Source organism: Cibotium barometz, chromosome 12 (assembly GCF_041138505.1).
Source record: "Cibotium barometz isolate CiBa-2024 chromosome 12, ASM4113850v1, whole genome shotgun sequence".
Taxonomy (NCBI): domain Eukaryota; kingdom Viridiplantae; phylum Streptophyta; class Polypodiopsida; order Cyatheales; family Cibotiaceae; genus Cibotium; species Cibotium barometz.
The window spans coordinates 19,999,156-20,143,334 of NC_141057.1; the positions used below are offsets into that span (position 1 = coordinate 19,999,156).

The following is a 144,179-nucleotide window of genomic DNA, read 5'->3' on the forward strand; positions in this document are numbered from 1 at the left end:
GATTATGAGTGGAGCTCAGATGTGTCAGAGGGGAGTAGAGGTGAAGAATGGTTGTTTCCCTCACGAGGTTATGTGAGCTGGTTTGGAGGAGGAAGTGCAACAGTAGATGGTGAGGATGCCATATATAAAGAGCAAAGGGGGTTGCTGAGAGCGGAGGATCATGGCAGGGTGTATCAATGATTGTGTGATGGAGAAAAATGCTTGAAGGATTGGAAGGTAGATGCACCGAGATTTCCGTTTGATCCAGGGGGATAAATGGTTTCTGTTTGTGCAGCTGCTGGACATAAATGTCTCAGCAGAAGAAAGGGGGTTGCTAAATATGTGTGTAGTTTTTTGGGAACCTCAAACTCAACTTGTACATGTGTACATGAGTGTTGTTCATGTTGTGGTAAAGTCATGGGGGCACCCATTGACTCAGTGTGGGCATCGTGGATGCAGCAGTCAGGCTAGGAGTCTTGATGAAAGTGTATGTGCTGGAAAACGTGATGAGATCTTGGACACAAGCTCGTCCGGAACGTAGCTGCTGAAGAAGATGTCAGCTGCTCGGATGTTTGATATGTGTGGGCGCGTCAAAAGTACAATGGACACTTGAAGTAGGCACTGGAAGCTGTGTTTGAAGGTATGGAGACAAGGGCAAATAAAGATGAAGGGGATAAAGTAGCTTTGAGCTTTGGTGTAAAAGGATAAAATGTAATGGTGGCCATCCATAGGTTTTAAGCAAAATGAAAATTATGATATGAAGGTGGCCAAAAAAGCATGCTGCGTGGAGCTTTGAGAGGGCGCCAGCGAAGGAGTCCAGAAACTTGTGGAAAGCGTGGAGCTGGCGGGAGATGCGCGAGATGCAGATAAAGTAAAGACGCCGTGTTGTAGCAGTGGAGAGGACCTCACGGGGTTGCTGCGCAGGGGTCGTGTAGAGAGCTGGGAGACTCTCTGGGGGCATTTGAAGCGTATGGGCGCAGCTACAGGTTTGCAGTGCGTGGAAGCTGCACGCGTAGGGGCTTGGCTAGGTGCTGCTGGTGAAAAGGCGACAGTGAGAGAGCAGCCGTGTGTGGGAGCCGCCCAGGAGCAGCAGCTGGAGGAGCCGTCACAGAGGACAGGCATGGGTTGCGTTGGTGATTAGCGGCTGGTAGCGGTGACTGGAGTTGCTGGCGATTTGCAGAGAGCCACCAAGGACGTCGACACGTCAACAGTTGGTAACTGGATACGTCAACGCAAGGAGGTTTGCAATAGAGAGGTGCAGCACAAGTGTAGAGGCTGGGCGATACTAGAGAAGAGGAGCTTGATTGACGGGCTGCAAGTGTGGAGCACAGTTGCAGTAGGTAGCACATGAGGTGCCAAAGAATGAGATGCGGGCTGACGGGCTGTCAGCGCAAGTCAAGGTGCAAGGTGTATGTGGAGTGAAGCTGTATGAGGAGGCGACTTGGTGAGCACAATTGGTAAGGGGGCTGACGGGCTGCAACAGGGTAGGTGGTGAAGTGTAAGAAGAACTGATGGGCTGGTGTAATATAGCCATGGTGGGGAGCATGAAGGTAAAAGAGAGAGTTTGGGAGTGGGGCCTTGCTTTGTTTCTGGCCGCCAGTGATGGCTACCGTGACAGATGGTTCCAGCTGGTAGGGGAGCTGCCTTAGTGTATGTGTTTTGGGCTGGCTGTTGTGCAGGTGACAGACAGTGCCTTGCTTTGGTTTTATGCTTTGAGGACTAGCAGTGTGCCGGTGGTGTAGCAGAGAGACCCTCAGCTGAAGAGCAGAGCAGAGAACCAAGAGGTCGGCTGTAGAGAAGCAAAGAGCGAAGGGATTTAGAGCGACCAGGAGCTCGAGAGGGCTGATTGCAAGCGGGTGCTTGATGAAGCTGGTGTCTGGGATATTTTGGGATATCCACCTCTGTAAAAGTGAAGGTCTTTTCTAAAATATAAGTCTTGTTCATGCTCTTTGGTCTGGTATTCTGGTGTGTTTGCATGCGTGTGTGGAAGTGTGGCATGCTATAAGGGCGTAGACAGCTCTACCGCTTCCGTGCCATCACTTTTTGGTGCCTCCACAGAGGAGCAGATTTCCTCTCGCTTCTGAAAAAGACAGGGGCTATGTGAAGCAAGATTTGGAAAAATGGCTCAGGATTTTCCAGAGTATTGGGGATTGCCACAGGAGGATACAACCAGGTTTCTGGAGAAGATGGAGTTTACAACTTTGATGAAAGACAGGGCAACCCCGGAGATCCTTTCTCGGATTTTGGCTTATTGTTTGCAGGGTGATGCAAAAGTATGGCTGCAGATGTTTGTGACTATACACAGGAATGTTCATCGACAGGATCCTGAATACCGTGTAGTCAGAGCTGCCTTTTTGGCACAGTTTGTCCATGTGAAGAGTCCGAATGAAGTATGGAAGGAGTTGTGTAACATTCAGCAGAAGGACGGTCAGGATGTGGATCAGTATCTGATAGAGTTTGGTAGACTGTGGAGTCTATGGTGTGAGGCTCTGATTCCTGAAGTACCCTCGCAGATGATTAAGAGGGAGCGGTTTGTGGCTGGTCTAGAGCCAACGATCTGTCTGAAGGTGGAGCTGAAGAACCTGGATAGCTTTGAGGAGGCTGTCAGAGTAGCTCGAGAGAAGGAGTGGAAGGTGAAGCGTCTGAGGCAGATTGGAATGCAGGAAGAGCCAAAGAGGTTTGTGAAGATACCACAGATTGAGAGTATGCATCCTGGAAGAAAAGCTGTTGTTGTTCCTAGACAAGAGGATTCTTTGAACAAGGAGGTTCATGAAGCAGTGGAGCTCATGAAGTCTTTAAGCGTGAATTGGATAGAGTCTGCAGGAAGAGGAAGAGGCATGGGTGTTATTGAAAGGAAGACTGATGCATCATCTGATTCTGGAGGAAATTCAGCAGATATTGGAAGAGGGAGAGGGTATCCGTGTGATGTGCAATGCCGGAATTGTGGTGAGTGGGGTCATATCAGTCCGCAATGTGAGAAACCAGCCAAAGCTAATGGTGGCATATATCAATTATCTTTGGGAATGAGTGATAGGATGATTGGCCCTAATATGCAGGTGAAGGATGCAATTCAGCCCAATGTTCATGAAGTCCATGAGATCACATTTGCAGAGCAGGATATGGGACAGATTAATCTGTTGGGAATGGAGAAGGGTAAGGTTTCTAGAATCAGCCCTGAAGAGCTTTCAGAAGGTGACGAGGAGAAGGATGAGATTATTGATGATGCTGCAGATTGTGAAAGTGATGCTAGTGCTGTGGAGCCTGATGTGTTTGAGTATGGATATGGCTTGGATGATCTTTTTGATTTAGAAAAGAGTAATGACTTGTAGGTACCAGTACTTCAGCCAGTCAAGGTAGAGAGTGATGATCAAGGTGTTACTAATGAAGATACTATGGATGATCCAGGTGATGAACTGGATATTGCAGCTTGTGAGAGTGTGGATGGTGAGCTGGACTGTGTACTTGATAGTGCACTGGATGATCTGTTGGAGTTGGCTTCCTTGAAGAAGATAACAGATACTTGCATGCCAGTTGTGCAGGAAGAGAGTGATGGTGTGACTGATAGTGAGCTGGATGCTCCTTTGGATGATGGTGTGATAGATTTTGGATGTGTGACTGCTGAACATAAGGTGTGTGTTCCTTGTCATGCCCAAGGGAATGAGTTGGTTGTGAGGGGTGAGGATGCATGTGAGACTATTGTTGTTGGTCAGGAGGACCAAGATGCTTTTCCTGGTAGTTTGGGGAGCTTAGACTTGGTAGGGATGCGTGTGTAAGATGTGGAGAATCTTGAAGGATCGCGAATGGTCTTGAAGCTGGAGAAACTGCAGGAAAGTGACAATGATGAGTCTGCAATGCATGAAGTCGTTGTGTGTGATGTTGATGGGCTGAAGGGAAATGGGTTTATGGTGAACACACCACATGTGGATGCTCAGCTAATGGATGAGTGGTTTGGTTATAATTTGAGTCTGGCAGATAGTCCAGAGGAAGGGTTGGAAGCCAATGATGTAGGCTGCAAGTTGGATTGCGACCATGGGATGGGGGTTGATGATGAGATGAGTGTTATTTCGGTATTTGATTATGAGTGGAGCTCAGATGTGTCAGAGGGGAGTAGAGGTGAAGAATGGTTGTTTCCCTCACGAGGTTATGTGAGCTGGTTTGGAGGAGGAAGTGCAACAGTAGATGGTGAGGATGCCATATATAAAGAGCAAAGGGGGTTGCTGAGAGCGGAGGATCATGGTAGGGTGTATCAATGGTTGTGTGATGGAGAAAAATGCTTGAAGGATTGGAAGGTAGATGCACCGAGATTTCCGTTTGATCCAGGGGGATAAATGGTTTCTGTTTGTGCAGCTGCTGGACATAAATGTCTCAGCAGAAGAAAGGGGGTTGCTAAATATGTGTGTAGTTTTTTGGGAACCTCAAACTCAACTTGTACATGTGTACATGAGTGTTGTTCATGTTGTGGTAAAGTCATGGGGGCACCCATTGACTCAGTGTGGGCATCGTGGATGCAGCAGTCAGGCTAGGGGTCTTGATGAAAGTGTATGTGCTGGAAAACGTGATGAGATCTTGGACACAAGCTCGTCCGGAACGTAGCTGCTGAAGAAGATGTCAGCTGCTCGGATGTTTGATATGTGTGGGCGCGTCAAAAGTACAATGGACACTTGAAGTAGGCACTAGAAGCTGTGTTTGAAGGTATGGAGACAAGGGCAAATAAAGATGAAGGGGATAAAGTAGCTTTGAGCTTTGGTGTAAAAGGATAAAATGTAATGGTGGCCATCCATAGGTTTTAAGCAAAATGAAAATTATGATATGAAGGTGGCCAAAAAAGCATGCTGCGTGGAGCTTTGAGAGGGCGCCAGCGAAGGAGTCCAGAAACTTGTGGAAAGCGTGGAGCTGGCGGGAGATGCGCGAGATGCAGATAAAGTAAAGACGCCGTGTTGTAGCAGTGGAGAGGACCTCACGGGGTTGCTGCGCAGGGGTCGTGTAGAGAGCTGGGAGACTCTCTAGGGGCATTTGAAGCGTACGGGCGCAGCTACAAGTTTGCAGTGCGTGGAAGCTGCACGCGTAGGGGCTTGGCTAGGTGCTGCTGGTGAAAAGACGACAGTGAGAGAGCAGCCGTGTGTGGGAGCCGCCCAGGAGCAGCAGCTGGAGGAGCCATCACAGAGGACAGGCATGGGCTGCGTTGGTGATTAGCGGCTGGTAGCGGTGACTGGAGTTGCTGGCGATTTGCAGAGAGCCACCTAGGACGTCGACACGTCAACAGTTGGTAACTGGATACGTCAACGCAAGGAGGTTTGCAATAGAGAGGTGCAGCACAAGTGTAGAGGCTGGGCGATACTAGAGAAGAGGAGCTTGATTGACGGGCTGCAAGTGTGGAGCACAGTTGCAGTAGGTAGCACATGAGGTGCCAAAGAATGAGATGCGGGCTGACGGGCTGTCAGCGCAAGTCAAGGTGCAAGGTGTATGTGGAGTGAAGCTGTATGAGGAGGCGACTTGGTGAGCACAATTGGTAAGCGGGCTGACGGGCTGCAACAGGGTAGGTGGTGAAGTGTAAGAAGAACTGATGGGCTGGTGTAATATAGCCATGGTGGGGAGCATGAAGGTAAAAGAGAGAGTTTGGGAGTGGGGCCTTGCTTTGTTTCTGGCCGCCAGTGATGGCTACCGTGACAGATGGTTCCAGCTGGTAGGGGAGCTGCCTTAGTGTATGTGTTTTGGGCTGGCTGTTGTGCAGGCGACAGATAGTGCCTTGCTTTGGTTTTATGCTTTGAGGACTAGCAGTGTGCTGGTGGTGTAGCAGAGAGACCCTCAGCTGAAGAGCAGAGCAGAGAACGAAGAGGTCGGCTGTAGAGAAGCAAAGAGCGAAGGGATTTAGAGCGACCAGGAGATGGAGAGGGCTGATTGCAAGCGGGTGCTTGATGAAGCTGGTGTCTGGGATATTTTGGGATATCCACCTCTGTAAAAGTGAAGGTCTTTTCTAAAATATAAGTCTTGTTCATGCTCTTTGGTCTGGTATTCTGGTGTGTTTGCATGCGTGTGTGGAAGTGTGGCATGCTATAAGGGCGTAGACAGCTCTACCGCTTCCGTGCCATCACTTTTTGGTGCCTCCACAGAGGAGCAGATTTCCTCTCGCTCCTGAAAAAGACAGGGGCTATGTGAAGCAAGATTTGGAAAAATGGCTCAGGATTTTCCGGAGTATTGGGGATTGCCACAGGAGGATGCAACCAGGTTTCTGGAGAAGATGGAATTTACAGCTTTGATGAAAGACAGGGCAACCCCGGAGATCCTTTCTCGGATTTTGGCTTATTGTTTGCAGGGTGATGCAAAAGTATGGCTGCAGATGTTTGTGACTATACACAGGAATGTTCATCGACAGGATCCTGAATACCGTGTAGTCAGAGCTGCCTTTTTGGCACAGTTTGTCCATGTGAAGAGTCCGAATGAAGTATGGAAGGAGTTGTGTAACATTCAGCAGAAGGACGGTCAGGATGTGGATCAGTATCTGATAGAGTTTGGTAGACTGTGGAGTCTATGGTGTGAGGCTCTGATTCCTGAAGTACCCCCGCAGATGATTAAGAGGGAGCGGTTTGTGGCTGGTCTAGAGCCAACGATCTGTCTGAAGGTGGAGCTGAAGAACCTGGATAACTTTGAGGAGGCTGTCAGAGTAGCTCGAGAGAAGGAGTGGAAGGTGAAGCGTCTGAGGCAGATGGGAATGCAGGAAGAGCCAAAGAGGTTTGTGAAGATACCACAGATTGAGAGTATGCATCCTGGAAGAAAAGCTGTTGTTGTTCCTAGACAAGAGGATTCTTTGAACAAGGAGGTTCATGAAGCAGTGGAGCTCATGAAGTCTTTAAGCGTGAATTGGATAGAGTCTACAGGAAGAGGAAGAAGCATGGGTGTTATTGAAAGGAAGACTGATGCATCATCTGATTCTGGAGGAAATTCAGCAGATATTGGAAGAGGGAGAGGGTATCCGTGTGATGTGCAATGCCGGAATTGTGGTGAGTGGGGTCATATCAGTCCGCAATGTGAGAAACCAGCCAAAGCTAATGGTGGCATATATCAATTATCTTTGGGAATGAGTGATAGGATAATTGGCCCTAATATGCAGGTGAAGGATGCAATTCAGCCCAATGTTCATGAAGTCCATGAGATCACATTTGCAGAGCAGGATATGGGATAGATTAATCTGTTGGGAATGGAGAAGGGTAAGGTTTCTGGAATCAGCCCTGAAGAGCTTTCAGAAGGTGAGGAGGAGAAGGATGAGATAATTGATGATGCTGCAGATTGTGAAAGTGATGCTAGTGCTGTGGAGCCTGATGTGTTTGAGTATGGATATGGCTTGGATGATCTTTTTGATTTAGAAAAGAGTAATGACTTGCAGGTACCAGTACTTCAGCCAGTCAAGGTAGAGAGTGATGATCAAGGTGTTACTAATGAAGATACTATGGATGGAGTATGTATGGATGATCCAGGTGATGAACTGGATATTGCAGCTTGTGAGAGTGTGGATGGTGAGCTGGACTGTGTACTTGATAGTGCACTGGATGATCTGTTGGAGTTGGCTTCCTTGAAGAAGATAATAGATACTTGCATGCCAGTTGTGCAGGAAGAGAGTGATGGTGTGACTGATAGTGAGCTGGATGCTCCTTTGGATGATGGTGTGATAGATTTTGGATGTGCGACTGCTGAACATAAGGTGTGTGTTCCTTGTCATGCCCAAGGGAATGAGTCGGTTGTCAGGGGTGAGGATGCATGTGAGACTATTGTTGTTGGTCAGGGGGACCAAGATGCTTTGCGCCTGGTAGTTTGGGGAACTTAGACTTGGTAGGGATGCCTATGCAAGATGTGGAGAATCTTGAAGGATCGCGAATGGTCTTGAAGCTAGAGAAACTGCAGGAAAGTGACAATGATGAGTCTGCAATGCATGAAGTCGTTGTGTGTGATGTTGATGGGCTGAAGGGAAATGGGTTTATGGTGAACACACCACATGTGGATGGTCAGCTAATGGATGAGTGGTTTGGTTATAATTCGAGTCTGGCAGTTAGTCCAGAGGAAGGGTTGGAAGCCAATGATGTAGGCTGCAAGTTGGATTGCAACCATGGGATGGGGGTTGATGATGAGATGAGTGTTATTTCGGTATTTGATTATGAGTGGAGCTCAGATGTGTCAGAGGGGAGTAGAGGTGAGGAATGGTTGTTTCCCTCACAAGGTTATGTGAGCTGGTTTGGAGGAGGAAGTGCAACAGTAGATGGTGAGGATGCCATATATAAAGAGCAAAGGGGGTTGCTGAGAGCGGAGGATCATGGCAGGGTGTATCAATGGTTGTGTGATGGAGAAACATGCTTGAAGGATTGGAAGGTAGATGCACCGAGATTTCTGTTTGATCCAGGGGCATAAATGGTTTCTGTTTGTGCAGCTGCTGGACATAAATGTCTCAGCAGAAGAAAGGGGGTTGCTAAATATGTGTGTAGTTTTTTGGGAACCTCAAACTCAACTTGTACATGTATACATGAGTGTTGTTCATGTTGTGGTAAAGTCATGGGGGCACCCATTGACTCAGTGTGGGCATCGTGGATGCAGCAGTCAGGCTAGGGGTCTTGATGAAAGTGTATGTGCTGGAAAAAGTGATGAGATCTTAAACACAAGCTCGTCCGGAACGTAGCTGCTGAAGAAGATGTCAGCTGCTCGGATGTTTGATATGTGTGGGCACGTCAAAAGTACAATGGGCACTTGAAGTAGGCACTGGAAGCTGTGTTTGAAGGTATGGAGACAAGGGCAAATAAAGATGAAGGGGATAAATTAGCTTTGAGCTTTGGTATAAAAGGATAAAATGTAATGGTGGCCATCCATAGGTTTTAAGCAAAATGAAAATTATGATATGAAGGTGGCCAAAAAAGCATGCTGCATGGAGATTTGAGAGGGCGCCAGCGAAGGAGTCCAGAAACTTGTGGAAAGCGTGGAGCTGGCGGGAGATGTGCGAGATGCAGATAAAGTAAAGACGCCGTGTTGTAGCAGTGGAGAGGACCTCACGGGGTTGCTGCGCAGGGGTCGTGTAGAGAGCTGGGAGACTCTCTGGGGGCCTTTGAAGCGTACGGGCGCAGCTACAGGTCTGCAGTGCATGGAAGCTGCACGCGTAGGGGCTTGGCTAGGTGCTGCTGGTGAAAAGGCGACAGTGAGAGAGCAGCCGTGTGTGGGAGCCGCCCAGGAGCAGCAGCTGGAGGAGCCGTCACAGGGGACAGGCGTGGGCTGCGTTGGTGATTAGCGGCTGGTAGCGGTGACTGGAGTTGCTGGCGATTTGCAGAAAGCCGCCTAGGATGTCAACATGTCAACAGTTGGTAACTGGATACGTCAACGCAAGGAGGTTTGCAATAGAGAGGTGCAACACAAGTGTAGAGGTGGGCGATACTAGAGAAGAGGAGCTTGATTGACGGGCTGCAAGTGTGGAGCACAGTTGCAGTAGGTAGCACATGAGGTGCCAAAGAATGAGATGCGGGCTGACAGGCTGTCAGCGCAAGTCAAGGTGCAAGGTGTATGTGGAGTGAAGCTGTATGAGGAGGCGACTTGGTGAGCACAGTTGATAAGCGGGCTGACAGGCTGCAAAACATGGTAGGTGGTGAAGTGTAAGAAGAACTGATGAGCTGGTGTAATATAGCCATGGTGGGGAGCATGAAGGTAAAAGAGAGAGAGTTTGGGAGTGGGGCCTTGCTTTGTTTCTGGCCGCCAGTGATGGCTACCGTGATAGATGGTTCCAGCTGGTAGGGGAGCTGCCTTAGTGTATGTGTTTTGGGCTGGCTGTTGTGCAGGCGACAGACAGTGCCTTGCTTTGGTTTTATGCTTTGAGGACTAGCAGTGTGCTGGTGGTGTAGCAGAGAGACCCTCAACTGAAGAGCAGAGCAGAGAACGAAGAGGTCGGCTGCAGAGAAGCAAAGAGCGAAGGGATTTAGAGCGACCAGGAGCTGGAGAGGGCTGATTGCGAGCGGGTGCTTGATGAAGCTGGTGTCTGGGATATTTTGGGATATCCACCTCTGTAAAAGTGAAGGTCTTTTTTGAAATATAAGTCTTGTTCATGCTCTTTGGTCTAGTATTCTGGTGTGTTTGCATGCGTGTGTGGAAGTGTGGCATGCTATAAGGGCGTAGACAACTCTACCGCTTCTGTGCCATCAAGGTCTCCTGCCAAGACCTTCTCTCTCACAAAATGGTAGTGGACCTCTATATGCTTCATGCGAGTATAAAAAAACTAGGCTCTTGGCCAACTGTATACCGCTTATGTTGTCACAGAAAATGACAACTTTTCTATCCACTGATAGACCCAAATCTGCAAGTATCTTTCTCAACCAAACTACCTCACATGCTGCCATAGCAGCACCTCCGTACTCGGCCTCTGTACTAGATAGAGCAACCATAGACTGCCTCTCGCTGCTCCAAGTCACAGAAGCATTCCCCAAAGAAAACATGAAGCCACTAGTAGATCTTCTATCTCAGATACTACCAGCCCAATCACCATGTGTGTACCCATGTACACATATCTCTATCCCAAATTCATAAAATAGTCCACAATGCAAGGTAGACCTCACATACCTTAGTATGCGTCTCAATGCATCCAAATGCAGCTTCCAAGGAACCTACATAAAATAGTCCACAATGCAAGGTAGACCTCACATACCTCAGTATGCGTCTCAATGCATCCAAATGCGGCTTCCGAGGAACCTGCATAAACTAACTCACCAACCCAACAGCATAACTCAAATTTGACCTGGTGATCGTCATGTAGATCAAGCTTCCTACTATGCGCCTATACATAGTAGGATCCTACAAAATCTCTCTTGAATCTACACTCAACTTGCCATTTTGATCCAATGGCACTAAGATAGGCTTATAGCCTGTCATACCATACTTGGACAACATGTCCAAGCCATACTATCTCTGCAGTAATCCAATACCATGTGGTGACCTAATGACCTCAATGCCCAAGAAATATCTAAGCTCCCCCAGATCCTTCATCTCAAACTTCTGTTGAAGTTAGATCTTTACATTAAAGATCTCTGCATCATGGTCCCCCGTAATGATCAAGTCCTCTACATAGATGACAACAAGCACAACCCCTCTGTGACTGTCTCACATACAACGAGAAATTTGCATTGTCTACATGAAAGCCAATAGTGATAAGATATCCAGAAATCTTGTCAGACCATGCTCTTGGTGCTTGTTTTAAGCCATACAAGGCTTTCTTCAACCTGCAAACATGCTCAGGGTGAGTCAAATCCTCATAACCAGGTGGCTACAACATATACACCTCTTCCTGCAAATCCCCATGCCAGAATGCATTCTTTACATCCATCTGATGTAAAGACCATTTCTTTGATACAGCCACTGCTATCACAACTCACTGCTTGCCATCTTGGAAACTGGGTTGAAAGTTTCCTCATAATCAATGCCATATGTCTGCGCATATCCTTTGGGTACTAATCTAGCCTTGTACCTGCTTATGCTTCCATCACTGTTATGTTCTACTTTGTACACCCACTTGCATCCAATGGCTTTCTTGCCTTTAGGCAATTGCACTGAGTCCCAAGTCTCATTTCCATATAGTGCATCCATCTCCTCATCCATAGCTTTCTCCCAAGACACATTTCCAACAACCTCATCAATGCATGTGGTCTCTACAACCTGCACAACCTTTGCCATGTATGCATAGTGATGTGCCACATAACCATAATAGGTAAAGCTTTGCACAGGATTCTTCACTCTCCCAGATCTTCGCAGCTTTGCATTCATGGTTGCTTACCCTCAAACTCACGTATAGCAGGGTTATAACACATGTATCCCTTTTGCTCAAGGGAGTATCCAATAAATACACATTTTTTGCTTTTGGATCCATCTTAGTTCTCAGCTCATCTGGAACATGCACATATGCAATGCATCCAAAGACTTTCAGATGAGACAAATCAGGTTTTCTGCCAGTATACCTCTTCTCTGGAGTTACATCATGTATGGCTGCAATTGGAGTCCTGTTCATGATGTAAACTGTTGTAGAAATAGCCTCAGCGCAATAACTATGCAGCATATTCTTCTCTTCCATCAATGCTCGCGCAATCTCAGCAATGTGCCTTTTTTTTTGCTCAGCAAACTCCATTTTGCTGTGGAGTGTACCTGCATGTAAACTGTCTCCGAATACCATTCTTCTTCAAAAATTCAGAGAACTCATTGAAGAAGTACTCTCCCCCTCCATCTGACCTTAGACACTTTACATATTTCCCTGATTGCTTTTCAACCATAACTATGAAATTCTGAAAATGAGTGAACACCTCACTCTTCTCCTTCATGAAGATACCCACACTTTCCTTGTGTGGTCAGCAGTAAATGTCACATAATACCTGTAGCCTCCCATAGATATGGTCTTCGTAGGACCCCATACATCTGAATGCACAACATCTAGTGCATTTATGTTAAGAAGAAATACATGCTTTGTTTGCTTTCTAAATTGGCATGCTTCACATATTCTCTGCATACCTTCAACTTTAAACTTTGGCAGCCCTGTCTCACAATTCCTTCAACTTTAAACTTTGGCAGCCCTGTCTGCATAGACTTCATTCTCTACACATTCACATATCCAATTCTTTTATGCCAAATGTCTGTGTTTGCAACAATTTGTGAACCATTTGCAAACATCGCAGCACTCACTTCAAGCATGTTTACATTCAATGTAAACATTCTGCCCACTCTGTTGCCTTTTGCAACCAACCTGCACTTGTCTTTAAAGTCTTCAACATAACAACTATTAGGGTTAAACCGAACACCTGCAGACCCTGCTCAATCATCTGGCCAACTGAAACCAGATTCTTTGTTATGTTCGGAACATGAAGTACATCTGCAAGGTACTTCACTTTGCCATCCTACATAGACAATGGCACATCTCCAACATGGGCAATTGGATGAGCAATGTCATCCCCTATTTCCACAAAACTTGGTCTTTCAAGGTTTTTCATCTCCTTGAACCACTCCCCATGACTTGTCATGTGGTTCGAAGCACCTGAATCAACGTACCATACATCATCTATTTATGCTGCTTCAACATTTTCAGACATGGCATTTACGACATACTGCATAACAAACAACCTTTCATTATCCTAATTGTTTTTGCTCGAGGATAAATAGTTGTTTTGCTGCAATTTTCCATTTTGCATGTCAGCCTGCTTCTTATAACAATTTGCCTGCACATGTCGAGGCTTACCACAATAAAAGCATCCACGTGTATCATTATGCTGTCTTTGCCAATTTCAACGACCTCTTTAACTCCCCCTGCCTCTGAATTGGCCTCTTCCACCTGCGTGTTGTTGTTGTTGTAAATTATGGGACTGTTGTTGTAAATTCTGGGACTGTTGTTGCTGCTACTGCTGCCCATAATTCTGATTACCTGTTCGGCCACCTCCTTGACCGCGTCCACGGCCTCCTCTACCTCGTCCTCTTATTGAACTTGTGTAGAAGGCCTATTGCTCTGAAGAACTATTTTTGTTTTGTGAAGACAGTTGGTCTTCACCCAAGCTCTTCTCTTCTATAATCAACATAGACACCAAATCTGTGAAATTGAAAATGTTTTTCCTAGTCTAAATAGACGTGTTGAACGTCTTGTATTGTGGCCTTAGACCACGTAGATAGCCTTCCACCTTGTCATCATCATCTACTGAAACACCAATAGATGCAAGGGATTCCACAATACCCTTTATCTTCAATGCATAGTCATTCACACATATACTCTTTTACTCCACAATATAAAGTTCATTCTTCAACTGTATCTTTCATGTCTTGGTATTTATTTCACAGAGTTTTACCAAGATGTCCCATGCCTCCTTGGGGGACTTGGCATCCTGAATGTGCCCAATCATGGTGTCTTGTATACTGATAGAGAGACAATACATAACTTTTCTGGCTCCTTGGTTCCAATTCTTGAACTCTTTCACATCTGTAGGCAGTCGGATTGATCTTCGGTATCTCTGATGCCTCTTCATGCTCACCTTCTATGTAGTCCCAATAACCCTTTCTCATCAAGAAATTTGTCAACCTGAAATTCCAAGCATGGAAGTTGTTCCTTTCAAGTTTCTCAGCAACAATCTGGTTTATGCCATCATTTGACATCTTGCCAGAAATAGTGCTGTAGTTTGTCCTGCAACACAAACAACTTGTATTTTCTGCAACGGTACTGTACTACACTCAAATGTCACAACCAGTGACCTCAATGTGCATACATACACCCAATGGCAACTGATGACCTCCTTGCAACACACACAGTACCTACACAACCAATCTATCTTCGTGCAGTTCTTAAAACAGAGTTCTGTAGAGAATTGATGACTTACCCGCAGTGCTTGAAATCGCCTGCTTTCTGAACAAAGGAGGTCGTAACATGCCCAAAATTCATTTTCGGCCCGAAAAATTCCAATATAGTTTCCCTATAGCTTTACTCCCACGAAGAAAGCTCCTCAATCAGAGATCGTTTTACTGGTGCCTCCTGTAGAGCTTGAGACAAGGGTGTAGTCACAAATAGGGAAGAGCAGTTGTAGCTCTTACCCTCATACTGCTTCATGTGCTTCTCTTACTTGCAGCTCAATCCTTAGCATGAACCAAGCTCCGATACCATGAAAAGATGCAGGGGAGAAGAGAGCTTGAGCTCTTGCAAGCACACACACACTCACAAAACCCTAAAAGAGAGCACACAAGGTGAGAGGCCGAAAATCTTCTTCTTCTTCACTCAACACTCAACACACTATATACAAAGATAAGAGCACACAATATGAAAGGTACTCAACCAAATTTGTACTAGAGTTATCTATAGTGTGAACTCAACTAAATACATACTAGGGTTCTCTATAGTGTGAACTCAACTAAATGAGCTGGCGCTATAACTATACCAGTCTCTAGAATGGCTGTCACACAACCTGTCATCCCACTGGCCGCATATCACCCATGATCTCACCAACCATGCCAGTGGTGTAAGTGTGGGGCCTATTAAGCATGGGAAGAGATAGAAATAGTGAAAACAATACTACTCAAAAGCTAGAAACAAGTGCGTAGTAACTCAAATGACAAGCTATATGCTGCAAAGAAGGAGATAAATAAGGTGGACATTGATCTTACATAAGCATAAATGAAGGCAAATCAAGCCAAAGATAAAGTTGTGATTAGCACATAGAGAATCACAAGGAACTCCTAGCAACAATACATGAAGGGAAGATGTTATCTTCCGATTCCTCTATAGGCATGAGCAGTAGCAAGTGACTATTTTACAATAAGATCAAGTCAAACTAAGACCACCAGCATAATAAGGTGATAATATCATAGAGCAAGTCATTGTAGGGCATGTTGATAGGTCTCCTTGTTAAAACATGTCCTTATTTATTCCTATACGAACCCTCTCTCTTATTGAATTTTCACCTTAGGACATATAGTCCTCATTAGGAGAGAACATTAAGAGGTGTGAAGGCCCTATTATAATTATATTTATCTTTCATGCTTACATACACCTTTCTAATGCGACATCCATGAGAGCATACTCTATTATAGTTATACATATCTTTTGTCCTCACATACATCCATGAGAGCGCCATACTCTATTTTAGTTATATCTATCTTTCATCCTCACATATACCTCTCTATTGCTACATCCATGAGCGCACACTAAGAGGTGTGAAGACCCTTTTATAATTATATCTATCTTTCATGCTTGCATATACCTCTCTAATTCTATATCCATGTGTGCATGCTCTATTATAATTATATATGTCTTTCATGTTCACGTATATACCTATAATGCTACATCCATGATACACCGTATAGTACTTAATGTATGCCTCTCCTTGCTACATCCATATACTCATACCCTCTACACTCTATACTAAATTTTAAATATTGGTGTAGAGTGCTACAAAATTCTACCATATTTAATATGATGGGTAGATAATGTTCAAGGTTCATTTGTCCAATCTACTACTTCCAACACCAACCTCTCCACACTAGCTTCCCTTCAAATGTTAAAACAAAGTTTTGATAATTCAAAACACAAGGGTGGCTTGAAGCTTTTGAAACCCATCAAAACTTACTACTCCACAATATCTCATGATGTCATCCTATGGGTTTTCTTACTTTATATCATAAAATATATGCTCATTTAGAAAATCTTTTATGAAATGTAGTTTAGTAATTTTCTATTAAACATATAGCCACGAATCACATGTCAAGAGGATCAAGAAATATGCATATTATTTGATTCTACCAACACCACCCCCCCTGACCATAAAGATGAAACATAATAATAGAAAGAGAGAGAGATAGCTTACCTATCTTGTTAAAATTGTTTTCTAAATTAAATACTTCTTCCATATCACCTTCCTAACCAAGATGAGGCCTATAATGTTCATGTAAGTGAAAATATTAGCAACAATTATTTGTGTCCTCCTCATCACTATTCACCTACTAACCCTCCATTTTCCCTCTAACTCTCTCTCCTCCTCACTATTATTGATTGTGCCACCTACTTGTTACTATTCACCAAGCTACTAAACTTCTAGATCAAGAGGACTTGGTGGAAATATAATGATTTGTAAAGGTCGAGCTGGAGACATTTGGAAATTAGTAACAGTTCAAGATCTCTAACAACCAATAGAGGTAACAAGAAGTTATGCTAACTACAACTTCAGATGAGGATGAGATAATGGTCCATATTGGTAATCCATTAGTAAATCCTAAGTTAAGGCTCAATGCCTTGCTAAAAATAAGATCCTTTTATCACACCACAAGGCAAACACACACTTTTATCTAGTAGAAACCTTGAATGTCATACAGTTCTAGATATTATTGACATAACATCTTTAAGTTGAAAAGGCTCAAGGGGTGCACTTCTAAGAAACCCTATGAAGCACGTGCATTCAAAGGTTATTAAACAACCCCTTATCTGTGAATTTTCCATGAATAAAATGACCCCTTTTCTTTATAGACTTACTAGTTTTTACGTAAAATCAAATAAAAAACCCTTTTGTAAATGAATTTATGTAATTTTACCTTACATTTGTCAATTAAAAAATCCCTTCATTTGAACTCACGTGCTATACTTACATAGTTTTAGGTGAACCCCCGAGGTAAAAGACCCCTTAAGGGAGTATGTTGGCAAGCATTAAATTTTGCCAACATACAAATAGTCGTATATTACAACAACTTATAGTTTGACAAGAATAAATGTCTAGGTAATCAGGTTGTATTAATACCATCAACTACACTCCTCAAACCTCCATACATGCACCACACTTTTAAAGATATAAATAAGATAGGATTCTAGATAGCACTTCCATATTTAAAATAAACCCCTTTCACACTGTAAAAGCACATGAACTACTACTACTCACACACTCTTAATCACATGTCTTTCAAACAATAGGTAGACTCCTATGCACAAGAGGAGGCATGGAGCATGTTAACCATATCCCAAGGGTTTTAAGTTACTCTTTGCTACAAATGAGAGAAAGTAATAAGAGCTATATGTAATGATAATATGATCAAATTTAATCTTAATGAGAATCTAGCCATGTCCAACATATCCATGTAATGGTAGTATAAATAAATCTAATCTTTATGAAAAGCTAGCCATGTCCAAACTACATTTAGTTGACTTTTGAGTTTTGGGTACCCAAGTGTGAGTAAGGCATAGTTTTGGGGGTATCCAAACACGAATAGGAGCCACTTATATACTAGTAATTTTATCATCATACAAGAACACAAATCCCGTTTGTGTTAATTATGAGTTTTAATTGTGATTTTATGATATATGCCTACTATGTGGCAAAAAATCATGATTAAAACTTGTTATATATCCCTTTAATATAAACTAGTTATATCTCCATCTTACCCTTTCTACTCATATTTTAAGGAAGAGTTTAATGTGACTTATTGTGGGTATCTTACCTTGCTCTCAAGTTTGAGCGTAATCCTACAAATCTACTCATTCACACTTTAAGAAAGTGTTTAATGTGACTTAATGTGGAGAAATTACCCTTCCTAGAACTCTACTCATTCAATGTTTAAGGAAGTGTTTAATGTGATTTATCATGGGAAATTAACCTTTCTCTCAAGTTTGAGCCTCTTAAAATGTGTAAGCTTAATTAGGTGTTGAAGCACCACTCTGCTGCAATCTACCTTCCAAGTTGTGACCATCCATAGCTATGTACTCCATGATAAAAAGGAGGTAACTCAGTCTTCTCAACAAGCACCAAGAATAGCATACCTCTACTCTAAACTCACTCCTCTCAACATGCACCAAGAATAGTATACTTACTTTGAACTCTTTTTACTATTAGATAAAAAATATTTTTTTAATATAATATACTCATATTAAAGTTAAAAACTCATAAAACATAGTAATCACTTTGTATATAAGTAACGTTTTGTGTACCTTAGTATTTGATGTCATAACATTTCCACTCTGTATGCTTGAGCACATTTCATATCTTTCAAATATCTTTTGCATCCTGTCAAAGTAAAGTTGCTAAATAATCTCTCTCTCTCTCTCTCTCTCTCTCTCTCTCTCTCTCTCTCTCTCTCTCTCTCTCTCTCTCCACATAGATATAGGTATACTTTAATATAAACTACTCTAGTTTAGACCACATATTTCCTCGCCTTTCCATTGACTCGTTTAGGGGGGGAACATGCATGGAAGAAAAAGGCACATTGCTATTTTGTAAATATTCTACAGGACTTCAACTTTGTACCTTGATATCCATTTCTAGATTAATTAAGGAGCTTTAGTTTTCATTATACCCTATATCGGATGATTCAAGGAGTTAATACCACATCCATGGGACATTAGTACTATTGGAATTTGCTCCCTTACTCAATTATATATAGATGCTATTTCATTATAAGTATTTGATTATAAATGGATAGAGTTTGGCAAGCTTACATTCTCAATGTAGAGCTTTGAGACATGTCACAACTTGCTTTTTTGAGACATAGGATGGTAGCACCAAACAATGTGAGTACATAGAGAGTTATTTGCTAGAAATAGCTTCTTTGAGATATAGGATAGTAGAACTCGAGTGGTATTTGTGCTTGTAGCTTGTACATATGTAACAAAGCATCTTAGTACATAGAGTGAGTATTTTTAATTAATGAACTTACATTACATATACATAGAAGAGGATTTTTAATTAATGAACTTACATTGCATATAGATAGAAGAGTGAATAAAACAAGTAGCTCTTAAATGCAATTAGTTTACCCAAATTTATAGGTAGAGGTTTTCATTTAAAAATTCAAGCATGTCTATGTACAAAGGGAGTGGTAAAATTTTGTGTTTAAAAAGGGAAAGGTATAAAATAGGTATATTTGAAGTTCATGCTTACATGAACATGTTATATTAAAAAGGAAAATGTGTAAAAGTAGGTTTCTTTTAAGTTCATGCTTATATGCACATGTTATACTAAAAAGCAAATGGAAAAGTAATGTACCACTTGCATCCAATGGCTTTCTTGCCTTCACGAAATTGCTGTTCCACGGGAACACTCAGGGGAACACGGATTATGGAAGGAGGCTGGAAGCAATTAATGCGAGAGAGCGGGATTGTAGCCATGGGAACATAAAGACGCACATAATTTTTTCATATTTTTGTGCCGAAGTGCAATGTAAATCATTTTAGGCCAATGTGGGTTCTAAATGAGAGTTCTAAGTGTATTAAGGAAGGCTCACTTATGGGGTTGTCCGCCCATGTGTGAAAGAGGCCTAGGGTTAGGGTTAGTGACATCTCTACAAAAGAGATGTTAGCTAAGGAAAGTGGACGTTTTTTGGCCATTCTCATAAGCTATTGAGTGAAGCTCTTGAGCTCTCAAGCTATGGCAACTCTCTAACTCTCTCTCTATTGTACTCTAATGAGCATCAAGCTCCAATGAGTATAGCTCCACTTCTTTCTCTTAATCTGTTTTAGCATCATTGAAGTAGATTAATCTATGATTAGTTGAATGCTTCTTTCTTTCTCTTGTGTATGCTGCATGCTTGTAGTGTGTGTGTGTAGTCTCCATTGATGCAAGCTCTTGCCCACTTCATTGGCAATGAGGATAGACTCTCTCTATGAGCTTGTGGGTTAGTAGATGCACGCTTATGGAATTGCAAGCATTAGGGAAAGCTGAATGGGATTAAGAGATTGCCATGCATTGCTTGTTCTCTTGATTAGTGTAGCGGATTTAAGAGATTGAGAGATTGATTGAGGTGCTGAATGGTTGAATCGTCAAGTGGTGGTTTGTGTATGTGAGCTCTCCCTCATGGGATAAGCCTTCATGCACTAATCGGGTCGAGTCCTCGGATTGACATTGTGTTTCTTAACACATTTGTTGATCAGTAAGACTCTATGAGCACTATATTGCACAGTAGAGAGAATCGCTCTACAATGGGGCCACTGTCGGGAGCGAGTGCCTACATTAGTTAAGCACCATATACACACTACCGCTCCTTGTTAAGCTCCAATCGGTTGCAAAACTGTTGGATAGGAGAGCAGGCTTTGGGACTAATTTTGGTATTTATTTAAGACTAATCTGTTGTTAAATTCTCTTTATTTGTATTGCAATTTGAGTGCGATTGGCTAGCTACGCTTCTAAATTGAGGTCAAGACAAGGATTCAACACACGGGAAGGATTGGAGGTAGGCGCTAAACCTGCAAATTTCAATTTGTGTGCGAAAGAGAGAGGCCTATTTTTACATTTCTGTCATTCTGTTTGAGGATAAGTCTGAGGTTAATTTTTACAGTTTTAATTTTTTGCATGTTCGTTTTATTTTCTGTTCTTAGCTTAGTTTAGTTTTTTGCATCTTTAATTTTGTGCATTTTAGTTCTCTGTTAAACCTGCACCTGTAGAGAAACTGAAATCTGTACACACACATGAAGATTGAACATTTCAAATTTGCTGCAAATCTCAAAGCTGCACATGCATTGAGTTCCCTACACATGTATTGAATTTACTGTAAATCTGACAGCTGCACACGCATTGAGTTCATTGCGTCATTCTGTTTGAGGATAATTTTTGCTGTCTGAGGTTAATTTTTACAGTTTTAATTTTTTGCATGTTCGTTTTATTTTCTGTTCTTAGCTTAGTTTAGTTTTTTGCATCTTTAATTTTGTGCATTTTAGTTCTCTGTTAAACCTGCACCTGTAGAGAAACTGAAATCTGTACACACACATGAAGATTGAACATTTCAAATTTGCTGCAAATCTCAAAGCTGCACATGCATTGAGTTCCCTACACATGTATTGAATTTACTGTAAATCTGACAGCTGCACACGCATTGAGTTCATTGCACACGCACTTCAAAAAAGAAAAAAATAATAATAATAAAAGAAGGCGATTGTGCGTGAACAGCGCACCGCACCATAAAGACCGCCCCCGCACCAGATAAGGGGGTACAAAAAAAGAGTCTGGAAAATTTTTCATTTTCTACCGCAAAAATTTGGGAGGTTATCTAACTTTTCGAGAGGAATAAGAAAACACCCATCGTCGAAATTTTGGTCCCGGTACCATTTTCCCATAGTGAGTCAGTATGAGAAACTGGTAAATTTTAGGCAATTTCGATCCAAAAAAATACGCTATTTTTTTGGCCTAATGTGTTCAAGGGGGTTCAAAATGGATTCTGACAAAGTTTGAGCCAACTTGAAAATTTTTAGATTTTTTTGAAAAAAATAAAATTAAAAAAAAACCCTTAAAATTTGACCTTATGCACTTGCGGTCCGGACGTCATATAGACACTGCCATAGGGTCTAGGGCACCTTCTAGAGTACTTACGCAGGAAAGTGGGACCCACTCGGTAGAAAATTTGGCAGATATTGCTGAAACCTTTTCTGAATCCCAATTTGATACCCTTTCCAAGACAACTAGCTCATTGTCTATGGACAATCTAGGGCCATCAAATAGTCATCCCTTAGCCCCAAATAGGACACCCACAAGATCTTTTAATCCATTTAAAGCTGACACCATGAGGTTACCACTCAATGTGAGACTTCAATATGTCTACACAAATGCTCAAGGAGCTGAGATCTTTAGGGATCCACAACAACGGTATCTCGTTAAGATCACAGACTTTTTCTCAGAGCTTGATAGAGCACCTCTAGTCAACGACCAGGGTAACATGTACATGGGTGGAGATGGTGTTTGCTCTACGAAGTCACCTATCATCCGGAGAATGTAGACAAATTAGGGGAGCTCTCTAAAAGTGAGTTCTTAGACTTATCAAAGCCTTCCAGAGCAAGGGAGTCTAGAAATGTTTGGCTCATTGAGCCGGACATGCCTGGACCATCCAATGCCCGGTCCTTAAAGCCATCCATAGATGATTTACTTTTTGTAGATCTAAATTTGGAAAGGGGCAGGAAAGGCAAGAGCAAAATGGATCAGGGGGCTGAGAACCAATGGGAGTTTGTACGACAAATTCCAGTGACAAAGTTCTTTCAGGATGACCCACTTCAAGAGGTCTATAAGGACTATTTAGAAGGATATTATGCCACAACTAGATTGCGAGAGCTAGATCTTCCTCTAGCACTTGTGGTGGTAGTCGAGAAGCTTGCAGGATACAAGAACCGAATCGTTGATAAATGGGCCAATGAATACCGAACCTTAGATTGGAAGGAAATTCATGAGCTCACGTGGAGAGGACAACCATTATTCATGGAAGTGTTCTCTACTAATACAGCTAAACCAGGAGAGATAGCCTTTCTTGGAGAAATTGTTGCTACGAGAGTTCACTAGAGAGGGACCCTCAACATCAAAGTGGACCACTGCAAGTAGCTCAACTCTAGCACCAAGATATTATCCTACACCAAAAGTGCGACCACAGATCACACCACAACAACGTTTCTCTCACTATGACAATCGGAGGGTAGGGGAGCCAACTCGGCCTCCCATAAATAAACCTTCTGAAATGCGGGTATCAAGATCTTTGGAGGGGGTTGGTGAGGTAGGTAATAGGGGACCCACACCAATTTGGGATGCATGTGGACCATCTTACCAAAGAGAGGAACAGTTCCCACTGAGAGTGAGAGGCTGTAAGGCCATCAACTCTTCAGAAACTGGTAAAGAAGTACGAAGGGTCGGGAGATCCATATGACCATGTAGCAGCATTTAGGCAAGCAGTTCGAGCTGAGCTGACAAGCATACGCAAATTGAAGGATTTGGGCTCACTCTTGAGGGAAAGGCCCTTGCTTGGTTTCAGGCACTGGAGGCTTCAGACAAATCTTCTTTCATTGCTGCTTTTTCCTTGATGGGGATTCAACATGACACAGTAGCAAACATCTACTCTTTCAAGCAAGGCAAGACTGAGAGTGTTAGAGATTGTGTAAATAGGATAAAGCAGTACATTAATCATTGCCCAGAAGATGAGAAGCCCACACAGAGTCGATTGATTTCTCTCTTCTTAAAAGGACTTAAAATTTCAACACTGCACACACATCTCTATGCAAAGAAGCATACAAATTTCAATGAGTGTTACCATGATGCTATGGATTTCACAGATAACTTCAAATTCCAAGATGGTACTGGCCCTGAGTTGCAACCTAGAGATCAGTGGGGTGATGACCAAAGTTTAGGGTCTAGCGCACTAGTAAATCGAGACCACATAGCTAACCTAGTACTAAGGAGATTGGGACAAACCTATCGCCCACCCATGCAGCCACAACAACAGCAGAGCAGCAGTGAATGAGGAGTGTACTACCTACAGGTCCTCATCTTTGTGGAGCATGTGGCGGTAACAATAAAACCGAAGAATGTAATACCTTTTCTCCTCTAGTCACAAACCAACCCACAAAGAAGTGGTGCCAGGCCTGTGCTTGGAATTATACCCACACCACACAAGAATGTACTTGCATTGCAAGAATGAGACAGGAGCGTGAGCAGCAAAGGGGTGCAGTGGCTCCACAAATGCATCAACAGTATACTAATTTTGAACGTAAGCCACCGATGGCACAAGAGCAAGCACGACCTGTACTTGGAGCTCAACCTGCTGCTCCTGGGTGGGACTACTCCTGTGAGGTTTGTTGACTACGACAATTCAAATATGTGTAGAGACTTGGTAAACCCAAGCTATGTGGAAGGGGAATATGCATCATATTCATCCAAGGAAAATCTCTTTGAAAGTCCCGCATATCCAAGCCAAGCACTGGAGCCTCAACCGGGGGAACAAAATTCTTTGATATTGCTAGGCGGCTACCAGCCTAGGACTCCAGGCCCCTTAGGTCAATGGCAACAAAGGAAAGTAGAAGCCAAACTAATGGACCCCTGTTATGAGTGCGGAGAACCACATTGGGCTCGTGATTGTCCACATCGCCCAAGGCAAGCAGCTCGATCCAATACAACAGTACCACAGTTTCCACCAATTGAAAGATATTGTCTAGGGTGTTGTGTAGAACACTTTCCAAAGGATTGTTTGCTGAAACCACATGAGGAAGGCACCTCTCAACCAAAGGTCTCACTCAACTTTGTAGAGGCAGTTCCATTGCCACCTTCATCAGAGAATGAGGATGTCCTGCCACTTAGAGTCATGACTAGATCACACACACAAAATGCCGAAATGCAGACTGATGAGACACCTCGAACTAGGGATGCAAGGGCAAATCTAGTGGACAAGACCCTACATTCCAATAGAAAAAGGACCACTAGGAGGAAAAAGAACCGCCGCAACAAGCAAACTAAGACCCAGTAATTCTCAAGAAGTATCTAAACAAAACATGAAGGATCAAGCTTTTACATCCCAAGAAGTGCATGAGGAGCATCAACCTCAACCTGGACCTAGTGCTAAACAAGATCAGACTAGTACAACCGAGGATAGTTCTGGGGGTTTTGTTTTTGTGGATAAGGTGAACGAGACTCTAGATGCCATCATTGATGCTCATAGAAGTCGCATTGCAGCTTTATCTGAGCTCCTCAAGAAGCTTCAAAAATACCCAAACCCTCGTGATGAGGAGAAGATCAATCTAGCTGTACATCAACAACTTATTAGGGAAGCTCAATCAATACTTGAGGGCCCACCTCCACCTATCCCTCGGGGCCCAACCTCTCTTAAGCCAACATTAGAAACCATACCAGAAGTGTCATCAAGTTGGGAAATGAAAAGTGAGCTTATCTCACAAGCTCATAGCGAGAAGTCTGCACCAATTGACACCCCATTGAAAGAAGGCATTCTGCCACCACCTAGTCTTGCCTTCCCATGCAATGATGAAGTTATTGATGCTAACGAGGATGTGGCAAATGAGATGTGGGCAACAGTTCATGAGAAAGTTAATGAGAATATGTCCTCTATTATTTCACCTCCATTCTCTGAGGTGGATTTTACCAGGGGCACAGAAAACAACTTTAGAGACCCAAGCATCCAGGAGGAAGTTCAAACAATTGTTTCTCCTAGAAGTAAGCATACAATGAAAACCTTACCGTCTTATTTTGGAGAATATGAGAACTGTTCTCAAACCTTGAGGATACCCTCCATGCATAGAAGGTTGACAAAGGAGATGGATATGGGTATCGTGCAAGCTATTTTGTCACAGCACTAGTGGCTTGTACCTTACCTTTGCTTGATTTGATAAAGCTTCGACCTGAGTTGTGAAATGATATTGATTATAAATGCATCAAAAATGATTTTGAGAGAGTGGCTGGGAGAGCAGTGCCAGAACAGTGCGAATTTTGAGCCTGCACCACTGTTGTAGAGCCTAAATTCGCACTGTTCTGACATAGCTTCCCCAGCCGTCCACCAGGAGCAACTCTGATGCATTAGATGACATAGCTTCCCCAGCCGTCCACCAGGAGCAACTCTGATGCATTAGATGACAAATAATGTATTTTATACATGATTAAAGGTATTTTTATTTTATAAATTATTATTTTTATAATTAATGTACACAACTTCATTAAAAATTGTATCAAAAAAGATCCTGAGTGGCTGGGAGAGTAGTGCTAGAATAGTGCGATTTTTGAGCTTGCAAAACGTCGTTGCATAACCACTGTTCTAGTATAGCTTCCCTAGTCCTCCTAGGAGCAATTTTGATGCATTGGATGATAAACAATATAATTTTACACATGATTAAAGCTATTTTTATCTTATAAACTATTGTTTCTCACAATTAGTGTACTCAACTTTATTATAATTGCATCAAAAATGATCCTGAGTGGCTGGGAGAGCAGTGCCAAAATAGTACAAATTTTGAGCCTGCACCGCCACTACAGAGCCTGAATTCGCATTGTTCTGGGGCATAGCTTCCCTAGTCCTCCCAAGAGCAATTCTGATGCACTGGATGACAGCAAACAATGTAATTTTACACATGATTAAAGCTAATTTTATCTTATAAACTATGGTTCCTCACAATTAGTGTACTCAACTTAATTATAAATGCATGAGAAATGATCCTGAGTGGCTGGGGGAGCAGTGCTAGAACAGTGCGAATTTTGAGCCTACACCGTCGTTACAGAGCCTAAATTCGCATTGTTCTGACATAGCTTCCCCAGTCCTCCAGGAGTAATTCTGATGTATTGGATGATAAACACTATATTTTTACACATGATTAAAAGTGTTTTTATCTTATAAACTACTATTTCTCACAATTAGTGAGCTCAACTTCATTATAAATGCATTAGAAATGATCTTGAGTGACTGGGGAAGCAGTGCCAGAACAGTGCGAATTTTGAGCCTGCACTGCCACTGCAGAGCCTAAATTCGCACAGTTCTGGCATAGCTTCCCCAGTCCTCCAGGAGCAATTCTGATGCATTGGATGATAAACATTATATTTTTACACATGATTAAAGGTATTTTTATCTTATAAACTACTGTTTCTCACAATTAGTGTGCTCAACTCCATTAAATGCATTAGAAATGATCGTGAGTGGCTAGGAGAGAAGTGCCAAAATAGTGCAAATTTAGAGCCTACATCGCCATTGCAAAGGCCAAATTCGCACTGTTCTTACTGCACAGCTTCCTCAGTCCTCTCCAAGAGCATTTCTGATGCCTTGGGTGACAAACTAGCACATGATAGACACTCCATGTTAAACAAACATGGTGACACCAAGACATTGTAAGAGAAACTTAAAATTTTAATTATCAGAAGGTTACAAATGAAAGCCAGATAGGCTTGTTACAAAGGGTTTAAAACAAAAGAGTTGCTTCAAAAAAAAGGTTAACATCTAAGATCTCTAGATCGTGCCTCGCTCGCCTCGAATGCGCCGAGCTAGTTGCATGTCCTTGGGCAGATATGGTAATCCTCTTTGTATGTATTGCAAGGAGGTTGGTGTCTTCAAAAAGGCCAACAAGGTAAGCCTCGGAGGCTTCTTGCAATGCTTCAAGGGCAATCCCTTGCACACGAAACTCTGTTCTATATCGTTGAAGAATCTTCTTCACTGTGCGAGCGAAAGGGGCTCTTCTTATCAGTAACTCAGTGTTCCTCTGATAAAACTTGATTTCTTGTAGAGTCCTATGCCCTTGGCACATCCTTCTCCTTGGAGCTCTCTGTGTTGTGTTAGTGCATTGGCGAGGTTGGGACTTCCTTGGCTTGAAGAGCTTGACCTTTCTACGCTTGCGCGCACTTGCAAGAATCTCCTCTTGGTCTCTCTCATAGTCTGAATCCTCCTCCTCTCTTGTTGTTGTGGTACCTATGTAGTATCAAGTTCCTCCCGGGTAGGTAGGGGACCCTGTCCTGGTAGTAGGGTCTTGCCACCTATGGTGCAGCGCAATGTAGAAATGTTTTCACCAACCCAGTCGAACTGCTCATCGACCTCTCTGTCTTGATCTCTGGGGTGGTTGCATTGTGGGGTCTTCTTCACATGCTTGCTCCCACTAGAAGGGCCTGCATGTGTGCGCTGGTGTTGCTATGGGACGAGGGTTGGACTCTGGTGATCCCATTGGGTGTGTCCTAGAATCCAAGGGGTCACTCTCTTCCGTGGTGTTGCCAGTATGTGGTCGTTGGGTGCCTTGCACTATGTTTTGTGAAGGCATGGTAACATGTGCGGTGTTCTTGGTGCATGCCATATCCATGTATGACTATGTTAACGTGGTGATGTGCTGGTGTCCTTACGCGGATGTCTACGTAGATCTTGAGCTCAAGCTCTCTAAAAAAGTGAAATGAAAATGAAGTGAGAGAAGGAACTATTAATAGTTTTTTTAAGGGAAAAAAAAACCTAACTAAACTTATTTTCTTAGCCTTATTACATCTAGATTTATGCTAGTACGTGCATAACCCAACGCCTCCCTTGTCTCCTCATTCGTGCACGCCAAGCGCCATGACTATGGGGAGCATTGGTCTGCAACCATTCAAGCCGAGCATGACTTTTTGCAGCCTTGCGTGCCTCTTACGCAAGCTTAGATTGTTGGGTCTGCTCCCTAATCAATACCCTTCCAAAGGTTGTGCGATAAAACCAATTGAGCATCTCTTGTAGATAGTTTATACGTGTTCCTCCTACAGAAGCTCCACCTCTATGTCTTGTATTTTTGAAATAAATCCCTCTTGCTTTATAATGTGATTTCTCCATCCCTTGGGTACTCCACATGTCGAGTGATCCATACTTGTTCATGAAATACGCACCATACGCATAAACTATGTGCTGTACACATGACAATAGAATTTAATTAGAAAAAGTCAAGGTTAAAATACCAGTTTATTTTTTTACTGTACAACTTACCATATAGTGTGTTACTTTACTCTCTCCCCAAGCACCTAGCACACTTTTGTGAATTCTATGATATGTTGTTGGAATGATGCTCGTTCTTGGGCAGTTGTGCTACTTTGATTCATAATGTGAACCATGTTATTGAGATCTATCCAAAGCTATTTGCACATATTTACAAGAGCTCGCATTGGACAATCTACATTTGTGGTGATTGCACACAGGTCTCTCCAGAGTCCCCAAGTCTTCTTTGAATTCTCTATGTTTGCTGGCTTCTCCAAAAATCTCCTTGCCTTTGATCCAGTCATGGAGACCTTTTGAGAAACCTCGTATGACATACCAGAGGCTTGCTTATTTACTTCAATTTTCACGTTTATGCCGTGGCAGCCCAGAGAATTCAAAAGATGCTCTAATTTACCAAGGGCTGCAACTTTCTTCTCTTGTGTAGGCATTGCGAATGTATAATCGATATGACACTTAAGGAATCGATCAAAGATTCTCATGAATGCATGAAGTGTGCAAGTAAATATTCTTTAGTGAAAAATTAATGATGGGGCTCCAATTTGAATTCGTGTTTGGTTCTCCTAACATATCGCGAGACATGACACCTTTCACCCATCTTGCATTTGGTTGTTCCTCATCTTCATCATCAATTGACTCGGTTGGATCTACTGCATCTTCTTGTTGCTTCTTCCCATTCTTGGAACCTTTCGAGGCATCCTTCCCAACAGAACCAACCTTCTTTATACCTTTTCCATTTGTCTTTTTCTGCCTAGGAATATCAATCTGAGCATTGTAGTATGGACAAGGCCATCTTGATGTCGCGCCTTGAGCACAACCCATCATGCATTTAATTGTCTTCAAATCTCCTGCAAGATGCCAATCCACCTTGAACTTTCCTATGTTTTCTACATCTAAAAGTTGACCATCAATTTGCTTTTTGATTACATCTGTTATCCAGGGAGTCCTTTCAAACATCCATGTCAATACCTCATGTGTCTCCTTTGGTACCTCGAATGCACCAAGACACCAGACCTCTTTCTCAGATTGCACACTAAAACTTGGTTTGGTAGTCTTTTCCCATGCACAGATCATGGCCTCAATCATAAGTGTAATGCTCATATGTTCCAGCTTCCGATCTTTCACAATTTGGCACTCATCTAGCTGAGCAGCACAAATGAAAGTGTGCTTCCCAAAACTGCAAATAAACGGTAATTTTACAATATTCAAAACAAAATAATCGTCTTCATTTTCTACTGAAAAACATGAATAGTAGCAATTGCAAGTTCTCACCTTCTAGTGAAAGACCATAGAACTTCACCACCATAATATGAACAAAGATGTTATTGTAAACATCATAGTGAAATTCTGTACTTGTTGTCTTGATTTTCTTTCTGCTTGACCCTGTGTCTAATGTTAGTGTGCCCTTAACGTGATAAAACTGTCCTATAGCTCGTTGCACATCATTATTGATATACTTGCCATTGTGAATCACCTTGAGTGTAGGAAATAAAGTGCCAGTGATTTCTTGTCTTAGAAATGCATCTTTTACAACCTGGACGAATTGCTTGGTACCCTTTCATGCTGATTCCAACCGCATCACAAGCATGTTGAATTAACGAATGAATGGAGGTGGTAATCTCGCTCACTACATTGTTGACAATAGCTTGGCGTATTTTAGGATGATCAGGGTCAGTAATAATTGAGAGAATATCCTTGTTATTCATCAGAATGGCTTTGACCAAATCCTTCCATCCCTCTTCATTAGAACCACACACCTCTTCCAGAAAATTCCTGGTAGAACACAAATCATGACTATTTTGTTTAAATCACTGAGTGCATAATGAAAGTTTATGTTACTTACTTTGTTGTACGAATCTTTTCTTCTGTGCTTCACCTTTAAACGTAAGAGATTCTATACCAGCCAATGTCTTTTTGCGTTCACGAGAACCATTTGGCATTGCTTTGAGTCGTTTGATAAGTTCCTCTAGCCTTTGAATCTTTGCATCCTTCTCCACATTCTCTGCGAGGATCTCTTTCATTTTATCTGATGATAATTTAAGTCCTTCTTGACATTGTAAAAGGATGAATTGTGATGCTTGAAATTGAGATTGAAGAATATGGGTTTGCCAAGCTCCACTTGTAGTCAATCTTCTGCAGTATCCTAATAAGCCAAGCTCTCCTTCACCAACAAATTGCATAAAAGATGATAAATTGCAGAAAGGAGGGTTTGCTCTTAATGGAGAGTCAACTAGATAGAGATGCCCATCAACCCAAAGATCTACATTTTTCTCCTTAGCTATCCTACCTACGAGCTTGGATAGATTGTGCATCAGTAGGATGGATTTTTTAGAGCTGCTGTATTCTTCAGGAATACGAATGTGTAAATCAACCTTCCATTTTCTAGCTTCACAAGGGGCTACACACACAGCTTGCAAAGGCTCCATAGCTAAGCAGAGGAAGAAGCTAAAGCAGAGAGATCCTCATAGTAGGGAGAGAGAGAGAGAGAGAGAGAGAGTGAGTGAGTGAGAGACTGTTAAAACTTTGCTATTTGTGCAAGTTTAACACAAATCTGTTTTTCTAAGTAGAAAATGATATTTTTGATATACAAATATACTAACATGGAGTTTTTCATCATCAATAAATTACATTTATGAGAAAAATTAAGAATTAATAATTTTTGAGTGTTGGAGCTCTATATATGGCTCACTCTACCTAACTTGGTCTCACCTATATATATGTATCTTGTCCTCAATATGAATCAGTCTTTGGGAGCGTACATGATGTGTCTCTTGTCTCGTCTCTTTCTCTCTACATTTCAACATGGTATCAGAGCATCTATGAGGGAAGCATCTCTGTCTTCTTGTTAAATTCATGATTATAATTTCATGTCTTACAAGATTGTTCTTTGATTATGTGTTGTCTACATGATTTTATAGCTTAACTTGTTGTAATTAGAGTTGTTTCTTAATCGCGTTCTTAAAACGCGATTGTATTGTGCTGGTGAATCCTATCAAAAAAGTTTGTCAAACGGAGTTGTGAGTCAAAAGTTATGACAGTTCAGGCAAACTGCATCTGTAAAATAGCAAAACAGGTTCTTTGTGTGAGCACACAGGTTTCGTCTTCATCAACTGTCTTTGTGAGCACACAGGTTTCGTCTTCGTCAAGCGTTTTTAGCAACCCGTCCAAATCTAGCTTCTTCGTCAAGCGTTTTTAGCAAACCGCCAAATCTAGCTTCTTCGTCAAGCGTTTTTTAGCAAACCGCCAAATCTAGCTTTTTCGTCAAGCGTCTACCAATGAATCTTGCGTCCCACGTCTCGGATTTTGCTATTTTTAGCAAAGCGACCAATCTAGCTTTTTCATCCAGCGTCTACCAATGAATCTTGCGTCCCACGTCTCGCTATTTTGAGGACTCTTTTCTTATTGACGTCTCTTATCTCTTGCAGTCGTCCTTGTCTATGGTGTGCAGATTTTGTGATTTTATCTTATACGTCTTCTCACAGATAGATATGGCTATGATTGTTCTCGTCAATGGTTTTCCTTCTGGCCAACGTTCTATTCCTTCTTTTCAAGGCCAAGGGTTTCCCGGTTGGAAAGCAAAGATGCTGTTAATTCTTGAAGGCGATGAGCTCTCAGATGTTGTTATTGGCAATTCTCTATGTCCGTCTCAGTCTATTATTCCGAATTCTGACAACGTTCTTATCACGGAAGGCCCTGTTTTTGATGCATGGCGTCTTGCTTATATGGATTGGCAGAGGCGTGATAAAGCAGCTCGTCGGTATATTCTTTCTGCTCTTAGTGATTCTCTCATGCTTGATGTGTATGACTTTCCTACTTCCCATGACGTATGGGAGTATCTTATAGCAAATTTTCAGAAAAAGTCTGTTTTACAGAAACACTTTATTTGAGAGGTTTGTTTTCAAAGTTACAGTATGAAGTTGGTACTGCTATGACGGGACATATTGATTCTTTCAAATCTATTATTAATCAACTTGCTGCTGCGGGTGATCCTGTTCCACGAAAGTAACTTATTACAATTCTTCTTGATACAATAAAGGATCCGTCTTATGACAACATTGTTACCATTCTTTCTAACAAGGACGGTCTTGATTTTGACCAAACTTGCATATCTTTGATTGAGTATTCTCAACGTCAACAACGACGTAGTGTTGGTCATGATGCAGTTATGTTTTCACAACAAGAGGAGCCTGAGTCACAACAGTTGGAACGGGCCTTTAATGTGCGAAGGCGTTCTTTTCAACGAGGCAACCGTAGAGGTGGTCGTCGTGGTGGTAGTTTCTCTCGTCTCAAATTTCCTAACAAGCATTGTTCTTACTGCAATAGGAATGGTCATACTGAAGATGACTGTTGGGCACGTCAATATGATGAAGAACACAACATTACCACAAAACAACCACGTTTATCTAGAGATTCTTCTTCTTGTGATTATTGTGGAAAATCTGATCATCCCTCTTCCATGTGCTTTAAGCGTCGATTTGATGTAGATCGAAATCGAGCATATGCAGCCGAGCATCATGATAATGTTATGCCTGAAACAAGTTGTGTTTTATGTTCAGTTCCCCCAGACAGAATACTTCATGTACATGATGGTTCACTTTTCATTATTGATTCTGGTGCTACAGGAAATATGACATATGAATCTAAGTGGCTACATAACTATCATTCTTTACCTGTTAAGCGTGTTGTTTATCTTGCTGATGATACAACTTGCCAAGTCAAGGGCATTGGAGATTTATATCTTGGCACCTTATCTTCTTCAACTCGAGTTTTACGAGGGGTTTTACATGTCCCAGAACTTCAACGTAATCTTCTTTCAGTTGCAAGACTTGTTGATCTTGGTTTGTTTGTTGGATTCGACCACACCAAATGCCGCATTGAGAAAGATGGACAGATTATTGCAACTGCTTCTCGTAATGGCAATTTGTTTGAGCTCTCTCTTAATGATGCTGTAGCAAATGTTGTCACTGCTCCAGGGGATCATGATTGCAAGATATGGCATCATCGCTTTGTTCATGCTAATTTCTCAAGGCTTCTTAATCTTCATCGTCAAGGTCTTGTACGCGGAATGGATCTTAAAGCTCATCCTCATATGGGAATCTGTGAGTTTTGAGCTCTTGGCAAACACAATCGTAAACCCTTTCCTCTCTCGAATTCAGTTCATTCTCATGATTTGTTGGATCTTGTTCATACTGACATTTGTGGACCTTTGCCTCCATCGAGAACACAACATCGTTATTTCATTACGTTTATTGATGATTACTCACGGTATACAGTTGTTTTCTTGCTTCAACAAAAATCTGAGGCGTTATCTGTTTTAAAGCAATTTCACAAGGCTGCCGAACTTCAAACTGGACGTCGCCTCAAGAAACTTCGCAGCGATAATGGTGGAGAATATGTGTCTCGTGAGTTTGAGAGTTATTGTACGGACCATGGTATTCATCATGAACATACAATTCCATATTCACCTCAACAGAACGGTGTTGCTGAACGTAAGAATCGCACTATTATCAATGCTATACGATGTATGCTGATTCATTCTAGGTTATCTCGTGTCTTCTGGAGTGAAGCTCTCTTGACGGTAGTCTTTGTTCAGAATCATCTTCCTACTACTGCTCCTTCTGGTAAGATACCCATCACAGCATGGACAGGTGAAATTCCTTCTGTATCTCATTTTCGAACCTTTGGATGTATTGCTTACATTCATGTTCCTAAAGAAACACGAGCAAAGCTTGATGCTCCTGGCCTTAAAGTTATTTTTATTGGGTATTCTGACACTTCCAAAGGCTACAAATTCTATGACCTGTCCTCCAAGAAAGTGCTTGTGAATCGTGATGCTATTTTCAATGAACAGCTTATGGGCGGTACATGGTCCATGGATGATTCTGATGATACTAAATCTTTGCTTCAAGCTTTTCCATTCTTGTGTGATGATGAATCTTCTTCTATAGAGCAAATTTCCTCTTCACAACCATCTAAAGAGCAACTTTCCTCTTCACAACCATTGATTCCGAATACTGTCATTGATGATGTTGACATTTTTATTGATCTGCCTATTGATTTTGAGCATGGTTCTTGTCATGTTTATGATGAAGATTTTGAGGCTAATGTTTTCTCTACTTCTGAAGATCCAGCCACGTACAGTGATGCTATATGTTCTCCACAAAAGGATCAATGGCAAGAGGCTATGGAAGCAGAGTATGATTCTCTTATCTCTAAAGGTACATGGATACTCACTAAGCTACCTCCTGGCCGTACTGCCATTAAGTGTAAGTGGGTATATAAGACAAAATTTAAATCAGATGGATCCTTTGACAAATTCAAGGCACGTTTAGTTGCCAAAGGTTATTCTCAAGTTGCTGGCGTTGATTATCACGAAACCTTTTCACCAGTTGTTCGCATTACTAGTATTCGGGTTTTATTGGCATTTGCTGTTCAATTTGACTTAGAAATTCATCAGATGGACGTGCGCACAGCTTTCTTGAATGGAGATTTGAATGAAGAAATTTACATGGAGCAGCCAGAAGGATTTGTTATTGCAGGGAAGGAAGATCTTGTTGCTCGTCTTCATAGGGCTTTATATGGTCTTAAACAAGCTTCACGGGCCTGGTACATCAAGTTTGATCTTTTTCTTACCTCCCATGGTTTTCTCTCTTGCTCTTCTGATCCCAACTTATTTACCAAACACCAAAATGGTAGTTTTGTAATCCTTGCCCTTTATGTGGATGATACAATCCTTGTTTCCAATGATTTGGGATTTCTACACCAAAGTAAGCAGTTGTTATCTTCTGCATTTGATATGGTGGATCTTGGAGAGCTTCACTCGTGTCTTGGCATTCAGATTCAAAGGGATCGCAGTAAAGGTATTTTATTACTTCGACAGTCAAAGTTTATTGAAGATACTATTAAGAAGTTTGGTTTGGAATCTGCACATTCAGCAACTACTCCTTGTCTTGCGAGTTCCATGAAAAACACTTCTGATGGTGGTGGCCATCTTGTTACAAATCAACCATATGCTAATTTGGTTGGATGTCTTCAAGTTGTTGGTTTGAACACTCGTCCTGACATTTTATTTATTGCTAACTATCTCGGGCAACACCTTGCATGTCCTTCTCTTAAGCATTGGTCTTCAGCAAAGCGCGTGTTGAAATACTTGAAAGGCACTATAGATTATGGTTTGGTTTATCAACGACAATTCACATCCGACTCCATTCCATCTCTTTCTCTTTTGGGTTACACAGATGCAGATTGGGCCAGCTCACATTTATCTATGCGATCTACTAGTGGCAATTGTTTCTTCATTAATGGTTGTCTTATTTCTTGGACCAGCAAGAAACAACGTTGTGTTGCAGTTTCTACAACCGAATCTGAATATGTTGCGGCATCACTTGCAGCTCGTGAACTCATTTGGCTTCGACAAGTGTTGACAGATATCGGCCATTCTCCTCTTTCTAGTACACCCTTGCGGTGTGATAATCAGAGTGCTATTAGTCTTGCAAAAGACTATGTCCAACATAACAAGTCAAAACATATTGCTGTGCATTACCATTATGTTCGATACGAAGTACGCAAAGGCACTATCATGATTGAACATTGTCCAAGTGACCAGATGATTGCAGATATTCTTACCAAAGGTCTCAATGAGTCACGCTTCATTCTCTTGCGCTCAGAGCTTGGAGTTGCCTCGGGCTCACTCTTTCTAGATTAGGCTCTTTACTCTTATAGTAGCTTTGTACATATATCGTTGTAATCTTCTAGACACCATGCACTTTGCACATTCCACAATTGCTCACTATGACCTCTTGGTCCTTTTGTATATTTGTACATAGATGCACAATGCACTTTCACATCATTACTTCTGGTTCATATTTTCACATTTGTATAGGGGCTTGGGTTTTTCCCTTGTACTCCCCAAGGGTTTTTTCATCCATAGCTAGAGACCCTTGTTTGAGTGGAGGTGTTGGAGCTCTATATATGGCTCACTCTACCTAACTTGGTCTCACCTATATATATGTATCTTGTGCTCAATATGAATCAGTCTTTGGGAGCGTACATGATGTGTCTCTTGTCTCGTCTCTTTCTCTCTACATTTCAACATTGAGATCCCCATAATTTCGAGATCTGACACTTAGTTATGTTTATAGGGTTGTGGAGACTTGACAGTTAGTTATGGATATACTGGCTTCCTTAGGAGGTCCTTTTTGGGTCCAAAAAATTTCTAATGCCAAAGTGCATCCTTGACCAGGATATAGTGGATGATCATAGGTTTTCTTTGGACACCCATAGCATGATTGTGGCACCAACAGATTCGACTTCGTCAGGAGATTCTTGAGTTCCAGCAGTGGAAGTGGGAGTTAGAGGCATTTCACTTCTCTCATCTAGTGGTTGCTACCAGACTCACTCTTGATCGAGTATAGAGCCGAAAAGAGAGTTCTCGACCATGTTTTCGGCTTCGATTGGATGACCATGAGAGCATTTTAGAGAATTTGAGATCTAGAGAGGTTGCTGCTGACTAGATCTCTATCTTGATAGTAACTAAACTCAGACTAGCTGGGTTAGCTCACTTACATTGTACTTAGATTTATTGGCAATGACTAACCTCATAATAGCTGTGGTAGCTCATTTTCATTATACCTTAATCTTTTGAGTTAGTGGTTAAACCCAGAGTGCCTGGGTTAGCTCACATTTTGATGTGCTTAGTTGATGTTTTTATCATTATGAGTTTTTTCATTATTGAGAATCATTGCATTTTAGTTGATGTTCATGGTTTTTGGATTTTTTTAACACTTTATGCATAAAGCTTGTGCGTACAGCTTTATATTCACAAGCTTTGTGCATTAAGCTTGTGCATAATGCTTTATGCATAAGGTTTGAGGGTTTAAAGCTTAATGCATCTAGATTTATACATAAATATATAAGAATTAAAGAATTATACTTTTATGCATAAAGCTTGTGCACAAGGCTTTATATTCACAAGCTTTGTGAATTGATCTTGTGCATAAAGCCATATGCATAAAGCTTTATACATCTAGGTTTATGCATAAAGATTTTGCACGAGTATGTAGCATTGCCATGGTTGAGGCCCTTGGCCTTCATTAAACTCCAACGAAGGAGCATATAGGACCCTGCCAAGAATGCCAGCCACTATGGGTACTTCTACGCATAGGTAGTATTGGAGGTTGGAGAAGCTAATCCATACCGAGCATTTGTTTTGCGGCACATGCTCCAGCTTGAAGGCCGGATACTAGGGAATGAGATGAACCAGGCTTCGTTTGTAACTAAAGACCTAGAAGAAACCCTTCCTCAAATATCATCTCTTTGAGGACGTAATTCCACCAAGACCTAGAAGAAACCCTTGCTTGCAAAGTAAAAGCAAAAAAGGCAGCTTTGCCTTGAAGAGCCACTGCAAACCATCTTTTAGAGTCTTCCTCCGAGGGTATGCATCCCGTGAAGCACAGATGGGCACCGCGGTTAGCAGCTGTCTTGAACTCGCGGTAGACTTTGTGAGAAACCCTAGTAGTGAACACCTTCATGATGATCGAGGACTATGGTTCATAAGATTGGCTTGCATTCGTAGTTCTGAGGTCTACAGCCACTCCTTACTGAAGGAGAGTCCTCAGGGCCAATGGACAAGGTGTCAACATAGGAAAGCGATAGCAACGAGATGTTTTGCCCTAGAAAAGATGCCATTACTTGGGATGCCTCATTCACTCTAGTGCATGATGACAAATCTGTCACTGGCAAATTCTCTACATATATTGAGGCCAAGTGTGCAGCCTGTTGCTCTAGCTCTTAACCTCGAAGTGAGTGATGTTGGCATGCTTACCATAGGGGTTGTATCTAACTCTATTAGGCGGCACCGGCACTCAAGAGCACGACTAGAAGTAACCGACGGCGGGGGAGCCGCAGTGCTGCTCCGCACTAAGAGACCCTAACCCTAAGGCTTCAAGGTTCAGTCCAGTGTTCGAAAAAAACCCGGGTACCTGCAGATTTTTAAAACTACCTTCAAATTTGAAACTTAAGGGTATAAAAACCGGCAGATTTTGAGGGGTTGTAGAACAAAAACCTTCAGAATTTGAAAATTTTCTTTATAAATAATTTCACAATTTTTAGATGAAGGTTTTTTACTTTTTGGGAAAATAGTTTTTTTCGAACACTGGTTCAGTCCCTCTGTCTGGGCAATGCATTGCATACACATTTATTGTAGTTGTGTGAGCTCATCTGAACGAGTGGTGTAACCAAGGAAAATCTAGGTTCGCTACTTTTGGCAAAGTCGGTGACCGTTTGCTATGAGTGAACGTAGTTGCATCCCCGCCAATGTTCTCTACTCACCAACTTCCTAGTGCTTTTTTATGGCAGGCAGCTCTTCCTATAGTTGCTGCCTCCAGCCACAATGCCATGTCTCTACTCAGGCAGCTCTACCAAGGATTTTGCAATATTTGCCTCTCAACTGTCTAGCGTGTCCCTTTAATTACTCTACTGCTGTTAATAATATCAATTTCATTTCAAACGCATCTACGTATCCCCCTAGTTGAGTCGTGTGTGGAAAAGGCGACGACCTCTGCAAGATTAAAAGGCTTTGTAACATAGGGTTTTGGTTTCGCCTAAGAAATCAGGTTGGATTTTCCTGCTTTCACCTGTTGATTTAGGGTTCCTCCTGTCGGGTTTCCGCTGTAAAAGAATTCCAAGAGCTGCCTGCCCAGTTCTGGTTAACAGATCTTTCTCCACTTGAAGTATTTCCTTGACGTAGTTCTTACCGCTTTCGTCTTGAAACCATGCATGTTGTATGTTTCACCAATGTACGCCTTGTGCTAACGTTGGGGGCACCGAGGCAGCTGCAACGCTTACACTACCCACCACCACCATTCTTGAAATCACAAACTTAGATTGATTGGTACAGAAACATATATAGTATGGTGAAATCTGGTCTAACATGAATGCCAAGCGTAATGCTAATTACACACACATGGGTTTGTAAAATACATCCTTGAGAAACATGAGCCCGGACCTTCTTAATTACTGCGTCACCATATCTTTTTTCCAGAAGTTTCTAGGAGTACGGCACGTGCATTATGCGTGCCCATCGCCGATCACGTGCTTATCTAGGAGAGTAACCAAGCTGAAGGGTGGTTTCAGCAACATCCATGCTTGATTCCTGTGACCTTGGGGACGCCGGCTTGCTACTCACCAGGTCTTCAATGTCACTAGGGCCTGTTGCTGTAGATCCACCTGGCGCTTGTTGACATGCATATAACTCGGCCAACTTTGACGACGACGATTATGTCAAAAACTAATTAAACTTCAGTCAACAGGAATCACTACGACTAAGCGAGTTTGGGTGTATATTTGATTAATAACAAGGTAAAATCATCTGTGTATGTGTGTGTGGAGTCGATGTTATGGATTTTGATTACCTTCGATCTTAGTGACTCGTTCTCTGCTAACAGCAAGTTCTCCTGCAGAGAAAAAGCAATCGAAAACCCACATAAACTCTTTATTATGTTTGAAAAATCAAATGAACCCAACATACTGCTTTTAGCCTCCTTAGAAAATTCGCTTGAAACACGTACCTTTGTACGCAAATCTTCGACTTGCTGCATTAGCAATTGTGTCTATCCAGGTTACAAAGCAAATGTTATATCTAGTTTTAGCGTAATAATATCCAATCCATTACTTGTATAATTGAAGTATATTCCCAACAACTACCTTTCTTTCTCTCACTCGAGATATACCAGTTTGAAGTTTGCTTTCAAGTTTTCGCAAGTCCCTAATCTGCAATCTTTCTAGATTCTCACCTGAAATACTTCTGTAAAAACCAAAATAAAAGAGACAAAATTTAAGATATTGAAGAGACAATATTTACTTCAATTTCACTCAGTGTGTGACAGTATTCACAGTGTACACCTACTTCAAATCCTTGGATACTACACAAGCTACTATGGAATGCGTACCAACATTTGAGGCCATACTTCGCATAAATGCAGGAAAGATGTTTTTACCTGTGCATTTCTTCTAGGAACTCTAGTTGGTTCTTCATTCGGGTAGCCTCATGTCTCCAATACTAACAACACAACATTATTAATTAGTTGTCTTACCTCTTAACGTAGCACCATGAATGGCCTTCCAAATGTAAGTGTGAAAAGAAAAAAAAAATCTCATTCCGAGAAATGCTTTTTCTCGGTAGGGATGAGAATCTACCCCAAAAAAAGACATTCAAAAAAACCTTCTCTTCAATGACATGAACCTTCACACGTACTAATACTTTTTTTAAGACACCACAAGCATAGTCAAAACTATGTGCAGTTAGACCTTACTAGTATGAGGACCTCCATCTGATTCTCCCATGCTCTAGCCACTCCACCACCACCTGTGGCTTCTACTAAAATTCATGTCTAGAATTTTATTCTACTATCATGAGGTCTGCACATTGCCAGTCAAGGTTCGAAAATGTGATTGTTGAAAACCAAGGCCATAGGGGGTGTAACTTTCTCTAGGTGGGTGCCAACCTCAGCCCCCCAAATATATCATTAGATGAGGAGATCACTCATCCAAGAGCTTTAAAACCCAATGAGATGTTCAGGCTTTTCCTATTTGAACCTTTTTTTCTTGTTCTTTTGTCATACGGCATCCTCCTTTGAGTTACTCAAAAGATGAAGTGAGATGGAGAAACCTCACATTCAAGCATATATTCATTTTCATTGGATCAAGAAAGATTATCAAGAGAATATTTAGATGCTTGAAATTCAAACGATATTCTTATTCTTTAAAAATCATATGTTTTTGCATGCTATCTAAATTATTTATGAAGTGTTGTTTTTACTTTTCTCGAGTTCATAGTTTTCATAAACCTCAGAGTTTTGAAAGACAATAAACTTATCATCAAGAAAGTGTGAAGTTTAGGGTGGCCTTGAGATGTGAGACCTAAAAAGGAAACCAGGGAAAGAGCTTAGTGAGGCCATACATAGTAGGGCCCTACCCAATAAGAAGCACCACAAGATTGGGCCTTTAATTTTATATCATCTTTAACCTAAGTAATGTTAGGGACACATACTTTTAAAATGGTATGCTAATTATCTAGGTTAAAGGGAAAATTATTTCTATACTTTTTATGAGGCAACGAGATCTTTTGTTATTGCTTGATCCTAACATGTTGGTGTGTTCAATGATGATGTGTCTACACTTCTTGTAAGCAACTATTCTAGCTAGCTAGTTTCACCCTCTTTGTTGTGAACTCTTGGTGAGTTGGTTTGTCACTTCTTATAAGTAGCAACAACCCTTCCAACTAGATAGTTTCACCTCTATGCTTAGTTTTCTGGGAGACGCGTACCGCAACAGAGGTATGTAAAAACCGGTACGAAATGGGACATGCATATGATATGAGATCGGGGACATTTTTTTTCCATGACAGTTTTGCCGCTGCATTTCGTAGTGTTTCGTTTTGTTTCGTACTTGGCCGGTAAGATACGATAAAAAAGACTTTTTTTGTGGTTTTTCTTTGCATTCGCTCTATGTTGCCATGTTGTTTTTGCCATCTGTTGCCTAGTGTGTTCCGCCAAGGCAACAAGGCAACCTACTTGGACCCTGTCTCTCTCTCTTTCCTCTCTCTCTCTCTCTCTCTCTCTCTCTCTCTCAAGTTCTCTAGGGCCTACTACCTAGGCTCTCCCCCTCTCTCTCAATGTCTCTATGTCTACTACCTAGCCCCTCTCTCTCTCTCTCTCTCTCTCTCTCTCTCAAGCTCTCTAGGGCCTACTACCTAGGCTCTCCCTCCCTCTCCTTCCCCCCACTCTCAAGCTCTCTATATCTACTTTCTAGGCTCTCTCTCTCTCTCTCTCTCTCTCTCTCTCTCTCTCTCTCTTCTCAAGCTCTCTCTCTCTCTCTCTCTCTCTCTCTCTCTCTCTCTCTCTTTAGCAATGAGTTCTCGATGCCACAAGAAAGGAAAAACATGGGGCTTTTGCCTTATATACCACCACGGGCGAGAAACCTTCCGCTAATTCCGGGTCATGGAAATGGACGAGGGCAATGTTCTTAGTAATGGAAGTTTTGGGTTGGCCAGTGATGATGTATCTCTAGTGAGGGCATTCCTTCCCCTAGTGATTCCTCTAAGGAGGAGGAGTCACAGGACTAGAGTCTAGCCTAGACATTTTTGTACTTAGTATTGTGATTGTTCACTACACACTTTATTGTATTTACTATTGCAAGCCACAGGCCACGGCTCTTACTTACGGCATGCTGCACGCATATGTTCACCATTCATGTCTCTTTTTAACTTGTAGTTTATGACAACTTCTCTAGACTTTGCATCTGCAAATTTGTAAAAATATCTATTTTTCAAGTGTTTTTTAAAGTGGACCATATCTTAATCGAACTTATTTTTCAAAATTTAAAAGTCCCATACTACCGGTACCATTTTTACGTACATTTGTTTCGTACCTGACAACTTCTCTAGACTTTGCATCTGCAAATTTGTAAAAATATCTATTTTTCAAGTGTTTTTTAAAGTGGACCATATCTTAATCGAACTTATTTTTCAAAATTTAAAAGTCCCATACTACCGGTACCATTTTTACGTACATTTGTTTCGTACCTGACAACTATGCCTCTATGTGAGTTCATTCAACTCTCTTAGTGAGCTAGGTCAACCCTTTCTTATAAGTAGCAATAGCCCTTTCGGCTAGCTAGTTTTGCCCTCTATGTGAGCTCACTCAATCCTCTTAGTGAGCTAGGTTATCCCTTCATCCCTTGCAAGCCTAGCACAATTTTAAATTTTGAGATAATGGGTTCTACACCACTCATAATGACACCATCTATGACCAACCATGCAAGATTTCCCATTAGTTTCATGCCCTCAGTTTTACAACCATGGCAACTATAGTTACAACAGTCCCTATAACAATGGCTCCAAGCCTAGTTAACACATCCACCTCATTTACTAAGGTTGCAGAAGAAAGAACCTTCACCCAAGATCCTCGACTCCTTGCATCTTCCTCTAATTTGCGTACATCCTATGGAAAGTGGAGGATTTCTTGAAAATTGTTCAGACACCACCAATTATTCAACCCCATTGCAATACTGCTAAACTTGTCAAGAAGAGACTGATCCATCCCACAAGGATGTTGATAAACAAGCTATTTTGCATGAGGATGATCTAAATTGGATACATATGGCCACAATCAATAATTGGGGAACCAAAGGATCTACATGGGTTACACCTAACAGTGAGAATGCTCTACATGAGGATGATCTAAATTGGATACATATGGCCACAATCCCTTACACCAAAGGGGAACACAAGTTAGTGTTTGATAATGCCAATTGTAACCCCACAAGTGAGACTGGAGAAGCCTTTGAGAGAGACGAGCCTCCAAAGGTCAAGAAAGTAGACCGGGCTGAACCAAGAGAAGATCCTAAACCTGTCTACATAGCCAAGGACTTCAAAAAGACCAAGGAGTCTATACTTGTAGCTCTCCTCAAGGATTATAGGGATTTCTTTGCATAAACATACCATGATATGAAGGGAGTTCCTATAGAGGTGATACAACACACCATCCCCATGGTACCCATGCTAAACCAATCCAACAGTGACCCTATCCAATGAATCCCCATGGTACCCATGCTAAACCAATCCAACAGTGACCCTATCCAATGAATCCCAAATATGCAAGCATTATTAAGAAAGAGATTGATAAACTCATTGAGTTTGGATTCATCTATGAGATTGAATACTCAGAATGGGTCTCACCTATTGTGGTTATGCCCAAAAAGAATGGAAAACTTAGAGTGTGTGTTGATCTCAAGAAAGGCCACGCGTAGAGATCATTACCCCTTGCCATATTTAGAATATGTACTTGAATGCATTACAAACAAGAAGGCTTATAGCTTTTAGGAGAGATATTCACGCTATAATAAAATTTTGATTACACCTGAGGACCAAACCAAAATAACTTTTGTCACTGAGCATGGTGTGTATGCTTACAAAGTTATGCCATTCGGTCTAACCAACACACCAACCACATTCCAAAGACTTATGAATATTGTTTTTTAAGGACTTCTTGAGAAAGTTTCTCAAAGGTACCTAACAAGGATGTTTGAAAGGTGTTGATTTTATTGCATATACTTAAATCCTTGTAAATACCAATTTTGGGTGAAACACAGAGTTATTCTTGGATATATAGTGTCCAAAGATAGGATTTTCATTGATGAGAGTAAAATCAAGGTCATCTTGGAATTACTCCCATCAACTAACTATAAGGGAGTCCAGAGATTCATGGTCCATGTTGGCTCTACTACCATCAATTTATTCCTTTCTATGCAAAAATAACTCATCTTTTGTACAAGATATTGATTGTATTTATATGGACCGAGGAGTGTCAACATGCTTATGATGCATTGAAGTAATCCTTGGCCAGTGCTCCAATCTTGCAAACACCTAATTGGGACCTCATCTTTCATGTACACATTGATGCCTCTAATTTTGCAATTGGATACATCCTAACATAGCTAGGGGAATACAAATTGGACTATCCTATTAGTTTTGCAAGTCAAAAAATAGATGAGAAGGAAATAAATTACACCACCACTAAGAATTAGAAATGGTTTATGCTCTAAAGAAATTCTAGCACTACCTTCTTGCTAACGTTTGTTTTCTATGTTGATCATGAAGCCTTCTTGAATCTTGGTAAACAAACAATGTTCCATGGAAATAATTCTTCTCGAGTTTAGTTTTACAATAGTTGTGAGACCTGGAAAAAACATGTCATGGCGGATTATCTGTCTCACATACCTAATGATGAAGCACCGATTAGAGTTGATAACGAGTTATTGGATGCTACACAATTCAAGATTGAGGCTATTCTAGAATGGAGTGAGAGAATCATTAACTTTCAAGTTAATGGTTTTCGAGAGGAAAAAAAGGTAAAGAAAGATCTAGCCCTGAAGTTCCTTAAAGAAGCAAAACCTTACCAATTAATTGCTAGAACTCTTTATAGACATGGTGAGGATAACTTAAGATGCTACTCGAGGGATGATAAATACATAGACATCATCAAGAAAGCACACCAAGGAGTAGTTGGTGGACACTTCACATGCAATATTATGATGACAAGACAAATACTCTAATCTAGGTATTGGTGGCCCACACTCTTCAAAGATTGTACACTATTTGTGAAAGAATGTGACGAGTGCCAATGTTGTGCAAAGCCACAAAAGAAGGACATGATGCCACTACATCCTCTAAGAGTCAACCAACCTTTGGATTACTATAGCATAGTTATAGTACTAGTTCATATAATTGGGTTCACACTATGCACTGACATTTTTATGTTACAGTAGGAGAGTAATTTCTCTTATAGTATATACTCTTATCTTGTTAGTTTATGGTTGTAGAGAAGAGAAAATGATAGAAGAAAATTAAATTATCCATCTTTCTCTTGTGTCTCTATCTTGAGTATGCGTGTGTTTACTTACAAGGAACTCAAGCTCTCCCTGTCCCCTGCATTCTCTTTATGGTATCAAAGGCTTGGTTTATGTGAGAGCTAAGGAGAAAAGCGAGAGGTAAGGACAAGGCAAGAAAGGATGCTGTACACGTAACTCACATGTAAGGGTATTTCTATCTCTTTCTCTCTTTGATTTTAGAGCAATACCTTTGGTAGCTACTAGAGATACATGTAGATAGGGAAGTCAGTGTCTTAGATTGAGGTATTATCCTTGGTAAATAAAAAAAATCCTATTGCGTGCAATTAACTTTGTTCTTCTCGATGCAATTCGGACACGTTTTGGATCCCATTTTGGCTTTGCAAGTATTTTTATTAAGTGTTGATTTTGACTATATATGCTCGATTTTTGGTTCGGTGTAAAGTTGCCAACAGAGATATAGCTAAAAACAATATATGTAGAGAATCTAAGATTTACAAGTGTTGATGAATGTATGTGTATGTGACTAGTTCACACACAATCACATTATAACAGGTTTCCAATACCTCAGTGAGTGACTGTGAGAGTTTATAGGTTACTAAAAGTGAAGAAATTGTTAAAAAGTGCTTAGTTACTACAAGTAAAGATGTTTGATAGCTTGTCATAGATTGTGAGTGAGAAGCTAGACAGTAATAATTTCCAAGCATGGAAATTTAGGATGATCAATTTCCTTATGGAAAATGTATATTGAAAGGTCTCATCATAGATGGTAAAAAGCAGCTAAAGATTGGTAAGAAAATCCCACCTCTTCAGTAAGTCAGGCATATAAAGCATGGCATGAAAGACCTAAAAAGGTGGTGTATTGCTTGTCTATCAGGGTGATAGATTCTATGATTGTGCATATATAGCAAAAATGCCTAAGGATTCTTGGAACACCTTGGTGAAGATGTAGCTAAAAAAAGAGCTGCATAATGTTACAGGAGGGAAGGTATGAATAGATGATTACTTGGTGAAGGTTAGCAGGCTTTTAGATGCCCTTGCTTCTATTGGATCACTATCAGATGATGATGATATGGTGTGGTAGAGTGACCTTGAATGGTCCTGGTAAGGAATACAAACAAATTCATACCGTCTTGTTAAAGTTTGAGAAAACCTTTTTTATTTTTAGAAATTGATTGCTCTCCTAATCCGTGAGGAGATGAATATTGGGAGAGTTTCATCCTCTAGAAAATCACATGAGAAGACGTACTCAGATACAAATAGAGATAGAGGTAGATCATTATCTAGGTTCCAAGGTGCAAGACATTATGAAATAAAAAGCATGGGTACTAATAACAATAGGAATCTGATGTACAAATAAGTGAAAGATGCCGCTCTAGAGGAGTCAAAGAAATCCAAAGAGGAACCAAGATGATTGGCAAAGAAATAAAAATGTAAATAACATAAAGTGATAAACCAGGACACATGAAAAAGCACTCCAAGGAAACTATGCATCATCAAGTAAGTAGGTGATGAAATAAGTCAACATGATGTAGCATATGCTCAATTTCATGACAAGGAGATTTGTCAAGATCTAGAGATGTTTGGTATGTGCAGTTTAATATGTCTGGCACAACATGAATCATGGTGGTGAGTGGTTTAGAGATGCATAAAATGAAAAAATCAAGTTATTTAAAATAAGTGATGACATTACACATCTCGTTGCACATGTGGTTTAAGTACCATTATCTATGCATGATGGCAAAATGAATTACTTGGTAGATGTACTTCTCATGTTTCAAATATTACAAAGAATCTAGTTTCAATTAGACAGATGATTGAGCACGGTCTAAGGTTTAATCCTCAAAAGATGTTTTGTGAAAGAATACAAAAGTCATTGCCGCTTGGTTAAAAAGGATAACAAAAATGTCAAGATGTTTACTTTTGATATTAATATGCTTACGGTGAAGGTAGTCATGTTTCCACATGGGACATGTGTCATTTCAAATGTTGATGTGTATGACACAAGCATATTGGTCATATAAATATACAATGATAGGGTTGAAGTCTATACAAGCTCACAATATTATTACAATTTTGTGGAAACTCAAGGTTGATGGTATGCATGAAGTATGTGAAGATGCCAGCTTGGTATAAGTAGGCAAAACATGCATTCCCACATGAAAAGTACACTAGTACAAAGCTATTGGATGTTATACATTCTGAAGTATGGAAACCAACCAAGAAGGCTATTATACCAATTATGCAAGTTGCACATTAGAAAAGTGTGGGTTTATTTTATGAACAAGAAGAGTGAAATGTTTGCTCACTTTCGGAGATTTAAAGCCTTGGTTGAGAAAGTAAATGGTATGCAAATCCAATGCCTAAGATTGGATGGTAGGAAAGAGTATTTTCCAATGAGCTAAGTGATTTCTTGAGAATCAAGGAATCAAGAGACTACTTAAATATTAAGGAATCAAGGAATCAAGAGACTACTTAAATATGCAAGTGCACTTCACAAGGCAAAACGAAAAAATACGCACATTACAGAAGTGGCTTGAACCTTGATGTCTGAAAAGAATATGCTCGATTATTTTTAGGTTAAAGCAATAGCACAAAAATTGTTATCTACATTATGAACATGATATAAAACCAAATGTGTCTATTAAAAATGTTTAGATATATTACATATGTGCATTTTCTCGATGAAGTGAAAATAAAGTTGGATCCAACGATAGAGTTCTGCATGTTCATTTTTTATTCTTTGGAGTAGACAAATTATGGATGTTATAACCTTACCACTCATGAGATGCAAGTAAGCAAAGATGTTGTCTTTGATGAGATGAGTAGTTGGTATGCACCACTAAAGGAAATTAAAGACACAAACATAAGAGATAATGATGCTACCCCACATATAGAGCAGCAATCTCATAGGTGCTTAGTGGACCTAGAGAATCCTCTAGCAATGGATTCAATATTAGTCCATGTTCTAGAAGGTTGAGGATAGCTGTAGATAGACATGTATCATGCCGAGGAGGGGAAAAAAAAGATAGATCAACCTTTTATGCCTGATGTGTTAACAAGTCACGTATATATAGATGGTGACTCTAGTGGCTTCGAGTAAAGCCTTGGTGACAAGATTGGCATTCCATCAATGATTACTCCTAGGGTAAGGAGAATTGAAACTAGTTTGAGGATACTTATCATTGCTTAGGGTACACGAAAGCCTAGAGGGTTAGATACTCTACTCACATGTTGAGATATGATGGATATACAACCCATCATTATGCTACATGATTAAAGCAGTACAAGAGTAACTAGATCCTACTTGTTTTGAGCAAGAATTTTTTGAAAATAAAAAGAAAAGTTACCATGGATAAGGACATGGTAACATTGGATGTAAATGTAACATGCAAGTTAGTGCATTTTCTTAAATAAAAGGTCAAGCATAACTTGGATGGATCAATGAGTAGGATAAAGAGAAGATTTGTTGCCAAGGGTCAGTGTGCACAGACCTATGGCATTGACTATGAGGAAACATTCAACCCAATTGCAAGAATGACAACCATGTGAGTGTTGGAATTAGGGTTGCAGGAATGCACACACAACTTCAAGAAGATGAGGAAGCTTGAGCACAACACTGTAGTGTATTATGAGTGCCAAAAATGAAAGATTAACAAGCCCTAGAAGATAATGGGCGTATATACAATGCACGGGGGAAAAAACCTCCTAGTGAGGGAAAAAGTGCCCCGGCGGTCCTAAGTGTGTTCACACACATCACTACTATAATATGGTAACAAATCCCCCCTGATACCATTTGTTACCATATTATAGTAGTGATGTGTGTGAACACACTTAGGACCGCCGGGGCACTTTTTCCCTCACTAGGAGGTTTTTTCCCCCGTGCATTGTATATACGCCCATTATCTTCTAGGGCTTGTTAATCTTTCATTTTTGGCACTCATAATACACTACAGTGTTGTGCTCAAGCTTCCTCATCTTCTTGAAGTTGTGTGTGCATTCCTGCAACCCTAATTCCAACAATTGGTATCAGAGCAGGCTTCCTCCTCCCGGGCAGCATCACCGGCACCTGCCGCTTCATCTCCTCCGATTGCAACGAGGTTTCACGAGCGTCTGCAGGTTAGTATATGCCGTGGGAGAGCCCGTAGGGCTTGGTCATTTCAGAATTTTGATCTGAAGTCATTTCGCCCTCCGTTTTTGCATTCCAAGTACTGCGCAGGCAAAATCGTCCTACTGTGCAGATTTTCTGTCAAGATTAAAATCTGCAGGACAGGTGCCCATTCGTCTGTTTTGGGCTGTGCTGCATAGCACAGGTCGATTTTATACAGGTTTACCTCTTACAGACAGCATTTACATCTAGTAGTACAGTCATTGGCCATGGCTGACAACAATGATGTATTCCGCATGTTGGCTGCTGAGGATAAGTTGGATGGCACCAACTATCCATTGTGGGCATATATGATGCGACATGTATTGGTAGCAAAGGGGTTATGGAACATTGTGCAGGGTATTGATGCACGTCCTATTGTGGCTGGGAATGCTGCAAACACATCAGAAACAGGTACTGTAGATGATGGTGCAGGCACAAGTGCTGTAGCAGCTGTTCGAGAACCACCACTTTCAGCAGAGCAGATTCGTTGGGATGGTAGAGATGCGCAGGCTCATGCCTTGATTGCGCTGTCTGTCAAACGTACCATTATCCCACATATTCGCTCCTGCAGGACTTCTAAGGATGCTTGGGATGTACTTGCCACATTGTATCAGGCAAGAAATGAGGCTCGTGTTGCTTATCTCCGAAAACAGTTGGAGAATGAGCATATGAACGAAGGTGATTCTATGGATAGCTTTTTGACAAAGATCAAGGATTTCAAAGAGCAGCTCATTTCTGCAGATGAAATCCTGTCAGACAGTTCACTTGTGCAGACTGTTTTGGATGGTCTACCAGATTCTTATCAGGGTTTTGCTTCCACTCTTCGCTTGATGATGAAAGGCAATCCCAATGCCTTATCATTTGAGGAGTTAGTTTCTGTTTTGCTGCAAGAAGATCAGTCAAGGCAAAACAGGAATAATATGCGTGTCGCAGATCAAGCTTTCGGTGCTAGTCAGAGAAGCGGGAAAGGTAAAGCTGGCTTTTCTTCTAGTAAGCAGAAATCTGCAAATGCTGCGCAACCAAAGAAGGAAGACAAAGATGAGAAGAAGGGTGACAAACAGAAGACATTTTGCAAGTACTGTAAGGGAAATGATCATGTCATCAAAGCGTGTCCTAAGCTGGCTGCGAAAGAGGCTAAGAAGAAAGAGGCTGGTATGGCTGTTGCAGATGCCTCTCCTTCTAACAATGAATCTGCTAATGTTGTGCTAGATACAGAATGGGCATTCAATGCGCAGTGCAGTTATGACCCATCTTTGCATGACACATGTATGTCTGCAGTAGATTCAGATGTATGGTACTTTGACAGTGGTGCCACTAAGCATATCACCTCGCAGCGCAGTTTATTCACTTTCCTTGAGTCTGCTCCCACAGGGAATACTGTCACTTGTGCCAATAACTCCTCTTATCCCGTTAAAGGAGTTGGACAGATTGTGCTGAATGTTGCAAATGGCAACACCTTTACACTTTTTGATGCATTGTATGTGCCAGGGATCAAAAAGAATCTGCTGTCAGTCTCCGCATTTGCCAAAACAGGTTTGGTTGTAAAATTTGTGGATGACAGATGTACTGTTCATGATCTCTCTTGTGGTGACATCATTGTAGCATCTGGTTCACTATGTCGAGGGCTGTATAAGCTCAATATGGATGGCAAATGTGTAGAGGATTCAGCATGTGCTATTATGGATACGCAGGCTATTTCAGATGCAAAACTGTGGCATGCACGTTTTGGTCATCTGAATTTTGCAAGTTTGCTGCGCCTGCAGAAATCTGAAATGGTGTCTTCTTTGCCTAAGCTTGAGGCACCTGTCAAGCATGTTTGTGAGGGCTGCATATTGGGTAAAATGCAGCGTGCTTCCTTTCCCAAAGATGGATCAGTGAGAGCTGAACGCAGATTGCAGCTTGTTCACAGTGATGTTTGTGGTCCCATGCAAACTCCATCATTTGGAAACTACCTTTACTTCGTGACTTTCATTGATGATTTTACCAGGCATGCATGGGTATATCCTTTGAAGGCAAAGTCCGAAGTGTTTTTGTGCTTCAAACAGTTTTTGGTTATGGCTGAAAATGTGTCAGAAAGTAAGATGGGCACCCTCCGTTCAGATCGAGGGGGGGAGTATATGTCTTCAGAATTTAATGCATTTCTGGCTGAGCGTGGGATAAAACACCAATGTACAGTGCCGTATACACCACAGCAAAATGGTGTGGCTGAGAGAAAAAACAGGTCTCTCATGGAAATGGCAAGATGTATGGTTAAGAGTCAAAGTCTACCACATGGTTTTTGGCTTGAGGCTGTCATGTGTGCCACTTATGTACTAAACAGGTGTCCCACCAAAGCATTACAGGTTGTCACTCCATATGAGGCATGGCATGGCCGCAAGCCATCTGTTGGCCATTTACGTGTTTTTGGTTGCCTGGCATATGCATTAGTGCCTGTGCAACATCGCAGAAAATTGGATGACAAAGCTGTCAAATGTATTTTTGTTGGATATAGTGCTGAGAGCAAAGGCTATCGTTTGTATCATCCACAGACAAAGCGCATTTTGGTTAGCCGTGATGTTGTATTTGTGGAAGATGCAGTTCAGCCCTTGGTTTCATGTACTAAGGAGACAGATATCAGCTCACGTGATGTCTATGATACATTGTTGCCTCTTTTCAGTGGTGCACAGTCAAGTGCAATACCTCATGAGGCAGTTTTTCAGCCTATGCAGGTTTTAAATGATGGTACAGATCAGCCTATATCTGATGCAGATGTGCATGATGCACTTGAGGATGAGAGACAAGAGATTGAGGGCTCTAGGAATATGCCTAGATGGCTGGTGCAGACTTTGCGTGACAGCAAGTTGGATGCCCCTTTGTCTAGTCGCACTCGTTCTGGCTCTCATGGTGCCTCTTATGCGTCAGATTGTTATGCATTGGCTGTTTCTAGTATGTGCGATGAAAGTGAGCCTGTTTCATTTGATGAGGCACAAAGTTCAGAAAATTGGATGGCTGCTATGCAAGCAGAATACGATGCTATTATGAAGAATGGTACATGGTCTTTATGTGACTTGCCCCCTGGCAAGAAGGCCATTGGCACTAAGTGGGTATACAAATTGAAGCGTAAGCCTGATGGCACAGTGGATCGCCATAAGGCTAGGCTTGTTGCAAAAGGTTATGCTCAAGAGAAGGGCATTGATTTTGATGAGACTTTTGCTCCCACATGTCGTATGACCACTGTTCGTAGCATCTGTGCATTAGCAGCTCATAATGGTTGGAATGTACATCAGCTGGACATAAAGACTGCGTTCTTAAATGGAGATTTGCATGAGGAGGTGTATGTATCGCAGCCTCGTGGTTTTCTTCAAAGAGGGCAGGAAAACAAAGTGTGCAGGTTAAAAAAGGCTTTATATGGTTTAAAGCAAGCTCCACGAGCTTGGTATGAAAAAATACATGCATATTTGACTGCACATGGGTTTCAGAATAGTCCAACAGAAAGCACTTTGTATGCTAAACGTGTGGATGGTGTACATCTAATCATTGCTCTCTATGTCGATGACATGCTGCTCACAGGACCAAATGAGAGTCATATTGCTGATTTTAAGGCTGATTTGAATGCCTCTTTTGAGATGTCAGATTTGGGGCATTTGCATCATTATTTGGGGATACAATTTAAGCAGTGTGATGGAGGTATTGCTTTGTGTCAGACAAAGTATATTGAAACATTGTTGCGGAGATTTGGCCTTGAAGACTGCAAGCCTATTGCTACTCCAATGGAGACAGGTTTGAAGTTGAGTCTTCATGACGCTGGAGATCACTTTGATGTCACACTCTATCAGACAGCTGTTGGTTGCCTCATTTATGTATGCATTACGAGGCCAGACATTCAGTTTGCAGTCTCACAGGTGAGCAGATTTATGCATAGCCCAAGCATTAAGCATTGGCAGGCAGTGAAGCGTATCTTTCGCTATTTGAGTGGTACTCGGCATCTTGGGTTGTTTTATCCCAAGGGGGGATCATTGCCGCCAGATTTACATGCTTTTTCAGATTCTGACTGGGCTGGTTGTTATGACACACGCGTGTCCACGAGTGGTTTTTGCTTCATGCTTGGAAGCTCATGCATATCATGGTTGAGCAAGAAGCAGCCTACTGTGGCCACTTCTAGTTGTGAAGCTGAGTACAGGGCAGCTTTCACAGCTACGGTTGAGTGTGTGTGGCTCAGACGCCTTATGGCTGATTTGGGTGTTGGGCAGCCATCTGCCACCACCATCTTCACTGACAGTCAGAGCGCATTGGCAGTTGCGCGGAACCCAGTGTTCCATGCTCGTACGAAGCACATTGAGGTGCACTACCATTATGTCAGGGAGAGACTCTCTGCAGGAGAGATCAGTTTGGCTTATGTGCCAACACAGGATAACCTTGCAGACCTTTTCACAAAGGCTCTGCCTCGTGAGAAGTTCGAAGCTTTTCGCAAAGCTTTGGGCTTACTCCCTTTTGTGGATTCGTCCACATAGCTAGACACTTCCCTATACATGAGTGCTAGCTCTTGTTCACCGCATCACTCCAGGGGGGATTTGTTACCATATTATAGTAGTGATGTGTGTGAACACACTTAGGACCGCCGGGGCACTTTTTCCCTCACTAGGAGGTTTTTTCCCCCGTGCATTGTATATACGCCCATTATCTTCTAGGGCTTGTTAATCTTTCATTTTTGGCACTCATAATACACTACAGTGTTGTGCTCAAGCTTCCTCATCTTCTTGAAGTTGTGTGTGCATTCCTGCAACCCTAATTCCAACAGTGAGAGCTATCAGTAGGTTGGTCTGTACATTAGATGGATGCAAAGAATGCTTTCTTGCATGGTGACTTACATGAAGAACTATACATGATGCAACAATGCACACCCAAATTTTGTGTGCAAGCTACACAAATTCTTGTAATACATGAAATAGGAAACCAAGGCATGGTTAAACAAGATCAAAGAGTTTCTTGGTACCATTGGATTTCAAATGTTGAATGCTATTTTTTCACTTTATGTGAAAAATGTAAATAGAGAAATAATTCTATTAGTCATTTATGTGGATCCCTTTATTATTGCTAGTGATAGTGATGGTGACATGCATGATGTCAAGATAATTTTGAAGCAAAAGTTCAAGATAAAGGATTTGGGTGAGCTATGGTATTTCTTGGGTATATAGATGGTGAGATCACCTCATGGAATCTTATTGCTACAAAAGTAGCATAGCTTGGACATATTATATGATAGGATTTAAAACTATTTTGGTGCCATTAGAGTAGAACACAAATATTTTCATAGATATAGATGAGTTTTTGGAGGATCCCACTATGTACAAGGACATAGAGGTTAGCTTGATCTACATGAACATTACTAGACTATACTTCAACTATGCTATTGGACTTGTGAGTGTTAGCTTGTGGATTAGGAGGCTTAGGGTGGTGGATAATAATGGTGGTTGAACATAATGAATCAATATTGCATGTATACTAAGTAATAGAGCTTAAACTAAAGATAATAAGATTAGTGTTATGATACAAGTAATAGGTATAATCAACCAAAGTAAACTTTTGTAGCCATAATTGCATAGCTATTGGAGGAGCATCCATGATTTCTAAAAATGGAGAATCAATTTCAAATACCTACCATTGTCACCTTAATCATCTCCTTAAATCTAGGCCAAAAGGTAGCTACCCTTTTTAATGAGGTGAATGTAACTTAGTGAAACCTTGGATTCCTAGCTTTTAACCTTTTAACCTTTGTAAACTCTAGATTGTCATTTGATATTTACAAAACTCTCCCTCAACCAACACTTATAGACCTGTGTGGATTTAACAAGTACATGACATTGATCTCAAGAGGAGTGCACTACTAAGAAAACCTATGTATCATGTTCATTCAAGGGTATTTAAAAAATCCCATTACTTGTGAAATTTTCATGAATAAAATGACTCCTTTTTTCCTTTTTCTTTATGCACTTACGGGTTTTTTTTTTTCAAATTTGATTAAAAACCCATTCCGTAAATATATTTCTATAAATTTACCTTAAAATTTTGAATTTAAAAACCCCTTTGTTTGAACTTGCATGCTATACTTACATATTTTTATGTGAACCACCCCGAGATTGTTTTTCTCCACCTTAGCTTATACATGATTTTCTTCTACATGTTTGGATTTACCAAAATATTATGACTTTGGTCTCACCGAATTAGCCTATATGGAGATTACAAGAGAGTAGAGAGTTTTATTGAGTGGCTTTGCTTTTTTTAGACCCTTTAAAAAAACCCAATCATCTTGGATGAGGTTTTCTTCATCGTTGTTGTCTGCTTCTTCTTCTTCTTCTTTTCTCACACAATCGATGTGTTGAAGATGCTCTCTTCTTAAATATGTAGTCTTTCTCTTCATGGTTCATCTTTCCACAAAAGTTACATTTCTTTTTAAAGTAGCAGTGTTTTTTTTTCATGAATATTTTTACCATAGTAGTTATGTTTTTTCAACCTTTGGCTCTATTTGATGCTCCTCTTAGACCTTTGTTACTGCTGGTGTAGAATTCTCTTTTGTCGATATATCCTCCAATATTGAGCTTTCCTTTAATTTTCTTGTCCTCCTCAAGTAGAAAAATCTCCACTCCTTTCAGAGTTGTTGGCTCTGGAATATTCTTCAATGTGACTATGTTATCAAACTCCTCAGCCATTCTTTTGAGAAGTATGCCAATAGTATCGCCATCAATGATAGGTTCTTTTAAGAAGTATGGCAATAGCATCGTCATCTCACTAACAAGTTCTTTAATGGAAAAAAGTTTAGCCATTAATCTCTTCATTTTATGTTCACGGTTCTTCAACTTTCATTTATAGCTCATAGAACTAAAAGTTAAGGCTTATCTTGGAGTTTTAACCTTATGTACCAACAAAGAGCTATTCCATGCATCTAGAGAGCTTGTTGCACTAGTAACATGATGGATGTAATGATCATCTAAACCAATTGCAATGATAGCTAGATCCTTCTCATCTTTTTATCCATGATACTTTACCTTCTCTAGTGTCACGATATTTCTAACATCACCATTAACTATTCCCCATAATCCCTCTCTCAAGAGTAGAAACTTCGCCTTCACTTTCCATGTATGAAAATTATGTCCATCAAACTTCTCAATTTAAAGACTTGAATTAGATGTCATGATGATGAATGTAAAGGGAAGGTCTTAACACTTGTAAGTGTCAATGTCTAATCCCATATATAATGATTCTCAATGAGGCTTAATTTCCCTCTCTATAGAGATGCATGTGAGAACAAAAAAATTAGAGAAATTACCAAGTTTTTTACCATATGCATCATACAAACTAGGGAAAGAAGAAGAAGCTAATGCAAGAGGAAATCCTTCAACAAACAAACCTATCTAGCATGCATCAATCAAGAAGAAATATTCAATAGCATACAAGGAAGCAAGAGTAAGTGATCTCACAAGCATTTAATTACTTCTATATTGTAAGAAAATGATTGTCTACTACTTATTATCAAAAATGATATATATATAAGTGATTAGTTAACGAACAAAACTTAAAACCGGTCTTTCATCTATTACTAGTCCCAGTAAGTATGTATACAAAGTCCTTAGACTTTCCATATTTGACATTAAGCACAAGGTAAGGTTTCTTTATCTGTTCTAATACTGTCTTACAAAAAATACGTTCCCATTTAAGGACATGAGACGGAAAAGTGTCTTACATAAAGTCACGCAAAAACAAAAAACATGTTGTCCGGAAATATAACTTTTACCATTGATTATCCTTTTATATATAGAATATGTGATCATAATAAACTCCTTCCTCTAACTCTACAATGATATAAATATACAAGATTAAAGTGTAGCCATAGATATAAAATATTAAAGTGTATCCATAGATAAGATATTAAAAAATGAGCTCTATATCAAAAAATAATAGATTTTAGTTTTCTAATATAATGTACGCACATTATAGTTAAAAACTCAAAAATTATGCAATAACTATGTATAAATATCATTGGGTACCTCCATATTTGATTCTGCAAGATTTCCACTCTTTATCCTTGAGCACATTCGATATCTTTCAAGAATCTTTTCCATCCTGCCAAAATGAAATTGTTATCTTAAATTTAAGCGCCCTCTGTCTCTCTCTCTCTCACACACACACACACATGCGCGCGCGCGGTTTATGCATACATAGAGTTCTCTACCTTATGGTTAGAACTCTTTGTATATACATAGAGTGCTCTCTATGCATGTATAGGGCTCTCTATGAGCTCTATGCATGTATAGAGAGCTCTACCAAATGTATGATAAATCCATACAGTTGTATAAGGGCTTGCACCTAATAAAAAATATACATAAAGGGCCCTATAAAATGCATAAGAACTCTAGAATTTGTATAGGGGATCTATAAAATGCATCGGCACTCTTGCATTCGTATAAGGGCTCTTACCTAATCCATCAAGATCTCTTTGAGCTCTATGAATAAGGTGGAGTACTGCCGTTATGAAAATGCTTAGAAGGCCAAATGCATGAGAGCTCTATGAATTTGTATAATGTTTTTTTACCTTACATACAGACATCTCTTTGAGCTCTATGCATAAGTTAGAGCCCTTATGTAAATTCATTGAGCTCTAGTCATGCATAAGGATCTCTATCAACTCTATGTATACATAGGTCTCTCTAGCTCTATGCATGTATACACTTCTGTCTATGCATGTAAAGGGTTTTATAGGTTAGAGCTCTTTGTATATACATAGAGTGCTCTCTATGCATGTATAGGGCTCTCTATGAGCTCTATGCATATATAGAGAGCTCTACCAAATGTATGATAAATCCATACATTTGTATAAGGGCTTGCGCCTAATAAAAAATATACATAAAGGGCCCTATAAAATGCATAAGAACTCTAGCATTTGTATAGGGGATCTATAAAATGCATCGGCACTCTTGCATTCGTATAAGGGCTCTTACCTAATCCATCAAGATCTCTTTTGAGCTCTATGAATAAGGTGGAGTACTGCCCTTATGAAAATGCTTAGAAGGCCAAATGCATGAGAGCTCTATGAATTTGTGTAAGGTTTTTTTACCTTAAATATAGACATCTCTTTGAGCTCTATGCATAAGTTAGAGCCCTTATGTAAATTCATTGAGCTCTAGTCATGCATAAGGATCTCTATCAACTCTATGTATACATAGGTCTCTCTAGCTCTATGCATGTATACACTTCTGTCTATGCATGTATACACTTCTGTCTATGCATGTAAAGGGTTTTGTATGAGCTCTATGCATGTAGAGAGTGTTATAAAGCATGCATAAGGATATATTTGAGCACAATTCATGTAAATACATAAGGTTCTCTATGAAAAGATCCCTATTCATGTATAGGAATCGCTATCTGCTCTATGCATACTGCATAAAGTTCTCTATGTAGAGAGCCCTATGCATGTATAGGAATCCCTATGATCCCCATATATGCGCAGAGAGCTATACCTTATGGATAGAGCTCTTTTATGCATGTTTATTTTCATATCACTCATGTTTATTTGATCTATAGGTCTTCCATCCACACAGCATGGCCTCTATTATCCCTCTCCATTCTCTTACAATAAGCTCTAAATCCAAAGTTTTTTTCTTGTGGTGCCACACTCCTGGGTTGTATGGGAGTAGAATGCTCTAGTAAATGTATTAGAGATCTATGAGTTCACATATGGATCTACCAAACGCATTTTAGCTCTATGCATTTTCATAAGGGATCTAATCTTTTACGTAGAGCTCTCTTTGAGCTCCATGTATAAGGTAGAGCTTTGTTACGAATGCATAAAGGACTCTATCAAATGCATAAAAGCTATATACATTTGCATAAGGCCTCCTACCAAGTGCAAAGAGTGCTCTATCAAAAGCATGATATATCTCTACAGTTCCATAAAGATCTATATATATTTGCATGTACATCAAATGCATAGAGTTCTCTATCAAATGCATGAGATCTGCATACATTTACATAGAGTGCTTTATCAAATACATGAGATCTCTATATATTTATATAAATATCTATATGGGATCTCTATATATTTATATAAAAATCTATATGCATTTGCATAAGGCCTCTTATCTTATACATAGTGCTCTTCATCTCTCCAATAGGAGGTCTACCATACAACGATAGGTAAAGTATGGTGACCCTTAACCTAGCCATTACTCAAACAAGGAGTGGATATGATATAGAGCCCATATACAAACAAGGATAGAAACTTGGTGCAAATTGGTTATGAAAATCCCCTAGCACTATGATTTAGGTGAGAAAGCTAACTTTCGTGCAAAACTTGTAAATATCATCACATTTGTTACAATAAGCCCCTCACGCTATGGTTCAAGTGAGAAAGTCAGCTTTCATGCAAAATTTGTAACTATTATCACACTGTTGGTTTTGATTCATCTTTTAAATGTTTGTAAGAATTTCTTAACATGATTAATTTAATTTTATAGAAAGCACAAGATAATTGCTCGCCAACAAAAGAAAAATATAGTTATTATCAAAGATTTAATGAGAAAGAAACACAAAAATGGAGCTTCTGCAAAAGGAGGCAATAGTCAATGTCCTATTGAGTTTCACTTTAATATTTCTTCATATTATCTTTTTATCTTTTCTAACAAAATTATAGTTCTTTATGTGATTGTTTTTTCCTATTTTTATAAGACGATGAAGATGATGAGAATGATGATGATGATGATGATAGTGATGATAAATAGAGCACTCTTGAATAGATGTTTTTCGGTTAGATAGTTGAGATAAGATTTATCTTTCTATATATATCATATTTATCATAAAGCTATATTTGGTATTTTGGATATTAAATGTAATGTCTCCTAATAAATGTTATGAATTATTTATCTTCTTAATGTATTCTTACTCTTAATAATGTGTACTTTAATATTATTAAAATAAATTTGAAGAAAATGGGTGATATTAATATCCCATTATGTTTTTATTATAATTTTTGAGATTATAAACGCGGCTCAGATACGGTTATAAATGAAATTATATATGTGTAGTTATAAAGGACATTATAAACATGGCTATAACTCGGCCCAATTGTGAACCTTCAGTTGTATTGTCAACTATGTTTATAACAGTGAAATATAAGTTCTTCACTCTCTAGATCCTTTTGCATATAAGGAATCTATCTTTTTGTGTAGAGATCTCTTAGAGCTCCATGCAAAAGGTAGAGACCTAACACAACTGCATAAAGGACACTATCGAATGCATAAAAGCTATATGCATTTGCATAAGCCCTCTTACCAAATGCATAGAGCACTCTACAAAATTCATGACATCTCTATACGTTTGTATAAATATCTATATGCGTTTATATAAGACCTCTTGCCTTATACATATTTCTCTTCATCTCTTGAATAGGAGGTCTACCATATGGCGATGGATAAAGTATGGTGACCCTTAACCTAGCCATGGCTTAAATACGGAGTGGGTATATATATACAATATATATACAACCCACGAGGCCTTATACAACAAAGGAAAGTAACTCAATGCAAATTTGTTACGATAAGACCCTCACACTATGGTAAATCAAGTGAGAAAGCCTACTTTATGTAAAATTTATAAGTATTATCACATTTGTTATGATAAGTCCCTCACACCATGGTTCAAGTGAGAAAGTTAACTTTTTTTGCAAAATTTATAAGTATAATTATCACATTGGTTTTGATTCATGTTTTAAACTTATGTAAGAATTACTAAATATGATTAATTTATTTTTCTAGAAAGAGCAAGTGAATCGTCAACAAAAGAAAAATATAGTTATTATCAAAGATATAATGAGAAAGAACACAAAAATGGGGTTTCTTCAAAAGGAGATAATAGTTCAATCTTCTATTAAGTTTGAGTTTAATATTTCTTCATTTTTTTATATTTTCTAACAAAATTATAGCTCTCTATGTGATTTTTCTTTTATATTCATATAGGATGATGAAGATGAGGAGCATGACAATCATGATGATGATGATGATGACGACGACGATGAATAGAGTACTCTAGAATAGGTAATTTTTTGTTTAGCTAGTTGAGGATATGATTCCTCTTTTTATATATATCATATTTATCATAAGTCACATTTGACATTTGGGATATTAAATGCATTATCTTTATAAAATCCTAAATGTTATAAATTCTTTATCTTCTTAATGTATTATAACTCTTAATAATGTTTACTTTAATGTAATAAAAATAAATTAAAACAAAATGGGTGATATTAATCTACCATTATGTTTTTTTTGTAATTTGTAAGATTATGAATGAAGCTCAAATATGGCTATAAATGTTATTCTACATATGTAGTTATAAAGGATATCATCAACATGGCTATAATGCGGCCCAATTGAGAACCTATAGTCATGTCAGCAACTATGTTTATAACGGTGAAATGCAAATTTTCCACTCTCTAGATTGTTTTGCATAAGGGATCTAAGCTTTTGCATAGAGCTCTCTTTTTAGCTCCATGCATAAGGTAGAGACTTGACACAAATGCATAAAGGACTATCAAATGTGTAAAAGCTATATACATTTACATAAGGCCTTTTACCAAATGCATAGAGTGCTCTATTAAATGAATGAGATCTCTATACATTTGCATAAGGCCTCTTACTTTATACACAGTGCTATTTATCTCTCTAATAGAAGATCTACCATATGGTAGATGGATAAGGTATGGTAACAGTTAACCTAACTGTTACTCAAACAAGGATTGGATATATATAGAGCCCATGAGGTCATATACAATAAAGGATAACAACTCAGTAGAAATTGGATATAATAAGCCCCTCACATTATGGTTTAGGAAAGAGAGCCAACTTTTGTGAAAAATTAAGTATTATAACATTTGTTCACACATTAGGACCTCAATGGAAGGCTTCTTGGGCCCTTTTATTTGGCAGTTTAAGGAGTCAAACCTTTTCTCTTAAGAAGAAACGTTTTCTAATTAGAAGCTTCAAAACGGCTACTTTATTCGAATTTGAATTTTGGGGAGAAAATGGAATTTAAAATCTAGCGGACAAAACCATATCATGTAACATATCTATGGAAAGCTCTTGATGCGTAGATCGCGGATCTATAATCTCCGCTCAAATTGGAGCTTGTATGTAGAAGTTATGGAGGTCCGAAAATTGTAAAATTGCATTCCTCCCTTTTTGGGGAAAAAAGTGCACCCTTTGACCACTCTTACACCTCTCTTACAAACCCAACATTTCAGTCCACATGGCAACCCCCCATTTGGCTATTCCTTAATCACCTTGATTAGGCTTGGGCAAATTAAAGGACCCAAGAAGACCCCATTCACTTCCTAATGAAAAAGTCCCTGACACTATGGTTCATGTAAGAAAGTTAGCTTTCGCACAAACTTTATAAGTATTCTCACATCAGTTTCGATTCATCTTTTAAGCTTGTGTAAGAATTACTAAAGATTATTAATTTATTTTTCTAGAAAGCACAAGATATTTGCTCCCCAAAAAAAGAAAAATATAATGGGAAAGAAACATAGTAATGGAGCTTCTTTAAAAGGAGGCAATAGTCAAATCTCCAATTGAGTTTGAATTTAATATTTCTTCAGATATTTATCTTTTATTATTTTGAATAATTTTTTAAAAGAAAGATACACCTAGATTAGCATGAAAGAGCCTACCTTAACCTAGATTAGCGTATATTAGAGAGGAATCTAAATGCATCAAAAAAGATATCAAAGATCATAATGGTCATAAAAGGGTTACAATAGTCCTAGAGGTGATGCCTTTTATAGTCCCAAAGCCCTCATACCCTAACACCACAGAGGTGTAAATGCCCCTATGTCCCATGGACCTAGGCCCATCCCCCATGTGTATGTGCAAGCCTAGAATTTCTTTGTTACAAACCATCCCCTCCTATAATGATTACATCCTCAAAATTGAAGGGTGGTTGTGCACAAAATACATATACATAGGCTATACACAAAAGCCAGATATATCATATCCAAAGCTGAATGTCAATGCCATCATCAAGGGCACATGACTCCTATGGATCAAATGGAAAGGAATGCAACGCAATGTTGATGATAAAGCTAACAATATGTCCTCTAGGGTTAATTGTGAAACCAAGGATTCATATGATCATAGCCATAGATATCATTCCACATGGATCAAAAGGGTAAGTCATATAAGCCCAAGTTAAGAGCATGCAATGTGACGGACACCTGGATCAAATATGGAGAGACATCGGCCCACCGTCGAAAGATGGTCACCAAGAAAGACTAGATCAAATAAAAATCCATGAGAGATGCTGCCAAGAACAAGGTTTAGATATCCAAAAAATTTAAGATGAATGTGTCATGATGACATGCCTCAATACACAAAAGTCTCTCAAGAGGATTTTCGATATGCCCGACAGTGAATGCTCCCAATAAATTGAATCCACATCCATGCATAAGCATCCACAAGCATCACAACAAAATTCCTCATAATCTAAGTTGTCAAGGCTTGGACCAAAAGCTAATGTATCATCACAAGTATGTTATGCCTCTATTAATGGTCCTCCATAATCACTAGATTTATGAAAATGCCTAAATCAAATGCAAAGCTCTCAAAATATAATCCATGTGATCTGCATGCATACTCATGCCTTGCTCACGAGGTCTCACCTAAATGAAATCATCACTACCTCTCATAAACTATACCTAATTGCTCAAAGCCATGAGCTTTACCCAAACGAATGATGCTAAGAACACTACGAAAACTACGAGTAGTGGTCAAATCCTAGATATCCCCACATGTAAACTCTCTAGAGAAAAAACCCAACATATCTAACATGAGAACCTCAAGCCTAAATATAAGAATATGGCACAATGGAAAGAGATAGCAAGACAAGGCACTTGTAATAGACAATGCAATAGATACACAATGGAGAGAATTGAAAATTCTGATTCAACCAAAGAGATACAAGTGATGGTGATGTCCACCCATGCGCTCTCAAGTAGAGCTTAGATGGCGATCTAGACAGACTCTGGATGGAGTATGTACAAGGTGTAGAAGGGGGTGGATACTCACAAGCATTGGATGCCTTAGCTCATGGCAACCATGTCTATATATAGTACTATAGGCAGTGTGGTAGATGTGTATACAAGGGCGGTTACACTGCATAGACACGATCACCGCCCGCGTATCAAGAACGCGGCCCACCTACCACCGCCCACTAATGATGGCCCTAGTATCCAAGGAAATATTCTAGAAAATTTTCCTCATACCGTCGCCAGCTAACGCTCGTACCCTTGACCATCTCCTAACCATCATCAATGGTCACAATAATGACCCCATCAGTGTCTAAGCCGGGGTTCCCACTAAAGACATATGCACCATGGATACTCCTCATAATGGGGACCTAACACATGTGCATTATACATCAAAGTGAGATACATGCTAAGAGGCGAGCATTGAGTGTATATTAACACTAAACCCCTCATGGTCCATCATATATGCATGGGTATCCTGTGGAGTATCTCTAACGTCATGTGCAATAGATGATTAATCAAGATCTTCTAATCGATCCTCATCATTATGATCTCTAGAGAGGTAGATACACATATTGGATGTATCGTCATCTAGGATGCTCAATGTACTAATGCCATCCTTGCTCTCGAGATTATACCCACATGATTTAACTCAAGTACAACACCATCACATACATCATGATGTGCATCTATCCATGTCATCATGTACACATCACTATATCATCATGCGTATCATGTGCACATGTGTGTGATACATCAATATCATGTGTGTGGTACATCATCATGTATATGCATATGAGATACATCGTCGTCGTCGTCGTCATCATCATCATCTATGCTTATGTTAATGTAATATACATCTCTAATAATATGATCACGACTACTCAAGAAGGTAGGACACTCAAATAAGTGACCATAGGAATCATCCCAACTGAGAAAAATCAGCCCATCTGCTTCTTAGAAAGCTATTTGCAGATAAGAGAGGTTAACTTGGGCTTATACCAAGCGATAATCTTAACAATTGTGTTAAGAGATTGTAAAAGAAAAACTTGTCAAGAGTATAATGAGAGAAATGAACATAATGATCTCAATAATCATATATTATGATGGCAAGAAAAACTTTGGACTGAGAGTGAAAAAACCTGCAACTCCATGTACAAGAGAGTGAATGGAGATGATGGCTAAGAAAGTCTCACAAACTAGAGAAAGAATACTTTAAGACGTCCTTCTCTCTTTGTGAGGGTGCTTATTTATACCCAAGCATGCCTTGATATCCAAGCTTGATGCCTTGAAGCCCAAGCCCAATGTCTTGTCATTCAAGTTAGATGCCTTGAGGCCCAAGCTAGATGCCTTGCGGATCAAGACATGTACTATTTGTAAAGAGAATCTTTACAAGCGCACTACCTTTATGTGCACGTGGGTGTAGTCCAAAAAGTGTACCTTTCTGAGTGAGGTGTATGCTACTGACATGCCCGGTAGATAGCACTATTGTAACTTGTAGCATACTCTATCGACAAGCCCGATAGATAGAATTTTCATATGGTTGACAAAAAGATGCAACCGCTCACCCAAGCCACGTGCGCTACATTACATCAATTTTAGAGAGCAATGTGCATATAATGATTCTACTGACCCTTCGTAAGTCAGCATGTCAACAACACAATTATTTTTGCCTTTGACATGTTCACATTTGAACTTCCAGCAAGCAAACCATCCCTCCCACCAAAGAAGTTGACCGTTCCCAATTTTTCGCACATTTTTTGAAGAGAGAAATCCCATGAAATTATTGAGATTTGTCTTTAGTCTGAATTCCAAGGGAAGAACAGACAGTTGAAAATTCTCAAAACAATTTTTTGCGCATAGAATTTCCTTGTGGATGAAAGGGTAATTTAGTTTTGCATCATGAAATCTTCTTGCAACATATCTGCAAATTTCTTCCTTCCTATCCTTTGATTCTGTGAAAATTTTACCCCAATATTTGTCAGAGGCATCTAAATAGATTGTAAGATGTCCACCTCTAGGGAGATGCATCTTTGACGAGAGAGGCATTTTTCATTGATCTTCTTGACTGCTTCTATCTGTTTGCTAGTCTATTCGGACTTGTGAGTCAAGAACTTTTGGAGAGGTTGCTGATCTTTGGAGAGGTTGAGGGGATAGATCCAATAGACATAGTTAAGACATCCAAGGAACCTTTGTGCAACCTTGACGTCCGAAAACCTTTCGAGAAAACTGCATATCTTCTGTTTAACATGTTCTTGGAGCATCATCTATCCCAAATAGATTGTTACTCCTAAAAAATTTATCTTCTGAAGAAACATGTGAAACTTTGTCTCAGAAATCACAAATCCAAATTTTTGAAGTTTATTGAAGACTTGTTACAGATGCTCAAGATGCTCTTTGAGACATTTTGAAAAAATTAAAATATCATCGATGTAAGGAGCTGCAAAGTTCCTAAATTTATTGAAGAGTGAGTCGATACATCTTTGGAATTCTGAGGGTGCATTCTTTAATCCAAACGGCATCACTTTCCATTTAAATTTTCCTTGTGAGACTACAAAGGCCGTTTTGTGTTTGTCTTTCTTGGCAATCCTGATTTGATGAAAACCAGACTTCATGTCCAACTGAGAGAACCATTTAGCAACAGAGAATGACTTGATCAGTTCATCCTTGTTAGGGATAGGATACCTTTTATTTGTCAGATGCTATGTCAGCTTCGTGTAGTCTATCACCATTCTCTTTTTCCCTCTTTTGATTTCGTTATGATTGTTGACAAAGAAATCAAGAGAGGACCAGTCTAAATCTGCTTCTTCAAGTAATCCTTTGGCTAGCATTTCTTGGATAAGACACTTGCATTCTTCAAGATCATCAGGATTCATTCTAGGGTGAGAGGCTTTGGTCAAAGTGGCTCCTTCTTTAAGTGGTAGCTCGACTTCAAATTTTGGTATTTCCCATCTTGCAAGGGGATCCTTGGAGCAAAGGGTTAGATAGTTTTTATGCATAGTATCCATTTCTGCAGCATACCTTTACCTTTCAGTGTTGAAGAATGCCTCTGTAGAATCCTGTTTGTTCGGTAGCTCGACTACTTCTTGATAGGACTGCTTATAAGTGCGACTACTCCTTTTATATTCAAATCTTCATAATGTCCCTTTTTAATCTAGATTTTGAAGATGTTCCTTTCCGGATACACTGCATACATTTCCAAGGTGTGCAAAAAGTCGGTGCCGATTAGGATATCTCATGGACATACAATCTGATGGGAACTACTAGATTGTTGATTAGGATGTCTGTGACAAATATCTCTATGATTAGCCCTTTAGTGACATTTGCATAAGTGACATCTATTCTACATTTGTTCATCCTTTTGGGTTGAATGAGCCCTGGCTTGATTAGGCTTATTGTGGCACCAGTGTCAATGAACATGTCGAGGGATAGGAAAGCATATATTGATTGTTAGTGATCTCTATTCTGATCCTTCTTCCTAGAATTATTTGATCGTGAGAGCTACTGACCATCTTGATCCTTGTTTCGAAGGCATTGGCCAGTGCTTTTGAGCATTATATTTATAGTAACTCCATTTTGGCCAAGAGCTCACCATTCTTTTCTAGTAGACAATTAAGATCTTATTTAGAATCTAGTTAAGATCTTATTTAGAATCACTCTTTGAGACCTGTCCAATGATATATAGCATGATAAATAATTTTGAATATTCAACCCAAATTGGTGATGATGTGAATATTCAAAATTTCTTATCATGCTATATATCATAAAAGGTCTTGAAGAGTAGATTCCAAATGTCCAAACTCTACTCACTTTTAAGTTGATTTGCAAAAATTTCACCATGAGCCAATTTCTCTAGAGAGAGAAGGTGTGGAAATCCTTAAGGAGCCAAATGAGAGTCCATATTTTGCCTTGACTGGAAGTCTGGGTGAAGATTCATCTCTATTCCAAGAAAATCCCTTGATTATTTCTACTACTTACTGTAGAGTGAGATGATTCTTCTTCTTTTTAGAATGTTCCTCTTTCTCTGAGTCAACTGATTGTCGCAGCAGTTCTTCAAGGTGTTTGTACTCCTGTTTTAAAGATCCATTGTCGTAGAGGAATTCTTCTTCATTGTAGTCGTTGTTTCCCAATGGCGGTTATTATTCTTTCCACCATGCTTGTGTTGAGAGAGAGAAGGTGTGGAAATCCTTAAGGGACAAAAGTGAGAGTCCATATTTCACCTTGACTAGAAGTCTGGGTGGAGATTCATCTCTATTCCAAGAAAATCCCTTGATTATTTCTGCTACTTGTTGTAGGGTGAGATGATTCTTCTTCTTTTTAGAACGTTCCTCTTTATCTGAGTCCTCTGATTGTCGCAGTAGTTATTCAAGCTGTTTGTACTGCTATTTTGAAGATCTGTTGTTGTAGAGGACTTTATCTGGGTGTTTCCCAGTGGCAGTTATTATTATTTCCACCATGCTTGCGTTGAGGGTGTCCACTAGTGCTTTCCTGCTGGTACTCCTTTTGCTTCCAATGTCCACTAGTGCTTCCTTGTTGATGCTTGATTTTCTTCCATTTTTGCTTTTCAGAACCTGAAAACTAAGGTTTAGTTCTGAAAGTGTTGATTCTGACAGACTTCACTAGTTCTTCTCCGAGGTTAGAGAAGGATTCTTCTTCTGTAGATGACGATGGAGGACTTGATTCTTCTTCTAAGCCTGAGAAGTCTATGAGGACATCCACGGAGATCTCTCTAGAAAGTTCTAAATCTATTTGAATCAATTCATAATCTGCATACTCTGCGAGGAGAGCCTTTATTAGGACAATCTTTGGCATAGTGACCTTTCTTGCCATAGAGAAAGCATGCATCCCCTGTACTTGCTACTTTCTTTTTGAAGACTCTTCTGAATGGTTTTCTTTTGAGAAACCTTTTGTGTCCTTTGGAGGCTTTATGTTTTGCCTTATCTGACTTCTTACAAGAGCAACTTTTCGTTCCAAACTTTCATCCATAGTTTCTAGATTTATTCCAGGTATCACAAGGCTTATTTGTTGGAAGGTTTGCTCTTTCATTATAACTCTTCATCATTTTTTATGCCCTTTTATCTCTGCACATTTATTGGAGAGTGAGGAGGATGTGCTTATGCACTTCTCCAAATGTCATGTTCTGAAGCTCCTCAAGACCTCTATTACGTGCTTCATCTTCTGTGGTTTGAAGATCTTTAACAACCTTTTCTCATAACTCCTTTGGATAAGATCTTATGTAAAAGTGCTTGGATGAGAGATCATTCCATAACTGCCCCTGGTAGAGCGTGTTGAATATTATCCCAGTATTTATTGATTCTTGTTAGATCACAATACTTTATTCTCCAGAACTATTTTTTATAATGTTCCTTCTCATCAACTGCTTCTCCAAAAAATTGTGTAAGTAGAAGCTTTTCAAGAGAAGCTATCCCTTTCCCATCTCTATGGTTTGTATTTCTATAGGAAGCTGGTACCACCATGCTCTCAAATTTCCTTCAAAGAAGGTGAGAAGAGTGAGCATCACCTCATTCAGATCTTTATGATCAATGGAGATTTTTTTGAATAAGTATGCAATCATTCTATCAAGGAATGCTCTGGCTTGCTCCTTTGTAAGGCCATCTAGGTTTATTGATTGCAGTTTTTCTTTGTTTAGTAGCTTCGCTACTGATGGCTCCCCTTTCTCAAAATAAACTACTTCCATATTGACCTTTTCATTGTTGCTTCCTGATGAGTTTCGCTTTTGCAAGCCATCTGTTATAATCAAAGACCCTTAAGACCCTTTGAGGGTCGTCCATTTTCTCTTCCCAACTGAATGTGAAGGCTTTTCCTTCTCCCATATCTTCATAATCTATTACCCATGCAACTCGAAAAAAAGGTTACTCATACCGAATGTAGAGAGCTCTTCTTATGATATTATTTATGTCTTCTTCAGGGAGCTTTCTACCATTTGTGCCTTCATGAGAGATGCATTCTCTTCATCCAATATCAACTTCTGAGAAACTGATGAAAGAAGAGACTTCTTGCAACATGAATAGGGCTTCTTCATCATCTGAATCTGTAGGCACTTCTTCAACTATTTCAAAGTCAAGCTTTAGGTTCAAACCTGATATTATGGCCTCATCAGTCTTTTGGGATTCGTTGATCCTCCTAGAAAGCTTCATCTTTTGGAACATACCCATAACATTCTCCCATTTTTCTTCTGCAACTTTGGTGGCAGCCTTTTGATGCCAAATGTCATCTTCCCCTATAAGATTGTATTGTCGCCACCATTTTTACAGTGAGCGAGGATTTGTGGATTGGCAAAGATGGTTCGTATGTTTGCTGAGTATATTTCTCTTTAAGGATCCTGTTAACCTTGCCAAGTTTTCTGCAATTCTTTACTTCGATGTGGTTGAAAAGCATTCTTGACTCGATTTGGTTGAGTCTTTCATTTGGTTGCATGATAGCTTGCATGTTTTGTATTGCCCTTTCATTTGCAGAAAGAGCCTTGGAGTGCCAGTTTGAAATAGAGACCTGTGTTTACTCCTTGATTGGCTGATTGGTCTCCATACAATGCTCACACCTGTAGGTATCCTTGCTTCATGCTTTCCTGGTTAGTGACTATGGTGACATCCGGACTAGGGAATAGATTTTCAATGTCACCTTGTTGTCTACCAGAAGGTGTACTCATCATAGATACTCTGTCTTTGCTCTAACCACCATGCATCTACAAGCTGTGAAAATATCTGTATCTCCATTAGTGATGTTTAGGGAGTGATCACAAAGATCAAGCCTCATTGTCCCTAGTTTTTGAAAAAAATCTTCAAGATGCCTCAACTTTTCTTCTTTTGACCTAGGTTTGACATTTGTAGATACACAAAGAGACTTGGTGGTTGAAGCTTCAGGGATTTCTTCTCTGATCTGCAACCTCACTCGATGAGTGAGTTCTTTGGCTAGCTTCTCTGTGTCGAAGGTCCATTCCTTTGGAATCTTCAGATCTGTTCACCTTGTGACCATGGACATAATACTGCTAGATCTTTTATCTAGCTTCATGAATACCCTCATGCTTTGATCTGCATCTTGACGGATGGTCATGTATCCAATTTTCTTCTTGTTCTTCTCTGCTATATATGCTTTAGTAGAGGCATTCTAGTATTCACATATCTATTTCACATTCTTCACTGTGCGGACATAGTTTATGTGAAATTCATGGTCTTCTGTGTCAAGGGTTACCATGATTGCAAGGGCTTTAAGATAGTAAGGATCTCTGAGAGATAGAAGATAGTCTTGACAAACTCTAGAGAATGAGGGTCCTTTAGAGAGGTGAGTGTCCCAAGAAACAATTATAGGACTCTGCGTATCTTTAACTCTTGTGTCCATAAGAGAAACTAGAAGCCTAACGGGCATACCCTTTCTATATAGTGGAATGGTACCTATACAGATGATGCCTAGATGTACATAGTTGTATCCTAGTTCTAATGCATTCCTGAGATCTTCTCTGTCTAATAGACACAAGTAATGAGTTTTGTTAGAACAAAACCATATGTCAACAGTAGTCTCATAAATGGAGAATTAGGTAGAAGACTTGAGTTTGAACTTTCTATCTAGATTATACAAGGCTTTTGGGCAAATCTCGGGAATGCTCCACTTAGGATATGTAGCATCGTCTAAGATAGAAAGTGAAGAAGCGGTTACCATATTGCTTGAAATGATTCTAAACTTCTTAGACATAGACCTTGTGAGAGATAACATTACCATTGATCAAAGTAAGAGAGGAGTTTGTTGTGCTCGATCGTTACTTGCAAACTTCTTGCAATGCCTCAAGGTGTGAATGCCTTAACGTCTGATGCAATGCCCCCTGGCTGTGCTTATTAGCGACTTAATGATGATGGAATAGGCTTCAAGAAAAGTAGCAGCTTAGACTACGAGAGATACATACTCTATTACTGCAATACAGATGGGCGAATGGTGATCAATACCAGAGACTATAATAAGAACGTTTAGAGAGAAATTAAAAAGCTATGATAATCAAGAAAATCAATAAGGATTAATGATGATGAGATTGGAATATCGAAGCTCTAATACCAAAAAGCTCTGATAATCAAGGAAAGCAACAAGCATTAATGATGACGAGAGAATCGAAAGGCCAGAGCACTTAAAAAGTTGAAGAATTGTCTGCAGATTCAGATAATGACGAAGCCCCAAAATGTGTGGAAGAAAACACAAAACCTACAACATTCATGTTGCAAGAAGCCCCTTCCATCAATTTATCAGAAGCTAATATTGGATGGAGAGAATGCATCTCTCATGAAGGAATAAATGGAGAAATCTCCCTGAAGAAGACATAAATAATATCACAAGAAGAGCTCCCTACATCCAGAATGACCAACCTATTCTCCCAGTTGCATGGGTAATAGATGATGAAGATATGGGAGAAGGAAAATCCTTCACATTCAGTTGGAAAGAGAAAATCAACAGACGGCTTGCAAAAGTGGAACTCATCAAGAGCAACAATGAAAAGGTCAATATGAAAATAGTTTTCTTTGAGAAAGGAGAGCCATCAGCAGAGCGAAGCTACTAAACAAAGGAGAACTGCAATCAATAAACCTAGAAGGCCTTACAGAGAAACAAGCCAGATCAATCCTTGACAGAATGACTGCATACTTCTTCAAAAAAACCACCATCGATCAAAAAGATCCAAATCAAGTGATGCTCACCCTACTCACCTTTTTTGAAGGAAATGTGAGAACATGGTGGTACCATCTTCCTATAGAAACACAAAACATAGAGATGAAAAAAGGGATAGCCTCTTGAAAATCTTCTACTAAGGCAATTTTTTGGAGAAGCAATTGATGAGAAAGAACATTATAAAAATCAGTTCTAGAGAATAAAGTGTTGTGATGTAACAAGAATCAATGAATATTGGGATAATATTTAACACTTTATCTACCAAGGACAGCTATTGAATGAACCCTTGACCAAGCATTTTTACATAAGCTCTTATCCAAAGGAGTTATCAAAAAAGTTTGTTAAAGATATTCAAACCACAAAAGATGAAGCAGGTAACAGAGGTCTTGAGCAGTTTCTAAACATGACATTTGGAGAAGTGCATATGCACATCCTCCTCACTCTGCACAAATGTGTAGAGATAAAAGGGAATAAAAAATGATGGAGAGTTATAATGAAAGAGAAAACCTTCCAGTTAAGCTTTGTGATACCTGGAATAAATCTAGAAACTATGGATACAACTTCGGAATGGAAAGTTACTCTTGTAAGAAGTCAGATAGGAAAAAACACAAAGCCTCCAGAGAAAAAAGGTTTCTCACAAGAAAACCATTCAGAATAGTCTTCAGAAATACAGAGGATGCATGCTTTCTCTATGGCAAGAAAGACCACTATGCCAAAGATTATCCTAAGACAGGTAAAAGGAAAGTAAAGGCTCTCCTCGCAGAAAATGCAGAGTATGAATTGATTCAAACAGATTCAAAACTTGCTGGAGATGTCTCCGTGGATGTCCTCATGGACTTCTCAAGCTCAAAAGAAAAATCAAGTCCTCCACCGTCATCTACAGAACAAGAATCCTCCTCTGACTTCAGAGAAAAACTAGTGAAGTCTGTCAGAATCAACGCTTTCAAAACTAAACCTTTAGTTTCTCGGTTTTGAAAAGCAGAAATGGAAGCAAATCGAGCATTAACACGGAAGCACTGATAGACATTGGAAGCAAAAGGAGTACTAACACAGAAGCACTGATGGACACCCTCAGCGCAACCATGGTGAAAATAATAATAACCGCCATTGGGAAACACCCCACTACAATGAAGAAGAAGAAGTCCTCTACAACAACGGATCTTCAAAACGGCAGTACAAACATCTTAAAGAACTATTGCGACAATCAAAGGACTCAGAGGAAAAGGAACGTTCTAAAAAAAAGAAGAATCATCTCACCCTATAGCAAGTAGCAAGGATAACCAAGGGATTTTCTTGGAGAGCAGAGATGAATCTCCACCTAGATTGCCAACAGTGAAGGCAAAATAAAAACTCCAAAACAACACGAAAGAAGTCACAAAACTTAAGCAGAATTAGCTGAACAATTAGAAGAACTGAGACAAGTGATCTACTACTATGACCAGGCCATAATGGATAATAAATCATTTGTCTAGAATAGTATGTAGCTAAAAAAAGCACTTAAAAAGTACATAAAGACACTTGCCTAACAACAGGAAGATCTCGACTTTCTACTAGAAAAGAATAGTGAGTACTGGCCAAAATGGAGTTACTACAAATACAATGCACAGAAGCACTGATTAATTCCTTCGAGAGCAATATCAAGATGGTCAGTAGCTCTCTTGATCAAATAATTCTGGGAACAACGATCAGAACAAAGATTACTGACAATCAATCTCCTTTCCTCCCCCTTGACATGTTCATTAAAACTCGTGCCACAATAAGCCTAATTAAGCCAGGACTCATTCGACCTAAAAGGATGAACAAATGCAAAATAGTTGTCACTTATGCAAATGGAACTAAAAGGCTAATCAGAGAGACATTTATCACGGACATCCTGATCAACAATCTAACAGTTCCCATCAGATTATATATCCATGAGAAGCATGATTGCGATATCCTAATCAGCACTGACTTTCTGCACCACATCTTCGGAATGTATGAAGTGTGTCCTGAAAGGAACATCTTCAAAATCAAGATTAAAAAGGAACATTATGAAGATCTGAAGATAAAAAGAACCACCGCCCTTACAAGCAGTCCTATCAAGAAGATAGTCGAGCTACCAAACAAGAAAGATTCTATAGAAGCGTGCTTCAACACTGAAAGGCAAAGGTATGTTGTAGAAATCGATGCTATGCATAAAAAGTATCTAATCCTTTACTCAGAGGACCCCCTTGCCAGATGAAAAAGACCAAAATTTTAAATCGAGCTACCACTTAAAAAAGAAGCCACTCTGACCAAAAGCCTCTCACCCTGGAATGAATCCTGATAATCTTAAAGAATACAAGAGCCTTATCCAAGAAATGCTAGCTCGAGGATTGATTCAAGAAGCAGTTTCGGACTAGTCCTCTCCTGCTTTCTTTGTCAATAATCATAATGAAATCAAAAGAGGAAAAAAGAGAATGGTGATAGACTACAGAATGCTGAACCAGCATTTGACATATAAAAGCTATCATATCCTTAACAAGGATGATCTGATAAGGTCAATCTCTACTACTACTAAATGGTTATCTCGACTGGACATGAAATCTGATTTTCATCAAATCAGGATTGCCGATAAAGACAAACACAAAATGACCTTTGTAGTTCCACAAGAACAATTTCAATGGAAAGTGATTTCGTTCAGATTAAAGAATGCACTCTCAGAATTTCAAAGATGCATCGACTCGGTCTTCAGACAATTTGAGAAATTTGTAGCTCCTTACATCAACGACTAACAAAGATACGTCTCCCCACAAATAGACATCTTATAATCTATTTAGATGCCTCTGACAAATATTGGGATGGAATTCTCACAGAATCAAAGGATGGGAAGAAAGAATCTTAGAGATATGCTGCAAGAAGATTAGCGCTTCTCTCATTGTGTTCATTTCTCTCATTATACTCTTGACATTTTTCTTTTACAGCCTTTGTTAACACAACTATTAAGATTACCTCTTCGTATAAGCCATAGTCACATAAAAACGCATTTCTAGAGTCTTAGAAACGGAGATTTTTTTTGTTTCTAAGAAAAATAAACTATATTTTTAAAAAAAAATCTAAGTATTTTTTTTAAATGTTTGGCTTTAACTCTCTCCGTGCGCGACCTGCAACCCAAACATCCTCTCTCTCTCTCTCTCTCCCTCTCTCTCTCTCTCTCTCTCTCTCTCTCTCTCTCTCTCTCTCTCTCTCTCTCTCTCTCGCATGTGATCTGCAATCACCTCTTCTACTTCTTCTTCTTCTTCTCCTCCTCCTCCTCCTTCTCTCTCCCAATTTCTCACAAATTTTTCAATATTTCCAATTTCCTAAATTCTCAATTATCCAATTTCTCATAAATCTTCACTTTCTCACAATTTCCCAATTATGATCATAATTGTCTAAAGCTTTTATCGTATTTTAAGTGCCTAGCTAGCACTAGGTAGAGCTACAAATAATTCTACAAACTACGAGTTCTAAATCATTTTATTGTATTTGTATAGAAAAAACTATAAAACCTCCGTGTTTCTTAGCTGAAAGACGAAACGTTTTGTCCCAAAACATCAAAAACCCCGAAACCTTTCTGGTGACTATCCGCAAATAGAAAAATCTCAAAACTATATAAAAATACTAATCTAAAAATGAATTAAATACTTAAATCACTCTCTAATCAAAATATCATGATCTAAGACAAAAGCTTTATTAATACCACTAAAAGAAAGCTATACCTAAATTAGCTTGGATCAGTATAGACTAACCTTTGATTAGTTTAGCTTAACTTAGATGAACCTTGATTAGCTTGGATTACTAGGGAGAAATCTAAAGATACCTAAAGATATCCAATATCATAATGGTCAAAGGCCATAAAAGATATAAAAGGGTTATAATAGTCCTAAGACTATTACCTTTTATAGTCCCAAGACCCTCATATCCTAACACCACGTATAAATGTCCCTAAGCCCCATCATGTGTCTAAGCACATCTCCCATGTGCACGTGTAAACCTAAAATCTCTTTGTTACAATTGTCATTCTCTATGTGATTTTATTTTTCTATTTGTATAGGATGAAGGATAATGATAATGATAATGATAATGATAATGATGATGATGAATAGAGCACTCTATAATAGGTTTTTTTTAATAAAGATAGTCAAGGATACGATTCCTCTTTTTGTATATTTCATATTTATCATAAATCTCCATTTGATATTTTTAATATTAAATGTAATGTCTTTCTATACTTCCAAATGCTATAAATTATTTATCTTCTCAATGTATTCTTCCTCCTAATAATGTATACTTTAATGTAATTAAAGTACACTCCTAGTAATGTGCTGTACTTCAATGTAATTAAGTAAATTACAACAAAATGGATGATATTAATCTCTCATATTTTTTATAATTATAAGATTATAAACGTGTCTCAAATACAGTTATAAACGTTATTAAACGCATCTAGTTATAAAGAAGGTTATAAACATGGCTATAACACGACCATATCTTGAACCTGTATTCGTGTTGTCAACTGTGTTTATAACGATGAACTTCCATTACACATAAAATTAGCATTTCTAAGCATCATAGCCAAAGATGAACAAGAGAGAGAATCCATATGTGTATGTAGCAAAGAGAAAGATACACAATCACCTAAGTGTGTTAACCTCTCACCAAGAGGATGGCTTGAAAGCTAGCCATGAGCCTTGACCATAGATGGCCATCTCCATAGTAGGAGCCAAAGGTACAGTGGAATGTCCAAGATTAGTAAAATGACAAAAGGTCCTATCCATGAGCCCAAAGCCCTATTTATAGTGTTTTACCCATGGACCCATTCACATGTATGCTATAGGTTCATGACAAACCATCCCTTCCCACAAAGGTTTCGTCCTCGAAACCTAAATACAACAATACGATCATAGGAGAGGTAGGTAATGAAGAGGCCATTTATAATGATTTGCATCCAGGGACAAGTGGCCAAACATGCTAGCCAAGGCATAAGCATCTTCCGAGCAAGGCACCGCCATGGCAAGAGTGATCCAAGAATGATGTAGCATCCTGGATCAAATGGTAATGTGATCCATATGTCCATTTGTTGGATATATCACCCAAATCCATTCAAAGGTTGAAAGGGGCTATATAACCTTGATTACTTTACTCAAGACACATCCTCAAATGGGCGCCTACTTCAAATATAGCCTAGAGGGAATCTTGCTCATTTATGGCATACCCACATGGGGGAGATGGCATACCCACATGGGGGAGATGGCATCTTATGCTTGTAAGACATCATAGGTGATGTCATGAGGTCATGTACTACTTGCTTATATAAGAGGCTCTTGCTAATGAAGAAAACAACTCGTGTGTTTCCATGATTATGCCTAAGCCATGTCTCATTAGTATCTCCTAATCCACTCTTAATCATGTTTCTAATCATGACCTAACCATGACTATAACCATGTTTGATCCTCCTTAGATTTGCTAATCCACTCTCAATACCAAGAATTGGTATCAGAGCAGGTTTTACATCATCCAAAGCTCACTTATTAGGGATTAATTAGCACTTTATTAACTTAATCATATCTTATCCTCTCCTATTATCTAGGCTGAAAGATAGGCAGTCCATGGAGCTTCAATATCTCATTACCCACTTCAAGATTCACCACAAGCTCTCAGCCAGCCATTCTCAACTCAAACACGAAGCTGCTGACGGGCGAAATTAGCCAGAAAGCGCCTGGAGCCAACGGCATTGCAGCAGAAACCGGCGCCTTTTTATTTGGGAGAAAACGCTGCCCCATCGCCATCACGTCACCAAACTCTAATTCCTCAGAGCCTCAAGGGTTTTCATAGGCTGCGAACACGCTGCTCTTGTCAGAATTGCAAATGGCTGCGTGGTTTGGTGGCTGTAGGACTGACAGAGCTTCTGAAGCTTCAGTTCTTAACAGTAAATGAATGGGTGATTATTCAACTTAATCACCAATGTTTTGTGCTTAAAATAGTCTCAAATCACTGATATTTAAAGTACTTAAAGCATTAGATGCTTTGACCTAGACCTCTACTTCCTTCAAGTACTCCAAGTGACCCAATTTTTGGAAGTTGTTTTGAAAGCATTTATCACATTGGTCACCATATACTTGATGATATTACTATATTGTGATGATGATATTGTTTACATCATTTTTTGAATCACAATGGCTGAACCATCTGATGCTGAATCATCGAACATTCAACATTTGAGGCCTAAGAAGAAAAGCAGAAAGCCGAGGAGACGGGTAAGAAACAATGTCTACAACTCAAGAGCAAACAATGTTTTAGGAGGGCATGACTGGTCTGAATTTTTCATAAATAACCTTCATCTATTTGGTGAAGGTATCTAATCTTGTAAAAGCATTAGACACTGCCCTTGAGGGATACTCAAGTGGTAAGACCTTGCTTTATCATCATGTCTACATCCTCATTTCATGTTGATAAGTTTAATGGGGTAGGCTTTCATACCTGGCAAGTTAGAGTAAGATTTATTCTCATGAAGAAAGGTCTGTGGGGAGTTGCTAGTGGAAAGGAGAAAAAACCTACCACTAGAGATGGTGAGCAAGGATGGTTACCTAGGGATGAGAAAGCTTTTGCCATAATTGCATTAGGTCTAAGTGACAACTACATACATCATATCTCTAATGCAAACAACTCAACTGAAGCATGGGAAATCCTAGAGAAATTATTTGGGGCAAAAGAGAAGCATTCCAAGATAGGGCTGAAAATCCAATTCTTTAAACTTGAAAAGAAAGCTTCTGAGTCTTTACCTTCTCATCTTAATTATATGAAAAGCCTAATGTCACAACTTGCAACAATAGGAGCACCAATAGATGAGGAAGATACCATTGCAGTTTTATTGAAAAGCATGCCTTATGATGAATATGGACATTTAGTGTCAACTCTCATGAATCTTCCGGATCCTACTTTAGAAGCCATTGAAGCTGCACTCCTTGAGGAGTACAAGAAGAAGCAAGAGAATATAGGGATAATGGAAGGGGCATACTTCTCCAACAACAAGTCACACTTCAAGAAGAAGAACTTCATCGACACAAAAGGAAAGAAGAAGACTTGTGGATTCTGCGGCAAGGACAATCATATTGAAGAAAATTGTTTCTTCAAACAAAAGGCACAAAAGGCATTTCTTGCAAGTCAAGACAAAGAAGAGCTTCAAGAAGAGGCCTCCGAAGAGGCCAATTTTATCGAAGAAGAATGGGCCTTTTGAGTAAAATCAAGGGATAGCCCATACCATGTTTAAAAACCTCTCCATCCTAAACATAACTATCTCATTGTAAGCTTTACTATGGTATTCTAGCATCATCCATCATTGCTAGCATTGTAAACCTAACTGGAATAAGACCTACGGGCACCAGCATGGTCATCATAACTAGTTTTTGTATGTTGTAACTAGAACCTAGAATTACCATCATAAAGATAGCATTGTCATGGATTTGGTTGAAGGAGGGTTTGTTGGATATATCACCCAAATCCATTCAAAGGTTGAAAGGGGCTATATAACCTTGATTACTTTACTCAAGACACATCCTCAAATGGGCGCCTACTTCAAATATAGCCTAGAGGAAATCTTGCTCATTTATGGCATACCCACATGGGAGAGATGGCATACCCACATGGGGGAGATGGCATCTTATGCTTGTAAGACATCATAGGTGATGTCATGAGGTCATGTACTACTTGCCTATATAAGAGGCTCTTGCTAATGAAGAAAACAACTCGTGTGTTTCCATGATTATGCCTAAGCCATGTCTCATTAGTATCTCCTAATCCACTCTTAATCATGTTTCTAATCATGACCTAACCATGACTATAACCATGTTTGATCCTCCTTAGATTTGCTAATCCACTCTCAATACCAAGACCATTATCATTAAAACCAATAGAGTACTCGGACCATATAGAATGAGACATGGTAAAATATCATAAATGCCACCTGGATCCCAAGTATGCCTCATGTGGATAACCATACCAACATCACATGGAAGAATAAGACCATGGTCCCTCGAATGCAAAACATCATGTCCACACATAGCCGTACAATCCATGAGTGTCCATGTGAGCTTCAAAACTGCATCATCTATCCATAGGTGTCCTTTCGGATCATAAGACATGTCAACATGATGTGATCAAAATACAGTCCATCTAAACAAAATACTTCCACATGAGCATCCCAAATATCCACTAAAAATACATCCTTCATAAGTAATGATGTTTGGAAATCCCCATGTGGCTCCAAATCCAAATCTCCAAAATAGAAAGCTTCATGATCATGCAACGATGAATGAGAGTACATAGATGCTCCTTCCCATTGCTCTATGTAGAAGTTTATCCCCATGCCTAACCAATATGAGCATAAGTCCATAACATCAACAAAAGAGAAGCTTTCATATGACATAGCTCCCTTTATGTAATTGATTTCCAATCCATCATCTTTACAAGTGATGTAGGCATCAAAATAATCCCTGTCATAATCACTTGCCTCTTCCAACTTAGGAGTATATATATCTTCTAAAATGATAGGAAGCATCATTCATGCTTAAGATCCACGCATAAATCAACACCGCATGACATAGATGCATCCTTATTCTAAAAATATGCAAGAGAACACCATCCATAAAGTGAAAAAGAGTTTTCATTCTTGCATACAAGCTGTCCACAAGCATCCCAATTCATTAATCCATGTGGCCAAGTATCAAACTTGCTCATAGAGGAGGAAAGAACTCCATTATCTTCCCAACACAAGAGCTGTAAATTTTCAGCTTGCATAATAAGCATGCGATCAGCCATATCGGTCCACATAATATCACAAAAGGCTGTTTCCATGGTGCATGGAACTTCTCTTGGTACACATGGGAACTATCCAACCATGACATCATATCAAAATCGCCAAGATAATTAGTGATGAAACCACATGTACCGATCTGTCCAAAAATTACAACACACTCTTCTTTGACTTGGGACTTTACAACAGTAACCTTCAAAAGATCTTCAATGTCCATCTCCATGCAAAGCCCAAATGCGGGAGTAAATGGAAACCCTCTATTTTCCATTTTGCAATTCAATTCATGTATACCAAGGAAGGTATACACCAAGGAAAGTATTCCATCCCCTTCTTCTCCCAAGTTAAGCTGCACTTTCCTACATGGAAGTTCTATTATTTCCATTTGGCGTTGCAAACAAGAAGATTTCCCATCCTTCATAAATGAAGAAGAAAGATCAAAAGAAGCAACATACCTTAATGGTAATCTTCTTATACCCTCAAATGTTCCTTGGAACTCTTGATGAAGCCCTTGCATATCTTCATGCATCTTTTGTCACTCCTTGAGCATGCATATCCTTGCATTACAATTGCCTTGTGTCCAAACAAGATTGGTTGTAGAAACATGAGGGAATGAAAAAGTTGATGAAGTTGAAGTGTGCCAGGTTGAGGGGTAAAGGGTATGAAAGAGGAGAAGAAGTAGATGGAGAGGATAAAGGATTGGCCTCTTGTAGGTCCAAACGATAGAGAGAAGACTCTTCTTCAAAAGCGTATTCTTCCTCTTCTTGGCCATTGGTCTCCTCTTCAAAAGCATCCTCTTCTTCTTCATCTTCTGGTTTCCTCTTCAAAAGCATAACCACTTTGTGAAGACTCCTCATAGATATCATAATGTGCATACTCATAAGCATAAGGATGCACATGTTGTCCATAATACATGCCTTCACCTTGACAAGCATTCCTCTTCCTATATTGCTCATGAGTAACATTTCCATATTTGTCTTCATACCATACATGGCAAAATGCATCTTGAAAAACATGCTCTTCATCCATAAAAGAATCACAATCACTTGCATAGTGTTACACATACTCTTCTTCACATGTCGCTTGTTGAACATACTCTTCATCAAAGAAATCACCATAGGCGTCACTTTGCCTATCATTGCATGTATCTTGATTATCATTGCATGAAACATATCCCTCATTTGGTAAAGGATAACCACCATTGGATGAGATATAGCCATCATAATATCTATCATTAGGTGAAACATAACCGTATCCACCATTGGATGAAACATAACCATCAAAGCTACAACCATAGTTGCCCACATCATCATAGTAATCCCTTGGAAACGCCGCTTCATCCGGATCCAATTTCAATATTACATGACCTTCTTCATGTGATGGATCTTGATCACTTATGTATTCTTCAACACTACACGAAGCATCATTATCATATTCCCCATCATCACATGAATAGGCGTCTTCAATACTACAATCCGAATCCATGGTTCCAAGCTATAATTTTTCCTTAACACTCTGGAGACGCAAACGATATCCAATTTTTATGATTTTTGGCTCTATGGAACCAAGCTAAAGAGTACTAGATGTCTATGCACTTGGTATGGATAAATGAGATAGACTATATCTCTCTGTTTTAGAGTACTCATGGTTATAGGCTGAAATCGTATTTTGACCGTATCTTGAGCTAGAAAAATCGGAATTTAAAACTTTCTTGCTCAAATCAAAGCCCTTGATGTGTTCTACGAGCCTATATGATTAGATCATTGGGACCAAAAAGGCCATGTGACTGAATTAGGGTTTATCAGTCCTGGTAAAACCCTAATTTTTACCCTAAATGAATATCGGATTTCAAAGGTTAAGGGCTTTTTGGGTAGGTCTAAGGAATTACTAAGAGCTTGTGTAATCACCTTCAATTCAGTCTTAAAGGATTTCGATTGAATTAGGGTTTTGACAATTCTGTAAAATCTTGTCCAAGTGTCCTTCCTAGTGACCAATCGCTTCTTGCTTGCCCCAATTCACTTGTTCAAGCATCCAATACTCCATTGGCATCCAAAAGCTCATAGGATGTGCTCACCAATGCCCATAACTCCAACCATGCATAGGATTTTAAAATGTTTTTGGCATAATCTCCTTTGTATTAGGAGCCAAATCTCAATCTCATAAGCATGAAATTTCGAGCATCAATACTCATTGGCGTCTTGCATAAACGACATAACATCTTGCCCCAATGTTTGCCTCATCTAATAGGCGTCAAATCCATGCATAACCCAAGTGGATCACTGCAATACATGTACCAATGTCTTCGATGAAGCGCGTCAAAGCTCGCTAATCTCCTAGCCAAGCTCTTCCCACCCTTGTACCTAGTCCGATTCTAGGCACAAGTTGGGGCCATGTCTTTACCTCCAAGTACCTAATCCTCTACCGTACTGCTTTCCCACGGCAATCACAGCACGGTGGATTCAAGCCATGCTCCCCTCGGGCTTCTTCTCCCATGCCCGAGGTACCTCACAACATACTAGATGCTAGGAATGGAAAGTTGTGAGAACAATTGTGATGTGTTAGTGTACTTTTCTTGAATGTAAAAGCAAGGAAGATTACTTACAATCACATGGCATGACTCATGCCCTTTTTACAACTCATTCATTACAACTAAAGAGCATGGTCTCACGCTTTTCAATCAGATCCCAAGAATCTTCCCTCCATCCAACAAAACCACTCAACTCCAATCACCACAACAATAGCATGTGAGGGTAAGCAAGATCAATAGCTCAATCCACAATCTCATATGCATGCCCATACTCCATGTGACTCCTCGTAGCATTGAGATGGCTATAAGTAGCTCAATGGCATCCAATATCCTTTGCAATGGTCAAAGATATGAGAATATGTGTCATATCAATGCAAAATTGGTGCCAATAGCTCATTCATGGGTTCCATAACTCTTCCAATGCATAGAATCATATCCATTGCATTTATGTGCATGCATAATACCATTCATTTGATAAAGATTTCCTTCTCTAATGATCAATGGCATCCCAATGGAGAATGGTAAGCCATAGATTCATCATAAGGGCATGAATGCTTGCCTTGATCATCAAACTCAATGGCGTCCCAATGGAGAATGGTAAGCCATAGATTCATCATAAGGGCATGAATGCTTGCCTTGATCATCAAACTCTTCAAAAAGGCATCCCACATGTGGCTCAATGGCAAATGAAAGCAAATAGTTTGCTATGTACTCCCATTTTTGGCAGACAATACCAATGAGCTAATTAAGCATGTAGAAAACCCTAATTTCTATAATCTAGGACTTTCCACTCCCAAACTTGCCCTTGATTACAATGGAAGCTTTGATTCATGAAAAATGTTGAATATCCACTTTACAAAAGAGTGTTTAGAGCCACCATTGATTGATCTTGATGAAGAAAATTGCTTGAATGCCGCTATTTTTGAAGAATTTATTCTCTATTTTGAAAGATTTTCATAGCCAAGATTATCTTCAAGAATGTCCAAGTTCACTTCATATCCATCTCATCCCTGTGCACTTCTTCTCATCATCAACAAGAATGCCTGCCTGCATGCCTACGTGCTCACACGATTTCGTCCTTTTCTTCTCTGTTACGCTCTCAGCCGTCATCACTGTGTAGAGTGTCCATTTTCGCCTTCATAGCAAGATTGGACTAGAAGCTCACACATTCACAACACAATTGGACTGGAAGTGCGCTCTCAGCCGTCATCGTTGTGTAGAGTGACCATTTTCGCCTCACAGCAAGATTGGGCTGGAAGCTCACACATTCACAGCATCTCGTCAGAGTTCTACGCACGATGGACATGAACGACCACTTGGGAACTATTGAGTCTCCATCTCGTCAGATTTCTGCACACGATGACTGAAGATGGACAAGAAATAGCAGTAAGGAAGAGATGTGAAGAAGAAATGTTGATGAAGGAATGTTGATGAAGGAATGTTAATGAAGGAATGTTGACGAAGAGGGATCAAGAATTCCAAGAAATTATGGCTATGGTGAGAAGCAAGGCTTAATGTTTGAGATCTAGGGCTTGGCAAGAAGATGAGGAAAAGGAAAAGAAAATGTGTGAAAATTTTAAATTTTTTTCCATAATGTGGCATTCATTCTCATCCTCTCATCAAGCTCTATCAAAGCCCCAAGAAATTGAATAAAAACGGTGCAAGATTTAGGATCAATGGTGATGGAAAGATTGAGGAAGAAGCACAATTTCATAATCATCATTAAAAGAGTGATTAATTTAATTTTTTTATAATTTTGATCTACTCGTTTCAAAATTTGATCCAAGACTCCAAAATTTGATCCAAATTGAATAAATCTCCCCAAAATCACTTAAAAATCCAAGAAAGCAAGCCTCAACTCCACTATTTCCACAAGATTAATCAAAAATTAATCAAGATTAAGCCCAAAAACCTCAAGAAATCCAAAAATTTCACAAATCCATCAAGAAATACTAATCTCATGCACCAAAAACCTTGAAAGTGGATCAAAATCAAGGCTCTGATACCAAATGGAATGGATCTAGAGTTAAAGATGAAATTAAACGCATGAAAGATCTAGCATCCATTACACATGAAATTAGCATTTCCAAGCCTCACAGCCAAAGAGGAACAAGAGAGAGAATCCATATGTGTATGTAGCACAGAGAAAGATACACAATGACATAAGTGTATTAACCTCTCACCAAGAGCATGGATTGAAAGCTAGCCATGAGCCTTGACCATTGATGGCCATCTCCATAGTAGGAACCAAAGATACAATGGAATGTCCACGATTAGTAAAATGACAAAAGATCCTATCCATGAGCCCAAGGTCCTATTTATAGTGTTTTACCCATGGACCAATCTACATGTATGCTACAAGTTCATGACAACTTTTGAGAATTCCAAGCGAGAAAAATCCAAAATCGTAGCTACAAACAATAATGAAATATTCTAGAGTGGACTAGCTTCCTAGGAAATCTTAACCAATTATATCCACCGTCGAATGTTTTTATCCAATTGCTATGTACATGCAAAACAATATTTCACTATCAAGATGTTTTGATTATCTTGATTATATTGGTATGTTTTGATTTACAAGAGAGAATTTCTAAAATATATTATTACTCGAGTGGAAATAGTTTTATTTTGAAATAATTCCATCTAAAGTTAGTTGACTATTTTTTTAACCTCAAAATAATTCAAGTAAGTGTCTATAATATTATTTTTATATAATTTAAGTAAAGGTCTACAACATTATTGCCATATAGTATACACATTCAGATTCAAAATACAACCAAGTCATGTGATTAACTATTCAAAGTGTGTGATGTGGCCATGCACACAAGTGTAATTGTTTATTTGAAAACATGATTACTAATGTAAGGCGATACACATAATAAATGCATGATAATGAATTTTGGATCTAGTGATTTATCCTAAAAATACATATAATTAGGGATCTAAAGATTGAATTAAAATTTATCATATAAAAATAAGAAAAATACATGTAATTTAAAAAAATTTAAGTGGATGCTTTAAAGTAAATGATATCCCTAGTGGAGAGTATGTGTGAAGAAAGGAATATCCGTTTTTGCTTATTATGATATACTAATGTAATTTACCCTTGCTACATTGATTATCTTGCAATGATTTAGATTTATGAAGCTAGTTAGCAAGTATTAATACTGTGTGAAGATTAATAAAAATCTAAAATGAAACAAACAAAAATATTTTGGCAAGCACTCAAGACTGAATCTTAACTTAGTCTAGGTTACTATTTATGTGAACCATAGTAACTGTTAATACTATAACAAGCTAAGGAATCATAAACCATGATTAACAATAACAATCATAATGAGTATGATATACTATTATGTGGTTACTATACCTATATTAATAAAAGAGTTTTAGTACCTAAAATGTACATATAAATAGAAATAGGTTCATAAGCAAATTTATTAAGAAAACTTGCTTAATGTAAGAGATTGACAAACGATAATCTTACTACATGATTCCATGAACAATATAATGATTTGGTTGGACTCACTTGTGTGTTTACAAAGGTGTAAAACCTTTAGTAGTAGTAGTCTTTTGCAAGATCCTATGACTTGTTACATATAGATATTTGTATTCATTTGAATGTAGTCAGGATATTCTCATTTGAATGTAGTCAAAGTATAATCCTTTGAATATAGTCAAAGTATAATCATTATTTCATTGAAGTAAATCATACACAACTCATTTATGACATCATGCATTATAGGAATTTGATTAGAGTGTAAGACTTAAATTGAAATTTAACTTTTATAGGTAATATTGGTTAAATCTGTTTATTTAAATGTAGTCATTTAAATGTAGTCAAAAGTATACTCATTCTTCCATTGAAATCAATCATATACAATTACTTGTGAGTGAAGGAAACATGTGACATAATGCATTATAAGAATTTTCTTAGAGTGAAAGACTTGAATTGAGATCAAACCTTTCTAGGTAAGATTGATTAAATCAATTTATAAGACCCACTATACTACATATGACTGTATGATTAAACTAGACGATTCAAAAAGGATACCAATATTACATCCCAAAACTAAATAGAGTTAATAATTTACTAAAATAGGTTAGAAGTTGAACCAATGACATGATATCCCAAGTGGTAAAGGTATTTTCCTAGGATATGGTGAGCATTTGGACTAGTTTTGAAGTCAAATGTGGATAATCTTATGGATTCTATCACATTAAGAGTCAAGTTACTAATATGTATTCAATGTCTATTTTATAAAGGGTAGAGAGATAATTTAAGATATACGTGCATTTTCGACATAGAACAAGTGTGCGAAACATCCATTACTAATCTTATCCATTTGTATATAAGTTAACTTCTCTACTTTTTAATGAACCACACTATCTTACCTTAAATTATGAGCTAATTTCTTATATTTCCTCTCGCAAATACAAGAATCTAATGACCGAAGATGATTGTAGCATGCATGATTCTTTCTAGATTTCTAGATCATATTGAGTACTAGAATTATGAGAAAGAAAAAGATATCGGTATTATTTTGATCATAGAGTGTGTAAGAGAGAAAAGGAGAAAGTATAAGATTGGTAAGAGAGTGAGAACTCTCTTAATTTTATGGTTTAATACTATTTTTCGTATGGAGAGAGAGAGAGAGAGAGAGAGAGAGAGAGAGAGAGGATGTCTATGATGATAAGCTGCATGCTAATGATAATGATTGTAATGATGACAGATGCTAACGATGAAACAAAACTCCATTTCTTTAGAACGACTTTGTCCACGTAGGTCCTCTAGAGAGAGGAATCACATAAGAGAGGTCTGCCACTACTTCTAGGGTTTTGGAGAATCAATGAATGAGATCGTTGTTAAAAGACTAGGCAGTGTGGCTCCTACATGAGAGGGATTTCTCCCATTACGTCTACATGGAGCAAGCCTTCCATTGGTGGACACCTTGCTATATCAGGTGCCCTCTCCATTTCCCACCTCACCTGCAACCGACTACAGTCCATCGCCCCCCACTATCTCCCACTCTATTAGCAAACAAGGACAAGAAGAAAGAGCAACGTGGTGGTGGTGATCGAGAGAGACTAACACCTCTCAGTAGTGTGATGACCATAATGATGTAGAGGACAATGGTAGCCTGTAGTGCTAGCAATGCCCTCCATGGGCTCCTTAGAAAGCTTGGAGCAAGCTTGGATGATCTTCTCCCATCATCTAGCCCTCATCAAAGCAGCAAGATTAAGAAAATCTTGTCCGGTTGGAGAGCAACAGATTGTGAAGAGGAGCAACAATTTGACGCGCTCTCACACAGCTTTGCTAATTTATCTCCATTGAAACCGAAGAACCCCTCAGTATCTTCTCTGTCAATTCATTCATACCAGTCCTCGTTGGTCACTTAAACCACGAGTTTTACCCTGACATAATATTGTAACTAGCAACACGCACACTTACACACCTTTGCGATATGCTATCATCTCATGTGTGACTGTCGTACACTATGACGATGTGCCCTGCATTTATGCCCATCTCCTGACTATTGAGTACATTGATCTGGCTAAGTAGTCTCTTCAAGCCCTTTGAGAAGAGAGTTAAAGTCTCTCGTGTTCAATGATGTGAAGAAGCCTGATGGGTTTACTACACTCAGAGCTATGGCTTGCTAATTGTCAACGTAAATTTTTTAAAAAAAAGAAAAAAATGAATTGCATAATCCCAAAAGTATTTGAATAAATTCCAATAGAATGTGCAGATCACTACCCTTTGACATAGTTTGTCCTCATTACATGAGCATTTGATTTATTTCCATGGTGTAATAATTTCAAAAAAAAAACTACTATCCCCCTCATCTTACTGAGAATGTAATTATTTTTTATGTAGCCACGGCCAATGATGCACATGGGCTACTTCATGCTATCCCTCGTGTTAAGGATAATGATGATGTGTTCTTTAATGTAGATGTAGCCATGACCGATGATGCACATGGGCTACTCGATGATGACCCTCATGCCAATGAGGATGATACAACTATCATGATTTCTTACACACCTTGGAATAATGTCTTTCCATGCATGGAAAATACACATAATCAAGAGGTTTTCTTTTAAATTAACACCAAAGTTAAGATCAAGCAACCTTGTGTGTGAACAACAAGAACCTTGGCATTGCACCAAGCTCTACTTGTTGGGAGCACACTTGGTCTTGTGCTAGTGTGGTGCACTAGGTGCAAGAGCTTAGATCAAATAAAACACTAAAAATAGAAATAAAAAGAAGCACACATATGCCATATAACATGTTGGCTTTGATGGTCCACCTCATCTATGCCAATTGCATGGAGTACGTGAAAAGTATCCTTCACCGTCATGAGAAACTCAAGGTGGATGATCTAAGGAACTTGAATGGTAAGTACTTGGTAAACTTAAAATATGGTATCAATGAAAAAATGATAACAATATTGAAAGAATGAAGCATGAGAGGGTCAACGAGACGCTTAGCTGGGATACTACTGAGACGCCTATAAGTCCCAGCAGTGAGAAGGCATGAAGTCTAGAGGAATCCCAACGAGTTCTCGATCGTGTTGAGGAGACACTTAGTTAGAATACTACCGAGATGCCTATAAGACCTAGTGAGAAAACATGAGATCCAGAGGAAGCCCGACAAGCTACCAACCAAGGATCAAGGAGACGCTTAGCTAGGATACTACCAAGTCACTTGTAAGACCCACTGAGGACCGAAGAAAGCCTAGCGAGGTCTCGATGATGAAGGAGACGCTTAGCTGGGATACTACCAAGTCGCTTATAAGATCCACTGAGGACCAAAGAAAGCCTAGTAAGGTCTCGACTGATATTAATACTCAAAAAACAAGACATGAGAGCTAGAGAAAGAATCTTATCCTGAGGATACTATCGAGTCGCCTCCTGTAAGACCTAGTGAGAAGACATGAGAACCGAAGAAAGCCCAACTAAAGATCCCTACTACTGAGTGGCTTATAAGTCTCAGATAAAGAGGCATGAAAGTGGAAGAGAAAAGCTCAATGAGATACCTGACGAGACGTTTGTAAGACCTAGTGAGAAGACATGAGGTACGAGTAAAAGTTCATTGAGATCCCTACCGAGTTTCCTGTAAGGAAAAGGAACCAAAAAAAAAACTAAAATGGAAATATTAAAAGCATAAGAAAATGATGTATTTATACAATGCAATTACTTATTGGATGTTGTAAATTCAAGACCTAAGGGAGGGCTCACTTTGTGGACTTTCGAAGAGATAAAGCTAACTTCTTGGATACATGGAGCAAAATAAGGTGGCTACATCGACACAAATGTTAGCACACTTGAGTGTCCATGGACGAGATTGTTCATCACTATATACTTGTGAACTCTTCATCAGATTGGTAAAAATCATCACTCTCACTAGGAAAAGCTTCTCTAAGGTTCTATTGAATGGAAGAGTGGTTGGAGGTTTTCCCATTAATAGATTTGTTAGGCAAGTTTGTCCCTTGGTCCCTCTTCTGTTTGCTGTTGCTTCAAACCCGTTAATTGTTGCCCTAGAAGATGCATGCTCATGAGGTATTGTTACTGGCTTAAAACCGAGATACAGTGAGTAGTTAATAATCCAATGTTTTGCTAATGACTCTTTACTATTTCTAAAAGCTGACAATGAGAACTTGAGATAAGCTTTAGGCGTTATTCAAGATTTTATAGAGGCATCTGGCTCCAGATGTAATTTACAACAATCTAGGATCATCAGTCTGGCTGAAGATAATGCTTTTGACTTGCAAAGATGGGGTTGTGACTCATGAGGTTGTTAAAAGAGGATAGATTGTAAGACACCGGGGGGTTTCAATTAGGGTTGATGTCACAAATAAACAACTGGTTAATTGGGCCTTGGATAGATTCTTAATAAAAATGAAAAAGTGGGAAGGAGTCAGAATGCCTTCCATGACAGAGTAGTGATTTGCAATACAATGTTGAATGCCTGTGTAATGTTTTTATGCCCAGTGTTAGAATTTGGAAAAAGTCACTAAAAAAGGATCCTGAGCTCTATAAGAGACTTTCTGTGGAGAAATGACAATGGTAATTTTAAAGCTTGAGCTTGGTTAGTTTGGGATAAATTAGACATGCCAAGTAGTGAAGGGGGCATGAGTGAAGGGGGGATGGGCATTATGAACTTACCTACTTTGACCATGGCAAGGATGACTCAACTTCTTTCAAAATGTCTTATTCAGATTGAAACATGAATTATCATGACAAGAGAACTGGTAGACGCTTCCTTGGTCTTACATAAAGGCAGCTGGCTAGATATGAGTTGGAAAGATAAATTGTTCTCTTATACCCCTTTAATGGTTACAACTTCTTCCCTGTGTAAGAGGATGTGTAGTAACTGGAAAGAGATTTTGAGGCTAATGAATTAGGATGGAAAATATAGGGCATAAAGAAACTCATTACTCACTTTGAGCTTAAGGTTGTTTCATAGGTTTCACCCACCATTGGGACTTCTAGATACTCTCTCTGCTAAGAGGTTGAATAATTGGGGATTGAGAAAACTAGTTGATTGTTGGGATGTGACTAAAGTGTGCTAGAAAGAGTTAGAACAATTGCAACAAGAATATGCCTTATCTACAAGAGAAAGAGACTTAATGGAACAAGTGTTGACTCTGATTCAAGAGGGTTGGGTCTCTACTGCTTTTGATGAGTTCTATTGGATCAAAGATTGGGCTTGGATTAATAGGATTAAATTGGTGAATGTCTCAACTAGAGTCCTTTATGGAATGCTTAACGAGAGAGGATTGGAATGTGGAATATTGCAATAGAATATGGAAAGTAAGTTGGAGCTCTGACTGCTAGAAAAGGAGGTGGAAACAACTGTGGGAGAGTCAAATTCGTGTTAAATTCTAGGTGTTTTTATGGAGAGTTTACATATGGGCTCTACCTATTGAAGTAAAGCTAACACAGAAGAACATAACTAGTGGTTGTTGTCCTAGATGTGAATCTGCTTTAGACGATGGTACGCATGCTTTTTGGAGTTACCCAACCATCAAAGGTGAATGGAAAAAATTAATGAAATGGGTACAACATGGATTGGAAATTCAAACACAATGGGGAGATTGGCTACTAGGTAAATGGTTTGTTGTTGATGAGGGAATAGGAGTTCTTTTTAACATCATCAGGACCTCCTACCCGTGGGAAATATGAACTTCTAAGAATTGTGTGGTGTTTCAAAAAATATTGGATGTTACAGGTCTAATATATAAATGTATATATATGTATGTGTAGATATGTAATTTGTGTAAACAACATAAAAATTGATGGTCTTGAACTGCTGATTTAGAGAGTTCAAAGTGGCATGAAGTGACTGCTGATCTGCCAAGGAAACCCTTTAGCATACTAGGAAAACCTAGCCTGGAGGTATTATGATTGCAATTATCATTGGATGTGAAGCCTAAACAGTTGAGGTTTGGTCTCCCAAGACTAGAAGATGGTACTTGAAAGAGAAGCATATGAAATACACTATTGTGGCTTTTATAGAAAATCCAATAGAGACTAGACCCACTATAAAGATTTGGTCAGGCAAAGGAGATGTGTTGGAAAAGAAGACTCCAAGAGGATGCACCACAAAGGCTTTAATGGAGGCTTGTGTTTTGCTAGATTATAAAATATCTTGGGAGAAATCTTCTTTTGTAAATAAAGATGAGACATGGAATTTGTTATGCAAGTTGCTAAACAATCAAGAATAGAGATGTGGAAACTAGAAATAAATAGATGGCATCATGGATTTATTTTAATGTAATTGTCTTGTGATATATATATATATATATATATATATATATATATATATATATATATATATATATATATATATATATATATATATTTGGTCCCCAAAAAAGAAAAAGAAATGAAGCCATGGAAATGAGTGGAGATTATATACTAAGATAGAAGAACTTTGAGTGAGTAGGAGTAATTCAAAAAGGAGATAAATTTTATTAGAGCCAATGGGAGAGAAAACCCTCCCATTGTGTATACCTTGAGTGCAAGGAACAAACCTAAACATTACAAAGCACTAAGCATCGGAAGTTGAGAGAAGTTATGTGAGACCGAATGGGAGAGAAACCCCACCCATTGTATATAGCTTAAGTGAAAGGAAAAAATCTAAACATAAGGAACCACTTACATAGCAAAAGAAATAATAAAAGGAATAGATTCATAATCTATAGAAGAAGACAATGACACGTGGCACTAGCACATGCATTCACATGAGCCAATGACACATGGCACACACTCGACTATAACTTAGATCAATCCATCCTTGAATATCTTGAAGTGAGCAATGAGTACTAGTTTTAGAGTTCTCCTATGGTGAGAAACACTTGTATTAAGAATGAGAAGAGAGTGAATCAGTAAAAGAAGGAGTAGCTAGCATTGAGATGTTATCCCCACACAAAATAACTTGGCGTTAGCGTGACATATACATGATAGCTAAATTATGCAAGAATGGACCATCCTAGTATCCACCAATGAAGCCCACTTATAACAATGAATCCCAAAAAATTGTGCACCCTTAGAAACTAGGTTAATGATGTAATAAATCTCTTTGATATTTTTTTTCGTTAATCACAATAAATTAATAACTTCTACAAAAACTCGATAAGAAAGAAGATATGTGATGTCGTAGGCAATCTATAGAGAATTAATCACAATAAATTACTAACTTCTTTTACAAAAGAGGTTATATGTTTAATCACAATAAATTATTAACTTCTTTTATAAAAACTTGATAAGAAAGAAGACATGTGATGTCGTAGACGATCTATAGAGAAGCTTTCAAGAGAAGTAATATTCATTTCTATGAATTGAGATTCAAAAAGGTTTAGTTTATCATGATTTGATTTCTTAATACAAAGAAGTAAATAATGATATAGAAAGACGCCATAGAGCTACAAAGGTTATGGAGACCCATAATGCATTTGATGAGGACATAGCAATGGAAGTAATCCTTATATCAATTGAAATGGCCATAAATGAGGACAAACAATAATGAAAGTGACTTGAGTAAACACTATTTTCCACTTCCACATATGAAACATAACCTTACAAACGCCATTTCTTTTTTATTCCCAAAGATTAAATTAGTGCAAAATTAGCACAAAGGAGATCTTCAAACAATGAAAACCAAATTGATCAAGAGATTTTTAGATAAACACAATAAAGATTATTTTAAAGATGTGTTTTGTTTATCCGTGGATGCTATTAAGACTCAAGGAAGCTAGAACGAGAAATAAATGTTAAAAAGAAAACATATATGTGGATTTCGAGGTTTCTCCAACATATATAAATACCCTTTATGTACAATCTTTCTCATTTTATGGCTTGGATAGCCTTAATGTTATAATCTCTTGAAGTTTTAGTCTTTAGTAGTCGACTAGGTTAATTGGATCAACGCATAGAGACTAGTTAGCTTTGGCTAGAAGCTATTATAATACTCTATAACTTCAAGTCTAAGACTTATAACTTGATATTGACATTTAATGCTCCTATTTATTTGATAACCCTTTGGCTACTTTGGTGTCCTTGCCAAGTAGACATGCCCTTCTATTCTAAAATTTAAGAGCCATTGGTATAAATAATGGTCTCATAAAGGTGAAGCATTCATGAGCTTTGCATGGCCATTATTCTATAATTTAACTTTCTGAACAAGGATGTGTAGCACACCTCCTTGATGGTAATGCATCTCTTCTTTGCTCCTTTGCATACTCTTTGGTCTTGCACCATCAATGTAGTACACAACTTATAATAACATGTTTTGCCAAGACGTTTCTAACTATACTATTAACGATTTTTTTCAACATTTATCGCCATGCCTTTAGATAAATAGGAAGATACCTATCTACATGGATAATGATAAAGAGGTCTTTAGAACCAACTCTAGAGTTGGGCCTATAGAGCTAGGCCTCTAGATAAATAGGGAGATACTCCAATGGAAGATCCTTACATGGGTAAGGACAATGACTACAACGAAGAAGGTGAAAAAATTGGCCTAATTTTTAATGATTTTGTGAAGGTAAGGTTTCAAATTGTGATCATCCTTACAAGAAGAATGAGTTTTCCTTGCTCACGCTCTTCAAATGAAAAGCCATCTTAATGTAGCTAGCTAATGATTAGTTTGTTTTCCTTGCCACCCTCTTTCAAATGAAAATCCCTCTTGATCTTCCTCCTTTGAGGGTTGGTGGAGTTGGTATCATTACCGTATACATAAACACGCATGTATGTATATATGCATGTATGTGCGTACATAAGTATGTAAGTGTATGTATAGGCACAAATTTAGATATATAAAATATAAAAACACATATATATTGAACGCAAAAAGAAAACTCTTAAAAAGTGGAAAACCTTGATCTGGAAATTGGGGAATTATTTATAAAGAAAAAATAAGAAATTTGAAGGTTTTTGTTCTGGGTGGTCGTCCCACCAGGGCCTTGTTGAATATATGAGAAGTTTGCTTCAATTTGTAGGAATCGTACCTGTAGCTTGCGAACTCGAAGAGTTTGCCGGTGGTGGAGAAGATGATGAGGCCGATTTCCGCATCGCAAAGAACAGAGAGCTCGTAGGCTTTCTTGAGGAGCCCATTCCGACGCTTGCAGAAGGTGACCTGGCGGCTGGTGGTGTTCTGGATTCGTCTGATCTGGATCTTGCCACGAGGGACACCAGCGGGAGGGGCAGGGACATCGACAATCTTACGGAGCGAGGGCTGCTGCAGCAGGTCCAGGCAACCGTCGTGGTCGTGGTCGTGGTCGTGGTCGTGGGGTGTGGTCTCCGCGTGACCGCTCTCTTGTGCAGCTTGCTCTGCTTGGGCATCTTCAGCTGGAGCGTGAACAATTGCGCCGGCCATTCTTTGTAAGTTATGATGGGAGAAATTATATCCAAAGGAAGGCTCACAGGCTCAGCCGGCCTGTCTACCTCCACCAGAAGAAACCTCACAACAACAAGCCAGGTCGAACAACGATCAGACGACTAATTACAAGGCCCGCCAAAAATACTCCTCAAGGACCGCGTTAACTTTTTTTTTAATTATAACAAATTAACTTGGAAATTGCATCCACCATCCCATTTCTCAATTGAAATTCTTTGTATAATCGTCCTACGCCATGTGGGCGCAGTACTGCATCCAAACGAAACCTGAAGCCTTTTTTTTTCCCTTTTTTTTTTGGCTTTTTCCACCCCCTTCACTTTCCACCCACAGTACCACCATTCATATCTCTCGTACCCCCTTTTTCAATATCTTTTACACGCTAGAGGACCACACCGCGTGCCTCCATTATCAACAATTCAACATCCGTAGTGCACAATTAGAAAAAAAAGGGATTACTTCATTCTCTCCAAGAAAAAAAAAACCAAGACAAGACAGACTTATTGTCCTTAATTGTTTGTAAGGCTCATTAATAGGTTCACCTCCCTTTTCCCTTTTGCCCTTCTTGTCGTGAGCATAGTTGCTTTTTGATGAGCGTGTTATGCCCGTTTTTCCAGCATTTTTGCCTTAAAATATTTTGTTTTTTTAAGTGCCTATCAAAAATTACACTAAAATACCCAAAAAAAAAAAGCTTGCCATATTTCATCGGTTTTGAAGGGCAAGGGTACCCATAAAAAAATCAAGCCTAGTTGTGAGATCTACAAGATGCTTACATGCCTTTATGTGTCACCTTCCAACGAGTAAAAAGATCATCAATTTTTGAAATGTTATAAAGTAAAAACATTACATATCACCTCCTTACTTGAAGGGAAAGAGTGTCCATCAAAAGGAAACCATGTGGTCCATCAAAGGACTCTAATTGATGCATGTGTCCTAGTTAAAGCTACTTGTGAATGCAAAAAGAGTATCCTCTTTCTCATTACAAAGTAGTATACATTCTACAATTACAAGACTTCAAACGAATCAACCTACAACAAAGTCATAGATTGTGAAAATCTAGTCTTTGAGATATCATAAACTCACTTATGAGGGATTGATGATGTGGTTGGCATTCATGAAAAAATTCTAAAGTTTTCATAATCAAAAGGAAAATCTTGACGAAATGCCTCACTAAAACACAATTATTTCTAATAGCCTAGTCACAATGGTAGAATATTCCTTGGTCCTCATGATTCATTACATAGAAGTTGACCATCTTAAGGAATGCATCAACATTGTCTCAAAAAAGCATGGCCATACTTTGTGTTGAGATATCTAAGGTCTACTAACAACATGGAGTCTTAATTGCATGATCATTTTTAGTGCTTCTTTAAATTACACGAAATCATGCTTAGTATGATGTCTTACCTTGGATTATCTTGAACCATTATTAACTCATTCATTGTGGGAAATACACCCACGATCCATACCAATGGTCTAAAGTTATTTGGGACACTTACCATCGTGGCTTTATTCAATTTGAAAGAGCCTCATATTTACCTAGAACCACCTATGTTGACTCTTGATGAGAGAATCAAAGGGAACCACTACAGGGAATGTAGGAGTTGGTTGAGGAGCTAGCTAACATCATACATGACAAATTTGATACTTTGTACTCAACCTATTTATGAGGACTTCTCTCATGAATTAAACATGATTGCTTTCTCTCTATGATGATGTGATTATTTGCAATTATGCTAAACTACTTGCTATCATGTGTGATTAACTTAATCCTCTAGGTTTAGCACTTATACCATTCTTCATGAGTTTCATCGTCACCTATGGCCTCCATGATACTAAAAGAGTCTTAAAGCCTAGGGTCACTACTACAAAGACGAAGTGCGCTTTGATTTTCTTTTAAAAATTTAAAAGTTAATAATGAGGCATAGTGTCACTCAGTTTTGACGCAAATTTATCGACACATAGCGTCAATTGAAGCGTCGCAACTCACATTCATTTATGGACTTAGTTTTTGGTTGAGGCATTTTTCTTTTCAAATTTTTTGGGTTACCCTAATATGTTGCATCAATTTGATTTCCCATTTACAATGTTATCTTCCCTTGTTGCCCCCGCATTCCTGTCATCCCTCTATGCTCCCATCCCTTGCTTTCATCAAAACTGGGCTCGGCAACCATCCAATTCGCCTACTACCACAAGCTCACACAAGAACTCACCAAGTAAAAGCCCATATACAATTAAAGAACTGGTAGAGTATGAGGCTTAAAGGGCTATCAACGTCTTGAACCTAGGATTGTAGAATTCGACACCATGTTTTTGAGCTGAGAATTACCTAAGTTAGTATGTTTCTCTTTTTTCTACTCTATCCTATCTCCACCTAGATGCTTGATGTGCACAGTGCTATGAAGAAGCCGTGTGGTTTCTGAGATTGTGGGTAATTTGTCTTGTGCAGAGGGAAGCAATTGAAGGTCTAATTCAATAACTTCCTAAGTGTTGTCTTCAGGCAGTACCTACAAAATGCTGTGAATGCTCGATTTGCTTGAAAGAGTTCTATGCTAGAAGCGACATAGCCATCTTTGTCTTCTTATCTCTTTCCAATGAAAGAAGCTCTGGATTTATGAACTCTTGTTGCATTAGCCTCCTACAGAAACTAATATTTCTCTCCCATGTGTGCATGCAAGTACTCACACCCGTTGTCCCCTTACATTAACATTGCTTTTTCCAGGTCCATGGGCTGCCCTGTGCCCATAATTTCCATGTTGTCTGCATTGATGAGTGGCTATGACTCAACATCAAATCCCCACACCGTCATTGTTCCATTTCCCCTAATCTTAACCTATCTACTCTTGGGGGTGACAAAGACCTTCTTGCCCTCTATTTTAGCTCGTGCTATCCTGGCCACTTCTTACCTCTCATGAAGGCCCATCTTGCATGGCTTGAAGATTCACCTTGCTACCCATAAAGTGAGAGTATCTTCTTCACATATTTCTCCAAGTTTGTTCACTTGTTTACATTATTGTTTATCAATTAGCTAAAACTCCTCAATTTTCTTGATTTTTTCCTCCTTATACTCTCAACTTGCTCTAGATTAAACATAACCTTGCCCCATAATGCTCAAGAAGAGAAGAGCCATGAAGTAAAAAACCTTAAAGCTAGGTTCAAGGAGATAACATTAAGAACCATAGTTGTAGCAATGTTAATAATGGGCTATAGATAAAGAAAAAGAAAGTTCCAACACCCATATCAAAAGGGAAAAATTGACGCTTAAGCCTACTATTTGCTGTGAGAGCATGCTACAATGCACCAAGAAGATCAACAACTTGCTAAGTTCTAATCATCAAGAGAGGATGACAGAGAGGAAAAGAAGCTCCATTCTTGCTAAAAGAGAGTATTATATTATATGAATTTCATCATTTCTATCATCAGTTATATGTATATCATTTCATCTAGAAGATATATGTTCTTGTTTGAATGCATTGTGCCTACTTCATCTTTTTGTTCTTACCATTGACAACACCAATCAACTTGGAAGATATATGTATATATATCATTTGATCTAGAAGAAATGTATTCTTCTTTGATTGCAGCTACTTCATCTTTTTTTCCTCTCGCCAATGAGACTATTGTTGAGATATCGAACTCAACTAGGGATATGGTAAACATTGATGACCCGCTTGGGTGATAGCTTCCACATTTATGCCACTGGCATGGTTGGTGAGATTATGGTCGATATATCACCAGTGGATGACATACTATGTGAGAGCCACTTTGGAGTACTAGAGTTATGGCATAGTTATAGCACAAGCTCATATAGTCGAGTTCACACTATAGACTAACCACTTTATATGTTATTGTAGGAGAGTACTTTCCCTTTATATATGTACTCTTATCGTTTAGTTATATGGTTGTAGAAAAGAGAAGAAGATAGAAGAAAATGCAGCCATCCATCTCTCTTGTGTGTCTTGCACTCTCTTGTGTTATGTGTGTGTTTGCTTGCAAGGAACTCCATCTCTCTCTCTCTCTCTCCCACATTCTCTTTATGGTATAAGAGCTCCGATTGTGTGAGAGCTAAGGAGGTAAGCAAGAGGAAAGAACAAGCAATTAAGGAAGCGGCACATGGGTAAGAGAATCATCATCTCTTTCCCTTCTTAGTTTAGGTACAACACCCATCGGTAGCTCCAGGACGTATACATCTCTGATTGAGAAGCTGTCTTTGTAGGCTTGGAGGTGCTTATGTGGTACGCAATACTTTCTAATAAAAACATTTATGGCTATATTTGCATTTCACGCACGTTTCGCACTTCGTTTTGTCACTACAAGTTATTTTCAATAATTTCGAAAAGTTCTAGTTGAGAACTATCTCTAGTCAAAATCTGATTATTGCAGTGCAGTAATGCATTTTGGGAGTGCATACAGTGTTTGCACATGTATTGTTTTAACATTGAGTGTATGTACATGTAACTTTGGTCAGATCTAGTGACCTATAAGTTATGCTAAGATACCGCTGTAGTAGTAGTAGTCACATAAGATATTGCTTTGTTATACAGGTTGCATAAAGAAATTGTCTATTGTAGTTTTCTTATTGTTGTAGAAACACATGTGTGATGAAATCAATCAGATTATCAGTGAGAAGCTGGACAAGAAAAAATTCCATGCCTGGAAGTTTAGAATGACCAATTTCCTTATGGGGGTAAAGGATTTTGGGACTACGTTGAAGGAGACAATGAGGAGTCTTCTGAGTTGTCTAAAGAAAATGCCACTCCAGCATACATAAAGACATTCAAGGATTGGAAGTAGGGTGCAAGGAAAGTCATGTATTGGCTTTCAATTAGCATCTCAGACATGATGATAGGACATATACAAGGATGCCAACACTTTACTAGTTGTGTTGTAGATCTTGGTGCAGTTGTTCCAAAACAACACAAAGGTAATAAAATTCTAGCTAACACAAGAGCTATATATTTATGGAAAATAAAAGCATGTCTATCAATGAGTATGCTTTAAAGATCAAGAGCATTGTTGAATCCCTTGGGTCCATCAATGTATCGGTGGAAGATGATAATTTGGTGAGTGCTTGTTTGAATGGGCTTGACAAAGAGTACAAGCCATTCAAGACCTCCATTGCACTCAGGGAGAATATCCTCAACTTTTGAGGATATTCTCCCTTGGGTCCATCAATGTACCGGTGGAAGATGATATTTTTGGTGAGTGTTTGTTTGAATGGGCTTGACAAAGAGTACAAGCCATTCAAGACCTCAATTGCACTCAGGGAGAATATCCTCAACTTTTGAGACTTGGTGTCTATGTTGATAATAGAAGAAAAGTCACTAGGTGAGGAATCTTCTTCACAAAGAAAGAACACATTAGAACATGCCTTTTACTCTACTTCAGGTAGAGGCTATGGTCAAGGCCAAGGTGGTGGCCAACAAGGAAATCAGAATTTTGAAAAACACCAGTCCAATGATGATGCAACGGGTATGGGACCGTTGTGTCAACATGGTACTCTCATATATATCATACAACATGGAAGAGCAATGAATGCAAAACCGCCAAGACGAATCATTTGGGGAATATATATACAACCATGTCTATATCAAGCAGGATTGTACCTGCTAAGCGGCAAGATGTCCGCTAAGGCCATCAAATCATAAACAGGTAAAAGAGGCCAGTTTAGAGGCAGAGGGAGCCAAAGAGGCCGAGGAGGTGGTTAGCAAAGAAATCAGAATGCAAATAGCATAGAGTGCTATTATTGTGGCAAACTAGGGCACATGGTAAAGGGCTTCTATAAAAATTAGAATGACATTAAAAGTGGAAAGTTGCAGCAAGGCAACTATGCATCATCTAGTAAATAGGGAGGTGATGAAAAAAGTGAGCAGTTGTTTGTGATGCAGCACATACTCAGTTCCATAATAGGAGATGTGCCAAGATCGCAAGATACATGGTATATGGATATTAGTGCCTCTAACCACAAGACCACTCATGTTGAGTGGTTTAGAGACATGTAGAGAATGAAAAACCAAGTTATGTAGAAACAAGTGATGATATTGTGTATCCCATTGCGCATGTTGGTAAAGTGTCGTTGTCTATGTAGGATGCCAAAATGAAGTACTTAGTAGGTGTACTTCATGTTTCAAATATTACAAAGAACCTAGTTTCTGTTGGACAGATGGTTAAGCAGGGTCTACAAGTGAGGTTTAATCCTCAAGAATGGTTTGTGGAAGACTTAAAAAATTAGTGTCTCTTGGATGACAGAAATGGCAGGATGTTTGCTTTGGATGTGAACATGCATAAAGTAAAGGCATCTATGTTTGCGAATGGAACAAATGTCATTCCAGATGTTGACATATGGCACAAGCGTATTAGTCATGTGAATGCAAAGCGATTGAAGTCTATGCAAGTCCAAAATGTTGTTGTAGGTTTGCTAAAGTTTAAGGTTGATGGTATGCACAAAGTAGGCCAAACATACTTTCCCACATGAAAAGTATATCAGTGCAATTCCATTAGATGTATAGGGACCGACCAAGACTGCAACAATTGTAGGTTGTAGGTGTTATGCCACATTCATTGATGACCACAATAGGAAAGTATTGGTTTGCTTCATGAAAGAGAAAAGTGAGGTGTTTGCTCACTTTCAAAGATTTAAAGCCTTGGTCGAGAACGAAAAAGGCATGCAAATAAAATGTCTGAGATCATATGGTGGGGAAGAATATGTTTTCAATGAGTTTACCGATTTCCTAAGAGGAATCCTGGAATTAAGAAGTAGTTTACATGCATGTACAGTCTGTAGCAGCACAATGGTGTTGCAAAAAGAAAAAACAGGCACATTATAGAAGTGGCACATGCCTTAATGGGTGAAGAGAATATGCCATATTATTTTTGGGCCAAGTAGTAGCAACTGTTGTGTACATTATGAACATGATACCCACTCCAGTTGTTCATGATATGACGCCTGAAAAGAAGTTTACAAACATAAGACCGGGTGTGTCTCACTTAAAAGTGTTTGGGTGTATTGCATATGTGCATGTTCCTAATGAAGCAAGAACAAAGCTGGATCCAAAGGCAAAGAAATGCATCTTCATTAGTTATGCTATAGAGACGAAAGGTTATATATGTTATAACCCTATCATTCGTGAGGTGCAAGTAAGCAGAGATGTTGTCTTTGACGAGACGAGTAGCTGGTATGTACCAATAGTGAAGGCAACATAAGATGTAGATGTAAGAAGTGCTAATGTTGCATGACATGTAGAGTAGCACAGGTGCTTGGTGGACCTGGAGAGACCTCTAAAAGTGGATCCAATGTTAGCCCATGGTTAGGTAGGTTTAACACAGATGTAGGTACACATGTATCACACAGAGGGAAGGAAAAGGTAGATCAACCTTTTGTGCCTAATCTATGAGTAGGTCACTCATATATGGATGGTGACTCTAGTGGCTTTGGGCATAGAGGTGGTGAGCCTCATCATATTTTGTTATTGCAGAGGCAATATGGCTTGGATATGTTATCCAAGTATGGTATGATAGTCTGTAAGCCTATTTTAATGCCATTGGAGTAGAACACAAAGCTTTTCACAGATATAGGTGAGTTTTTGGAGGACCCTACTACATACAGCCGCATAGTGGGTAGCTTGATCTACATCACCATTACTAGGCCAGACTTGAGTTATGGTGTTTGACTTGTGAGTCACTTTATGCAGGCCCCTAGGAAGCCACACATGGACGTGACTATATAGATTCTCAAGTACATAAAGTGCATAGCTGATTACGGACTTTTATATGAGGCCAGTATAGAGATACAACTACTACATGGGTACACAGATGCTGATTGGGTTGGTAGTGTTGCTAGCATGAGATCTACCAGTGGTTTTATGTTATCATTTGGCAGTGCTGATGTGAGTTAGAGCAGTAAGAAGAATCCAATAGTTGCCTTATCGAGTACAAAGGTAGAGTACAGGGGTGTTGCTAGAGGTAGCTTGGTTTTAGAAGCTACTTGGTGATATGGAAGAGCCTGTGGATAGGAGAGTTGTCATTATTGTGTGAAAGAAAGTGGCAACTAGATTATCTTAGATTTAGCCTTATGAGCCTTGGATTAGCCTAGTTTAAGAGAGATAAGAGAGAGTAAAAACTTGTGTATTCTTGATTATCAAAAGGTGCCAAAATACGGTGCAGATATACATGACCCCCCTTTCACACTATCATAAGTGTTATCCATGGGCATGGTCAATCGACCTTGGGTCCATTATTCATATGAGACCATTTCACTTTGTTACAAACCATCCCCACCCAAAAGGTTTCATCCTAGAAACCATTGATATGTACGATTACAATTCTCATGGATGGAGTATATGTCAATGGACTCATGTCAACTTCAAGCTCATGCTCACAACATGTATGGGATATGGAAAGCACATGTATATGGCTGTAAACTTCTCAATAAGCCCTCAAAACAAACCATAATGTCTTCCCCATAATGGCATAAGAATCACAACATGTATGGGATATGGAAAGCACATGTATATGGCTATAAACTTCTCAATAAGCCCTCAAAACAAACCATAACGTCTTCCCCATAATGGCATAAGAATCTTAAGTAGCTTCCAATCATTATGCATCCGATTCCCAAGGGTATAGGGCTATCCGCCCGCAATGAATTTATAGTAGTTTCCAGCAAGTTAATTCACTATTCATGACCCTCGTTGGACTTCCAAAATGCATCCAACAACACTTCAAATCCTTCCAATGTAGAGGTGGGTTGCCAAGAAGATTCTGTCTAAACTTCAAAGCATATATCATTCCCAATTCCTCCCTTTATGCTACTGCATAATTTTGCACTCCAATGGCCAACACTCTACTTGTATAGTATATTGGTCTAAACCAACCTTTGATTTTCTCCTGCATCAATACTTCTCCCACTGCAATGTGAGATACATCAACAAAAATATGAAATTATAGATTTCAATCAAGAGGCTGCACCATTGGTGCCACTACCAATATCTGTTTTAGTAGTCTGAATATTTTTTCTTGTTCTTCTCCCCATACAAAATCCACCTTCTTCTTTGTTAATTTTGTTAAAGGTTGACAAACATGGGAGAGGTATCTCAATAACATGTTATGCCACTTGACTTGTCCAGTGAATTTTTCCAGTTGCTTCACATTTTTGGGTGGTACATCATCTTGTATTGCTTGAACTTTCCTTGAATCAATCTCCATCCCATCCTTTGAAATTACATATCCCAGTAAAATTCCTCTGCTTATCGCAAATGCACACTTGGATGGATTCAATGTTAATCCTGACATTTTGCACTTCTCAAAGAACATCTTAAGATGGTTGATATGATCCACCACTTTTCCAAACACACTGAAATCATCCAGAAAACTCTTATGAAAGTTGTAAGAAATGGTGCAAACACTTGCTGTACCTATTTCTGAAATGTAAGAGCATTTTTCAGGCCAAATGTCATCACATTACTGGGGGCGAAGACTCCCCACCATTATATCACAAAAGCTGTCTTATCCATGTCTTAATCAAAATCTGATTGTAGCCACTAAAGCCATCAATAATATTGTATATCTCATGTCCTACAACTGAATTAAGCAAAGTGTCACAAAATGGTAGTGGAAAAGGATCTGTGATGGTTGCTGCATTCAGCTTTCTATAATCCACACACACCTTGATCTTTCCATTCTTTTTAGGAACCACCACAATTGGTGACAACCAAGTAACTGCATGTACAGGATATATAAAGCCTCCTCTCAAAAGTTTATCAATCTTCTCCTTTACTTGTTTGGTAAAATTTGGGTTTATCATGTATCTTTGTTGAACTATAAGTACAACATCCTTTTTCAAATTGATCTTGTGCTAGCAAAATTTTGGATCCACTCCCTTCATATCTGTATAATGCCATGCAAAAATATCCCTTAATTGCAATAAAAGGCTTTTAGGATCTTCCTTAAACTATCCTTTCAGATGTATATTGATTTTTACATTTCTTAGATCCTCATGTGTTCCCAAATTTAAATCCTACGAATCATCCTCTTTGACCCTTGATGCCTTTGACATATGCTCTTCAAAAGCTTTTTCAGCTTGTATCATAGCTTCAATTCCTTCCTTTGTATTTTCTACTTATTCCTCATTCTGATTTGATGCAATTTCTTCATGCATTATTTGATCCAATTCGTGATCTGACATAATTGGAGTTTGTCTTGGATGGTACTCCTTCTAAAATACATACTGCTCCACAATCTGCTCAGGAGAACAAAAGTTACTACAAAATTCAGTCTAATAGCTTGTAAATTCTGCCATCTTACAATTCCCAGAGGTTGTACCCTCCTTTGATTTGCCATCTTCACCTGAAAGGTTGCATCATCAAATTCAGAAATCCCTAATTTCTTATAAATTGATTTCGGAAGGATATTGACACCTAAACCTGCATCCAATCAAATTCAGAAATCCCTAATTTCTTACAAATTGATTTTGGAAGGATATTGACACCTAAACCTGCATACAATAAGGCTCCCTTAATGTTATATTTTCCAAGTTTAACATCCAGCACAGGGACTCTATAATCAACATCCTACACTTGGGATGTTTTTGGTGGAACCCTTGCATCATCTTTATGAACTGTTAACACATTTTCAACCTTCCACTTTGCCATAAGCTTTTCTTTAACTGCTGGCACCAAGCTCAAAACTTGTTCTAGAGTTAAATGCAATTGAAAGCCTAAAATAAGCCTTCTTCATCTGGGGTAGAGTCTTGCTTCATTTCCAATCCACTTTTATGATATATTGGCAATGTAGTCACATCCTGAGAGGGTACACTGTATAACAGGTTGCTCCTCCTGTCTTCCATGAACTTTTTTCAACCCCTTTATAACTCCTGTTCTAATTCTCTTCTAAGCTTCCCATTCAATGGGATCCTCCTGCTTATCTAAAACTTCAGGGGACTTCTTGCTACCCTGTTCTAATTCTCTTCAATGGGATCCTCCTGCTTATCTAAAACTTCAGAGGACTTCTTGCTACCCTGATTTTTTGACCTAGTAATTGCCATCGAATCCACATCCTAAACATCCTGCACATCTTCAATTTTCATGCATTGTGTACAATCACACTTCCAATGTATTTTCTAGAAGTCACTTTCCTCGTGCTTTGCTTGTCCTTTTGGTTCTTCATTAATCTCTTCCAACATTACTGCATTCGATTGAGCAGGGGGCTAATTCTGTTGATTTTGATTCCCTTCCTGCCTTTCATTGTATCTGACAATTGGAATTCCCCTTTCATTTCTGTGCTTACACCAAAGCTCCCAGCTTGGACCCTGCCTATGACCTAGCAAGGCATAATAATTATAGCTTCTGTTCTGATTGTTGTTGTTTTATTGAAATTCCTCTGTTGACCTCCCCACTGAGGCTTTTGATTATCCCATTGAGGGTTTTGATTCTGATTCATGGGTTGATATTGATTTGGGTTTTGATTTCTCCTTAGAGGACCAGCAGATCTCCTATTCTAGTTAACTCTAACATGATTGGCTTGAGAAGTTGCTTGCTGATTCATCTGAACAATGTGGGGTGGAACTCTCCCCTTATACTATGGATTATACGAACAATTGACTGAAATATGACCTAGCCTTTGGCAGATCTCACAATATGGCCTGGATACCTTACCCACTGGTGCCATTCCCAGGACTTTAATCTTGTCAAGAATCTTCTTCTCCAAATCATCCTCCTTAACTGTTTTGATTTTCTTGTTGTCTTTCTTCTTGATTTCTTGATTCCTCTTGTTCTTTGTTTCTTTTTCTTCTCACTCCAATCCTCATCACTTGAGCTATCATAGTTATCTTCCTCATCTTCTGAATTACTATTTTCTTCATCTGAATCTTCATCATCTTCTCCATTAGAGTCTTCTAACTACTTCTTCTTTTTTGGAGACAATCCTAATCTCCACCTTGAGTGTTGTATTCACCAGGTCATTAAAGTCGTTTGCATTCTGAATGTCTCTTCCTACCACAGAACTCTGAAGTCTTGTTCTTAGTCCCTTGCAAAAATAGTCTTCCAGTTGTTCAGAAGTTGGCCTCTTATTTGCCAATAACCTATTGTACAAATTTCTGAATTATTGGGCATAATCTTCCACCCCTATCTTACCACGTTTCAGTCCCCTAAGCTTCTTGAGGATATCTTGAGGGGTTTTCTCCTTCCTGAACCTCACAAGGAAAGATTCTTTGAGAGCATTATAGTTTGGGAAATGCTATAATCTATATTGAGTAAACCATCCCACTGCACGACCTTCCAATGTAGGAGCAAAGTGTTCCTTCTTCACTTATCCGGGTACATCCCAAAAACCACTAGCCTGCCCGGGTACATCCCAAAAACCACTAGCCTTCTTCACTTATTCGGGTACATCCCAAAAACCACTAGCCTTCTTCACTTATCCGGGTACATCCCAAAAACCACTAGCTTGCCTAGTTTCAAACTAACCAACATGGCTATCAACATTAGCTTTCTTTGTCATTGAATTTTGTTGGGCCAACCTTGGGGTTTGTTGAGACACCAGGTGGTGGAGGATTTGCTTGCATCATTGGTGGTGGTCTTCTTCTTTTGGGAGGTAATTGTGGTAATGGATTGAAATCCAAAGATATCTTTGCCCTTAGAAATTGAGCACTAAGTTCTCTTGTACCAAGAAGCCTTGCCACTCCCCTAGTAATTTCAGCACATTTGGTGATGCTATTTCCTCCTCTCTTGCATATTTAGGGGAAATGAAATCTTCATCCAAGTCCTCCATTACTAGTGAATTAGGTAGATTGATTCCTTCATTTGGATCCTTTGCTAGAGATGATAATCTTTCACCCAACCTAATTCTGAACCGTGTGCCATACCCATGAATAGGTCTTCTGAAATGTTGTTCCTCCTCACTCATCTACATTTGCACCCGCAATATCGACACTTATGATGAAACTGATGGTAATAATAGTTCTCTAGTAGACGAGTCTATTATATGAAGTTCAAAATGTAGCAAATCATTATGGGATCCTTGTTGTAATTTCTGCCACAATGGTGCCACTTCCTCATCCAATAGGTACTCTTCTTGGATATCCAAAATCCAATCTTTGTGTACCTTCGATATTGCCATGCATCTATGTGCCCATATGCCTGACAATGCATCCTCCACAACATTCTCATTCCCCTTCATGTACGAGATCTCAAAGTCATAATTTTGCAATGTAACCATCCACCTTCTTTGCTTGGGAGAGAGTTTAGGTTGAGACAAGAAGTATTGAAGAACTCTATGATCACTCTTTAAAAAGGCCATACAAGTAACGATACCACTTCTTTATTGCATGAAGTATTGCCAACATCTCTTGATCATAGACATGCATAACCATTTCCTTCTCATCAAGATTTTGACTCTCAAAAGCAATCACTCCATGTTCTTAGAACCAAACAGCCCTAATGCCTCTTCCACATACATCGGGTTGAACCACAAATGGCTTCGAGAAGTCCAAGCATACAAGCATAGGGGCTGATGTGCCATAAATGTACATTGTCTCTTCTTTGCATATAGCTTGTTGGATCTTAAAGCATCCAAAATAGCCTTTACATGCATTAAGTTATCCTTCTCTCCTTTGCCATATATGAAGATATCATCAAAGAATACAAGAACCCATTTGTAGAGGAAAGGTCTAAGCACCTTTTTCATTAAATCGTGAAATGTTTCCGGTGCATTGCACAACCCAAATGGCATAACCAAATATCGGTAGGGACTTCTCTTGGTCCAAAATGTCGTTTTGTACTCATCACCTTCCTTGATTCTCAATTGATGATAACCCGATCTCAAATCAATCTTGGAGAAGAAACATGCACCTTTCAACTCATCAAGCAAGTCATCAATTTGTGGAATGGGGAGTCTATTCTTGATTGTAGATTTATTCAAGTCTCTATAATCCATGCACATGCGAAAAGTGTCATCCTTCTTCTTAACCAAGAGTACGAGTGATGCAAAAGGTGATTGGGTAGGAGTAACCCATCCCATTTCCATAAGCTCTTGCACTTTCTTTGCCACTTCATCCTTCTCCACTTTTGACAATCTATAAGTTGGCTTGTTGATGGGCTTGGTATGTTGTTCAAGCTATATCCCATTATTCACCTCCGTTTTTGGCGCGACAAGCACTTTGGCATTTGAAACACATCCTCATACTCCAAAAATTCCTTCATACATTTGTGCATAACTTCACCCTTTTGTTCATTGCCTTCCTCTTCACAAAGCTATAAAACATATATGTATCCCATCTTCTTTAGCTTCCTCTTGAGTTGTGTGGCATTGATCATCTTTATACTTGGCACATGAGTTCCGATCAATGTAACCTCATGGTTTCCATGCATAAAACTCATATACCCTTGCTGTGAATTCATATGAAACAACCCAAGAGTTGCCAATCAATCGCATCTCAAAATAATGTCAATGGGACCCATATCCAATGCAAGTAAATCAACTTTGTAAGTATAATCATTTCTGAGAATCAACCTCACATCCTTGCATGCCATTGTGCAATCCATGTTTCCTCCATTAGACACTTGAACCTTATGCCACAAAGACAAAGCTACGGGCTATAATTGGAGATTGTACATGCATTTGGCGTTGATAAAGCTATGTTTGCTTCCACTATCAATTAAAACATGTGCCACCCTTCCATCAATGCATGCCTTCAACCTTAATGTATTGACTCCTTTGCAACCAGCATAGGCATCACTTGAGATATTGCATAGAGTAGCCATATTATCTTTGTCATGTGATAAGCGCACATAGGCATTGGTAACCCATCATCATAGTCAACATCTCCCTCCTTTAATCCCACCAGATCAAAGGGAAATTCACCATCCTTCTCTATATCCTTAACTTCATTTATTGGCATCTTCAATGTACTTCTCATACTCATCAACATCCTCCTTAATGTCTTCATGGTAAGGTTTGGTGAGAATCATGCTTAGGGCCGTCTTCTTGGCCTTACAAACCTTCCAATGATCCTTATTCCATTTGTCACCACACTTGAAGCATAAACCCTTTTCCTTCAAGTTATTAATACAATCTTCTCCCAAAACCTTTCTCTTGTTAGATGCTTTTGCATCAACTTTCTTCCCATTACCATGTAAAGGTTGAGAAAAAGAATTACCAAATCTGAAATTTCATCTTCCATAGATGGTTGGGAATCTAGGAGGACCCGTGTGATAAGCAACTCCACTTGGAAATTTTCCCAAAGTTAAAGTGCCAATATCAGCCTTAAATCCATGCCTTGATCCACTAGCATGTGTATATTTTGCCTCACATAACTCCGCAAGAAGCATGGCATCCTTGATGGTGTCGGGTCTTTGAGCATCCACATTAACCTTGATGTTGTTTTGTAGCTGTTTGATAAATTTCCTCAATTTTTACTCCTCACTCAAGACTTCCACATGGAGTGAAAACTTCATAAACTTGTGCACATAGTACTTAACATTGCCCATTTGAGTGAGACCATCCCATTTCTCCACCATCCTTGATCTATTGAAGGCTGAAACACAGGTTCTCCTCATCTCAAGTAGTGTTGAAATCATTCCAAGTAGTGATCAAATAGCCATGACCATTCAAGTGCGCCATGGGCATAACCTTCTAGATGTAAGATAGCAAATAGAACCTTGGCCCTATCACTCTACGAGGACTAAGTTCAAAGTAAAGCTCTATCTTGTCAATCCATTCTTCAAACACCTTTTTCGTTGAGCCTTCACCCTTGAACTTAGTAAAATTCAAGTTGTCCTTCACTCCCTTAAACTCATCTTCATCACCACCTCAATGATGAGCATGCGGTCTATGCTCCCTTGGTCTAGCATGATTTCCAAAGTGATGAGGTCTACCATGATTAGGTTCCATCCCATTAAAATGATGACTCATTTCATCAAAGTGATGACTACCCATGTTTGAAGAATGATGACCCATCTCATCAAAGTGTTGTCCACTCATGTGTGTATGGTGACCCATCTCATCAAAGTGATGTCCACTCATGTGTGGATAATGATCCATCTCATCAAAGTGTTGTCCACTCATGTGTGGATGATTCCAACTTTCATTCACTCTTGATTCTTCTAAAACAATGCCTTTGCTTTTGTCCATATTTCTCCCTTGCATTGAAGAAATCCCATTCATAGGACCATGCATAGGCATCCCATAACCACCCTGTTGCATTCCATAACCACCCTGTTGTATTACCACCCTGTTGCATTCCATAACCACCTTGTTGCATCGGCATTCCAAATGTGCTTGTTCCACCCTGGTGTATCTTAGGAATCCCATGACTTGATTCAAGTTGGTGAGGACTAACTTGAGGCAGATGTGATTTGCATTCAAAGTGCCCACGGTAGATCCAAGAGGTTGGGGTCCCAATGCTCGAGAAACCATTGGATCATCAGAGACTTCTTTTTCCTTGCGCAATTCTTTCCTTAAGCTAGTGAACCTTTCCTTAATCTCAACAAACCCATCATGAAAGGTGTCACTAACTCTTTGGAATTGTTGATTCATGGCTACAAATCTTTGATCCAAGTAGTTAAAGAAATTTTTCCCACTTGCATCATCTTGAGATTTTTGGCCTAGGCTCTCCATAAGCTTTAGCATTTTGCTCATAGTGTTTTGTTGATCAAGATACATCTTCTCCATCAATTGCACAATCCATAGATTCTCAATGTAACCTTGTGGTATGTGTGACCCTTGATGCATGTCAACATTACTTTGCATATACTCTTGAGCATATTGGCTTGCATCTTGCCTTGCTTTTGGAACACCACCCTCATGCTTAACCACTTTCTTGAAAGTAACCTTGATCTTCTGACTTGGATGCCATTGAAAAATGACCAAATTCAAGTTGGATATGTTCCCAAACTCCAATTCACAACCTCATTAGCTCTATAGAGTGGCAATGACATGTAGAACCCTTGTGTATGATCACTTTGACCAAGGTCAATGCACAAGTACTCTCTATTTGGACTTCTTTGAAAAGTCAACCATTAAGTAATTTCCCACTTTGACCAAGCAAACAGAGTCAGATTCTTGAAGTCTTTAGCTTTCCGGAATGAGGGAAAAGCATACTATCCAGCTATGATGTCAAAATTGGTTCAGTAAAAAAAACCTAATTTTTATAGAAACAGGGTATCATGTGGAAAAATGAATATAATGGATAGCTCAGGTGTCCGATTGGTGATGTTTAAGGTTAGATGGGAATCTTAGGGTATGGGGAACCTAACCCTATGCTCACTTTCCCAATATGAAGTGCTATTTTTGACTGGGCCACACTTTAACCTTTCTGTAGAATCTTCCGATTAGACAAGCAATCGTTGACAGAATTGAGTGCTTGATATCTTGAATTGTAGCCCTTAGTAAAAGATTTCAAGCTATGTATAACCCCTCAAGTCATCTTTGTTGATTGTGGACTTAATTAGGGTTTTAAATTGCACTTATGCATAGATTTTGACCAAATTTCGACAGCACCTCCTTTGTTTTTGCAACTAAATCTCAATACAAACTAGATTGAAACTCAATTGCAATACTAAATCACATGCTTGAGAATCCTTTGAACAATAAAATTCATCCTTAATAAGTACTTTACAGTCGATGTAGTGGCCAAGCTCTTCCCACCCTCGTACACTGAGGTCAAAACTAGGCACAAGTTTGGGCCATGTCTTCACCACTGGTACCTAATCCTCCACATTACTGATTTTCCAAGGCACTCATGGGCAAGGTGGATTCAAGACATACTCCCCCCAGCCTCTCCTCCAAATGCCGAGGTACCCTCACATATCACTCGATTACTAGGAATTGAAATGTGAATACAAGTGTGTGTAAGTTGTATATTATGAACTTGAAAATGTGTATGAATTGACTTAAAATTGGCACTTATAATTGCATGCCATGGCTATCCAATATACAAGGTTAATGTCGTCAGAGGTTATTTAGGAATATAATTGTGCTCCTTGATGTCCTCAATCCCCATTGCTTCATGTGCAAACAATTCAATGCAAAATACATAAGGAAACCCCAAAAGAGAAGGACAATTTTATTTCAATGATCCACACTTGGGTATATGCAATTTCTTTGATGCAATTAATGCATAACATGATCAATGAGACCTATGGGCATATGTCCATGCATGCATCTTGAAGAGAAATCCAAAGCAAGCCCTAATTTTAGGGCACTTTTCTAAAACCCTGTTTCTCCAATAAACCCTAATCCCCTATTGATTTTGATGTAAGAATGACATAAGAGGATAGAGAAAGGATTATTGATGAGATTGAATGCCCTGGATCCCATGAAAGTATACAAGAAACTCTAATTTCTCAAGAAACCTCAAAATTGCAAGAAGAGGAAATTGTTCGTGAAATCCTTTGGTCATGCACAAATTGATCACATATATGCATCTAGCCAAGCATGATTAAGAGGATTATTGAGAAATGTTTTAAGATTTGATGAAAAACCCTAATTCTTCCCATGAGATTCAAGTACTCCTGAGCAACAGCATAGAGCAGCTTCTGAGCTCGGTGTCTCTCTTTCCTCATCCACTTCGCGAGCTTCAGCCTCTAGGTCTTCAACATCCGTCTCTTCCTCAACGACGATAGAGAGATCGAGAGAAGTGGTCACAGGGATGTGGTGGCACTGATGCCATCAATCCCCCCCGCACGGTGACCTTCTCCATCTCGTGGATCCCATGTCTCCACATCCATACAAAATACACCCCATGCTACATCTTCTCGTTTCATAGTTCTACAGACCCATCTATAGCCGCCCTATCTATTGAGGTTACACCCACCTGCACCCCATGCTACATCTTCTCGTTTCACAGTTCTACAGACCCATCTATAGCCACTCTATCTATTGAGGTTACACCCACCTGCACCCCTTCTCGCACCCCACGTAGAGAGATCCCACATGGCTACTCATATCTTGTGGATGATGAGGGGGCCATCATCCAAAATGTGGACGAGAAGAAGGTTTTGGGCCGGATGCATGATTTGATAGCCTCAGCCTTTTGCCATAGTGTCATGCTCTCCTAGAGGAAGCAAGATAAGGGGAGAAAGGATTATGTGATCTCCACACTTCACAAGGAGTTTCCTGTACCCTCTGTGGATGACTGTTTCTCCATATCCTACATGAACAAAAGAATGAGGGATTTCATGAGCCATCATTGATACCAGGCTCATGATGCTTATAGGGAGGGAAAAGGGAAGCTGGATCAGCTAGACAAAGAAAAGTGGAAGATTATCACGAAGGAGTTTAGACACGAGCCCGAAAAATGGAAGCAACAACTTGATGCGGCAAAAGCGCGCTTAGAGGCGGGCTTCTCTTCTCACCTTGGGAGTGGCAGTTGGGCAAGATTTAACGAGGATTTTGTAAGTATTTTCAACTTGTATGCTAAGTTTTTTTTATATGGCATAATAAGATGTATTAATATCTTTCTTTGTGTATCTTGTAGTTTGAGTATATTGGGCATGAGGCCACTCCTCGTCGCTCGTGAGAGAGAGGGTATGGTATGAGGAAAGGCATAAAATGCATCGTCACCAAGCTCCTTAATCGTGAGATGATGAGGAGGTAATTAGTCTCTTTATCTATCTATCTCTTTATCTTTATGATGAGGAGGTAATTAGTCTCTTTATCTATCTCTTTCTCTTTATGATGTCGTCGATGTAGTCTCTTGTTCTTCCTATCAAGTCTTAGCTTGATTTTGTTTTGTGTAGGGGATATTCTCGGGCCCTTGGAAGCCACTGAAATCACTTCTAATGAAGACAACTAGGGAAGAAGATGTGGGGGAGCAAGGGCAAGATATGGGAGATCAGTAAGAGAATTATGCTAGTGCGAGGAAGATTAGTGTTAGCCGGGTCATGTGTTTAGTGTCAGCCGAGTCATCTGCTTTATCACTATTTTGTATGCCCAAGGGCTTAAACCCTTTCTTTTTTATATCCTAAACTCAATGTAAATATTGATGATCAATACAATGCTTTTGTGTTTGTCTCCAATAATTGTATTTTTAATATGTTCGAAATATTTACATGTCCTTAGATGGCTACAGCCATTCTAGGATAATGTAGGCAGTGAGGGAGGATGGTCCCCCCTGGGCCCATCCTCCCTCTCACTACCCCAAAAAACTCCAGTTAACAGAGTTAGTATTTAGCTCGGTATTAGAGTCAGTAACAAACTTGGTATAAAAGCCAATATTAGAGTCGGTAAAAAGACTCGATATTAAAGTCGGTATCAGAGTCGGTGGTGTTAGAGTTGGTAACAGACTCGGTATAAAAGTCGATATTCAAGTTGGTGTTCGAGTCAATAAAAAACTCGCTATTAAAGTTGATATTAGAGTCGAAAATGTAGTTTGAAGACCGATGCCATTATCGATTGTATGCCACCATGGCCGATACTGAGGCTATTGGCAAACACCTCATTAGATATGTTGTATGGGGCACATACCTTGTACATGCACTATTCACATGAAACCGCACAAATGTCAGAGATATATGGGCAAATGTGTTGAAAGTTTATTGTCCATCATTACCACTATGTAAAAGGGTCAATTGGTAGCTCAAAATCAGCCAAAAGAGGTCATGGGATCATCATTAGGCATGATTAGATCAGTCAGCTTGAATCTAGGAAGGCAGGTCACTTTTAGGCCCATGAATAAAGGAGGGAAGGTGGAGATGATTTAGATCAAGGATTAACACCTAATTACAACTTAATATCATGTACTCCAGCCTATATAAGAGGCTCGCATCTAATGGAATTAAGAATCTTCTTTGTCCTCCAATCGTGCTGTCATTTCAATGAGCATCATTAAGGTAATCATTTTTTATTAGTGTTTAATATTTATGCTTAGCATTATTTCTATTCAATCATGTGTTTAATCACCTTTGATCCTCCATAGCAAATTTTAACTTGGTGTATCAAAGCAAGGTTCCATGCCTATCCTTCCTTATCCCATCATTAGCATGCTTAATTAAACCCTTAATCACCATCATAAGCCTAGCTTAATCCATCATCCCACCTACCTCTCCTACAAAATAGGATCTGAGAACCCCTGTCAGTGGAGGATCTCCAGCACGAGATCTGGTGCATCATTAGCCAAAATACTTGGTTTCGTGTGGAGCTTGGTTAGGTTGTGGTGCTCAGGCCAAAGCCATCAATTGCGCATATCTGTACGGGATACCCTACATTTTAATTTCCCCCAAACAGTTAGTGTTTTCTATAGAAATCTGGTCATACATCTCATTCCGGCTCCACGCGCGATGAATTCGGTTAATTGCTGTGAGCCATGGTGGACAACCTGACCCAATTGAAGAAGCATTGAAAGCAGAGGCCGGCACTCCATTGTATGATGGATCCCGAATATCAAAGCTTAAAACCTGCCTTGCATTATTGAGTCTACAATTCATTTATAGGTGGAGTGATAAAAGTATTACTGAATTATTTAGGTATGTATTTCATACTGCTATCTAAGTAATTTGAAACAATGGTGTGTTCTTACCATGATGTTCTACAACTTTTGCCATGTATACATATAGTGATGTGCCACATAACCATCATAGGTAAACCTCTGCACAGGATTTTTCACTCTCCCAGATCTTCGCAGCTTTGCATTCATGGCTTCCATAGCCTTCTTTACACCAGGTGTTCTCATAGTAGCTGGTATCCCAAGATCCTCACATCAAGGCTCATCTCTGAGCCACTAAACTCTCCATCAACATGAGAATGCCTTGCAGAAATGTCAGGCATACTAAGGGGCTCAACCACTTTCTCTTTGCCTTTATGTGATGTACTAATCACATTTGCAGGACTGGTATTATGACGTAGCCTGCCACTCCATAGTCTATCAACTGAACCACTAGATGAGGACTCTCTTGGTCCACTCAAAGACTGTGATTGCTGACTTACATTCTATGCAACCACATTTTCATTCACATTAGCCCCAACAGCTTCTTTTTCAACAGCATACTAGCTACTCATCTCATCAAAAACAACATCCATGCTTACCCTCAACTCACGTGTAGCAGGGTTATAACACCTGTATCCCTTTTGCTCAAGGGAATACCCAATAAACACACATTTTTCAGCTTTTGGATCCAACTTAGTTCTCAACTCATCTAGCACATGCACATATGCAATGCATCCAAAGACTTTCAGATGAGACAAATCAGGTTTTCTGCCAGTAAACCTCTCCTCTGGAGTTACATCATGTATGGCTGCAGTTGGAGTCCTGTTCATGATCTAAACTGCTATAGAAACAGCCTCAGCCCAATAGCTATATGTGGCATATTCTTCTCTCCCATCAATGCTCGTGCAATCTCAGCAATGTGCCTGTTTTTTTGCTCAGCAACTCCATTTTGCTTCGGAGTGTATCTGCATGTAAACTGTCTCAGAATACCATTCTTCTTCGAAAATTTAGAGAACTCATTGGAGAAGTACTCTCCCCCTCCATCTAACCTTAGGCACTTTACATATTTCCCTGTTTGCTTTTCAACCATAACTCTGAAATTCTGAAAATGAGTGAACACCTCACCCTTCTCCTTCATGAAGTATGCCCACACTTTCCTGATGTGGTCATCAATAAATGTCACATAGTACCTGCAGCCTCCCATAGACATGGTCTTCGTAGGACTCCATACATTTGAATGCACAACATCTAGTGCATTTTTGCTCACATTTCTATTACGTGGAGATACATGCTTTGTTTGCTTTCCAAATTGGCATGCTTCACATATTTTTTGCATACCTTCAACTTTAAACTTTGGCAGCCTTGTCACAATTCCTTTAGTCTGCGTAGACTTCATTCTCTGCACCTTCACATGTCCAATTCTTTTATGCCAAATGTCTGTGTCTACAAAAATTCTTGAACCATTTGCAAACATCACAGCACTCACTTCAGGCATGTTTACATTCAATGTAAACATTCTACCCACTATGTTGCCTTTTGTAACCAACTTGCACTTGTCTTTAAAGTCTTCAACATAACAGCCATCAGGGTTAAACCGAACCTACAAACCCTGCTCAATCATCTGGCCAACTGAAACCAGATTCTTTGTTATGTTCGGAACATGAAGTACATCTACAAGGTACTTCACTTTGCCATCCTGCATATAGACAATGGCACATCTCCAACATGGGCAATTGGATGAGCACTATCATCCCCTGTTTCCACAAAACCTGGTCTTTCAAGGTTTTTCATTTCCTTGAACCACTCCCCATGACTTGTCATGTGGTTCGAAGCACTTGAATCAACGTACCATACATCATCTTTATGTGCGGCTTCAACATTTTCAGACATGGCATTAACGACATGCTGCATAACAAATAACCTTTCATTATCCTCATTGTTTCTGCTCGAGGATGCATAGTTTTTTTGCTGCAATTGCCCATTTTGCATGTCAGCCTGCTTCTTATGATAATCTGCCTGCACATGTCCAAGCTTACTATAATAAAAGCATCCACATGTATCATTATAATGCCTTTGCCAATTTCCACGACCTCTTTGACTCCCCCTGCCTCTGAATTGGCCTCTTCCACCTGCGTGTTGTTGTTGTGAATTCTAGGTCTGTTGTTGTTGCTGCTGCTGGCCATAATTCTTATTACCTATTCGGCCACCTCCTTGGCCGCGTCCATGGCCTCCTCTACCTCGTCCTCTTCCTGAACTTGTGTAGAAGGCCTGTTGCTCTGACTGTTTTTGTATTGTGAAGGCTGTTGGTCTTCACCCAAGCTCTTCTCTTCTATAATCAACATAGATACCAAATCTGTGAAACTGGGAATGTTTTTCCAAGTCTGAATAGACGTCTTGAATGCCTTGTATTGTGGCCCGAGACCACGTAGACAGAATTCCACCTTATCATTATCATCTATATTGAAACACCAATAGATGCAAGGGATTTTACAATACCCTTGATCTTTAATGCATAGTCATTTATAGACATACTCTTTTTCTCCACAGTATGAAGTTCATTCTTCAACTGTATCTTTCGTGCCTTGGTATTCGTTTCATAGAGTTTTACCAAGGTGTCCCATGCCTCCTTGGGGGACTTGGCATCCTATATGTGCCCAATCATGGTGTCCTATATACTGATAGAGAGCCAATACATAACTTTTCTGGCTCCTTGGTTCCAATCCTTGAACTCTTTCACATCTGCAACAGTCAGATTGATCTCTGGTATCTCTGGTGCCTCTTCATGCTCACCTTCTATGTAGTCCCAGTAACCCTTTTCCATTAGGAAATTTGTCAACCTGAACCTCCAAGCATGAAGTTCTTCTTGTCAAGCTTCTCAGCAACAATCCGGTTTATGCCATCATTTGACATCTTGCCAGACACAAATTTACCAGAAACAGCACTCTGGCTTATCCTGCACAAACTACTGTATTTTTTGCAGCGGTACTACTGTACTACACTCAAATGTCACAACCAGTGACCTCAATGTACATACATACACCTAGTGGGGCAACTATTGACCTCCTTGCAGCACACATAATGTCTGCCAATCTGTCTTCCTGTAGTTCTTAAAAAACAGAGTTCTATATAGAATCGATGTTTTACTCGCAGTGGTCAAAATCACCTGCTTTTTGAAAAATGGAGGTCCTAACGTGCTCGAAATGCATTTTCGACCCAAAAATTATTGTCCGAGATAATGATCTAGTTGCCCTATAGCTTTACTCCCGCGAAAAAATCTCCTCAATCAGAGATCGTTTACTGGTGCCTCTCGCAGAGTTCCCGACAAGGGTGTAGTCGCCAACAACACAAATAGGGAAGAGTAGATGAAGCTCTTACCCTCGTACTGCTTCCTGTGCTTCTCTTGCTTGCAGCTTAGCCCTTAGCATGAATAAGGCTTTGATACCATGAAAAGATACAGGGGAGAAGAGAGCTTGAGCTCTTGCAAGCACACACACACTCACAAAACCCTAAAAGAGAACACACAAGGTGAGAGGTTGAAAATCTTCTTCTTCTTCACACAACACTCAACACACCATGTACAAAGATGAGAGTACAGCAAATATGAAAAGGTACTCAACCAAATATGAAAAGGTACTCAACCAAATACATACTAGGGTTCTCTATAGTGTGAACCTAACTAAATGAGCTGGCGCTATAACTATGCCAGTCTCTAGAATGGCTATCACACAGCCTGTCATCCTAGTGGCCGCATATCACCCACATGATCTCACCAACCATGCCAGTGGTGTAAGTGTGGGGCCTATCCCCCCCAGGTAGGTCATCAATGTGTCCACTGCCTCATTGTCCACTGCCTCACTAGATGAGCTCGATATCTCAACATAAAGACACTCTCCAATAAGCCCTCGCATTTAACACATGTTCAAGTGCAAGTCTATTTCTAAGCTAATGACCTGGCATTCAAATAACCGTTCCATGGATGGTGTATTACACATCCCTACACTGATTATGCTACTTGGAATCGTATAGAGGATGTGGCAGGAATGTAAGAGAGAACCATGTAATTTGCATTTAGGTCTTGCTATGGATGGTGGACTAAATCCATTTGGATTGCACTCTACATCTTGCAGTACATGGCTAGTAGTTTTGGTAAATTATAATATTCCTTCTTGATTATCAATAAAAAAAGAACATTTTCTATTGGCTTCCCTGAAAAGTACAAGGCTAAGAATATGGATGTGTTCACGACCACTTTAGATGAGCTTCACGTTTTATGGGATGGAATCCCCATTTATGACATGATCAAGCCTCGAAATACATGTCAGGCACACATTAAGGGAATTTTAATGTGGACAATGCATGACTTTCCTGGCTATTGAGAGTGCTCAGGTAATGTATGTTTTCTTAATAGAAATATATGTTTTGTTAATACAAATGTATGTTCTAATGAAATTTTTTCAATGATTCTTAGGGCTTGTGACTAGTGGATATCATGCTTATTCTATTTGCAGACCAATGTTGAACGTAAGGAGATCACAAGCCTTAAAGAAGATGATATATCAAGGACATAAAATCTTTCTCCCTCAACTAGATCATGACTTAAGAGAAGGATTGCCTGGACGACCACCAAGGCCAATGAAAGCAAGCGATTGGAACTCACTATGGTTAGAGGGTAGGGGTACATTTTTTTATTTGGTATGAAAAGGCTTTCTATTTGTCATGACCTCCCATATTGGGATGATTTATTGATTAATCACCTATTAGATTCCATGCACATCTTCAAAAATGTAAGGAGTCTAATATGGGATCATCTCATTAGGGCAAATGATGGTAGATCTGCATGCAAAGACCTTATGGAAGCCAACATCATGGAAAGATATTGGGCAAGAGTACATGGATATGGGAAGATTGAATTACCTAAGGTCCCTTGGATCCTTACAAAAAAGGAATAGAAAAGGGAAAAGGGGGTTATTTCATCGTTTCATACTCCTACAGGACATATGCATTGCCTTCGTGGTGCATTTACAAAGAACGACAAGCTCATTAGTCTAAAATCACATGACTGGCACAAATTTCTCCAGGTAAATTGTAATTCCTTGATGATATTCTACATATTTGATTACTATAACGTTCTTATGTGAGCTTGTGAAAAACTTCTTACATAACAATTTGTTACTTCTTGTAGTTTGTTTTACCGGTGGCAATTCGTGATTGCTCGGATCCTGACCTCCGTTCAACCATATACAAGTTGTCATCCCTTGTTCAATGGATTTCATTGAAGGATATTCCCATTTATTCCATCAAACAAGCCAAGCTTAACTCAATTGAAGTAGTTTGTCTTCTTGAGAAGTACTTTCCGACAAGCATCCTAACAATCCAAGTGCATCTACTAGTGTGGTGGACAAAGTATCTATAGCAGATACTGTACATAGCCATTGTATGTTTTTCTTGGAAAGATTCATGAAAACTCTCAAAGGTTTTGTGCAGTAAAGAGCAAGAACTGAGGGGCGAATGGCTGAGGGGTGGCTAATACAAGAGTTACTAGTGAACATTTCTAAGTTCCTCGATCGAAAGGACGAGGATATGCCTCTGTTGTGGACAAATAAGGACAATGAGAAGATAGTTGGTGAGGTCTCTCAAGGTAAAGGAAAGGACCGAAGAATGAATTCAACACCAGCAGATAAGGTCAACAGGTTTTGCATGTTGAATCATCCTGACATGGAAAAGTGGCTTCAAAAGTATGAAGATGCAAAGATGGAACAAAGAAATGCATGACGACAAGCCTTCAGGAGACAAAATAGACAATGAAACATCAGGTACCCTCAGGAATTAGAGGATTTTCCTCCTTTCGTGAGCCTACGATGGCTAGATAATGCTTTAACAAAGGCTCTCGAGAAGAGGGTCAAAGAGTCACTGACATCGATGCATTGAAAAGGTATATAATTAATGATCATTACTACATTACTTGTATTTGTTATATGACTCTTTCATGCAAATAATTACTACATTCTTTATTTGTAGAAATAAAAATGATTATTATCTCACGTTGGTGTGTGTTACTTTGTAGTATTTATAATTTGGAGCATTATGGTCATACGAATGACATTTTCGAGTGGAGCGGATAGACAAAAATCATACAACATTTGACTATGGAGTGATGGCAAAGTTTAAGCAACAAAGCAACCGAACAAGTGCAAGTGACACAAACATCCGTATATCAGATATAGAATATTTTGGCTTGATTCAAGATATTCTAAAAATACATTTCCGATCAACCTTTTACATGTTCATCTTTGATGTGCAATGGTTTAAAGTGATCATGGAAGGACAAGTTACAACTATCCATAGAGATAGATGAGGTTTCGTGGAAGTTGACTCCACAAAAATATGGATTAATCTACGTGATACATTCGTTCTTCCATAACATTGTGAATAGGTATATATAAATGATGTTATATTCATAATAATTAATTAATTATTCTTTCATACATTTTATATATACATACAATTTATATGTATGGTCAAAAATTAAATATCAGGTCATTTTTCAACCAAATCCGTTTGTAGTTTCAAGCTTATATTCTACTTTTTCACAAATTTCTACATGCAAAAAAAATTAATTTTTTCTCCAGGTACCGACTCTAATACTGAGGGCTAATTCTAACTCTGATAACCGACTCTCATACCGAGGCTATTATCGACTCTAATACTGAGGGCTAATTCTAACTCTGATAACCGACTCTCATACCGAGGCTATTATCGACTCTAATATAGAGCTCCGTAACTTTCACCAAAAAAGTTAATCCCCAAAAAACTATCTTCCCAAACCGCTAGGTGATTAGCCTCGGTATCTAGCCAATATGTTATAGTGTAATGGAAGATATTGAAAGAAATATTAAGATACCCCATGCTCACTCAAACATTGATCCATATGTGAGTGTAGCCACGTATGATTGAAATGATTTTTGAAGAGATTCTTGAAAATTTTGATAGAAAAACCTAATATCTTCATGAACCCCACAAATATGAAAATAGGAAAGAAAAAAAGCATTGCTTGAGAGATAAGGCTTGTCTTACACTTGTAGAAGCTTTGCTTGGTCTTTCCACATAGCTAGGCTGCTATCTGTGGGAGAAAACGCAGGAGACAACGTTGTTATCCATGCTCTGATTTAGCCTATTAATTAGCTCTTAATCTTGCCTAAGCTTAGGTGAAGCTTAATCTATCTTAAGCTTGGCTTCCAAGCTGCAAGAGACCAAGAAGAAGGGTGGATTTGCACATAGCAATAGCAGTCCCACGGGCAGTGAATTGCGACCATTAGTGAGTAAGGAAGTTCTTGAATTGAAGCTTGGAACATGGTGAATCCACCTAGCTTAGTGATTGCAAGGATTAGCTCAAGAAAAGATTTCATAGCCATCAAGATCAAGCACACAAAGGGAGAAAACATGGTAAAACATTTTGGATTAAGAAAGTTAATCATGATTAACAAAAGTTACCAATGAAAGAAAGTGAACTAGATTATCCTTGATTTAGCCTCATTAGCCTTGAAATATCCTAGATTATGAAGATTAGCTTAGGTTTAGAGAGATAAGAGAGAGTAAAGACTTGCGTATTCTTGATTATCAAAAGGTACTAAAATATGGTGTATGTGTTCTATATACATGACCCCCCTTTCACACTATCATAGGTGTGAAAGGGGGATCATGTATATAGGCCACATACACCATATTTTGGTACCTTTTGATAATCAAGAATACACAAGTCTTTTACTCTCCCTTATCTCTCTAAACCTAGGCTAATCCAAGGCTAGTGAGGCTAAATCTAGGATAATCTAGTTACCACTTTCTTTCATTATGACAACATGAGTAGCATATAGTTGGATAGTAACCCAGTATACCATGCTAGAACGAAGCAGATTGAGGTGCACTATCACTTTGTGAGGGGAGAAGGTTCTAGCAGGTGATGTAGATCTAGTATATGTCAACACACAAAGGATCACGTGGGCTGACATCTTGTTGAAGGCATTGAGCATAGAGAATCTCCATAGGTTTAGGAGTTTACTTAGAGTGTAGTGTGTGGAGTTGAGCTCGAGGGGGAGTGTTGAGATATTTAGCTCAACTATTGCTATGGGCAGACATTGATGACCTGCCTGGGTGATAACTTCCACACTTATGCCACTGGCACGGTTGGTGAGATTATGGGCAATATACCGCCAGTGGGATGGCAAGCTATGTGACAACCACTTTGGAGTACTAGAGTTATGGCATAGTTATAGCACCAGCTCATATAGTCAGGTTCACACAATAGACCGACCACTTTGTATGTTGTTGTAGGAGAGTACTTTCCCTATATGTATGTACTCTTATCTTTTAGTTATAGAGAAGAGAAGAAGATAGAAAAAAATTCAGCCATCCATCTCTCTTGTGTCTCTTGCACTCTCTTGTGGTGTGTGTGTGTGTGTTTTCTTGCAAGGAACTTAAGCTCTCCCTCTCTCCCCCACATTCTCTTTATTGATAGCACAAGTCAACCTTGCATCCATGAATCTATCCCATGGGAGTAGAATTCAATCTAATTGGCATCACTTTAAAATTCTAAATGGACTATTAGTAAAACTTCCTTTCCCACATCTTGTCTGAATTGCCATTATACCTCATCACCAACATCTGTTCATTAAGTTTCTTGTCTTTCAAAGCAGGTTGATCAAATTACCTCTTTTACTTCATTGCTTATTGATTGCAAAGGTAGGTAGTAAGTGGAAACATAGTTTTGGCAAAAGAAGATGCTAGTAATGATGCTTGTGAGAAAAGGTAAAGATAGATTTTAGTGATGTGTAAATTGAGGTAGAGAGATAAGACTTGAGCCAACTATGGAAAGGATGAAAATGAGAGGTTCATTAGCTCCTTCTCTAACATCAAGATACCCTATAGATTCTTCACTTTATACATATATATAAGATTATCTAAACCTCATATGCCACCACTATGAGAGTCTCAAAGCCTAGCGTCACTAGCGTAGCGTCACAAACAACAAAGATAAAGTGCACTTTGATTTGGTTTTAAAAATGAAAAATTTAATAGTGAGGCATAGCATCACTCAGTTTTGACGGTAAAAATGAAGCAAATTTATCAACACATAGCGTCCTTTGTAGTGTCATAATTCACATTCATTTATGGACTTAGTGTTTGGATGAGGCATTTTTCTTTTCAATTTTTTTGGGTTACCCTAACGTGTTTCGTCACTTTCGTTTTCCCTTTACAATGTTATCTTCCCCCACATTCCCAATCTCTCTATGCTCTCATCCCTTGGCTCATCACCCTCACCTTCTTCTTCGCCTCCTGTGGCTTCATAAAAAACAGGGCTTGGTAACTGTATCACATACTAGTTTTCTAGTGTTCAACGAAGCCCTTCTTGCCCCTGCCATTCTATATGTTTCAACTTGTGCTATCTTGGCCCCTTCCTCGTGAAGACCCATCCTACGTGTCTTGAAGATTGAGCAGGGGAAACGCATGCATCATTATGTGGCTTGAAGACTGAGGGGGGGTGATTCGACGGTTCCATATCCCTTCTCCAAAGCAAGGATCTCTCGCAGGCCAAATGTCTACATAGACAAGTTGTTTTATGGTTTAGTTGTTCTCTCTTCTTCAATCAACTAGGAATGAAAGGATTGGCATGTAGTGTGTGTGTTTTCCCACGTTTTCTAGCCTTCTATATTGTGACCATCCCTCACTAGCTATTCACGTTTGTACATCACATTAATCAAGAATCAGTGGTTTCACAGAAAACAAAGTGTGTAGTAGGTTCAATGTGAGTCTAGGTAGGATCAATGTGTGTGTGTGTGTGTGATAAATAGAGGTGCAAAATTTTCCATGTTGCAAAAGAGAGAGAGAGAGAGAGAGAGAGAGAGAGAGAGAGAGAGAGAGAGAGAGAGAGAGAGAGAGTGCGTGTTCTTTGTGTGTGAGAGACAAATAGAGAAGTGTGTGCTAGAAACAACACAAGGAATGCACAAAAAACTTCTTGATTAGAATGTACTCTTTGAATACGCTGATTTCATTATATGCTCCATAAAATCAAGGTAAGAAATCAATAAAGTCAAGACGTAGTGACTTTTATATGCATCTTGTAGGCTTGTGCCAACATGGGAGCATCTGACAAAACAAGTGTTGGAGTGATAGTGTGAGCAGAAGAAAAACTCAAAGAGCATAACACACACATAGTTCTTTTAGGCCTAGGGTGTGATATTGGAAACTAATAATCTAAAATTTGAAATTTGAAATGAGTTTTTGGATATGAAATCTAAAGCATGAGGACTAAAGTTTTTTCTTGTATCAAAAACAACTAAGGAGGACAGAGAAACACATGATGTCACAATTTCGGATACTCAATGTGCTATTCAAATGGGGAAAAATTCAAGAGATTGCCAAAACATTGTTGCTTCAATTGAATAATTGTGGATCTAAGGATAAGATTTGGTATGTTTTTTGAGATGGTTCAACTTGGATTTCTTATGGTGGGACACACGCATGAGGATATTGATACATTGTTTAGTCACTTTTTTGAGAATCTTAGAACAAGTCAGAAATTTACCTTTCCTCATTTGATGAGAAGCTTTAATGAGTGCACAAGTATGCAACCAATGCCTTTTCTTATGAAGAAGGTGCTAGATTTCCACAAGTATGTGAAAGGGTACTGGCATGATGGAGCAGATAAACTCATAGGCCATTCAAATCCATTACAGTTTAGATTTTATTTGAATGATGCCATACCATTAATGTAATATAGGATTAAACTTGTCACACATTGAGTATTGGGAGAACATGGTTGTTGCCTTGAATATTGTAAATGTGTATGAGAATGACTTCTGCCATGACTTTTGGCCCAAAAGTATGACTTTTTGGGATTCTTCCATTAGGCCATATCAGTAAACACCCCTTACTTAAATGGATTGTGGTGGCTCCTCTAGAGATAAGGCAATATAAAAAGTTAATTAAAGGTATTCATATCTCATGTACAGGTGGGTAGATCAAGGTAATAGGGAGATATGGCCAAAGAGCATCTCCCCATCTAGTGTGGAAAAGGAAATGAGCCACATCAAAACTATTATTATCAATGAGACATGTTGTCAAGATTTGGGATGACTCTATGCATGGAGACATGGCTCAAGGTCCATATCTTTTCAAAAGATTGATAGCTCATGATGCCTCTAGAGGTGGGAATGAAGAAATGACCCTTGGACCATATCTCTTCCAAAAGGGAGGCAGCTCAAGGAATTGAGATATGGCCATGTAGCCATATCTTTTATGGATATTTCCCTAGAGAAATATCTTCTATTAATCTAGTGGGTTATGGCTTTAAAGAGCCACAACATGGGTATTAAGTCTAGCTTAGGGCATTGAAGGTGGGTAGCTCATGGCATGGAGATATGGAAGTAGAGCCACATGGTTTGGAGGTATGGCACAAGGGCCATTTCTCCCTTTTTTGTAATGACTTATTACTCTATAACTAGGCCTTCTCTAAATATGGGACCATTTCTCCCTTTTCTCTAATGACTTTACTTTATAGTCAAGCCTTTAGGGCTAGGTACATAGTTAATTAAGGGTGGGTCATATCTGATGTAGAGATGGGAATCGCAAGGTTTGGAGATACAACCATAGAGCCATATCTCCCCATCCTGGATAGGGATTTAAAGCCACAACATGGGTCTTAAAGTATAGCTCTTGGCTCTAGATATTCATGGCCATGGGAGTGGAGAAACGGCTTTCTAGCCACATCTAGCTCGGACTATGTAGGCATGGCTCCTATAAATAGATCAAGGGACATGTGTTGAGAAATACAATGTGTGAGGATGCAACATGTGTAGATCAACAAGGGGAGGAGCATGCACATTAGAAAAGGAATAGACTAACAGTAAATTGGCAAAGGTTGATTTGTATGGTCATTTAAGGTGAAGTCAAAGGTCAAAATGTAAGCACATGAAAAGTGCAAGGAGGCACATGTAGTGTGAGAATTTATGGAAACAAGGATGGCACAAGGATGCACATAGATTGTGAGCTGGGAGCTCCATGAGAGCTATACAAAGATGTACTTGGATCAATCCTAATAAAGATTATTATTGCACCTTTTGACTTTAATTAATCCATTGTTAATTATATTATTTATCAAGCCTTCTAGTTCAATTAATTACTTGACTATGGGGATAATTAGTTTTGATCCTCCATAGACTAGCCTAGGTCCATGTTTCTCAACATGGTATTAGAGCCATAGTGGGGCTAGGATATGGTGGATCTAGGTTACTATAGGATAGTTTAGGGAGTGCTTTTTCTAGAGTACCATTTCATAATTAACATGGTAACAATGGACAGGTATGGGTAATTTCTCTTTCTATCACCCTTATGTTATGCATGGATGGGTATTGGTAATTTCTCTTTCTATCACTCTTATGTTATGAACACTGGCTACATAGTTTGCTACTTAGAGAATTGCTTAAAGTGATGCTGCTATCATGAAGTAGACTAGAGGAGAAGAAGTTGGAGAGGGTGAAGGAAAGGCCCTCCCCAAGGGCGACCATCAAAAGATTGCATTTATAAGCAAGAATGAGGCAGTCAAGCTTCTACAACATCGATAAAGAGCAGCAAGGCTAGTGAAAGGGACTTCAAGTAGCCTTGCTAATTATTAAGAGATAAAGAAGTTGTAGGTGTTAGTGCAGTCTAAAAGCAGCCATCGCCCACAACAAGTAGAAGTGAGAGGAGCAATTTTTGTATCTCTAGCAAAATCAAACAATGTTCAACAAACATGTCCCAGTCCCAACAAAGGAAGGTGCATGTGTTTCTTCATCATAACAATAGTTGGTACTCACTATAACAAGGCAAAAAGAGTAATAGCATCTAGTCCATCTCAGAAGAAGAAAAATGCTACAGCTTGTGTGATACAAGACGAGCAAACAAAGCCACACACAACATAGCACAACCTCTAATGCTTGGTGATAAGATTTTGAAAACCTAGATTTAAAAAAACATTTATAGTGAAAAAGGCCTACCACTAGAGAGAGTGTTCACATGCATAGAAAGGCCATCAAAATGTGCATCAATAATATGTTTATCAATGACTTCTATGTTGTCACCAAGTAAATCATGGACACAGGCTTCATTCGATAAAATTCAGCAATGTCTTCATCATCATCATCGACAAAATGCTTTCATAAAAAATTAGCAACCTTTATACATGCCGATAATATAAGTAGGAAGAGTATCTACCATGAGTAAAAAAAACATGTAACCTTTGAGATGCGACCAAATGAGCACGCATGGAATGAGTGTGTATATGTGAGAGTAAAGAAAGAGCTTTGGAGAAAGCAATGGCCAAGAACCTCTGATTCTTCCACAACTAAAAGGAATACAATAAAAGCCTCTGAGTCCAAGGTGGAGAACAAGTCAAAGAGCCCAACAAATGAAGGCCACCAAGGGTGCTAATAAAGAAAGAGCATGGCTCCTCCTAGTTGTAACCCCACTCTCTCAATGTGTAAAGTGTTAAGACAAAGCCATCATTGTAACTCATAGATTAACCTAGATGGACCACTCCAACCATATGAGTACAAAGTGTAGATCAGGTCAATGCATGTTAGGTATTAGACCCTTATCACATTGAGGGGAGGTGTTGAAAAATGTAATGTGTGAGGTGCAACATGTGTAGAGGAAGGGGAGGATCATACACATTAGAAAATAAATAGACTAAGGGTACATTTGCAAAGGTTAATTTGTATGGTTGTTTGTAAGAAACACCATATTTGGAATTTTGGGAAGAATTCACAATTTTGGCACTTTTCCCTTTGGTAAATACATGGAAATTTGAGGCTATTTCTTTTACATAAAGTTATGAGTTAGAGATCTTGGAAGATTTTATTCCTTACATTTAAAATGGGAAGATTTTTTGAGAAAGAGAATGGTTGATTCAATGAAATGCATGGAGCCTCATTCTATAGGTGAGGTAGATAAAGATTACAATAAACTAGAGGTAAATATTTGAACTAGTTTAGAAGTTAAAGTGCTTTGATTTATTTTTTTAAATAATTAATCTTAACTAGTATAAGTCTTTAATATTTCTATTTTAAAACTAATTTTGAATTATAAAAATTGGAGGATATAACCTTATTTTCTATCCTCCAATTTTAAAATGTATATGAGGATGTGTGTGTGTGTGTGTGTGTGTGTGTGTGTGTGTGTGAGAGAGAGAGAGAGAGAGAGAGGGGGGGGGGAGATAATGTACTATGAGAAAAAGAATTATCCATAGGATGCGGGCCTAAACTTGAAAATCATGTAGAGGAGTCACCATAATCCATTTAAGTAAGGGGTGTTTACTAATATGTCTCTATGGCCCTATCTCTATGCCATGGTCTTGTGGCCAAGACTTTAATGATATGGCTCTATGGCCTTATCTCTATGGCATGATCCCCCCACCTCTATTACCTTGACCTAGACTTAGATCCCATGTGGTTTCGAAGAAATATTTCACTAAAGTAAGGGGAGATATTGCACTGGGGCCATATTCTTAAAATATTTGGTAGCTAGCTGCAAGCGCATCCTGGTACTCCTAATTAGCTGGTTTTCCCCACTTTTCCCAAATGGACCTTGTCACAATGCCCACTCCTGCACCACTATCAAGTATTGCAGTTGAAGCTACTTTTCGCACTTCTAATGGGAGGGTAGCATTTCCCTAATCGTCCTCACAAAATTTTCCTACTTTGTTGATAGGAAAAAACAATGATATACTTGATGAAAATAAGTTTGCAAAAATTATATTGTATTCATAATAAGAAGTGATACATCATCTTTACAAAAGTTTTCTTACAATATTGAGCATCCTTCTCTTGTTATTGGGCAGAGTGTGCTCAAGGAGAGATTGGGCTATTTCTTAAGGATCCTCTATGCCTATGCTTTTGGCTATATTTATACGAACAAGAAGCTTACCCCTAAATCCAGAACCAAAAAACATCAAAGGCAAGGTATTTTTTAATCAGAACTATATATTTGGTGCTCTATGCCATAGAGGCTACACAGAGCACCTTAGAGAGGGCTTTCAAAAAGAAGAGAGTGAAGGCAGATTGAGGGGTGTAGTCCCTATGGATAATGGAGATGCCATCCATAGGAAGTGGACCAAGATAGTACATCAATGCACCATCATGTCCATGGAGCTTGGCTTGGTCTCTGCTGCCGCTGCCTCTCCCAGCAAATGTGTCAATTTCAACCACCCTCTACAATCAAAGGAAAAATCAAAATATTTTCCTATACGTAATTACAAATGTTTTTAGGTTGTAAAAGGTCGATTATTACCTCTTGCTCAATGTCTTTTTTTGCCAAAGTGCTGGTGGGGGCAGAGAGGTCAATCAAGGACTTAGCCTCATCCTTTTTTGGTGCTTTGGTCTCCTCCATTACTCCAGTAGCAAGGGTATCCTTTTTGTTGGAATTAGGGTTGCAAGAAAGCACACAAAGCTTGGAGAGGAAGAAGCAAGAATGCACACAACACAAAGTGTATTAGATTGTGTCAATGTACAAAAGATAAGTTAGCCCTAGTATGATGGGCGTATATACAAGCCGGGGGAAAAAACCTCCTAAAGAGGGAAAAAGTGCCCCGGCGGTCCTAAGTGTGTTCACACACATCACTGCCTATGTATATAGCAACACTTTTCAGCCTCTAGCTTGTCTTGTAAGGTTGTGAATTCCTCCTCTGGAACTAGGGCTTGCTCTGCAGTCTCAACCACAGTTTCCTTGACCAAAGCAACTGTCTCTGCGATAGATTCTCCAAGGGGTAATATAACACTATCTAGGTGAGGACCGAGGTTGGGGACGTATCAAGGTCCACCTCACATCGCATGCATATATGCCCAAGCATTCATCCATTCTCAAGCCAGTTGTCTTTTCAAGGTCATGAAGAAATAAGTATTCTTCACCTTCCACCACAATGGTGCTCAAGAGATTGATCTTAAGCTCTGGCAGCACCTTGCTCTCCTCGTGTGGGGAAGATGGCCCTGCATCTTCTACTAGAGTGGGTTATTCAGCTACAGATTGTGCACCCTCTAGAAAGTGCTCTGATGCAAGCTGCTCTTCTACACCACACTTGTTCCTACTGCCTTCACTTCCTTGTTATCCGTCAAATACCCTACCAACTACAATGCAGGCATCTCTACCTCCTCATCCAAATCCTCATTGCTGATGAGGAACGCAAAAGTGGCGAGCCACGAGAGGAACCTAGTTCCTAAATTGCCCTTCCCCAACCTCTTCACCTCCTGCCTTATTGAAGGTACAGTAAGCTCCTGCGGGGATGTAGATGTCGATGAAGCGTTCAAGGCGCTGGATGTAGGGGCGAGCATATTGTTGAATGTACTTAAGCATGCTACAAAATTACAAGCATGTCATCTAATCTAAAATTGTTATAATGTCTTCATTTTTTGCCCCTCATGTGACATTTACTTCATGTTGATCTCCATCTCCTTGTTGACTTGAAAGCTTGTCATTGCCTTCACCTTGATCCTGAAACTCTTGTCCCTCATGTGCATCAAAATAGAGGCTATTTTTCCGTATACTCAGTTCATCTTCAAGCTCTTCCACATGCCTACTATGTGTTGGTAGGGCTATGCACCTTGCTGCTGAAAATTCAAGGTCCCACATTTGCCATGATTCTGAGACCATGGTTGTCCCCTCCTTATGCTTCCCAATCTGTAAAAATATAAAAAGTGGCACAATAACCAGAAAGTGTAAGGGTTAACTCTAGACATGTAGTGGAATCAGATATACCTTTCTTCTCATCAACTTGAAACTTGACTCTTCCACATTGTCAAAGCCCATGATGCTAAAGTGTTGACACATGTCTGCTAGGCTCCAATGCTTTCTTACTGCCACTCGCTCATGGAATTGGGATGAAATTGAACATGTGCACAAAAACATGTAAAGGATAAAACCAATTTAGCCCTACTGACCTAGATGCCTTTGAAAACTTGAGTGATGTCTTGATATCACTTACCATCTTAAACTTTAAGCATAAGATGGTCCAAGCATCAATTTGGGCCATTCAGGATTGTTAAGAGGGGGGTTGGGGATCTCTTCTAGCTTGCCAAATAAACCTGGTTTTTTATCTATAAAATATGAGTGAGAAAAGAAAAAGATATTGTTCTGTATAAGATAACTTGGGCTTTGAGATATAAACATTGCCTCTCCCATTAGGAAAATTTTGGACTCAAAAGAGGGCTGTTTTAATAATAATATAATAATAGACACATAGATTGAGTGACATGAGATCTAGCAACGATATTCACCGGTGGTGGGACCTCTGTACAAACCCACCTAAAATGTGGAGAAACTCTTATCTTCATGAAATATTAAAAAAACCATCACCTTATCTTAAAATATTTTAAACCGTTTTTTTGTCACCACCTAACACAAAAAAAGAATGTTTTCCACATTCTTGTGTTAGACGTGGAGCACTAAAAAAATCTTTCCACCAACCCTAGAACTAATGATTTTGAATGCTTGGAATAGATAGATACCCAATCTCCTGGTTATTCCCTCAACTTGGTTCCACTTTTAAAACTCGAAACATCTTTGGCACCCAAAAGGACACACTGTCCCTCATTTCTTCTTCCCTCCTTGATCCACAAAAGTGGTTAGCTCAGTCATCCACTTTTTGCTACTTCTTCTTTCTCATACGTCTGTTAATCTCTCATGGCAACTGAAAGTGGACTGAAACGAGCAAGGAGCAGTATCTCATCTGTTGTGTTGTATAACATAAAAGACAAGAACGAAGAATGGATTCTCCAAGTATACAGGAAGTACTCTTGGGTCACTATGCAGCCAAGAAAACGTGGCCACTACTACTGAGTGAAGGAAAAGGCATGTGAAGACTTGGCCAAACATTGGAAAGGAGGGATCCTTGACTTCGAGATGGCACTAGGAGGGAAAACTGTCAAAGAAGTGTTAATCCAGCATGTATTCATACAAAGAGATCAACATGGGACCATTGGAAGGACTTCCAAGACACAGACCATATTGTAAGTGCTTGTGTTTTGTATTCCAATGTTGCAAATAAGGTGATTGATATACACTTTTCTGCCTTGCACAGATTTGTACCCATCCAATCTCTAGGAGTGGGAGCCTGCACAATGCTTGACGGGATTCTTGAATGTCGTACATGGTGAGATGGGGGAACTTCAATATGAAGGTCGTGCACCAAGTGATCTTGCAAGAAGTAGAACATATTTCTATGACTCATTTTATACCTTGCCCACTCAATCGAGTCAACATGGAAAGTTGGAACGTATTCCTTTGCTTGCACTTGATAGTCCTGAGTGGCCATTGCTTGATACAGAAGTGATAGAGTCATACAAGACCAAAATGTTTAACGATATTAAATGTGCTATGAAGCCTACCATTGGTGCAAGAAATGTCCACTTAAGTTTGTTTGTTCCAATTGCATGCTTTGTTGATTTATTTTTTGATTATAAACAATTGAGAAAAATTAGAACAACTTTTATGTGTAAAGATATAGATGAAGCCTGGCTTGATCATTTGTTTGACAAAGGTTGGAGAGTGAAATCATCAAAGGAAGATGATTTGATCGAATGTCGATTGAACACCTCCGACATTGCATTTCTGTGAGTGTTATAACATTCAAACGTCTTTTTGTGAAATAGTTACAAAGCTTATTTGATTATACTTGGGAAATTATCCTAATGATATTTTGGAATCAGATACTATATTACCAGGCAACATCTGTGCATGTTATTTACTTATAGAAGGTGGCGATGGATCAACAACAACTGGGAAAGCATGGACCAAGATACAAGAGATGGCAGCCACTCTTGCTTGATAGAATAGATATAGTTATGATTCGACAAGGTCACCCATCATTGACATTGGAAGTGGAAGAGAATTGGACTCTCGAATATGTTAGGAAGGAATTAGAAGTAGCTATTCAGAATCCTCCAGATCAATTTTGCTTCAAGCTCGATGGTTGGAAGGTAAGTAGAAGAAGAGAGCATCAGATCATTTGTAAAGATGTTGCAGCCCCACATGAATTGGAGGCACTAGAAGATATATGATGTGACCATGTATATGTATACGGTGATAATGTATTTTCCATATGCAATAAACTTATCTATTCAGAACATTGCTTTTGTAATGCTTTATTGTTTAAAACAATGTATTGAAGGCAAAAATTCTCCAATTGAATTTTTATGTACACAAAAAGGCCTAAAGTAAGAAAACAAGAAGTGAAGGAACACAGTAGCAAATTTGATCCTCTGATTTTCAAATTAAAAGTGCATTTACAATTGATGTTCTCTCTCCAATAACACTAAATATGTGTAAAAAAATATAAATGTACATGTGTAGTTGCATATTTACAAATAGCATACAGAGTGGAGTACATTTGTTGGAAGAAGCAATCCAACAACACATCGATAAGGAAAAAACTATATATCACTGGAACCCATAGGCCTGGGCTTCTGGATGGAGCCATGTCTCTTCTCCCAAGTACGGAGCTCATCTAAGAGGCTCAGGGGGGCCTATCCAAACCTCCAACCTCCTTCATCTCCATCAAAGATAGCGACAACCTCCTTCATCTCCATCTCCTACGACCAACGTCGATTCGTTTATTTTTATCTCTTTTGTGCTTCCTTCTCCTTTTGTTATTTCGTTCTGTTGGTTTCATTATTGCAGAACTCCTTGCTTTGTTTTTTCATGATAGAAACGTTATGGTGAATTGAAAACCTATGACTCCTTGCATTATGGTGAATTGACTCACCACAATGCGAGGAAGACTATTTTAATTCGTTTGGCACCTCCTCTCTCAGTATGGGTACATGAGAAGTATCTTTATTTGTAATTCACCATAACGTGAGAGGCGGCGCCAAAGGATGCAAAAGTCCTCATGTAGCGGTGAATCGATTCACCATAACGCGAGCGAAGGTCCCATAGGAAGCACAATATGCCTCCTCGTATAATGGTGAATCGATTCACCATAACGTGAGAAGAGGTCCTTGACGAAGCTGCAATTTTATTTGCATTAGGAAAAATAGATTCACTACAACGGGAGGAGGAATACCTGGTTTCCTCTGGCATCTCCTCTCGCGTTATGTTGAATCCATTCACCACACAGAGATTTGGTGTTTAAGACCGACTGTCTCTTGATTCATTGCTTGAACTAATAATTTCCATGTCTTATCTACATCCTTGAATTTAGCCATGGCGCAAGTTCAAGTTTGATGTGGATGAAGAGATTAAAGAAACACCTGCAACTCTGTTGTATGACTTCCTCTACAAATGTGGACATCATGATTTGCACCCTTCGATTTCATTGATGTTCAATTGCGATTTTTCTCTGGAGTATACACTTTCTAGCCATCCCGAATACTTTGAAGAGGCAAAGCAAGAGTTTGATGAGCTCACAAATGAAGATATAGTGATGATTGATGGGAAAAACTACATTCATTTTAATCTCAAGGTGTCATCGGAGAAGAAGCAGAGGTTAAACAGGGATTGGCACAAGGTTCCATGTGATAAGAAGAGAGCTTTGCCATGCCCTTTTCACAAAAGAAAATGCCGCTTGATGGAATACTCTTATGCCTTCTTATGTTTCTTGCACATGAACGTGCAATTAACAGATGAAGAATGTACAGAGCCGCATGCGATAAATGAAAGTGAAGACACGGTTTCTCATCAGGCTAGTCCCACCGTTGAGGATGTTGCTGAAGAGGAGGACACTCCTCATGTGATTGAGGAGTTCAATGTTGAAGAAGAGAGGAAGCTCAGTGCGGCGGTTGATATTGAGGCACTGAGAGAACAAAACACTGGCGTAGGCCAGCCTGTGATTGAATCAGATGAGTTCTCCCCCATTCCAATGCCATTCCTCCCCTCTTACCAAGTAGGAGATTCAGAGTACATATTGCTGACAGACATACAACATGTATTTAACTTAAGGGAGGACCATTGCATAGCCTTCATAGCCCAAAATCTGGAGGTTGATGATAATTTTGTAGATGATGATGGGATAGATAAGTACTTACTAGTGGATAGCCATGTGAAAGACACCGAGTTCCTATCTACTGCAGTAACACTAAATATGATCTATGCTGATGCCCTTAAATATGAAGGAAAAGATGCCACAGAGGAAGAGCTACAAGAAGCAAGGGAAAGACTGAATATTACCAACATGGGAGAGTTTAGGGATGTGCCAAGTAAGACAACGAAAACCATTCCTAGTTCGAGCACTAATTTATGGCAAGACGCCTTGCTTGAAGCAGATGAGAACCAAGAGGTTATTTTCTTTTGTTGTGTTTTCGTACTTTTGTTATGGATTTGGCTTTATCAACTTTGTCCTGGATTGTTTGGTGATGTTGTTTCTGGGCTAATGCTCCTTTATTTTTTCAGTTGGAAATATATGAAGACACATTCCTCAAACGTGCTTCAAGTAAGCATATGGCGGGATTGGGCCACGGTTCGACACTAGGAACATATATACATCGCCTAAAATTCCCTCAAATTGTAATATTTCATGCTAGCTTCTCCAAGGACAATGTAATTTTTCCTCTGATAGCGATAAAAACTCTATCCAGGTATCTAGGTGGCTATCACTTAAGGCTAAATGAAAACAAGGCAATACTTCTGGAGCGGCAAGCAACTGTTCAATTTTTTGGGGAGGGACCAAGAGTATATTCATTGAGATGTAAATATTATTTAACATATGCTACTTACGGCTTGGCATGTGGAATCACAGATCCTAATCTGTTGAGTGATTGCGGGAAGAAGCATCTTCTTAGAACAGCAAGGCCAATGGTCCCTGTTGTGCCATTGATAGAGGAAGAAGAAGATGTTGTAGAAACTTCATCAAAAAGGGCTCAGTTGGGGGATGTCTCTGCTCCACAACAATAGATTTAGATTGTGGCAGTTGTTAAGAAGTTTCTTCAAATTTCTCGATACTCTTCTTGCTTACCATTAAAAACTATGAAATGTATATATATTGAAAACGTTTGTATGGGACATAGATGAAAGCCCTTGTTCTTTTAAAATCTTTTGAAGTTACATCATTGTTTTATAATATGTATTTCAATGATCAATTTTCTTCACACTCTGCCTTGTCTTTGTCGTTTTGTCTTAGCCATTCAGTATGATTCTGCCTTCCTTGTGTGAGGAGACATATATTGATCGTCTCCGTTCAGCCTGCATCTCTCTTATTGCACATGACACAGCTAATTTAGACTGTTTGATCTTCACACGAGCCCTCACTTGATTCCGCCTATACCACCACTGACATAGTTGCTTCATGGGATTACTTTTCTTCACTCCTCCTCCATGTTAAGTGGCCCTTTGATAGGCACAATGTGCTTGCCAATGAGATCTTTCCATGCCTTGGGTAGACCAAATCCCAAGGCTTCCACACTCTTCCGCAAAAAAGGATCCATGTGCATGCAAAATGTGCTACAAATGCTCAACAACAAGACATTTAGTATCGTACACCATATTTTGAACAACAGTAAAAACTCAAAGCTATAGGTATTCAAGTAATAACCATGTATTGTGTCAAGTTTGTCACACCCCATGCCTTTTCATAGCTAGTGTAGAACTCTGTCACAACTACCTTAAATTTCTCAACATCCCCATCTTCAAACCTGGCTTTTTGCAACAAAGGTGCTAGGCAATCAAGTGCCAACCACGCTTTGGCCTTTGCCACTCTTGCTTGTCTTGAAGAGCCTTGATCAGGTACAGCTGCATGAAGCTTTCTCCACACCTCAAAATTTGTACCCAGGTGACCTCTCTAGTTATAATTAGATAAGAACTTTCTGGCTTTTGCACCTCCAAAACATGGTTTGCTAGGAACATTTCCTATCTTCCTCCCTAGTATTTCAGGTCCTTCTCAATCTTCACTTGACCACAATGTAAACCTGCATCTGAAAGCACTTACTCTATTTTTTTAATAGTTCTTTCACTCTCTAATGTTGGTTTCATAATCCATGCAAATTCGATGTACATGTAGACTAGTTTCTCAATTATTCTAACCAGCGCATGCAAAACACAAATATGAACTCTGATGAAAGGGATAGCAAGAATTGGGTCCCAATTAGGATCCACTCCTGGAGCATCACGATTTGGGTCTTGACGCCTATTACTGTTTGCATTTAGGCATTTCCATTCTCTCTCTTTTCCTCCTTTGGAGACACCTCATTCGACCATGCAATACAGGTAAGGATACTTGGCCCCATTTCTCCTTGGGAAATACCAAACATGCATTTAAGGTTTTAAGATCTGTAGCCAGGTGCCATTCAACCTCATATTCACCATATCCTTCTACATAAAGCTTTTCATCATTCGATTGCTACTGGATAGTGGAAGGAAGCTCAGTCTAGTTAAAGTACCACTTTAGAATTTCATGGGTCTATGTTGGAACCTGTTAACAAAAGGGCAGTTAAATTGTCTATAGCATGTAATGGATAGCAACATAATATACTTTTTTTTAAAATGGATAGCACCTCACCTCAAATGCAGCCAGCCACCAAATCTCATTTTCGGATTGTACACTAAAGTGCCTCTCATCAGCATTATTGATACTTGCATCCAAAGCTCTATTCATTAAAGTCAAGCTAACTCTTTCCAGCTTCTGTCCTTTGATCACCTCACTCTCATTAAGTTTTAAAACAAATCTCAACCTTCCATTGCACTCATGAACACTGATGTCATAAAATTTCACCATAGCCATTTGTAATTTCCGAACATCCATAATGAAATTGTTGAACTCTGTAAGCTCTATGATTTTCTGTTCCCCTCTCTTTTTAGTCACTGTCAATGTACTAGACACGTGACAAGGCTCTCCAACAAGTTCGACCATTCCCAAGTTGAGAATATTTTGAGCTTTGTTCACATGAAATCATTTTGAAATGGGAATTACTATTTTTTTCCCAAGCTTAGAATTGAAACCTTCTTTAACTTTATTAAACAACATCCTGTAAGACTTTGTGCTTATGCCAGTCATGTCACATATACCTTGTGCATCTGCAAGAGTGAATGCTTCACTCACCTTCTGCAAGATTGCTTTGCTATGTCTGATCAAAGTCTTGCAAACTTAGTATGATGTATTGTTGACTTCATGATGTCTTTTGTCAGAACTTTGCCAAATATATCAAAACCTTGCTCTTTTGGACCCACAACATCTGTGACCATCCTGAAACAACAATGATAGCTATTGCAGTCCATCATTAATCTAACTATATTATCTCCAAAAAAGGAACTAAAGATGAAAATGAAAAGTGAGTGCTCAAAGAAATTATAGATCCCATAATACCTGCAAGCTTTTACACGACGCTTCCATTGGCCACCTCCAACATTGAGTTCTTCCAATGGTTTGAACTGTCTCTTGCATAATCGAGCACCCAATGGCATGTCTTTCAAATATTATAATTTTTTGTTGAACTTTTCAAGTTGTTTTCTAAGGTGTGTATTCTCACTCTCCAAAGTGAAATTATTTATTTCTCAAACTGCCAAAATTTCATTCTTCTCTTTAATAGTGGCCTACATCTTACGACGAATAGTCTGGCAAATGATCAATCTCTTTTTGTAACCCCAGAACAAAC

At 39.2% G+C, this 144,179-nt stretch overlaps 1 protein-coding gene across 8 annotated transcripts; it reads right to left on the reverse strand.

Annotated features, from left to right (window-relative positions):
* Positions 1–39,544: 39,544 nt before the first annotated feature.
* On the reverse strand, positions 39,545–98,409 carry LOC147633152 (MADS-box transcription factor 23-like). Of its 8 annotated transcripts, none has more exons than XM_086806177.1 (7): positions 97,774–98,409; positions 58,231–58,306; positions 40,650–40,711; positions 40,357–40,456; positions 40,221–40,262; positions 40,065–40,106; positions 39,545–39,913 (listed from the first exon to the last, which is right to left on the reverse strand). In XM_086806177.1, the coding sequence occupies exons 1-7, from the start codon at positions 98,139–98,141 to the stop codon at positions 39,749–39,751; spliced, it is 855 nt and encodes a 284-aa protein (XP_086662303.1). In that variant the 5' UTR covers positions 98,142–98,409; the 3' UTR covers positions 39,545–39,748. The 8 variants fall into 8 exon arrangements, with proteins under 8 accessions (XP_086662303.1, XP_086662308.1, XP_086662306.1 ...); XM_086806182.1 differs by having other exon boundaries at positions 40,221–40,244; positions 40,383–40,456; positions 97,774–98,364; XM_086806180.1 differs by having other exon boundaries at positions 39,545–39,940; positions 40,221–40,244; positions 40,383–40,456; positions 97,774–98,364.
* Positions 98,410–144,179: the final 45,770 nt, after the last annotated feature.

Excerpts from the sequence above, each read along its gene's own strand:
- LOC147633152 (XM_086806177.1), bottom strand. The coding sequence starts at position 98,141 with ATGGCCGGCGCAATTGTTCACGCTCCAGCTGAAGATGCCCAAGCAGAG. Across the intron at positions 40,712-58,230 it reads TTGCAGAATCAAATATGGAG|TATTGGAGACATGAGGCTAC; the intron begins GTACCCAATGAT and ends TTGTGTTGTTAG. Across the intron at positions 39,914-40,064 it reads ACGAGTCACTAAGATCGAAG|TTGGCCGAGTTATATGCATG; the intron begins GTAATCAAAATC and ends TCGTCGTCAAAG.